Below are 124855 nucleotides of genomic sequence, written 5' to 3' on the forward strand. Positions count from 1 at the left end.
GTACTAAATGAAGCTGCGAGGATTAAGCTGTGGAGTTGGGAAGGAAACAGAGGAAGGGCTGTTTATGGGGAAATGAAAGTTTGAGCAAAGATTTGCACTGTTGAGCATCACGTCTGTTCAGTAGTATTAGTTTTCAGAACTAATATATAAATTAAGAATAAGGAGCTTTTCAGCTGGAGTTATGGCAGTTGGGGTCCAGCAATGTCTAGAAGGCCACAGGTTCCCACTCCTGGTCTAAAACTGTATATATGCTATGCATATGTGGTATGTTTGATAAGGCTCTGGATCCTCAGTAACTGTATGGCTCAGTCAAAAAATCCTGTGTACAAAATAGCTCTGCGCATTCACATCTGCCTCAGGATGGAGCTATGCATTTGCCCTGACTATTATTTGGAGAGCTGGTCTTGGAGGACAGACCTAGCCAATGATCTGGGATTATGGGAGTTGTAGTCAGTCCAGCAATATGTGGAAGGCCAGAGGTTTTCCTTTCCTTAGGGAACTACATACAACAAGGCTATATATAGACAGGCCCATGCAGAGGTGGGAGGCAGCTGGGTACACTTGCCATGGGCCTTGGAGGGCTAAGCTGGCTAAGAGGCCCTGCCGGACTTATACTGTCATGCCAAGAAGGCCCCGAGCCTCCCAGGATACGGATATTCTCCTTTAAGGCAATTGGCTACTTTGCAACAGCATAAAGGAAGTTCAGTTTCTTCCTCTCTCTCTCTTTTTTAATGTGCACCCTTCAGCAGCTGATTGTGTGCAATCAAATATAGCTCTACTCAGAAACTCAAGGAACAACCCAATAACCTTGAGAGGAAGAAGTACATACGTAAGCAAATCTCTGAAAGCATGCTCCACCACAGGTCAACAATGTGCAAAGAAACAGATAGTTAAAGATTGTAACAGGGAGTGCTGCTGCTGCAAACAGAACTTTACTCTGGAATGTAATGGATGGAATGATCTTTCCTAACCACCGTTTGTCCGAGTTTCCGTGAAGATCAATATCTTATAATGGGGGTGGCTGTGATTTCCTGCTGCCTCCAATTCCATTTCACCATTAGTTGCCCATCCTTTCGCCTTTTGCTGTTTTCACTTTCTCTCAGTTTTTAAGGTCTTGATTAATATTGATATACTCATTTTTTTAAAAAAAGTTGTAATTGATTAGCCTATAACTTCATCAAGCCTTGCTGCAGCAACCCTACTCATTCCCACTTTTGGGTGCTGCATGAGGGGTGGCCATTTATAAATCACCAGAAAACAAGACAAAAGAGGTGGCGATTTGCATAAAATTTTTATAGATGCAAATTTAGAAATAATTGCTATAAATTAAATATAACACAATATATCTGATCATAGTGGGGAAGGCTGTGAGAAAGACCCGTGTGCGTGATTAGTCTGCTGTCTGAGGGGCTTGATGGGCAATTTCATGTTCCCTGGTGCTCTCCCTTCCTAGGGTTCTTGGACTGGACAGCACTTCAAATAGAGGACACTATTCCACAGAGGACTGCCCTCTGTCTGTCCTTCAAATAATGGACTGTCTTTTGTAAAGGAGGACACATGGCCACCCTAGGCTATATTAGTGCTATAGTGAGTAGATACTAACAGCAATCAAGAAATCAAAGCAAACATCTATAGAGATCAAGAGGTTAAAAGTCTCTAGTCTAGAGGATTCCCAGAGGCATCTGGTTAGCTACTGTGAGAACAGGATGCTGGACTTAGATGGGCCATTGGCCTGATCCAGCAGGCTCTTTTCTATGTCCTTATGTTATTTTAGTTGGGGGCTAAATGAAGGATTGCTGCACCAGTGGTAAAAACTTCTCTTAGCAAAGGATTCCTGTACAAAAAAGAAAAGAAAAGAAAGAAAGGTGCCTGGCCTTTACTCTAATTCCTTCCTCTCTTCCGAGCCAGATTTCATGATGGGGCCAGGGATTGCCTGCAGCACAATGTTTATGTGGCATCAGCTCTGAAGTGCCCTTGACAGAAGCAAATAAAGCTTGCATTAATGGACCCCTGGAATACGTTCAGAGCTGGCACTCTTGGCACAAAAGTAAATTAGAGAATAATTTTGCCTCATTCCTGGATGGGATTCAAGTACTGCACGGAAGAGAAAACAGCATGAAGCCTGCTCAGGAAAACCTATAATGTAGAAGAAGGATTTTTATTCTGTTGTGCTGGGAATCCTATCCCGCTTCCCCAACCTCCCAAATAATCGCTGTCCTCAATTGCCAGAAGGACCAAGGAGTTTTGTTGGAATGAAACACAATACAAATCACTGCCAAGATGCAGAAGCAGAAAGGCAAATTTTGCCCTATGCTGGGTCCTGAGAGAAATGGAATTCCTGCCTAGGCCTGGCCCTCTGAAGAGGCAAGGTGAGGCATCTGCCTCGAACAGCAGAAGCCCAAGAAGCAGCACCCACATTGCCTCTGCTGCACCTTCCCGCTCCCTGCTGCATCTGCTGCCAGTGGGAAAGTGGCACTGGTTTCCGATGAAATCTTGCCTGAAGCTGGTGCTTTGTGGGCACTGCTGCATCATGCAGGTAAGAGAGCTGTGGCGCCAGCGGCGGGGGAGCAGGAGCAGCAAAATGGTATGTGCTGTTCCTGTTCCTGCCCTTAGTTATTCTCACAGAATTGGAAGGCCATGATGAAGTTGTGAATATTCCCTTTATCTAATCCTTTTCAAACCTCCCTACCACACTGTCTGGCCTGCTGCTGTATGAACACAGAAACAACCCTCTTCAGAATAGCTGGCTGGTGGTAGCAAAGGCTGTGTGAAATCAGGAAAGGGACTCATGTTTTCCCCTGCTTTTATATGCTCTCTGTTCCCTGTGTTTGTTCCACATGCCAACACGATTCCTCAGGCCCAGGAAGAGGTATGCTGTCTCTAGCAGGATTTTAGCTGCTTCGTTCCCTTGGGAGAAGGATGATGCTTTCTCACTGTCCTGTCAACACAACAGGGGCACAGGAGAAAGTGTTTGCACAAGCCTCTTGTTAAGCAATGTATAAGCCTCTTTCGTTGCAAATTGCCTCACAGACCCAACAGAAACAAAACAGTCCTTGGTTAGCTCCTCTGAGTGGATGTTGAAGGAAGGGAAGGACTGAGATACAGCAGATCTTTGGATTGGTGGTGCCCAGGCTATTGCTTTACTATAATATTAGAAGACTATACCAAATATTAACTAGCATTAACCAGTCCTCCGCAGAATGGACGTTGAAGGTGGGGGGAACGTTTTTGTGGCTGTGCATGTTATTGGCCTGGCAATATCTTTGTACACAGGTAGTAGCGCTTTGGGTTTCAATATAGGCAAGTGAACTGGCAGAACTTATCAGCTCAGGGCTACATAAATACCTAGACCTTTTTTAAAAAAAATACACAAAGATCCTCTGGGACAAAGCAGTAATGAAGAATATCAAACACAAAGGGCCCCAAGAGGAGACAGGCCCAGTCCTACCATTAGGAAGAGTGAGGTGGCTGCCTCAGGCAGCTATTTTGGTTGTCATGAAAAGGCTGCAAAATGTGAGGTGTTTAAATGATTATTATTGTATTTTTACTCCCAGGGAGAAGTGCTTGTGAGCTTTTCTACTTCAGGTGCCACAATAACTTGGCCAGCCTTGTATACTATGCCCTTTGCCTTAGGGAGAGAAGCCCCATTTGTTAATCTACCTCAGGCAGCAAAGTTTCTTGAGTCTTTTCAGAGAGGAACCAGTTCCACATTGAGGTCCCTGGGGAGGGGGGGCATTTGAAAAGTGCTGAAGATCAGTATTATTGCTAATCCAATAAAGCAGGGGTCAGCAATGTGGCACATGCAGGTGTACGTGTGTCCAACGGTACCTGCTATGGTGCCCGTGAAAGTCTTAGTAAACATTCCATGAAAAATCCACAGTGTATGAGAAACTGTTTTCTCTTCCTACTCAGATCCTGTTTGCACTGGCTCAGTTTCTCCTACATTAAACATGCCCTCTTCAACATGCCCACATTTGACTGGATGCCAGGACTGAATACCCACCCATGCATCTGTTCGAAAAGAGCTTCTCTCTGTGAGTGAACATGGCGATGGCTGGTGTAGGTGCCTTCCCCCACTGAGGGTGGCCATATTTCAAGAAGTGAAAATCTGGGCACAAAAGTTGAGCTTCTCTTTGCAAAATCTTGAGGGGGGAATTTAGTTTGTAAGCTATTTTTTTAGGAAATTCACCAAAATCTACACTTCCAACATGGGCTGCCATACATCTGGATTTGCTCACACGTTTTAAAAAGCAATTTTGCCCTGTTTCTGATGGCCAAATCCTGGCTGTTTTCTGACGTATGGCAGCCCTACATTCACTAGTTAGTGTTCCTGCCTCTTTTTCTGCTCTTTTATAAGTGGCAACCATTTTGTGTTATGTCATGGCAGCCATTTTGTGGCTGCCACCCAACCTTCCAAATGTACCCACTGGCCCCAAACAGTTGGCAAACCCTGTGGTAGAAGGAAGCATTAGGTCTTCTCTGCTAGCAAACAATGCAATTGTGCAATAGAGAGCTTGTTTTATCTGCATGTAGTGAAAAGAGGGTTAGGTTAATATTATTTTATTCATGTTGTGAGAAGCAGAACAGACAAAACTGCGAGCTCCCAATCTATAACCCACTTCTTTCCCCTGATTCTCCTTCACATTACTGAACAAAACACACAAAATATTTTATTGGCACGACAAGATTATCCCTGAACATGCGCCAAAATATAAAGGGTATAAAGGAATGAGCTGCTCTGGTTTCTTTCAAATTTTGACCTACTGCTGTTGGGATACAACAATATGAGGTTTCAAGTTACATCAAACCCTTCATTTTTCAGGTGTCACAGTAAATAATTACACTGTGCTGCAGCTATGTAACCATACACGTTTAATCATCCGTGCATCCACGCATTTAGCAAAAATTCACTGCAGCTTGATTACTAGGGAAGATATAAAATATATGCAAATATTTCCACACATAAGTACATCCTTAGAGCAAACAGTTCGGAAAAAGTTAAACATCGGGTGCTTGCCATTGTTTTAATGATTCATGAAGCTAAGAATCTCTTGTTAATCCACTGTTGTTTAAATCTGGTCCTGAATTTCAGTTCTTAGGACTTGTGTTGAATATAACTGCAAACGTTTGCATATACTGATACCTTTAGCTGAAACACCCAAAATATTGCAGTATCTTATCCTCTCTCTCACTTTCTAGTCTGTACCCCATAAGGAAATTGGCAGGTTGTTCCTAATCATGTAGAAACGGGCAGGGAGTCAACTCTTAACTGCTGAAGGGATCCATGGGTGAGGAGTGCAGTTGCCACTTTCCTCCTGTCAGCACTGGATGTCAACTAAGGGTAAAAGTGCTGTGTGTGTGTGTGTGTGTGTGTGTGTGTGTGTGTGCGCCAGCCATATTCCTCAAAAGGGGGTGGGGATTCCCAAAATTGTTGAACTTTTTTTGCAAAATCTCAGAAAAACTCAATTTCTGCCCGGATGCTATTTACGAGGGCTGAATACCAGCTATGTCTGGGAAATTCCAGACATATGGCAACCCTAGTTTGTGCAAATTCTAAATCTATAAACTGTGGGCTGACTGCTACTAACAATGGACTCCTCTTACTATAAACATGCAAATTTGCTATAATCAGGCCTAGTTTATCTATTACTATAGAACTGGGAATATAGGGACAAAATTTGTGTGTGTGTGCTCAAGTTTCCCAAACTTCTGAGTTTATTTAAAGTCGTCATTAACCCCAACCCAAATTCTTAGGAATGTAAATGAAATAAAGTCAAGAAACAGGAATATATAATCTACATTTATTAATTAACAACCACCATTCCTAGGAACCATAACATTTAAAAAGCAAGGAAGAAAACCAAGAGAAAATAATAATGATACCATATGCATCTGTACATGTCCGTGCCTTTTATTTCTAAGGTTCCTAATTGTTGGTGTGTGTTTTTGCACTATACCTTGTAAATTTATTTTCCACCCAAGGCCTGCTTTGATTCCCAAGTCTTTATTCGCTCCCTGCACAGTCCCATCAATTCCAATGGGTCAGTATTGACCACTTTGGAAACCAGCAGGTTTCTGCATGCATGGTCACCCCTGGAGGATTGCAGCATCAAGTGGTCACTTGCCTAATGCCACAGTTAGAACTTTACTTTCACCTTATATCACACTTTGCCTTTCAGCAGAGTAACTTCATACAAGCAGCTGTGTTATCTAAGCCTGGGTAATTAAGTTAAATATGTGTAAGCAGTGCTTATGGATGTGCTAGTACTCCATACCAGTGAGCTCTCTCTCTCTCGCTCTCTCTCTCTCTCTCTCTCTCTCTCTCTCTCTCTCTCACACACACACACACACACACACGTATGTGTGTATGAGCCCTGTGTAAGAGATGTCTTAAGAGGGAGTTGGTAATACAGTTTCCCCCACTTTGGTTTGTTGTGCCTGCTCTATTGCACTTGCTTTCGGTATCAGAGAAGTCACCATGTTTGATGAACAGTGAAAAGAGACAGTATATATGCCTCTGGATGTTGTAAGAAAGGCATGGTAATAGAAGTCACCTGTGGTTAGCAGGAATTTCTTCAAGGTACCTAGCCCAAAACATTTTGCTGCCAGTAGTAAAGGAGGGCTCTCCCATCAATCCATGGATGGAATTGAACTGGACTAGCATTTGGATCTTAATTCAACACTAGTAATGGAAACAGCATCTTCCACAGCATCTGATGGGCTGGCTTAGGGGGTGGCACACACCGATCTACCTCCCCACATCTCACTGCTGCTGCCTGCCTCTCAGCATCTGCTGCCTGACCTCACTCTGCCTAACAATAGGGCCAGTCTTGCAACCTCGTGGGGAAGTTCTGTAAACTGGGTCTGTGTTTTGTTCTTACCTCTTGGAATACCTGTAGGCCAAGAATTTGTGGGGGTTGGTGGGGGTTGTAAATAATCTCTTACATGGTAAGTCTTTAGCACAAGCAGTTTTGAGAGAAATGGTTAAACATCAGGAATGTAAAGATTTAATGATTCATGAAGCAAAGTATCACTGCCTGCCCGCCCCAATGCATTTGCTTTGCACTTTGATTCTTTAGTGATAGAGGTCTGGCCTGGAACCCAATGCCATATTATGTTGTTTGGTTTGTGTCTGAGGCAGTTTATTATTAATAATATAAACAAACCAATTCTGCCTGCAACCTTAGTTGCTAAGCGGAGGAGTGTTTTGTCTGGAGATGAATAAAAGGCCAGGAAAAAAACAAGAGGGTGAGGGCCAAGAGGAGAGTGGGCCTTAAGGAGTGCTTAGCTAGTGTACTTGGCTGGAGGCCAAGGCCTCAGAAAAAGGAACCATTCTCAAACTAGTGTTCCGGACCAGGCAAATGGTGCTCTCTTTGGGTCATGAAGAAATGGTACTCAGTAGCACTAGACTGGAGGCAGCAACTCCTCACTGCTCCCCCCTTCCCCAAGAGATAGGCCAGGAGTGGGGAAATTGCCCCCCCCGATGTTGCCAGATTATAAAACCCATCACCTCCGACCATTGGCCATGCTGACAGGGGCTGATGGAAGTTGGAATCCAACGGCACCAAGAAGGCCACTGGTTCCCCACTCCTGCAGTGAGAAGCTCCATAGGCACTCCTATCAGGGACAATTCCTTGTTAGAAGAAAGCACTGGAGTATTATGCTGCTTTTGTATTAAATCTGTAAGTTTAGAATGAAGGCAAGCCCTTGTCCAACTAGACATGACTAGTCTTTCATTTTGTTTCTATTTTGCTGGTAAAACTAGTTATTTTTAATAGTTACAGATTGTGAAATACAGTGACAATGCAAAAAATACAAAAATGTACGGCATTTATAAACACATATACCATTGCAAAGGATTTATATGGTTTGAAGTCTGTGTCATATTGCATCTTCTTAAAATGGATGTAAAGAGAAAAAGCTCCCAAATAAAACGGCACCTTTTTTCTATCTTGCTTTAAGGCAGGAATGAACGGGATCCTGTTCGCAGGGTGAATTCAAAAATCCCTCACCCACATGGGCCAGCTTTGACAGATGGTCAGGACCACCCACTTGTTAATCACTAGAGATCAGGTTAGTGACACCTGTCAAAGTTCAAAGGAGGTAACTGTAACTGCTGAGCAGCTAACTGGAGGTTACAACAACCTCCTTTGAAGATGCACTTTCAGCATTAGTCAGCTGACTGGAGGCATTTGTCTTTAAGAGGCTTGCTATAACTGATCTGTGGCTACAGAGAACCCCTTGGAAGCATCTGCAGAAGAGGAAATGCTTCATTTTTCATAGGATGCTGCACTTTGAATCAAAACCACTTCATCTGGAGAGGAAAAATGCTCTATTTAATTTTTTTTTAATTCAAATTCAGAATGAGGCACTTTTTGTTTTTACAGTAACTTTTTATTGCTTCTTCATCCCAGAATCCTAGAAGTAACCTAATACCTACAAGCACCTAGAAGACTAAATTCAGTCTACAATCTCCATCTATAGACTAGGGCTTGTGCTACGAGTGGAGAAAGTGGGAGACATGTCCTCTTGCCTTATCCTGTTTCTCTCCCTCAATGGCCATAGGGAATCCCTGTGCCTCTAGAAGGAAGGCAGGAGTCATTGAGAGAAAGGGCTTGCCCAATTTCTGTCACTCTTGAGTTCCAGGAAAGCCTTTAACAACTCCTGGGAAGCTCGCCATTGCTATCCTGCTGCTAGGGGGAATGAGGCCAGAGAGCTGCACTCCCCAAAACCCTGTCATGTTCTTGACGGAGAACTGTTGATGGAGAGACTTCATTGCCAAAGCACAAAAATAACACATCATCATCATCAAACCTTTTATTGGCATCACAAACAACATCCAAACAAATCAGTACAGAATTACCACTTCCCCAGTGGCTAAAACATTTGCTAAAAGAAAGGAGGCAGAGCAGTCTATCATCACAAAAAATAACACAACCACAAATATATTAAACCACAAGTGTAATACAACTTCTTAAATTGTATGTTATTTATGTATTTTCTTTATGTATGTATTTATTTTTAAATATTTGTACATGGAGTTTTTTTATTGATCTATAAGTCACTTTGAGATTTTTTTTGTATGGCTCAGGCTGCAATATATGTGGAGTTAGAGGCAGGGCTGAGGGGCACTGGAAGAGCTGGCAAATTTTATCCTTGTTCTGCTTCCTCTTCAGAGAACGGAGGGGTGGGTGCTGGGAACACACCCTAGAGGCCTTCCACAGTCAACCACAATCCCATTATTAAAGCACTCAGCAGCTATGGAGCCATTATCGCTAATGGTGCCACAAAGGACTGGGTTCTGGTGGTAAAGTGGGGGTGGGAAGAGCTGGAGTTAATTCTCAACTGAACAGGAGAGGTAGTTGCATATGCTGAGCAGTTCAAGCAGCCAAAAGTTCCTTCATCAGAGAGTAGTTGAGTTTCCCTTCCCGCAATGACCTTTGGCAGGGTAGATATGTATCAGCATTGCTGAGCTAGGAGTGCGTTTCTAATGTGCTGCTGCATGGAAGCTCATCTTCCTCCATTGTGATTCTTAGGCAAGAATCCCATACTACCTGGAGCCTGTGGCTCTATAACAAGGGCTGTCTGGTCGTGACTTGGAAGTGGAGGTCTCCAACCTTGGGCAAGAGAGGGTGCTGCCATCTGTCCCATTGCTCCACTAATCAATTCCCCCACCCCCTCTCTTCCCAGTAATAACTACCTTCATACCCCACTGTTTCTCCAAGGAGCTCAAGGTGGCATGCGTAGTTCTCACCCCTGTCTGTTTTATCCTTGCAAAAACCTGTGAGGTAGGTTAGGCTGAGAGACAATGGCTGTGTACACCTTACTGGCTTAAAACGCAGCTAGGTCATTCTTTATCTCAATTCAGATTGAAGCTAGTTTGGGGGGAAATGCATCAAAGTATTTACTAAATAATTTTGGGTATAGATATGGATTATGGCTAATGTGTACCATGTTTCCTGGTGGGGGGCACACTGGATGCAGAGTAAACAGTACTAAGTACTGTGGCCCAACATCACTTAGCAAACTTCATGGCTAAGTAATTGGACCACAACACCACACCAGGGTGACAGAAGACCAGTGAGAATATGGGCAAAGATTAAAAGACAGGTGGATGGGCGTAGCCAGGATTTTTGTTGGGGGGGCAGGACTTTTGGGGGGGCAGAACCAATGTGATTGGTCAGTTAGTTAAGTATTTCTATTGTTTTATGGCCATGGACAGGTGGTGAGAAAGGGCAGGAGGTCCATCAGCTGTCTGAGTATTCTTTTTCTGTCTTCAAAAAAAGGTTCTGCTTCCGAGTTGGCACACCTTTCATGTAATACTAATAATGTTTATTGTATATAAAGTCCTTCAACAAGCTAGGTCCTGCCCAGTATGAAAGAAATGGGCTCTGCCTGCTATCAAGCTTATTATCTACATGTCAACACCTTGAGGACAGGTGAAAGAACAGAAAAGGAATGGCGGGGGAGAGGAAAGGAGAGGCAGAGACTGAAGGACAAAGGCTCAAGGGAAGAGGTGCATTTTCATATGTAGTGTAAACAAGGACAAGAAAGGAAAATGGCAGATGTGAGGGAGGCAGTGAGTGTCAGAGAAAAGGGGCAGCCAGAGAGAAAGAACAAGAAGAGTGTGACATAGAGGAAGCAAACTGGGGCAGAGGTGATGGAGAGAGTAAATAGACAGAAAGAGAAGAAGATGTAGATAAAGGGAAGGACAAAGAGATTTGTAAACAAAAACTATAGTAGCTTAAACAAGGCCCCACAAGGAAACAAAAGCCAAAGCAAGAAGTGCAGCAAAGAAGAAATGTAGGCAAAGGAAGATCTAGCACAAACAAATACAGTGATATAAATTCACGTGTTGTTTTAATCCTTACAGCAACCCTGTAGGATAAGTCATGAGACGGAGAGAGATTTTCCAAAGGCCATGCAGTGACTTAATGGCAGAGGTGAGATTTGAATCAGGGTGTCACTCTACTTAGATTTATTATTACAAGTTTTTATTTCATTTATGGCTGCAAGGTCCCCAACCCTGCACAAAGCTAGAATTGACAAAACTCAATTCTTTATTTAAAACTGTGATCAGCAGCATAGCTATCTCTACCCACGCCCAAGCAGGAAGGCTATCCTGCATTAGTTACACCCTCCACCAGGAGTGTGGCTTGGAGCTAGCTGGAGCATTGTGTTCTATCTATAATGTGGTTTGAACATACGTATTTCATGACTTGTTTTGTTTGTGCTGAATGCTCCTAAGTAGAGGAAGCTAGCAAGAAGCCTTCTTGTCCTGACCACCCTGACAATGTGTTCCCATTGCCTTTCTCCTCTGGATTCCAACTGAATCTCCTGCCCATCCTTCAAACCTTGTCACCAGCTTTGCTTTGAGCTTGGAAGGGAGGTCCACAAGGTGGATTTTGTTCTAAGAGCATGACTGTAAGAACATAAAAATAGCCCTGCTGGATCAGGCCAAAGGCCCCTCTAGTCCAACATCCCCTTTCCCACAGCAGCCAGCCAGATGCCTCTGGGAAGCCCCTAATTTGGATGTGAGTGCCCATCACCCTCTCCTGCTGTTGCTTCCCAGAAGCTGGAATCCGGAGACATACAACCTCTGATACTGGAGGAGGGAGTACAGAGCCATCACAACTAGTAGCCATTAATAAATTTACTCTTCATGAATTTGTCTAGTAGCTACGCTGTGCAGATGGGAGGAAATGTTTTCTCTTCCGTTCCCTGTCGTATCTCTTCACCCTCCCCAACAGTCCTGCTGCTTTTCTGGGATATGAAATTCTGGGATATGTAAACACTTGAAGCTGCACTTCAAAGAAAGGTCATGGCGTTTCAGCCAGTAGATGAGAGAGCCATATGCCAACACCAGCGCCGTCTTGGAGAATGCCAGGTTAGCGGTCGCCAAGTTCCTCCGGTGAGCACTGAGCATTGCCAGAGCAGGAAACTTGTTCTAGGCCCTTCCTGTCCTGCTCATGCTCATGTTTTTATTTACCCTAACCTTGCCTCCTTATCAGATCTCTCTCCCTGCTCTCGCAATCCTCTTAACTACTCAATAGGAACAAGACAAAACAGAAAACACTGGGGTATCGTGGCTGCTAGAGACTTCCTCTCCTGCTCCACATGCAACTCATAGTTGGGCAGCTAGCCAGGCGATGTCACATGGAAAAAGAAGGTCCCCATCACCACCTGCCTTTCTTCCTTACGAGGGTGTGGTATCTGCCTATTGTCTTGCTGTACCACTTCCCACTGGTGGGCAAAGAGCTGGGTAGAGTCTATTCCTGGCTGTGACATTCAGTTAATTCCTTCACTGTCAGCATCTCAATTCCTACGAGGAATTCAGGATGTTAAATCTGTTCTTTTTGCTGGGTGGCGCAGATTAACTGTGCCCCTGCCGCACACAATATGCTGGATGGAACGAAGAGATTCCCTCTGCCCATTCTAATGCACTTACATGATCTCAAGCTGACAGGCTCTTCTGTGGTTCTTGCTTTCTTGGGGGTCCTAGTAGAAATGCCCCCCCCTCAGAAAGCAAAGGCTAAACTTGTTGGTGTGTGCTTTTTAAACCCACTCACCCTTTTTCAACCTTCTTCCCATACAGCATGTTAGAGGCTGGCTGAGCCATTGGGTAACCTTCTCATAAGTGCTGCGCAGAACACAATGTCCCCTTTCAACATTCTGAGGGTTTCATAATTTCTTGGTGAAGAAAAGTGGCAATGAAGCCTCAGCAGGGGCCCTCTCAGGTGGCAGGCTCCATGGGGGCAGCAGATCCTGATATATTCTTTATTCCTTTGTTCCTGGTGTAGATCTTCACTCACCTCTTCTTCCCTGGTGGGGAGGAGCACCCTTTGGTGGCTTGCCTCAGGTGCCAAATTGTCTTGGGCCAGCTGTGGGCCCTCTTATGGCCTCTGTGCATGAACTAGATTTCCTACATGGAAGTCAGACCTTGCAGAAATCCAGCATCTAGTTCGCTCAGGGACAAACACATATATGTCTGTGAATGTTTGCTGCATGTAACATGTATATCGCAGGAGACGTCCATAACTTCTCTGTAGAAAACATCATTTTGTGTACTGCAGCCCCTAGGCTCCAAACAATGTGACACTTTGCTAGGTCAAGGCAAGATAGTCCTTCAGCCACCAGGTGCCAAGACAGGGTTCCCAGACAGGCAGCTTTGTTCTGTCATTGCCCACACAACCACCTTCCATCTGAATATAAGGAAGTGCTCAGACTGCCTGGTTTGAAGCTGGCCATCGTAGAGTCACAATGTGTGTTGCTGTGATTTGGCTGATAGCAGGCCTACAAGGCTAATTGACTGGAAGAGTAGATGGTCAGCTATGGAAGAGTTGGAGAGGAGGGGAAGGGGTGCTGAGTTTCGTACAATGGTCCCGTCTTGGGGCCCTTCCATACTGGTGGTGCTTTTTGTGAGAGTATTCAGCAGCATGTCACCACTACAGTAATAGTGGTGGATTTATACTGGACTGCCCTCACATCAATTCTGCTTTATTAGTTCTGAGATGCTTCCCCAATGTCACTACATTATTGCCATCTGGGAGGACAAGCTGCACAAACCCCATCTCACTCACCTCAAAAAGTTGCAGAAAGTTACGGTACAGGCACCCATTAGAAATGAAGCCGTATGTCTGCCTTGAAACTTTCGTAGGTGCAAGTGGTATTGAAATTGCAACCACATCTAACCGGCCCAATAACATCATGACCACAAATCAGGATGGCTGTCCCAGGTGAGTGTGGTCAGCACCAGGGTAGACATGGCAGAAAGTTTTTGGTATCCCACCCCGCAGGTGCTGGAAGGGTGATGTGTGCATGTAGGAATACTTAAGAGGAATCATGACTTCCTGTGCCAGTAAGTTCTGTTCACAACGATGTTGATTAAAGAGTATTTAAACCGGATTCCCTCCTCTCCTCCAAACTTTTCCATGCACTTTGAGAGTCTCATACTGCATCAGCAATAGAGGATTTGCGAGTTTCTTATGATCGTGAACTTGTGTCTAGAGCTACAAAACATAACTTTTTTTTTCATGCAGGAGAGTTTTGCTGCGGCGGCTCGTGCGGAACAAATCCTTCTTTGGAAGGCGACCGAGGAGGAGGAGCAGCAGCAGAAGTAGTTCATAGCGTCCCCTAGTGGCTGAAGAGGGCGGTGCCCGTCCTATAAACTCGCACATGAGCGGGGAAGGGCGAGGCAAAAGCGAGCCGAATGAAGTGTACTTCGGACTGAAGTCAGGGCAGCATCGGCGCCGGGCTCTTCCGTGTCGCCGGACGCAACCGAAGGTGAGTCTCGGACGCGTCGGAAGCGCGCAGCCCTGAAGAAGGTGAGTCTTCTGCGCAGCTCCAAGCTCTTACTTAATCCCGCCAACTTCGACGGGACGAGAAGAGGGCGCAGAGCTGGAGAGAGAAGGGAGCAGCACGAGTCGGGGCAAGGGGAAGGTGTGCAGGCTGAAGACCATCAGGGGCTGCTGGGGAGAAATCTGGGACTGCACGTGTCCCCTCCCGACTTGAGATAAGCGAATCTCGGGAGGACTCCGATGTGTTGAGAAGGGGCTCTCTTAAGGGGTAGCACTCCCAACACCTCTAAACACAGATTTGCTGCGCTATGCAACCACTCTGGTGCACTGACAGCCAGAACGGCTGCAGACAGCACCAGGGTGTGTTGGGGTATCATCGACTTCTTCTGTGTGTACATTTAGACGTAAGGAGTAGGGAGTAACAAGAATATGGGAGTAACAAGCAGTAGCTGGCAAATTATTAGAGGTAAGGAAAATAGCGTGATCGTGAATAAGGATCTTGCACCAGAGGCAAATACAGCTTGCCTCGCCTACACAAAATAACTGAGCGCCTGTTACTTCCCGGTAAACACAGCTTAAACTGCTCTGTTATAGTCACACTTAGGATGGGATTTTCACCCCTGTTTGGCATGCTTGCTGATGGGAGCTTGGAGTGGGGATCCTAACCCTTGCAGACTGTTGTGAATGCTGGTAGTTAGTATTCAATAATTAATTGATTCTGGAGCAAAAGGGTGTGGTGGTGGTCTTACTCTCCTGCGTCTGACAATAGCGCCTTGGGAGGCAGCTGGCTCTGAAGAGGGCCTGTCTAAATGTGGAAGAGGTCTTCATTCTCTACCATGGAAGGGATGAAAATGAATGGACTATTGGATTCTCTTCTGTGTTCCAAAGCGGAGTGTTTGCATTAGATAAAGGGTACCAGGATCCTGGTACCACATATTGACTACTGTACACGATCATAGATGATTATTTATATGAGTCTTAGTTGATTGATTAAATTTGGATAAGTTGCATACAGCTAAAAGCAATATTTCTGAAGCAAGATGCATCCTCAGTTTTCAGATAATGTGCACACTTTGGATGACAGTCATCAATTCTGAAGGGGCATTCCTTTCTCTACCAGCCTTCTGAAAGAAAAGGTTGAATGCTTCTTTTACAGAGACACTTATCAACTTATATTAGATATCGTGGGATGGAGTCAGTCAAGTTCAGAATCGACCTATTGAAAACAGTGGAACTTTTTAGTCGTGGCTAATATGAGTTCCCTTGATTCCAAGGGGTCTACTCTAAGCATGACTAAATATGGACCCATCAACATCCACTGTCTGATTAATCCAGGACAGCTTTTTAGTCAATGAAATAGTCTTCTAACGGATTAACCAATTAATCAAACTTTACAGCCCTTTTATACCCCACATTAATTAACTACTTCTAATGTAGTAAACAAATAGAACTAATTTCCCCCCTGATTGTGATTGTGCCCCTCAAATGTTTATTGAAAGAATTAATATATTACCTCCCTTTTACTAACATTACCCTCCTGTTAATACTACTGGGCAGTTAAAGGATGTTAAGGGAGGGGTAAGCAAAACAATTGCTCATTAAGTGTACCTCTCTGGATGCTGTTTCTCATTCACAGAGACAAATGGGAGCTATAGTATATTAGAAGTTATGACTCACTCAATCATCCGGTTCTGAATATAGCCCTAGGTTAGTTGAGCCAGACAATAGGAATAAAACAAAAATAAAGCAGAGTGATTCAGTTATGCTACATATGATTACTACAGAGAGCTCTTGATTTAAACACACACACACCCCTCTGCTGTAAGTGGCAATGATGGCTATAGCTTAATAATAAAACTTGCTTCTGGTACTAGTATTTTATACCACTACACCCCATCCATCATAAGAAAGCATGTTTCTCTTTCAGACTGTATGCAAATGTTAGGTACATGTGCTGAACTATTAGGAAAAATCTAAAATCCACAGCTGCACAATACTTTTATTAGGACCAACTAAAGTATCGCAAAAAGTGAGCAAGCTTTCTAGTTCCCAGCAATTTTTTCTCAGGCTAGATGTAAATGGTGAGAGGGGAGTCAAAGAGAAAGCTCTTCTGTTGAAGACTTGAAGTCTGCAGTTGGTGTGCAGTCCTACACATACTTCTTATGAGTAAGTTCAACTCAATGCTGTGCTAGGTGATAAACTCATTTTCAGTTACATACACACAGAGAGACACACCCCATTTTAAGACTGTTATATAACATCAGAAGAACCCTGCTGTATCAGGCCAATCTGGTCCACCTTATCCATCTTCCTCTTCTCACAATGACCAATCAGATGCCTGTGAGAAATCAGCAAACAGCATCTGAGCACAAAACACTCTCCCCTCCTGTGGTTTTCAGCAACCAGTATTCAGAAGCATAATGCCTCTGACCGTACATGGTACATGAAGGTAAGAGCATAGCCTCCATTGTGGCTAGTAGCCATTTATAGACTTATCCCCCATTAAATAGTTTAATGCTCCAGGTTGGTGACCATCACTGCCTCCTGCAGGAATCAGCACTTTCTTTTACCTGTCCTGAATCTTCCAATGTTCAGCTTTATTGAATGTCCACGAGTTCTTCTGTTATGAGACAAGGATAAATTATGCATCTGTGCCATGCATACTGTAATGTTATAAAATCATGTCACCTCTTACTTGCTTTCCCCTTAAACTAAGAAAACCCAAATACCACAACCTTTCCTCATAGGGGAGTTTGATTACTTTGGTTGCCTTTCTGTGAACCTTTTCCAACTCTACAATATCCTTTTTGAGGTGAAGTGATCAGAACTGTACACAGCATTCCAAATGCTGTCGCACCATAGATTTGTGTAATGACGTTATGATGCCAGCAGTTTTATTTTCCTTTCCTATTGATTCCTAACATGGAATTTGCCATTTTCACTGCTGCTACACTCTGGGTTGACATCTTAATTGAGCTATATGCAGTGGTACCTCGGGTTACATACGCTTCAGGTTACATACGCTTCAGGTTACAGACTCCACTAACCCAGAAATAGTGTTTCAGGTTAAGAACTTTGCTTCAGGATGAGAACAGAAATCGTGCTCTGGCAGCACGGCAGAAGCAGGAGGCCCCATTAGCTAAAGTGGTGCTTCAGGTTAAGAATAAGTACCACTGTACTTATGAGACCAAGGTGTCATTCCTGGACAGTCACTAATGCTGCAAACCCCATGAACGTATACAAAAAATGAAGGTTTTTTTGTCCCAACATTCATCACTTTACGCTTGTTTCCACTGAATTACATCTGCTGTTTTACCAACCATTCACTGCATTTGTATAGGTCTTTTGAGAGGTCTTCACAATCTCCTTTTGTTTTTAATTACTCTGGACAATTTAATATAATCAGCCACTTCACTGTTCACCCCTACCTCTAGATCATTCATGACCAGGTTAAAAAACACAGGTCCTTGGGGGACTCCACTTTCTACATCCCTCCAGTGGAAGAACTGTCTGTTTATTCCTACTCTCTGCTTTATGCTACTTAACTAATTCCTGTTAAATAAGTGGAACTCTCTTCTTTTGCCATGACTGCTAAACTTACTCAGGAGTCTTTGGTGATAGCTTTTTGAAAGTCCAAACACACTATGTCATCCAGATCACCTTTATTTATATGCTTGCTTAGACTCTCAAAGAATTCTAATAGGTTTATGAGACAGGACTTGTGTTTGCAGAAGCCATGCTGGCTCTGCTTCAACAAGGCTTGTTCTTCTATGTGCTTAGCTACTTTAATAATACTTTCTACCAGTTTTCCCAGGGCGGACATTAAATTAACTGGCCTGCAGTCCCCAGGTTTCCACCCCGGATTCCTTATTACAAATTACAGGCTTTTCTGTTTTGTTTTCAGAAAGTTTGAGACCTGATGACCGTTGAGAGATTAGATGCCAGTTCCCAGGAACAGACACAAATTGTCCTCATCATGTTTTGCTTTTTTGTTTAATTTTGTGATGACGTACAATCCAAAAACTTGATAAAGAATGTGTCGCAGGCTTTGTGTTTGTTATATTACGCTAAACATGTTTACATGTAAAATGATAATGTAACAAACTAACCAGCATTCCATTTATATTTCTTAGCTGGCAAAAATGTGGTGGGAGAAACAGTAACTTTAAATGACATTTTGAAAAATGTTACTGTTAAAATGAGATGCAGTATTATAATTCTCCCAATTAGTATTCCCCAATTTTTCTCTCATGTGTGAGTCTCCATTCTGATCCATCCCTGATCCAAAACTGCTGGGGGAAGGACCAACCAAGTGTATTCCTCCACAAAAAGGCCAAGAGTGCTCTAGTTCCTCAGCACTGTAGGAGCAGCACCTTGACTTTCAGTTGCTAAAGTCTTTCAAGGTCTCTCCCTCCCTCCCCCAGGCTCCTTCCTTATCACTACCATCACCATTTAATTAAAGTATCTAAAATGCACATAGTTCTGTCCAGCATTTCCTTGCAAATTTGAGGACATGAAACACAAGGAATGGGAAGGTGGAAAATCAGGGGAAATCCATCAGATTATATGGCAAGACGAAAGAGGATTTAAGGAGAATCAGTTTGATAGTCAGAAAAGTAATTACTGAGGGGACAGGATAAAAACCGGCTTCTTCTTGCTTTGGATTCCGCAGGAGCTGGGAAGGAACAGCAATTCTCATCTGCTGGATTTGTAGCTCCCAACGGAAGATTCTGGTGGGCAGGAAGTGCACTTTCAACCTCCTCAGGCATGCTTCTTCCCTCTGCTCCAGAGCAGAATCCAGGGCAAAGGAGAATTTTTTTAGGGAAATGTGCTGGGTTCCCTAAACAAATGTTTTTAGAGAGACTTCTTACCTTTTAAGGACCTCCTCAGGTTAGTTTCTGACACCTCTTTTCCCCTTGCAGATGCCTGCACCTGGAGGTAGCCATTGACATGATGTCCGGCATCCACTCTCCCAATGCTTCACAGGCTTCACCTGTGAACCACTCCTCATGCTGCACAGAGCCCACAAAGATCCAGAGCTCTGCAAGGGCATCTTCACCTGCCGCCCCCATTTTCTCTATGACCTTGGGTGCTGTCTCCAATGTGGTGGCTTTGGCTATCCTGGTGCAGTCTTACACCCGCTTCCGGCGCCGCTCCAAGGCCACCTTTCTGCTGTACGCTAGCAGCCTGGTTATCACCGACCTCGCAGGCCACGTCATTCCAGGCTCCTTCGTGCTGCGTCTTTATGCCACACAGAGCAACTGGGAAAAGATGGACCCTTCCAAATCCCTCTGCCAGTTCTTTGGAGCCTCAATGGTATTCTTCGGACTGTGCCCGCTCTTCCTGGGCTGCATCATGGCAGTGGAGCGCTGTGTGGGCATCACTCGTCCTTTGTTGCATGCTTCCTTGGTGACGCCTGGCCGGACTAAACTTTCCTTGCTGGGACTGTGGGGCACTGCCCTCGCCATTGCCCTGCTGCCTCTCTGCAGCTTCGGGAGCTATGTCGTCCAGGCCCCAGGCACCTGGTGTTTCATCAAGGTGCGAGAGGCAGAAGCTTGGCCTGACGTGGGCTTTGCCCTGCTCTTCTCCACACTGGGCTTGGCCTCGCTGGTGGCCTCCCTCTTCTGCAACACCTTCAGTGGACTCAACCTGGTGCGGGCCCGGCTCCGCAGTCAGCGCAAGTGTGGGCACCGGCGGGCCAAAGCCCATGACATTGAGATGGTTGTGCAGCTGGTGGGGATCATGGTAGTTTCCTGCATCTGCTGGAGCCCCTTACTGGTGAGTGGGGTGGGGTGGGAGGGGAGATTAGTGGAAATCATAGTCCTGCTTTTGCATCCAACTTGTCGTTGTGAGAACAGGATGCTGGTCTAGGTGGACCATTGGGTTCTTAAATGCTGGAATGTTTAAGAGGCAGCGGGCAGGGAGGAGTAGCAGCAATAGAATGAAAGCAGGGCATTCATGTGCTGTGAGCATCAGTGAAGTCTCCAGCATGGGTGGATAGAATCTTGCGGGGGGTGTGCAGCGCCTTGATGAGGAATGGGATTCAGTTCGCCCAAACTGCACGGCAGTGGCGTGTTGGACAGGGGACTTTTCCATCCCTATTTGAAGATAGCAGAGATTGAGCTTGGAACCTTTCACATCTAAAGCTATGGCCCTTCACCAAAGTTCTAATGGCACTGATGTAATGTGACTCTGATCCACAGAGGTGCCTTCCTGGGGAAAATTATAACTGGAAGATTTCTGGAGGTCAATACCACCAGGAGGCCAAAGCATCAGCTAATCAAACTATTGTGGTGCATGGGCCTCCATGAAGCAGATTTGGTAGGTCCTTTCTTCTCTTAAAGTCCAGGCAGCAAACTAAGCAGCCGTCCCCTTAATGAGTCCATGGAGACTGGGAAGCTCTTATCAGGGAACAAATGTAGGCATGTTGAGTGAGGATGGCGCAATGACTATACTGTCAGTTTGGTGTGTGCATAGTTCCTATTCCTCCGTTTCCAATTTTCGTTAGGATCACTGAGAGAGTAAGATACAAGGCTGCAGCAGAATTACTGTCCTCTTAACTGCTATTCTTGCCTCTTTCTGTTCCAGGTCTTTGTCATCTTGTCAGTGACCAACTCCCATGGAGACCTTAATTATAAGGAGCTGCTATTCCTGGGTGTGCGACTAGCCTCCTGGAACCAGATCCTAGACCCCTGGGTATATATCCTGCTTCGGCGTGCTGTGCTACGCAAGCTGCTTGCTCTAGTTATTCGGCGCCCTTATTTCAAGGGAGTCCGCTTTGACCGCTGGGAAGCCAGCTCCTTCCAAAGCTCTGAGCGCAGCATAGGGCTGGCGGGAGCAAGCAGGAGAACCTCTACTCTCAAGACCCCCTAAGGAGCACGTTTTGCACATTCTCTGTTGTTTGCAGAATTATCTCCCCTGGGATTCAGCCAGCATCCAGGGCCCTTGGATGGTAATGCTGTATGCAAGGAGCCGATATGGCATTCTCAGTTTACCCTCTCGGCCAAAAGAGCGATGGGATTAAAGATTGTGGAGAAGAGCATGCTGCTGGGCCCAGTTCCCTACCTAGTTGGGACTTTACGGTGGACAAGGGGCACTGGATCTTTTTCTGGAGATTTGTGAAGGAATTGTGATCATCTTTTCTTGGCGGGGTGTGTGTTTGTGTGTGTGTGCCCCACAGCAGTGTTTACAAAAGTGTCTTGGGTTCAATTCCTGACACCACCCGTTCTGCAGGGCTGAAGAACTGTGGCTCAGATCCAGGAGTTTCCAGTACTCAAGGCTAGATGAACCAATGGTCTGACTCAGTATAAAACAGCTTCATATGTTCTGGTAATTTTGTTGATGACAGGGAGGAAAGCCATGATTAATGCGTTCTGAGTGTACCCAACACTTTCTTGGTACAGGCTATGTGGTATGAATGGAAACCTTGACTTGTTATTCGTGTTCTAGTCCAAAGTGGTGAGTTGTCAGTGCTTCAGAGCACAATGGCATCCGTGAATGCCCCCCCCCATTCCATATTTCAATGATAACCTCTCAGGGGCATAAAGCTTGCTTGTGGATTCATTACTAGGCAAGGAGACAACTTCTGCAATGATAAAAATAGAGGGGGAGACCTTTGGCATCCTTTCTTGGATAATTTGGTTTACGCATTTTATTATCCAGCTGCAGTTGATATACAGCATTATGTTTAATCCGCGGTGACCTGGACACTCTGGGCCCACAATGTTCTTTCCACATCCCACTCTAGAGGCTGCAGCAGTTCAGTCCCATGCAAAGGAACACATACATAAATCGGCACCCTTCCTCAGAGGCAGCAGCATATCTGTCCAAGAAAAAACATAATCCCTGCATAATGTCCTTTCCTAAAACAGGAGAGCAGAACTAGGGCACAGGGTAATGATGACTCAGGACAGCATTTAATTTAGAGATAAACTTGGTCATTCCAGGGAACCCCTGCATGCAAATGGGGATGCTCAATGGGGTGAGAGGGCTGGAAATGTGATAACCCAAAGCTCTTCCACACAGCTTCCCACCCTCCATGGGAAACGAGGAAGCTCCTCCTGGAACTGAGCACTTATAAGTGAGCTACTTCCATAGACAGGAAAGAGTTGGCGGAGCACCAGGCAGATGGAAGCCTATCTGGCTTACCATGAATTCCAATTAGGTGGGCCCTGCAGTGTAGTCTACTGTACTGGAGAGGTAGGTGGAACTAGCCAACAGACGATAAGTAGGGTGCCTCCAGCTGCTGTTATGCTCTGGACTTAGGATGATGGTCCTCCGGGGACTTTCAGGGGACAGTGGAAAAATCCTGAGAAGCTTGTTCTGCAGGGATCATGCAGGCAGGGGATCTAGGCTACTGCTTGCTGGTGCTCTGGCCTGAGAAAGCTGTTGATTGGCGCTGACCATTCTACAATAAAGTATTTTTGTGGAGCATTCTGTCCTATTGCACTTTATTGTCTTCATGCCACTGACTAAATCCCAGCATTCCTGCTGTCAGCTGCCTCTGTCAGCCCGACTAATCTGGTAGGCAGAGTTCTCCATTTATCTCAGTGTGTGTTTACTCTTTTCCCACTCTGTGATTTCTCTGCTCTGCCTGTCATTGCCTCTTCCTAGAACTAGTTGATGACTATGGGGCATGTGTGATTGGGCCTCTGGAAACCTGGATGAAATATGGCAAATGTGCACAACAGGAGAAGGGAAAGTTTAACATTTTCCCAGCATAGATGGGAATTAGTAGCAGAATCAAAGGTCTCTCTCTCTCTCTCTCCAACATGCCCTGCCTGTTCAAATCTGGAGCTTGCTGCCCCAAGCCATCCCAGACCCTGCAGATGTGAAGTCTGCACACACAAGACATTACACTTCAGGCTTTTATAAAATTCCTCCCAGTATAAGGGGCATGCACTTTCAGTTTATTAAGACATCCAGAAATCTCTGTCAACTGGTATCACAAACTGGAGTTCATTGGCTTCATGCATAACTGCAGGCTTCAAAAGCTGTCTCTGCTGTGGAATAAGAAAGGACTAACGGGAGCAGGCTGGGCCGGCTTGCAAAAGGATCCTCCTGTTCCCTGGTTTCTAAAAAAGTGGGAGCCATCAATACATATGCTACAAGGAGCAGGCACCAGCTTGGGACAGTTTGAGATGAGATCAAGGGATAAGTGGGCAGCTTTACACCCTGTGAGGCATCTGGCTGGTTGGTGGAAACAGAATGCCAGACTAGATGGACCTTTGCCTCTGATCCAGCAGCTGCTTAGGCTTTTGCTGCCCTCTGGTGACTTCCATGGGTATTGCCTTGGACACCCAACAAACGCAAGGGCTGTCAGTGCCATGAGGTTCCTGGTAGTGGCTGAGACAGGCACAAACACTGAAAGAGGCATCTTTCCCCCAAATCAGGGACGAGGAGTTTGCCTCTGGTAGCTCAGATACCACATACAAGGATGAGGGTAGGAGTTGGGGCTCAAGCACCAGCCCTGACATTAAAGAGCACAATAACTATGAGAATACAGGGCAAATTATGCCAGCAAAAAGGAGGCATTTCCTGGACAATCAGTTGTAAAGATCATCATCGCCCTCCTCTTGGAAGAGGCTTCCTTGGCCACTGCTGCTTCCACTGTTTCCCTCTCCACTGGTGCTCTGCTTTCCAGATGGAAACCTGTGGAGATAAAGAATGGCCTTGGTTTCATGCAAGAGAATGTTGGGTTATTCTGTTTCATGAATGTGGGCACTGATGTGGTTGTACTCTGCATAAACAAGGTGTTAAAATAATGTGGATGTGATAAACATCCCAATGCAGATAAACACCCGTCCCATTTAAAGTAATGCAGTATGGAGGGACTGTATCCTCACTCAGGATGAGTGAGGATACAGGATACAGTCATGAGCTCATGAGCTGTTTGACAGTGGAATTTGCTGCCAAGGAGTGTGGTGGAGTCTCCTTTGGAGGTCTTTGAGCAGAGGCTTGACAACCATATGTCAGGAGTGCTCTGATGGTGTTTCCTGCTTGGCAGGGGGTTGGACTCGATGGCCCTTGTGGTCTCTTCCAACTCTATGATTCTATGATTCTAGGTGCTAATTCTAATGTGCATCTGAATGCACATCTAATTTATACCTGCAATTCAGAGTCTGCAGGTACCACCTGCACACAAGCCAGTGGATCTCCATAGCTGGGTCAGGGCAATGCTGTTTTTGAATGTCTTTTGTTTATTTTAGCTAGTGTGTGTGTGTGTGTGTGTGTGTGTGTGTGTGTGTTTAATTCTACTGCACTTATTTTGAATGGTACCCTTCATTTTGTATATGGAATTTAACATCTTAAACTAACTTGAGAGCCCTCACTGGGTCATATATTTAATAATAAGAATAAAAACTGTTATTTTCAGTTGCTTGGGATGACGGAATGCAACCCTCGGAAATCTTAATAGTACTGTTATTATTTAATTTATTTAATTTGTTGGTCACTTTATCTTGCCCAAGGCAACCCAAAGCAACTTACAAAAGTTAGCAGAGAGTCAAGCTAGACAGTAGAGAGTCAAGCTACATAGTAGAGTCAAGCTGAGGTTCCTGTATCTTGTTTCAAAAAAAGAACAAATTTCCCCCTATCCTAGGAAAGGGGAACCTAGGAATGTTGTTGGACTTCAGTCTCCATTAATCCCAGCTAAAATGGCCAATGACAAGGGATGATGGGAGTTCTGGTCAAACAACATCTGTGGGGCCAAGTTCCTCACCCAGGCCCTGTCTGAAGTGAAACTCTAGCTTTGGGGCAGAGGAAGCAAAAGGTTCTCCAACATTACCTGAAGTTGCCAAAGCCACGGCTTTGCTGTAACGTTTGGGCAAACATCTCATACTTGCGTATGTCATTATCACTGACAGAGCGGCGTGCAAAGCGCATTGCTTCCTCAAAGTGATCACGTCGGATCTCTGGCACAGGGTCATAATCGTCATCCTATCACAAAAGGGGGGGAAATGTTGTCGAGTTACATCCTTACAAGCTCCAAAGCCCTGTGAGATCAATGCAATCAAGGACACTGTGGCCCCACGATGGGGGGTGGCCATAAAGTTCCCAGAATACTATGCAGAATATGTTACTGAGGGGAAGAGCAGGGCAAGAGGCAATGGATGGAATCCTGCCTGCCCCTGTTGGGATGTGAGGAAGTCTCACTACCATACCATGGCGGCACATTTATGACGCTGACGCTCCCGTTCTGCCTTGATCTCCATCTCGATGGCCTCACGGATGGCCAGTTTGCAGGCACGCTGGCATATTTCAGTGAGGTCAGCACCTGAGAAGCCATGTGTGATCTTGGCCAAGTAATTCAAATCCACATCCTGTTGGAGAAAGATAACACGGGCTTACTGGAAAGGTCCTGCCAACACAGAAAAAACATTCCTTGTTTGAAGAAATATACCTTTCGTGCAATACATCCTCCTCTGTTGGAAGACTGTGGCGGTGGAGGCCAGGATGTGGTCTCAGAATCCTATCCCCATTTCTACAATCTACTTCCCATGCTGTTTCACCTCCCCTCCCCTGTGTTCAGTCCTGGCTTTCACTGACCTTGGCGATAGGTGACTTTCGCAAGTTGGCTTGGAGAATAGCTATGCGAGACTTGTCATCGGGCAAGGGGATGTAGATGAGCTGATCCAGGCGTCCTGGACGAAGGATGGCTGGGTCAATGATGTCTGGTCTGGAGGCCAAAGAGACAGAGAATATATTCAAGGTATATTGGCTGCTTCACCCTAGATAAGGCACGCCACATCTCAGCTCAGCTCAGCAACAGCACAGACGGGGGTATCCATTCACAGGTGTCAAGGCAGGGAAAGGGAATATTTTTCACCCAGAGATACACATTCCTTTGGAGCAAAGCAGGGTCTGCATACCAACAATCACTCTTGTTAAAGGTTTCCTCACTTAGCTTCCCTGCTGTGGGCTGAAAAAGGAATATGGATTCACTATGGTCAACGGGAATAGAGAGCCATCCCCTTAGAGAACTGTGTTTCTTGATTCTCCCAAGGCAGCGACACATGGCTCTCCTCACTCAAGCTCTTAGTTTCATCGGTAACCAAGCTTAAAGCAAAGAGCAGATTCTATAGTAGTGACGGATAAGAATTAGCAAGGAAGGAGGTGTAACTTTGCATGAAGGGAAGCTGTGAGACAGAACATTCTCCTTCCAAAGGCTGCTTCTATGGAGGCATGGAGCTCTAACTTTCAGTGCCTGGCAAATGTACACACTGGTGAGCACATGGCCACATAAAGAATGTAGCATTGCTAGCATTAGTGAAAAGGGCTGCTGATGGCCTACTGGAATGTGCCATGATCTGTAAATGAGTGGGGAAATGTTGAGATTCATAAGCTAGGACTATGTAGGCTTTGATCTACTGGGCACTGGTGGGACCCATTCTCCTCACCTAGTGAAGTTGGATGGAACAAGGCAAAAGACTGTTGGGGTTTCAACAAGTCTCCATCCTCTGAATTTAAGTTTTCCATGCCTTTCTAGCATCCAGTTTATGCCAGGTACACTCTCTGGGGTGTTGAGGGTGAGGTTAAAAGGAGTGTAGGGTTAATTCATGCAGCCTGTGTGGAAAGGTGAATTGATATAAAGGGCAGGCAAAATACTAAAAATAAACCTGAGCACAAAGGCAGAAAAGTGGAAGAGATAAGGAAAATGATAAGAGGAAGCGATAAAGAAAATATGTCTGACTTGGGTGAAAACTAAAATGAAGTGTGAGTGAGTAGAGGCTATACAAAACTTCAAGCCACATGCCCTTGCCACAGCGAATCAAGAAACAACAGTTTAAGTGAATATCTCCCATGCCAACCTGAGAAGAGGGTTCCCTTTCTCAGCATGAAGCAGGGAAATGAAGCCTCCCTCTCATTCCTTAGTGAGAGACAGAGACGCTACTTGGAGTGTCATCAGGTGGTGACATGGCCTGAGGAAGGCTGTGTGCCTGGAGATATAACTGCAGTCTGCATTTGGAAGCCTTGAGATCGAGATCCAGTCAAGAGGTCCCTCCCCACTGCCCTAAGGACTCACCTCTAATGACCTGGTTCTGATTTAACTCTTTTCCAAAAAAAAGGCCTCCTTGCATTCCACCCCAATGAGGGTAAAACGGAATAGAATCTGGGGGTCAAGTGGCTGAGTTTGCACTGGGATAAACAGTCTGGTGTTGATCATATGTCAACAGAGCAGCTTTCTTTGAGAGGAGACCCCAGCACAATTCTTATGCATGACTTGGCCACCCAACTGTACCCTCCCTTCCCCACCCTCTTTACCTGTTGGTGGCACCTATGATGAAAACTGTCTTCTTGTTGGTCATGCCATCCATCTCTGTAAGGATCTGGTTGATGACACGGTCAGCTGCACCTCCACCGTCTCCTGCACCACCACCACGGGACTTGGCAATGGAGTCCAGCTCATCGAAGAAGAGGATGCAGGGAGCAGCCTGCCTGGCCTGGGGGATGCAAGGTACCAGTGTGAGATGGATGATATGGGACTGGCCAGGGTTGCATCTAGAGCTCAAAGGCTCCGCGTCTACCCTGTGTAGTGCATCTCCAGCAGTGGGTACACCAGCTGCCTGTCCCTATTTATAGAGTGAAGGTGGCGAACTGAGGGCTGCATGGTAGCCACCCACACCTAATGGCAATGAAGAGCTGGAGGCTCTTAGCTCAGTGGTTCCCAAGTAATATGTTAGGAAGGACCTAGTTGACGCTGGGTGCTTAGTGGGCAGATCTTCAGGCTGCCAATAAGAATGCAGCAGAGAAACAGTATTCCACAAAGACTATATAGATATCTGCTCCCTGTGGAAGACTGACAGGCAAATCTTTCTTGAACATACCACCAGGGGCCTCCCTTAACAACAACAACAAAGACTCTGGAATCAGTGCCCTAATTTCCTCTGCCATTTTTAAAAATGATAATAAAGTCTGGAGGTTTGCTACAATCTCCTTTGCTTTTGGTTCTTCATATAGGCTACTGGAAAGTAGTTGGAACCTCCAGTTCCTGCCCTCTCATTACTTATTTGCTTATTCACTCAGCCATAAAATATACCGTATATCCTGCGCTTTGTTACAGTATGGCCTCAGGCCCAGTTGCAACTAAGATACATAAAACAATCCAAAAACTACTTACAGAGCTATAGAATACTGCATTTAGAATTCAATATACATCCCCATTCATTTGACAACACTAAAAAATGGCTTGCTGCTGTTTCTCAAGGGTCTGGTAAGAGAGAAATGCCTTTATCTGAAGCTGAAAGCTATCCAGTGTCAGAGCCCGCCTGCTTTCAAATGAGTGTTCATCTGTCCCACCCCGCATCCACTTTGTACCTTGTCAAAAACGTCACGGACGTTGGCCTCACTTTCTCCAAACCACATGGTGAGCAGCTCAGGCCCCTTGATGGAGATAAAATTGGCCTGGCACTCGTTCGCAATGGCCTTGGCCAGGAGGGTCTTGCCACAGCCAGGAGGTCCATAGAAAAGCACACCTCGTGATGGCGTCATTCCAAATTTCAGGAACTTGTCGGGATACTCCACTGGGAACTGTTGAGGGTGAGAGGGCGTGGGGTGTGTGTTAGAGAACTGGGACTGTTCCCCCTTACTGACCATGTAGTCAGGACACTCTTCTGCTGTACCAGTTTTGAAGCAGCACATTAATGCTTCTCTTCCCTATCTGGGGGCCAAACCACACCATGCTGCTACTGACCTGCACCAGCTCTTGTAGCTCACGCTTGACTTCCTGCAGGCCTCCAATATCTTCCCAGCAGACCTGTGGAACCTCCACTACAGTCTCGCGAAGTGCTGACGGGTTGCTCTGTCCAAGGGCCCACTACAAAGCAGAAGAGAGCATGAAGCATTGAAGTTCTGCGCCTCCCTGGACAGAGGCAGCAGGTTCCTTCCTTGCTTCCCATTGAATCCCCCAAGAGCAACCCAGGAACACCAGGGCACTTTGGCCAGCAGGCAGGCAGACAAGTGAGCAAGTATGTGGGCGACCAAAGTTAGTGAGGAGGAGGGAACCAGAGGTGCACGAAGGCAGGAAGGCACAGTGGAAAAGGGAAGGTCTAAGTCACTCTGCATTGTGGAAGACCGGAGAAAAAAGCCTGCATTTTGAAGTGCCGTCTTCCTTTTCTGGCTTCCCAGCACACCAGCAGTGATGGAGGGAAGAGGGGGAGAAGACAAAGTGGAGAAAGAAGCTTTGCTCTGACACTCACTCACTTTCTCACACACAAACATACACAAAACCTGCTGCAGCTGAAGAAAGCACAAGAAAGAAGCCCACATTTTCAACGCTGGCTTTTTCCTCCTGTCTCAAGCAGCAGCAGCAACAGTGGGATCAACAGGGAGACTGGGGGTGTAAAGGGAGGGGGGTTAGCAAGGGGGAAGTGGGTTTGGTAGGGCCACTGGGGTTGGCAAACAAACTGAACAGGGGTAACAGCTATATTATATATTTAGCTTAAGAGCTCTTGCTATTGGATTGCCAAGAGCTGGCCCACCTGGAAGTCATCCATAGTGACAGCCATGGAATTGAGGATGTCAGCATCAATCGTGTCGTCCTCCAGGTCAATGACGCTCATCTTCTTGCGGATGGCCTGGAGCGCTGCCTCAGAACACAGAGCTGCCAGGTCAGCACCCACGTGCCCATGCGTTTCATTGGCCACCTGAAATCACAAACTGTGTGTTGGAGGGGGCTTTCCATGGGGTGTCATTCCCTAGGGCAGTTCCTTAAGGGTTCCTGAAGCAGCTTCTAAGCAAAGTGAGCCTCTCCTAATGATGCAAAGAGCCTTTCCTTGTAGCTAGAGGTGTAATCAGCTGTCCCAGACAATAAACTGCTGGCAAACCTGCTCTTTTAGCACTGAACAAACACCAATCTGCAGAAAACACGTTTGCCGTCTGCTCCATTTCAGCGCTAAACTGCAGGCTTCCTCAAGGGGAACGCAGTGGGGCAAAAGGAAATGTGGATTAGTCCTCAGTTGATCTCAGGCAAATGTAGAGCACCCTGCATTCTATAGAGAGTACTTTCTGGAACTGCCATTCTACTCTTCATAGCCAGGCTCTGAGCAAGGATAAGCACGCCCTGACAAGCACACACAGGCAATCCCCAAAGCATGCTGCTGTCTCCTTAGGTTTCCTGCATACCCTGTTATCCACTAGTACCTATGTACCTCAGAACCTGAGAGCTACTATCATTCATGTGCATCACATCTTTGCACCTAGGGCCATGGCTCTTAACCCCCATCCTCCCACCCAATCTGGGTCACATATGAGGTGCGTCACTTGATGTTGAACCTCTTGGTCAGTGTGGGAAGTGGCATCCTTGAAAGGCATGGCTTGAGGAGTGTGAGATGGAGTGTTCCACCTATTGGTGTGTGACCTGTGACAGCTCATTAAGACATGTAGCAGAAATCAAGAGATCCTGTTCCTGCCTAATGCAGCCCTTACCAAGCTCTAAAGAGCCCATGCATCTCTGAGTGTTCCTTGGATCTACCCTGCCTCCCTATAGGCCTCCATTGCCTGCTCCTCACCCTCTCCAGGTCCACATCGTCGGCCAGTTTCATGTTCTTGGTGTGTATCTGCAGGATTTCCAGCCTTCCCACAGAATCTGGGATCCCAATGTCAATTTCTCGGTCAAAGCGCCCTGCAGAGGGTAAAGGAGCACTGAGCCCAGAACTACCAAAAACGACACTCCTTCATCCTCATAACTATCATATCTTGCAGATGAGGGAACAATGAATGGGAAGTGGGTCTAAGTAGTTAGGATGTGTCCCTGGAGATGGGTTGGCGCCTGGGAAGGTTAAGGCCCCCATGGATTAAACAAGAGAGCTAGAAACTTGTCTCTTGTTACAGCCAGCATCTTTAGGAGCAACTTGTGACAATGGGACTCTGGTATTTTCCTCAATGGATTTAAGGCTCACAACCAAGGGAGGAGAAGGAGGAGAGTCCCTAGGGCAGATGGATGAGAATGCAGGACAGTCTCCTACCAAAACGGCGCAGTGCAGGATCGATGCTGTTGGGCCGATTCGTAGCTGCCATGACTATCACATGTGAGCGCTGCTTCAGGCCATCCATGAGTGTGAGCAGCTGGGACACAATGCGGCGTTCCACTTCTCCATGTGTCTGAAACGGGAGCCCAAAGTTGAAAGAAACGCTGGAACAACAACTGGCTCTCGTACCTTAGCTTAGGAGTCAAACTAATCCATCCTAGGCATAAAATTATGGACATGGCTACCCCTAGTGGTGGTAGATGTGCACAAGAGCAAACTTGGGAGATACAGTGGAACCTTGACTTACATACGCCTCATCTCGTGGAAGTTCCAAGTTGTATCTGAGGCAAACCCGGAAGTAAACACCAGGTTTGCCGTGATTCGCGCATGCGCGGAAGCGGCTTCTGCCATCTGTGCATGTGCAGAAGTGCGCTACCACTGAATGCGCATGCGCACAAGAAGCCTCTTCTAGCATACTGTTTTGACCAGCGGATGGACCTACGGAACGGCTTATGTCCGTAAGTAGAGGTTCCACTGTACAGCAATGTATGGCTGCCTTCAAATGATCGGGATTTTGTGGAAAGGTTCAAGACCTCACAGGAATTTCAAGTTTGCACAGTTAGAGTGGATTAGAGCAATTTAATGCCCTAGCCCAGCAAAATCCACTTTATTTTTAAAAAGGGCCTTCTGCAGTTTGGAAAGTAACATGCATTGAAAAGTATGGGATGAATGATTAAAGGGAAGACATGTAAACACCCCATAAGCAAACATCTGGAGGAGGAGCCCAAGGTGAGCACCATAACAGGGCAAAAGATTGAGGTGCATCCCTTGCAGCATCGCCTCTCTTGTACTTGGATCCATAGGACAGGATTTTGCAGCATTCTGAGAAGCAAGAGGAAGGGGGAAGGTATTTGGCAGCACCTTTTCCTCCACCAGCAGTATAATGCCAAGAAAGGATTACTGTATTCTACATTACACAAACTTACCGCCAAGCTGAAGATAACTGTGATGGGAATGGAACCGAGCTCTCTCAGCATGGCTCCTGCTAGTGTCAGGCTGGGAGAGAGTCACTGTTCCTGGTACTGTACAAAACGTAATGATTTCTGTTCCATCACAGCATTAAGCACATCCAGGACTGGGTTTATTCCATTCTGCCATCTCCTCTCTCATTTCATGCTGAACAGCTTTACAGAATGTGCCAGTGCTATCAACAGCCCCAAAGAATATCACACACCAGCATTTCCCAAGTAATACAACTGGGGAAAGAGCAGCATACCTCTGGCTAAATTCAGCCTCTCTCTCTCTCTCTCTCTCTCTCTCTCTCTCTCTCTCTCTCTCTCCTTCTGCGCATGTGTGTGTGTGTTGAGGGAAAACACACAGGCTTCGTTTAAACTAATATTTCACCTAATGGTGAGATATAGTTGCTTTTGACATTTCTGGAGGCAGTTTATTGCATTGAGGATACCTTCCCAACACATCTGAGATGGGAGCAGCCAATCATAGAAGGATCTCAGTTTGAACAGGCAGCTGTCTTTGGGCAAAGAAGGATAACTTCACTATGTGCTCCCAGTAATGCAATCTCTCACCTTCTCCCTCTTAGGGGCAATGGCATCCAGCTCATCAATAAAGATAATGGCTGGAGCATTCTTCTCTGCCTCTTCAAAGGCTTTGCGCAAGTTGCTCTCTGATTCCCCAGCCAGTTTGCTCATGATCTCTGGGCCTGTAAAAGAACAGAAGACAATACTTAGTCTTAGATTATAAAACAGCCTCTTCTATACTTCAGAGTAGCTATAGTTGGAGAATGAAATGGCATGGCATCAAAAATACCATTGCCAGTTCTGCTGTGCCTGCTTTGGTCACAGCCCAGAGTTTATACGTCTCCTGTACACTGGCTTCACTTTAATCATAACCATCATCTATTTCTGGGTGGCAAGAAGGATTAGAGTGGTTGTCCTCAATGGATGAAGAATGGATGGATAGGTTTTGCTAAGATTCCCCCACACAACTTCCCTCCCTCCATTTCACACAGTATTTCTCACCATTGATAAGGAAGAAGAAGGCTCCGGTTTCATTTGCAACAGCACGGGCAACAAGTGTTTTCCCAGTGCCAGGGGGACCATAAAGAAGAATCCCTCGTGGAGGCTAGGGAAAGAAAGGAGGGAAGGCAGAGGAGTCCTATAAGGAGAGTCTGTGCAAAATAATTAGGTCCTCCAACAGTGACAGAGGCAGAACTGGCCCACCCATGAGGCGGGGTGAAGCAGTCGCCTCAGGCAACGGAAGAGGTGAGGGTGGTACCTTGCCACACTGCTCCCACAACAAACCATGTAAAGGAGGCTTCTGCAGCAGGAGAGCGGCAGTGTGTTGCTTGCCGGTCTCCCCTGCCCCTAGGGGCGGAAACAGACCAGCAGCAAAGCCTTGTGGAATGTCCCTACCTGCCAAGAGTCTCGTCGAGAGGGTGGCGTTCCAGTGCACAGTGTTGCACCCCAGCTAAGCCCTTGCAGAGTTTGCACGTGTGTGTCCCCCGCCCCTGGTGGTGAGGCTTCACAAGGGCTTTTCCTTGAAGGGGAGCCCTTGCAGAGCCTCATGAGCCACCCCAATGGTGCCAAAATGTCTCGGGCCATCCCTGGTAAGAGGTCAATGGGCCAGAAAAGATGCTTTGGTCAATGAAGCCAAGAGAGCCTACGATGTGGGAAACAGGAAAAGGGTTCTTGCTTATTTTAGGAGTGGAAGTATGAATGACACAGAAAATTCTGCTTAGAGAGAAAGGTGGTGGGAACAAAGCAGAAGGAATACTCATCCACGTTTTTGAATGTCTGATGTAGATTTTTTCAATTTTGTTCTGTATGGGACAACGGCAATAAAGATTATTGTATCGATTATCGTATTGCAACCTATGGAAGAATGTTGCAACACAGGGATAGCTAGTATGGTGTTGTGAACTACAACTCCCACCAGTCCCAGCCAGCATGGGCAATGCTCAGGGAGTTGAAGTCTCCAGTTCCTAGAGGGCACAACATTGGCTTCCCCTGTTGTAATACGTTTCATGCACAACAGTGAAGAATGGTCCTCTGGAAGCTATTATGCCCTGGCCTTCCCACTTCTCCTGCCGTACCTTCACACCAATAGCTTTGAAGAGCGCTGGGTGTCTCAGGGGCAGCTCCACCATCTCCTTGATCTGAGCCAGCTGTTTACGGCAGCCCCCAATGTCATCGTAGCCGACATCATTGAGGCTTTCCTCTTCATCCTGACAGAGCGGAGGGGTGAGCAGGAAAGTATCTCAACAACAGAGCAACCTGTCCCACAAAGCTTATATGACATAGTTACCATGCTGAGTAAACTGAGGAGGCAGGATTCGTGCCTTAACTCTTCTGTGGGCCCTGCCAGATGTTGCTGGACTACAAACTCTCGTCACCCTCAACCACTGGCCATGCAGGAGGTAGCAGTCCAGCAACATTGAGAGGTCAGAAGGCTTCCCTTACGCCTCTCTTCAATTTTGTTGAGGTGCATCTTCCACAGAATTATTTTCTAAAAAATAAAATTTTACTGAGGACCACAGTTATTTGCATGTACCAAACAAACTGGACAGTGCTAATTTTGTACAGCAGATCCCATCCTCAAAATCCTGTGCCTCTACACTATCCAGATGGCTTGAACAGCTCCTACTAATAATCGCCCAACCATAATCCAGCTGCCTGCTCTCCCATCCCTGAAGTGCATCTCTTACACACCTCTCGCTTGATGGGCTCCCCCTCGCAGTGGATGATGGTGTCAGGAGCAACGATGCAGTGGGGGCTGGGGTCAACCTCAACCACCTTGAACTCCACAGCCCTCATCCCGCCTCGCACAAGGAAAATGTCACCTGGGAAGACAAGAGGAAGCACCCTGCTAGCTCCAAAGGTTTCGAATTTGGTATGCTAACCTGAGGACCCACAATAAAGGCTGGGACGTGACAGTTCTGGGGCAAAATAGGAAAAGGCAACACCTGCAAGTAAATAAGAGAACTGGGAATATGAATCCCAGTGGGGTTGCCAAACCCAGCCCCAAACTGTGCTCAGACTGAGAAAACAATCTCCCCCTTGCTTAGAAGCAGAACCAGTGCCAAGTTAGAGAGAGCCCTTGGCGTGGTGCCCTCCAGAAGCTCCTCTCCCCAGCACCTCCCTGTCAGCCCTCCCCAAAGTTTTCCAGGGGCAGAAGGGATGGGCAGTGGCACTAGTCCAGCTGGCCAGGTCTCCCTCAGCTCAGTGCTGTAAAGATAAGCTTTGGGTGAGGCAGCTGCAGCAGCCACCATCTTTATTATCTCTAATGCCTCTAGGTTCCACTCCTGAAGTGGCACATGCCAAGGGTGGGGCCCAGAAGTGTAGAGGAGGTGAGTTTGGTGCAGCAGCTAAACTCCTAGACTAGGACCTGGGAGACTGGGGTTCAAATCCCCACTCAGCCACAAAGCCAACTGGGAGATGTTGGGCCACTCACTCTCTCTCAGCCTAGCCTACCCTATAGGGTTGTTTTGAGGATAAAATGAGGAGGGAGAAAACCATGGGTGCCACCTAGAGCTGCATGGAGGAAAAGTGGGATATAAGGGTAGTAATAAATAAAACACAAATAAATCACCAAGGTAGCATTGGCTTTGGCTACTTAGCCCAGCGCTTTATCTTACAGCAATACAGTGGTACCTCGGGTTAAGAACTTAATTCGTTCCTGAGGTCTGTTCTTAACCTGAAACTGTTCTTAATCTGAAGCACCACTTTAGCTAATGGGGCCTCCTGCTGCCGCTGTGCAGCCACTGAACGATTTCTGTTCTCATCCTGAAGCAAAGTTCTTAACCTGAGGTAATATTTCTGAGTTAGTAGAGTCTGTAACCTGAAGCGTATGTAACCCGAGGTACCACTGTAATGAAATTGTGGAAGAGAGCAAGAACACAAAGACAGGCTGTGGTGGGGTCTCTGGGGCCCATGGAACCTGGCATTTACCCCACCACACTGGGTGCTAATGCTGTCTTCACTGCAGCCCCCTTCACCTCCAGGCCCTCTCTCCAGCACTGCCTCCCTCCCATTTAGCCTTGTTCCTTATGGCAGGCCTAGTGTTGCCCCTCCTCACCTTTGTGCACAGGTCGATATGCCTCGAGGAAATAGGGTTTGAGGTAAACTTCAAAGAGGTTCCCAGTCAAGCCTGCAATGGTGTCGTCAATGGGCAGGACGTGGATCCGCTTTCCGTACTTCACATCCGGACAAGCCTGCACACTAGACAAGGGAAGGCTCAGCTAGCTTCCGTAATGTAGCACACACTCTTCAGGAACAAACTGAATCTACCGGGTATGCAACATACAGGGTGTGCAACACAGCAGCCGTTCCCAAGCTCTAGCATTGTCCCCAATTTTAATAGATTCCAATTTAACAGATTCCTTGCTGGACAACTTCAAATAAGTACAGTGGTACCTCGAGTTAAGTACTTAATTCATTCCAGAGGTCCATTCTTAACCTGAAACTGTTCTTAACCTGAAGCACCACTTTGGCTAACAGGGCCTCCTGCTGCTGCAGCGCCACCAGAGCACGATTTCTGTTCTTATCCTGAAGCAAAGTTCTTAACCTGAAGCACTATTTCTGGGTTAGCGGAGTCTGTAACCTGAAGCGTATGTAACCTGAAGCATATGTAACCCGAGGTACCACTGTATACATATAGATGAATGTGCACATGCAAATTACCAATAACAAGGGCTATTTCCCTCCAAAAGCTTAAAATAGCCCCACTATGAGCCTTTGCTGACTGTGTGGCACAGTTTGCCCTCTGGTGCTCCCTGTAGCAGCACACATCTGCGCCTCTCCAGAGATACCCTAGCACACTCACAGCACAACTCCCTTTCCTATGCTTTCTTCCTACCACTAGTTCCATTCGGACAGGTCTTACCTGACTACGTCTCCAAGGCGCACACGGAGGTTGTTGCGGGTGACGCGGTTCATGCGGATCTTCTCGTTCTGGCAGGAGTCATCCGTGAGGACGATGCAGACTGTCTCCCGGCGCTTCTTCCCCTTCAGCAGCACTGTGTCTCCCCGGAACAAGTGCAGCTCTTCCATCTTGGCCTGCGATGAACCAAGAACAGGACTGAGGCAAGGTCATTTTCCACTAGATGACATGCAGCTGTGTGTGCTTTCATGATGTGGTTCTTGCGGGGTCAAATGTGGCACATCTGTTTGTGCAGGTGGGATGCCAGTGGTGTATTTGCAATGTGTGTTTTGTAAGGCAGTGTGAGAACGGAAATTGTATACTTTTGCATATCCCTTGTGTGTGTTATTGCCTGTCTTTCTGGAGAAAATCAAATCTATGGGGTGCTTTTTTAGTAGTTATTTATTTATTTATTTATTTATTTGTACATACATACATACATACATACATACATACATACATACATACCCTGCCCATCTGGCTGGGTTTCCCCAGCCACTCTGGGCAGCTCCAAACAGATTAAAAAATAGAATAAAACATCAAACAGAATAAAACATCATTTAAGTACCTCTGTTGCATATTGGCAAATCTAAGATATGTTTGAATTCAAATCATGTGCCCACATCAACCTTGGCAAAATTCTGCACACATGGGTTGCTTATGTATATTTCTCAACCGTCTCTGTGTGCTCTTTATGTTTTTTTTGTTTTGTTTTTTTCCCAAATTCACTTGGGCAAGTCCAGGGCAACGTTCCCGGAGACTTAACCCATTAGACATTAAATGATTTTTTATTAATTTACATCAAAAGAAAAAACAAAAAAGAAAACATACTCATTTCATATCAAAATTTCACAACTTATTCCTTTTCAGGACTTCCTCCAGCTTATCCGTAAATCATCCATAGTTATAATTTAAGTTACGCATTTCTTAATTTTACATTGACATTATTCATATCTTTCTTTCTATTCCCTTTAGACAATATTTCTTAGTCTTTCACAGTGCTTCTTTAAATCCCTTTAGCGTTATCTGTCCCTCACTTATATGTTCCAGATATTCCACAAATTTCCCCCAGTCCTCGATGAACTTTTGGTCTCTTAAATATCTGATCTTCCCTGTCAATTTATCCAGCTCCGCATAGTCCAACAGCTTCATTCTCCATTCCTCCACAGTCAGTATTTCTTGTTGTTTCCATTTCTGGGCCAGTAACACTCTTGCTGCTATTACTGCATATTGAAAGAATTTACAATCTTTTCTTTTTATCTCGTTTCCTAATATCCCTAACAGAAAGACTTCTGGTTTCTTTATAAATGTATATTTTAGAATCTTCTTCAATTCATTATATATTTTTTCCCAGAAGTCTTTCACTTTCTTACATTCCCACCACATATGGTAAAAAAAACCTTCTTTATCTTTGCACTTCCAACACTTGTTACACGTCTTATACATTTTTGCTAATTTTACGGGTGTCATATACCACCTATAAAACATTTTCATAACATTTTCTTTTAACGTCATACATGCAGTAAATTTTAAGCCTTCCTTCCATAGTTTTTCCCAGTCCTCAAATTGTATATTATGACCCACATCTCTGGCCCAGTGAGTCATTACCGACTTAACTTCTTCATCCTTTAGATTCCATTCTAACAACAACTTATACATTTTTGATAGCGTTTTCCCATCATTATCTATGATTTCCATCTGAAATTTAGAATCCTTGTCCACATAACCATGTTCCTTACTGTCTTTTCTAAACATTTCATTAATTTGGAAATAATGCAACCAGTCATATACATAATCTTTAACCTGCTCATATGGTTTCATTTTCCATTTTCCTCCTTCTTTAAATAACAGTTTATTTATTTATTTATCTCATATTAATTTTCTTTACACTCAAAACTTCTAGAGGAGATAACCAGTGTGGCACTCTAGGTTCTAATAGGTTTTTATACCTATCCCATATTTCAATTAGAGGGCCTCGGAAGATGTGGTTCTCAAAACCTTTATGGACTTTCTTTTTCTCGTACCATAAATACGCATGCCATCCAAATCTATTGTCAAACCCCTCTAAGTCAAGCAATTCGTTATTTTCTAGTTTAACCCAGTCTTTCAACCAGCAAAGGCATGATGCCTCATAATACAATTTCAGATCCGGCAGGGCAAAGCCTCCCCTTTCTCTTATATCTGTTAACAACTTAAATTGAATTCCTGGCTTTTTGCCCTGCCAAATATATCTTGAAATCGCTCTTTGCCACTCTTTGAAAATTCTATTCCCCTTAATTATGGGGATAGTCTGAAATAAAAATAGCATTTTTGGTAGCACATTCATCTTGATTGTAGAAATCCTTCCCCAAAATGACAATTTCATTCTTCCCCACACCTCCAGGTCCTTTCTTATTTCATTCCACACTGGCTCGTAGTTGTTCTTATATAAATCTATATTTTTGGGAGTCACCCATATTCCTAGATATTTAACCTTTATAACCACCTCTATCTGTGATTGTTGTTGCATTATTTCTATTACACTTTGATCCATATTCTTCACGATCTTCACGATTCGTTTTCTTCTTATTTAATTTGAAACCTGCCACTCCTCCAAACTGTTCCATTTCCTCCAATACTTCTTTTACTGTAATTATTGGCTCTTCAATCATTATTACCAAGTCATCTGCAAACACTTTAATCTTGTATTCATTTTGGCCGATTGTCACTCCTTTTATTTTCTTATTTTGTCTAATCGAATTCAAAAGGACTTCTAACACCGTTATAAATAATAGCGGTGAAAGTGGGCATCCCTGTCTTGTCCCTTTCTGTATCTTTATTTCTTCTGTAACTACATTATTTATAATCAGTTTGGCTTTTTGTTCTGTGTAGATTGCCCTTATTCCATTAAAAAACTCTTTGCCGACTTCCATATATTCCAGATTTCTCAACATAAAGTCCCATGCTACGTTGTCGAAAGCCTTCTCTGCATCCACAAACATCATTATGGCTTGTTTATCATTCCTGGCAGACAGATATTCCATCATATTGATTATATTTCTTATATTGTCTTTCATCTGCCTGCCTGGAAGAAAACCTGCCTGGTCCTTATGAATAATTTCTAATAATATATTCTTCATCCTCTTTGCAAGAATTCCTGCAAATATTTTATAATCTGTATTTAACAGTGAAATCGGCCTATAATTTTTGACATGGGTTAAATCTGAATCCTGTTTTGGAATAAATGTAATATATGCCTCTTTCCATGTTTCCGGAATTTCTCCTTCTCTTAAAATGTTGTTCATCACTTCCTTCAATGGCGTCATCAAAATAGATTTCATTTCTTTATAGTAGCACGCGGTGAATCCGTCTGGCCCTGGAGCCTTCCCCCTTTTTAAATCTTTTATTGCTTCTTTTATCTCTTCTATTTCAATTGGGGTATTCAGTTGATCTTTTTTATGTGTCGGGATCTTCTGCACCTTTTTATCTTTCAAAAATCTCTCTATTTTCCTCAAATTGTGTGCTCTTTATGTTAATATTCAAATCACATCATGTTTGTGACACAGAATGTATGCGTGCAGTTCTCAGCTATAGATTAGGAAAGGCAGACGAGCAATCATTTTTGAGTCTAATGGACATAAGCAATATTTCTTTAAGTTATAGGTTAAAATCAGTTAACCGAACCAAATAATTAACAGTTATAACAACAAAGAAATACATACACATGACCCAACCCCAAGCTACCGCTGGTTATTTGGCATTTTATATCTTACCCTTCTTCCCAAAGAGTTAGACAAACACAGAGTGGCTTGACATATTTAGATGTTACCCCATAAATTTAGTTTGTGAGCTAGAAAGAAAGGGGAGGGATGGCCCAACATAGACTGAGTGCACTCACTGCCTTCCAAGAGCCATGGGACACGGGGGAATTGAGGTGAATGTGGCAGGGGCTGGGGGATTGACCTGCTTGAGCCCCTAACAGCTAAGATTATATTCAAGAAAGGATTATGATCAAGGGATGTGCACCATGAGGCATACACCCCTTGATCCCAACCTCCTCCCCTTCATTCCACTTCCCTTCCCCACCACTATATGGTAGAACTATCTTCCTTCCCATGCTGTACTGCACTATGTTCTTGGCGTTCAGTGAGATGCAGCCATTATATTCACTGGGTCCAGGATTTGAGAAAATAAGACTGCCCAGACTAGCTAAGGAGCAGAGGGCAATGGTCACGAATGAAGCAGCAGTGACGACGGCTAAATTGACTGTGGAACGTGGGGCAAAGGACACTATGGGCAGGAAAGGTGAGCAGTAGTTTTGTAGTTACCTGAGACAGGCTGACAATGCTGTTGTCTTCATTGGCCGCTTCATCTACAATGAGGCGGTTGGGACGATGTTTCTGGCGCAGGATGGCTGTGGAGTAATCCTCTCCCTTGGGGCTACAGGACAGAAGATCAAAGAGGTCTCTCAGGTGTGTGGATGCCCACATAGAGATAAGTTTCAGAGAAGAGAGGAGGACTACAATGCGTAGGGGTTTCATCATAGATATTGCAGGAAGATCCAGTAATGTCACTTTACACCAGCCTTTGGTGCAATCCATGTTTTGGGATGCAGCTCCCATCAGTCCCTGTTGGGTTGATAGCTGTAGTCCAAAACATGTGCAGGGCACCAGGTTCAGGAATGCAGCTCCACATCCACTGAGAATCATGGCCATTTGCAGGTTTCCATTTCTACCGGAAACCCAGGCTGTGTGCTACTAGTTTTTCTAGCAACAGGGTTGCAGTTCTCCCTCTCTCCTGATAAGTCATCAATCAGGGTGACCAAGGTTGTTTTCACCCTGAAAACCAGGTTTTTAGTCAGACTCAAATGGATCTAGAAGTTGTTGGGACTTTGACTGCCATCAACCCCCAGCAGTATGGCCAATAATCAGGGATGGTGGGAGATGCAGTTGCACAACAGCTGGAGACGTTCCCCATCCCTTGTTTAAAATGAAATGAGAACTGGTGGAAGAAGGTGTGCTCTTTCAAGTCACGAGTCACAGCAAACTTTAAAGGCCTGGTCTTGGATTCCAGATGGGATTATTAAAATAAATACAAAAAACAACAAAACAATATTATTTTAAGAGCATTTATTGTGGATATTTTTTCTATCTCACAATAATAAATATATAGTTGTTCCTGAAGAATAATGATTGGCAATTATTTTACATCAATAAATAAAGGTACCCTGAAATTGTTGAGGAAGAAAACTGAGCTTCCCTCCCTAAATGACATCCTTGTTGCTGATATTGTAGGCATGACACAAGACGAAACACTTATTTATTGCACTGGAAGCTGTATTTGGATAGGTGGCCTGAAGGCTGGAGAAATTAGCTATCTAGAGGAAAGGCATCTGAATCCTTTTCAACAAATGAGTACTGTAATAATTTTTTTGCACATTTTTGTTGGATGTTTCTTTTGTTTTTAGGAGGGGTAACTTTCTTCATTCACACTGCAATTCCTGCAAGTTGCCTAATCAGAAATATGCCCCATCAACTTCAGTGGCACTTACTCCCAGGTAAGCATGTACAGGACAACAGCCTTCATCAACTTGTACCATTGTCCTCTAGTAGACACAACACGTCCGTGGCAAATTTGGGGTAGTGGGGGTGGTACAGTAGTTACCGAGCCTGATGCAACAAAACCAACCCGAATCTTGTGTCCTCTGTTTATTGCACCATGAGAATCCAGACAAAATCTTCTCAGTGATAGATCTGACAAAGTGAGCTCTCTCGCTCCCAAAAAAAGCTCATGCCACAATAAACATTGTGGCCTCTATAGGCTTGCCATACGACAAGAAAATTCCTGACTTGTCCTGGTTTTCGGGTGTAAAAATGGTGTGTGTGAGGGGGAATTTTGGCAAAATGTCTGGGAAAACTCGGTTGTATGGCAACACAACGGAAACAGCAGCGGAAACTGCTCCAAAAGCTTTAAAACACTATTTTGGGGGGAGGTTCCCCAAAAAAAGCTCAACAATTTTGGGGCCTTCCTAACGAAAGCTCAACAACAAATCTGCTGGTGTCAGGAATTGTACTTTTTGAACTATGGCAACCCTAGGCCTTTAAAGGTGCCACCAGACTCTTTGTTGCATTCTGTTGGCACAGCTGATGCTGAGCGACAGAGCAGAAACGCAAATACCTAGGCAGGGCCAGGAAGGGAGAGGGGAGGGGAGGGGGGTCATGTTTTTCCCTCCAGCCTCGCGTCGCGGTCGGATTCCACAACCTATAAATAACCTAGCAACCCTCCCCTCCCCATGCCCATGTGGTGCGATCATTGTCGGATATAAACACCAGCTGCCCCCTAGTCCGGCTTCCCAAAACAACCAACTTGGGAAATACGAGAAGAGCGAAGGACCCGCTTCTGCCAGGCTTCGGGGACGGGGGACCCCCCTATTCACACGACACGAGAGTAGCGAGAGACAGGCATTAGCAACACCAAAACAAACACGCCCAAGGCCTTCAGCACCTGCTCAAGCGAGGGAGCGAGCTCCGAACTTGGGGGGAAGTTTCCTCCAAGTGCGAGGCCCAAGGAGAGGCTTCTCCCGCCTGCCTCCCCCCGAGCCCTGCCCCGCTCGGGCCAGAGGTGGGAGACTCCCCCCCCCCCGGCTGCGGCGAGTTGGGAGGAGTGCCGAGCCCGAGCCGCCCCTTCGCCGCGCGCTGTCCTCTCGGCGGAGGAGAAGTTGGGTCCTGCCGCGCGAGGCGAACTTACTCCCCTCCGGAGGCGGGCATGCTGGCTGCTCTGCAGGCCCTTGCTGGGGCTTCCCCCGGCCTGGCGTGCCGCTTGCGTCCTCCGCTGCAAGGCCTCGGCTGCTTCGCGTCCCCCGGCTCCCCCGCGGCCACTGCCCGAGTGCCCTGCTTCCCTCCTCGCCTGCCTCGCTCGCGACACTTGGAAAGCCGCCCAGCTCTGCCCCCCGCCCCGCTTGCCGCCTGCCTGCCCGCCCGCCTGCCTGGCCCGCCCTCTCTTTCCTCGCACGGCCCTGCCAGGAGTTTCCCAAGCGAAGGAGGCTGCTGCCCGCCTCCCCGCCGGGGCCTCCGCGGAGATAAACAGACAGGCGTTGTTGTTGTTTTGGCGAACGAGGGCAGCTGACACGCTCGTGTGGCTCCACACAACCGGAGTCGTTAGTGGAGGGGTCCCCTCCCTCGTTCACACACTCGTGTCTGCGGCTCGCTCGTTCTTGCTTAATGGATAACAGAAGCAGGGGTGCCAATTGGAATAATTATTTTGGGGGGGCAGGTAAGCCCCGCCCTGCCTAATCGACCACACGCACTCTATTTGAATGGCAATGCCTATTAACTTTGGGGGGGGCCTCAAATATTATAGGGGGGGCGAAGGGACCTCAGCCCCTAGGAGTTGGCTGCTATGAACAGAAGAAAGGGTGAGAGTTGATTCCGGACACGCATCTCTCAACCGGTTGTCTGCACAGAGAGAGAGAGAGAGACCAATGAATTTTAGGGACGGTGATAAACTTGCAAGTAATGACGGATAAACCCCCAATCCTCCTGCATTTGCCGTTTTCTCTGTTCCCTCACCAGGGCTGCTTTTGACTTGACCGCTATGAATTTTTTGACAGGCGAGATGTTCGTGCATGATGCAGCACAGGAAACCAGGAAGAGAGGCCACCCTCCTTCCCATTCCCAGCAGCAGTTTAGCGTAATTCGATCATGTTGTCGTTAGAACGGAGCCTTGTTTTGCGCCCACTCTTTACGAACCCTGCAGGTGGCGCTATGCTCTGTATAAACACGGCTGCTTGTCTTGCTCCGCCCCAAAGGCTTGCGCTTTGGTGGCCTTATTCGCTTCCCTTATATTTGCGAGGTGTGTGTTGCTTCGCTTTAATCTTGGACCTCTCTTTCTCTAGAATTTAGTAAGCGTGTCGGATGAAAGCCTATATCCCGTAATAACAAACTGTGAGGGATACCTATTTTGCTCTGGCTCTTAGTACGGGCGATGGCCAAGCGGGGGCAGAGGGGCAGCTGCCTTCTCCAGATCAAGTAAAACATAGAAATACTTAACTGACAGTCGGTCCTGCCTCCCTAACAAAAATCCTGGCTACGCCCATAGCTCTTAGCAGCATATACTGTGAAAACCTAAGATACCTCCGTGTATTTTAACAGTTTGCTGTGCAAATTCGACCCATAATATATAGGTAAAAAGAAAGAAAGCTTCATCTCTATTGGCTCAGTCTTGGTCAACAGAACTTCCAGCCTATGTAAAGTTTTTTAATGCTTCCGGTTTGGACTTTGAGCATCCAGGTGGAAGGAGTTCCAGACCTACCAGTCAGCCACGCGAGCTAATGTTATGGTTATGAATTATTCAGAAATAAGACCCCTTTTATGTCTTGTTTGGGAATAGGTTTCAGAAAGCAGAAATCACACAGAACCCTCCTGTCCTGTGCCATAGAATCCTCATGCTTCGTGGGATCAACTCTGATTCTGTTGGGTTACTATCTCTACCAAAAACAACAAATTCTTGTGGCACCTTGAAAACTAACAGATTTATTGTGGCATAAATTTTCGTAGATTACAGTTCACATAATCAGGTGCACTCAGTGTTGCTCTTAGTTGCAGAGATGGTTGGTGTGGGTTGTAAACAGTGAGGTCAGAAGGAAATGAAATGTGAAAAGTAGAGATGGTGATAATTACCTTATTAACAGTTGTGTTGTTAACAGAAGCTCTGGCACTGGTAAATCAATTAGCATATATTGTGTGATAGAAATCCATTGTGTCCATTCTATCCACAAGTGATAGCACCGAACTTCTTGATGAAGCATAATTTATCTGTTTCATGTAGCATTCTCCCTTTGAAGTTCCAATACAGTGGTACCTCGGGTTACATACGCTTCAGGTTACATACGCTTCAGGTTACAGACTCTGCTAACCCAGAAATAGTACCTCAGGTTAAGAACTTTGCTTCAGGATGAGAACAGAAATCATGCTCCAGCAGTGCGGCGGCAGCAGGAGGGCCCATTAGCTAAAGTGGTGCTTCAGGTTAAGAACAGTTTCAGGTTAAAAACAGACCTCCGGAACGAATTAAGTACTTAACCCGAGGTACCACTGTATAGCCACCTTAAGGTCAGTTATGGAGTGTCCCGGGAGACTGAAATGTGCTCTTGCTGATTTTCCCAATATTGCCAGTTCTGATGCCAGGATTTCTGTTTATTCATTCCGCTTAGTTTCCAGTGATGTTTTTAATAGTAGCCTTTTTTGTGGTTCAGTAATGATCTTTTCTCTCCCACCTACCCTTCCTTCCTTTTCTCCTGTGGGGCCAGCCAAAGGTTTGCTGACATTATGTTATCATCTTGTGGTTTGATAACTGATTCCTTCTGCTTACGCTCTGCCATATGCCCAGGATGCCTGCATTGGGGAGGAGGCAGGGGAATGCATCTGGGCACTTGGCACTGAGCACAGCCAGATGGAATCCCACAAAAGAAGCTGCGCTGAGGAGGCAGCCAAGTCAGCAAGGGCTGCTGAAGATCCTTGTAGCTCCCAGAAACAAGCTGCAGAAGCCCAGGATGAAAATCGGCACAGGTGAACTGGGAACTCACTGCCTTGGAACGGTGTGACTTCAGGAAGTAATATGCCATCTGAAATGTTTATAAGATGTGCCAGTTCTGGGGAAATAACTTTGCTTCATGTTATGGTCTATTCACTGGCAAACTGGGGATAATACCATCTATCTTGCCAGCATCAGCACAGATTTCAGGATTGCAAGTGCTCATACAAAGTGACACTTGCTATTGAAATCTTCTGTGAGTACTGTTCTAACACGGGGCTGCTGCTTGTACTAAGTGTTTTGTCTGTGCACGTTACAAACATGAGTTGTTTTATAATTATACAGTGTTGTAAAATACATGTACCATGGCTGCAAGAGAGCTATGATTGGCCAGGACATTGGTCTCTTATAATGTGTGAAGCAGAGCACATGGTAGCTGCTGAAACTAGGAAGTGCTGTGGTACCAGGCAGTGTTGCAGAAAGCACATTATACAGCATGCCTTTTTTGACAGTGCAGCTACATAAGATGCTATATACTTGTTTGACAGCTGACATCAACAGCCTAGATTGGTTTTCTTTCCACCCAGTACTCAAGGCCAGATTAAGGTGGTTGAGGACCCCTAGTGCAGTTCCCAAAATTGGAACCACCTTCCCCTCAAAAAGATCAAATAAGATACCACTAAATAAAGCAATCTGTTATGGAATGAGAAAGGTTTTGAGCATGTGTGGTTTTATAACTCTTCTGTTTGCAAAAAAAAAATTTAAAAAATTGCCAGCTTTGATAAATAATAAAATAATAAATATATACGCTCTGAGCATGTGCAGTTTCACATTTTAAACTTGCTTAATTCATTCTTGCCTTTGCTCACTTTCTACCTTGTGCCAGTCACCAACTCTCAGCCTAAACTAGCTCACATGGCTGTTCAGAGGCTATAGGAGGCAGTATACAATAGCTGCCAAAGGGGATTAAGTGCTTGCATCATAGGCATAAAAGCGTGGTTCCTTTAACCAGAATAAAGCATCTTTGTACTATAAAGGACCATGTTATTCTGCATTTCCCCAGCAAATCAGCACAGCTCCAAGGCTTCCACCAATCTCTATTTGACCTGATTATTGCGTGTTTTAGATGCATAAATTCCACTTAAGTTCCACTGAGTCTACTCTCAGGTTAGTGTGCATAAGTGATTGATTCCTAAGAGGAGTTATCTTAGGCCTGTAGCCTAAGATAACAAAGTAATATTTCATTTTACAAGTGATTTCAAAAAAAACCCATTTAATAGGTAAAATAGTAAGGGAAAGCAAACCATCATAATTTTTCCTAACTGAGCAGTGAAAAAAATAAAAACTGCTCTCCCTTTCCAATGTTCTGCACCAGTGACAAAACTACTAAGATAACCAACAGCCTTTTAAAATGTTATAGAATAATCCTATATTCACTTAGCTGGAAGTAAGCCACGTTTATTGTATAGTAGTATTTGCAGAAATTAACTTCTAGGAAGAACTTGATAGCGGATCAACTCATCTTAGGAAAGATGCATCCTAGTTGCTAGGAAATATTATTATTATTATTATTATTATTATTATTATTATTATTATTATTAATTTCTGTGCTGCGCTTCTGAGGATCACAGGGCATTTTACGAAAATATACCACAGAAACAAACAATAGCCCTCCCCAATTTAAAGGGCCATAGGTTTGTTTAATTAGCCATCGGCTTGGGAGAAGAGGAATGTTTTTGACTGGTACCTAAGGATATGTAATGAAGGTGCCAGGCGAGCCTCCCTTGGGGAGAACATTCCACAAACAGGAAGCCACCACAAAAAAGGCCTGTTTTCGTGTTACTGCCCTCTGGATTTCTTGCAGAAGAGGCACACAAAGAACAGCCTCTGTTGAGGATTCAGGTCAGTTCATATGGGGAGAAGCAGTTCTTGAGGTTTAGCAGTCCTGAGCCTATAACCTTAGGCTATAGTTACTTTGGCGCTAGAACTGGCAAGCTGTAGTTTGAGCTTAGCCCCCCCCCCCCCAATAGGATTTCAGCACCATACCATGGTAGTTTGCAGTATTAGCTTGGAAGGCAAGTGCAAGCCAGTTTTCTGCTTCAGCTGTAATGACAAACTGAGGTTTGAACTGAAAAAGTAGTAACTAATTGAAATGGAGCAGTCAAAGAGAGGAGGCAGTACATGAGCACAAGACTTGCTCACAATCTGAAATCAGTGTTTCTGAGGGATAAATTCCAATTTCTGGTAACTGAAGTTGTGAAGAAGTTGAGGACTACTTGAATCTAATCCATTCTAACTATTATTATTTTTAAAAAATTCATATTGTAACAGAAGAAATTAACTTGGGAAATGCTCACACCACTTTTCAAGACCATAGCAGTAGGATGTGGCCATTAGGGGGCGCTACCACACAAAGAGAAGCTGGAACAATCTCCTTGGCTGTTTTCCAAGGGTTATTAGCCTCTGCCCCAATGAGCCTCCTTAAGGACTCCTTCCCATATTGGTACATTTGGATCTCAATATAAGCCATTGTTACTAACCTACTATGAATGTGTTGATGGCACCTACTTTGCTGCTCTCTGCTAGCATATGGAAGAAAGAAGCCATGCTCCCTGACTTTATATTAGCATTCAAACTGGGAAACATGGTTTGTTTGAACCATAACTAGTAAACCAATAACAAGCCTTTGCTACAGATTATTTGGACCAGGGTTTGTAATCCCTGTGCCTCTTGCTAGTAGGAAAGGAGACCCCGATGAGTACAATATCATATTAACATGTTCCATGTTTTCAAAAGGACCCAAATTGGCTAAAAGGAATCATAAGGGGTAATCCTGTGGATCAGAAATTGCTTAAGTAGCAGCAAGCAGAGAGCAGGAATAAATAGATAGTTCTCCGAAGGGAGAGATGTCAATGGTGAAGTCCCCCAAGGATTAGTTTGGGACCTGTGCTTTTTAACTTGTTCCTAAAAGATGTAGAGCTAGAGGTGAGCATTGCGCTGAAGAGATGCAGGGTTATGATTGAACTACCAGAAGGGAAGGTGCTGTGATTCTTCCCTGTACCGTCAAGAGGTCTGAATAGATGGGGTGATTTTATTATAGAATAGAAAAGATAGTTGGCATGCTCAGAAACTGAAACGAAGAGCTTTCTTCTACCAACCCCTATTTGTTATTTTTAAGTCAACCATCATCTTTGTGCTCCCCACGCCATGCTACCTCACAAAATTAATCTCCTTTAACTCTTAGGATAAGTAGGCAACGATGGAAATGAGCCTGAGGGAAATGTATTTCTTTGTTAACCATAGATTTGGAAAAAAGGAAAACTTCTTGCATACCTACAACAAAAACAGAAAGAACCTCACGCAGTGGAAACTCTTTTAGCAGCTCAAGAGTGCAGGTGAAGGAAGGTGACGCTAACCCTTGACTTCCTAACCAACAATACTTCCGCCACCTCTGCGCTCCTGAAGTTCTAAATTTACTGTTATACCACCAGCTTGTTTTCACTGGATAGTAACTATGAACATTAGGAGGAATGTAATGTAGTGCTTAGGAGATTTCTGCTTGCTTGATGGAACAATCTCCCCTCTCCACATGATGTTATGGGGGCCCCCTGAACTCCACCAGCCAATTTGGGAGGGGTGGGGTAGAGAAGCCCCATTGTGCTGGCTGAAGTCCTTGGATAGGTTTCTGCAAAGGAGACTGGTTAGTTGAATCTGGCCTACTGTCTTTATGTGATCAAATAATATCAGTGGTGTCCTTTTATGTAATGGTTACAGCATATGCAGCTTCAGGGGTAATTGCAGAAGTGGCTTTGGAATAGAATATAATGTTGTTGGCTGGGTGGGTATCCTGCAATTCTCCCCGTGCCTGATTTTATTTGGTTGGAAGAGGGCTTGATTATGACCACTTCTGGTGTTTAACATGTTTTAAGTTACTTATAAGGCATTGTGTGAAGGCATAGATTTGTATGCCTCTAGTACACTGATGAAATCCAGAGCTAAGCATTTGGTCTGGGGCTTATTGGGTTGACTTACAAAGATGCCAGCCTGCATGACATTAGCTTCTGCCCAGATGATTCCTGATTAGAACAAGCAATGGGCCACTGATTGCTGCACACAGATATCGTGTACATATACGAGTATGCAGAAGCTTTTAAAGTGCATTTTAAAAAGGAAGACTACTCAAACATCTGCAGTGGTAGTTCCAAATAAGAAACTGTCCTTGGCAGACTGTTGCCTTTTATCAGGGCTGCTCTTCAAGGGTAAAATGAGACAAATTGCTTTCAGAAATGGATATTTGCCTAGGGACACTTTGAACAAAGCTATTTTTATTCTGAAGGTAGGCTAATATTCTAGTTGTTCTTTGCTCCCCTGTGTGGGGCTTTTAACCTCAATAGTTTTGAAATGGTAGCAGTAGCCATATGTTGAAAAAATAAATAAATAAAATAAAATCAGATCTGCAGTCTCTGATAAACTAGATATTTTTAGAAGCTGGATATATGGTATCCCCTTTAATCTTTCCATACCTCTGACTAGGAAAGATGGATAGCTACCCCTCTGCTTTTCTTTCTTTACAGATAGAAAGGTGGGGAAGCTTTCCTTTCAGAAATATGTGAAGTACTGTCCTTCATCTCAAGGGGCTGAAGATCTTTAACCTTGCAGTTGTTTCGTACCACAAGCCCCGTCTTACCTCTTGTATGCACCCCAAATACTGAACGTGTGGTGAAACATGGAGCAAGGCATTGTCTGTTGAATGCAATGTCTGAGCAGTTTCACATGGGAGGAGGTGGTCATTCAGATGACAAGGTTACAAGCTATTAAGGACTTTATAGAAAATAACCTGCACTATTGAATTGTACTAGGAAATTAAATGGGAGCCAGCACAGATGAAAAAGAACTGGTGCAATGTGTTCTGAAAAGCGAGGACCGCCAGAAACCACTTTGTCAGCTGCATTTTATACCTGGTAAAGTTTCTGAATGCTTTTCAAGGGTGACTCCCCATAGAACATGTTCCAGGAATGAAATCTGGATGTAACCAGGGCAAGATTGGATCTACAAAGTCTAGGAAAGGGCATAACTGGTCCACAAGCCAAGGCTATGCAAATACACTCCTGGCCACAGCTGCCATCTGGACTTCTAGGAACAAGGCTGGGTCGAGGAGCACTCTCAAACAGCCCACCTGATCCTAAGGGGAGTACAGCCCCAGCTGACACAGGTCAAATTTCCAAGCCAGGACCAACTCTTCTGTTGGCCATTGTCTGAAGTAAGCCTCTGATTGTTAGTCCACAATCAAACCATCACTTTAATCAGAACTGTGGAGGTGAAAGAGACCTTGAGGGCCATCCATTCTAACCCCCAGCATACTGTTTTATGCTGTATTACTGTTTGTTGCTTTGTTGTGAGCAGCTTAAAGCACCTCCAGCCCATGGGCCTAATTGGACCTACCAAGCCACACCCACCTTCCCTGCACCTGATGTCATTGATGGCATGAGTCCCAGGAAGGTTCAAGCTGCAGCAAAGGAAGAACAGGATTCTTCCTTTGCTGCCATGGACTGAAGTCAAAATCACCTGACATATCAGGTGCCTGACAGGTGGATGGCCTTGTCCACCCATCAAAATTGCCCACAGAGGGCTGGGCGCTTCTGGGTCCGTTCCTCTAGCTGGATCCAATTCCCTACCCCTGGCTTGGAGCATATGGAAATACAGTAAGGTGGGATATAAGTTATTGTAATAAATTAAATCAAATCTCAGATTACTTTGTGTTTGAAGGCCAGTCCAGTATTGAGGAGTGCACATGTCTGGATCCCGTTTCTCCTGACTGCATATTTCATTCTGCATTGTGTTTTTGTTTTTAAATTAGTTTGGGGAAATCATACTATGTGTTTCAAACCATTTACTGTAGAATAGCTGTACTGGATACTGCTCTGGAGCAAAATGGAACAAGGCCAGTGTGTGACTCATCCAAAGACTGAAGTCGCATGACTATTGTGTGCACCAGAGGATCACATTTCTGGTGAACTGGTTGCCAGATTGGTCTGTTGGTGGCAAATAGTGCAGGTCAGCAGAGTTAAGTTCGCTGCCTGACACTTCGTGTTTTGTGCTTGCGACAAAAAGGTTTCAGTTCTGCACTGTTCCATCTTCCTCATAAGTGCTCACCCATTCCCAGACCGAGCCTTATATGTGTATTATATCAACAGGTGTATTGTAACAACAGGGACGTGGGTGGTGCTGTGGTCTAAACCACTGAGCCTCTTGGGCTTGCCGATCAGAAGGTCGTGGTTCGAATCCCTGTGACAGGGTGAGCTCCTGTTGCTTGGTCCTAGCTTCTGCCAACCTAGCAGTTCGAAAGCACGCCAAAAAGTGCAAGTAGATAAATAGGTACTGCTTTGGTGGGAAGGTAAACAGTGTTTCCGTGCGCTGCTCTGGTTTCGGTGTTCCATTGCGCCAGAAGTGGCTTCGTCATGCTGGCCACATGACCCGGAAAAACTGCAGACAAATGCCAGCTCCCTCGGCCTGTAAAGCGAGATGAGCGCTGCAACCCCAGAGTCGTCTGTGACTGGACTTAACTGTCAGGGCCCTTTACCTTTAACAACAGGCTGGTCCTGTGCAGGGTTAGGTATGCCCAAACACATCACATTGTTTTGCAATCTAACTCAGTCTTGGAACAGTATGCAGGAATCAAACAGCCAAGGTACATAGGAAACTACCTTACATTGAGTCAAGCCATTGGCCCATCTAACTTAGGGGACATTCCCAATCCTACCTGGAGATGCCGGGGAATGAACCTAGGACCTTCTGCTTGCAGAGCAAATGCTCTACCACTGAGCAGATGGATTTCCCTCAGTACTTAGCAGATCAGTGCTGTACTCTGATATTGAATTAATAACACACACACTCCCCCTTGGTAATAAAGACTGTTTGGAATCTCAGTCTGTTTTACTGATAGCTCCCTGCAGAGAAATGACCCTGCAGGTGGCAAAGCCAGGCTATGTGAAGGATGTACATTTTGTAGTTTTCCCCATTGGGCTTGTGGAGAAAGTTAGAATCATCACTGGGGAAGAAAATGTGTGCTTTGTACAAGACATTGGGTTCAGGGCTCAAAACCAATCTGCTGTAGCAGGTTGTGTGAGGGAGGAGCGGAATTCTAAACTTGAGTCTTGCGCAATTTGTAAGGTGTTAAATGTTACATTTCTTACTAGTAATCTTACCAATAAAACGTTAACTGTAGACTAAGCTTGCATTTGAGATTGAAATTACATGTTACCTTTTAAAATATAGCAATTCTGGTCTTCTTTTTCCTTGCAGGTCGTCCCTTTCAAATCAAATTTTATTAAACGGTCACAGACCAGACCAGATTAACTCGTACAGCTAGTCAGCAAAGCATAACATCGGAAAAAACAAAGGACAATTTCAATACAGATTAGGCCATAACAGTCGTCCCTTTCTAAATGAATGTTTATTACTGTAATAGGGATGTTGTTGCACTGAGTTTAATTACCTCCGCCTTTGTTGTCTTCCAAGAGGGAACTTGTAGTTCCACGTGTCTGATCACTGCTGCAGGAGAAACTTGTGCCGGGTCCTGTGATGGCTAACAGCTGCATTGCTACTCTGCAAGTGCTTACATGGGAATAAAAAATAGACAAAACAAACTTCCCCATTAACGTAGCTTCTCTTTCCTTCACTATACCGGTAATTTCCCTTGTTTTGGAGTGCAGAGAGACTGCTTGAGGGGACAGTGGGATCTTGCCACACAGGGCTGGAACTAAGCCACAAAATAATGGTCAAGCAGGTGTGATTAGTCATAAGACTGTTCTTGTTATCACAGGCCAATGCTGAAAACAAGATGTATTAACCATATTGAATTACAGAAAGGGCAGAGAGGTCTGCCCCTTAACCTCTTCTGATGGACTCAAAACAGCTACCCCTGTTTTTTGTTTTTACTGTGTTTTTGTTTTTACTGTTCTGTTTTTGTTTTTAGAAATCTTCTCCCAGCATGACTCAGCTAAAACTGGGAGGAGTCAGGTGGGTGTAGGGCTTATACATTTCAGGAAGTCTGCCCCTTCTCCGTTATTCAAGCCCTGCCTGAACTGCCTTCAGACTCATTTTCCAGTAACTTCAAATGTACATTTGGATTGTTCAGGTATGCATTGCCAAAAGAGGAAATGTATCACTGGAAACAGATGACACAGAACTGCATAAAATTTGCATACCGTATTTTATATGCATAGATGCAAATTTAGAAAATTGCTATAACCGGAACAGAAATGCACGCGCGGTAGTGGGGAGCTTGTGTGACCAAGTGTGCCTGCGAGTCTTAGATCATGTCATATTTGAATGGGACAGCCCTCTAAGTAGACTCTGGACTTCTATTGCCACCCCCAGTAAAGTAGGACACACAATCACCTCTCGTCCACTCCAGACGACATTTCTCCCCCCCCCCTTTTAAGCCCACGAGTAGACACGATAACCAGATCATCAGGATCTGCACCAAGACCTGGGCGACCCTCTCGTGGCCGTGTATGGCAACAATACGAATTCTACAAGCACCCCACAGCAGTTGTGAAGTGTAATGGGGGTGGGAGTGGGGAGAAGGCGACGAGGCGAGAACAGGCAGCGCTTGCTGGGCAAGAAGAGCAGCCGCTTGAACGAGGGGACGGACGGAGGGAGGGGCTTCTGAATGAAAGCCAGGCCGGCCTCTCAAATAATGGCAGCGTCCAAACGAGCCTTCTCCGTGTCCTTCCTCCCGGCTGCAACAAACCCAGCGCTGTTCTGGCTTCTGGAAGCCAGGCGGGGCGGCGGAGGGGGGTTGGCCCTCCCACCCCAGCCCGATCCCCCAGCCCGGCCTTTGTTGCTAATCTTTTAATCTGCTCCGGAAAGGGGGAAACCTAGGGAGGGTTGGAAGCAGCAGCTGCAAGCTACCCCCGCAAATCTCCGGCTTCGGCCAACGGCCTCCCCCCCCCCTCCCCTGGAGCTTGCTGCGGCGGCGGCTGCAGCGATGTCTCCGTCTCCTCCTCTCTCTCACACACACACCCCAACTCAACCCCCCCCAGCTCACGTGACCAACAACCCGGCCAGTTGAGCACCGGGAGGGAGAGAGCGAGCGAGCCCGCGGAGCCGACGCTGCAACAACAATAAAGAGCGGCAAAAAAAAGAAAAGGGAGGCCGGCGCGCGAACAGAACGTTCGGCGGGCAAAAAGTGGCGCGCGCGGCGGTATCGGCCGCTGCAAGGCAAAGCAGCGCGTCGAGCTGCCTGCAGGGGAGAGAGAGGAAAAAAACCCTCAACTCCTCCTTCCTTTTCGTCCGCTCGTCTGTTCCTGGGCGGGTGGGCCGCCCCCTTTCGGGGCTCGACGGCTCCCTCCACACACGCCCCACCAACCAGAGGATGGCGGATCGACGACGGCTCTTGCTGCTGCTGCTGCTGCTGTTGTAAGGGCAGCCCTGGGGAGCAGGAGCGGCTGCCCCAGGAGCAGCAGCAGCAGCGAGAAGGCGGGGAGGAAGCCAGCCGGGGCTTGGCGGGAAGATGGCCAACGAGTCGCTTCAGGTAAAAAGGAAAACAAACCCCCACCCGAGTCCTCGCTTTTCCTGCGCGGGGTGGCGCGCAGCCTGAGGAGGATTCGGTGGTTGGGATGCTGGGGGGAAAGAGAGAGAGAGAGCCGCCGGTCTCTGCGCGCCTCGGGAGTGCAGCTGAGGAGGGGCTGCGCGAGCTCCCCCACCTCCTGCTCGCTTCTCTCCCCCCCCCCATCGCGGTCCAGATGGTGGCGAGAGTCGCAGCTGCCGCCTGTGCTCCCGAGGCCGGATCCCGGCGCTGGTTTGGCTAACCAAAAGCGGGGCGGCGGAGTGGGGACGGACTCAGATGAGCCATGCTTCCTAGATATGGGTCGGATGGGTTTGAACCTCGACAGAGCCGGTTTCTGATTCCTGGTTAGCCACCAGCTTGTAGGGTGGCAAGTCACCGTGTATCTCTCATCAGTTCTATTTTTTAAAAAAGAAAGTAATAACTTGGGATACTTCATGATCACGTGGTGTTGGCCGCCGATAGCGAAGCTCTTGCGCATGAAGTACTACTAAACATTTAAATAATAATGAATCCTTTCATCTTTTCGGTGTGGATGGGCAAACCAATCCAGGACTTTAATGTGCTCTTCTTCTGCATCCTGTCACTCATCAATTTAAGTCTCAAGATGCCCGATGTGTAAACCACTGCGTTAGATAGGCTTTATTTCTTGGGTGCAGTGGGTGTGTGTGTCTCTCTCCATTTATTTAACCTAGCCCCTTTTATGAGCCTGCCTTCAAAATTGGGAACCCTGGCCCCTTCTTGCTGGTGATCCCAATGTGCTGAAAGAGATTGCCTCCTAGTTGTGAACCTTCAAAAAGACCTTTCTTCCAGGTCATTCTAGAAATCTTGGACACTTCCAGGTCTTTCAGAAGTTGTTTAAACTTGGCAGTGAGGTGGCCAAGTTTGCTGGTGGTAGTAAATCATTCAGCGTTGTCATAACAAAAAGAGATTGTGAAGAGCTCCGAAATGACCTTTCCAAAACAAAAAGAATAGGCAGTAAAGCAATACATGTCAGAACAAAATAAACAAACAAACAAATCCTTAATTTCACATATATGCTCATGTGGTATGTACTGATGGTGACTATTGGGGTTGTATTGTAGTTCTATGTACATGTACATGTCCACCCGACGTGTGGCAGCTATGAAAAAGGCAAATTTCATGTTAGGGATCATTAGTGAAAGGAATGGAAAATAAACCTGCAGGTGTCCCAATGTCATTATAGAAATCTGTGCTTTGGCCACATTTGGAATGCTGTGTACAATTCTGGTTGTCTTGCCTCAAAAAAGGTATTTTAGAGTTGGGAAAATGGTTCAAAAAAGGGGAACCAAAATGATAAAGGGGGTGGAATGACTGTCCTATTAGGAAAGCTTGTAGTGTTTGGAACTTATTAGTTTGGAGAAAAGGTCACATGATAGAAGTTTATGCAATTATGCCTATCGTGCAGAAAGTGGTTAGGGGAAAGTTTTTCTCCCTCTCTCCTAACACTAGAACTTATGGCCATCCAGTGGAGCTGAATGTTGGAAGATTCAGGACAGATAACAGAAAATACTTTTTTGTGCAGCACATTATTAAACTATGGAATTCTCTCCCATAAGATTTAGCGAAGGCCACCAACTTGGATGGCTTTTAAAAAGGACACAACACCTGCGTTGAAGAGAAGACTATCAGTGGCTGTTACCTATCATGGTTTGGTTCTGCCTTCACAGTCGGAGGCAATAATGCAGCCTTTCTCAACCTGTGGGTCCCCAGATGTTGTTGAACTACAACTCCCATCACTCCTAGCTAGCAAGGCCAGAGCTCAGGGGTGATGGGAGTTGTAGTCCAACAACATCTGGGGACCCGTAAGTTGAGAACCGCTGCAATAATGCTTCTGAATACCAAGTGCTGGAAACTCCAGTGGGGGGGCACAGTCACAGGGCTCTTATGCTCAGGTCTTGCTTGTGGGTTTCTGACAGGCATATGGTTGGCCACTGTGAGAACAGAATTCTAGACTAGATGGGCCATTGATTATTAGCCTGTGCTAGCTAGGTTGTGTCCAAGAACCTTTACACGTCTCTCTCTCTCACATTTTGTGGTTGTTGGCCTTGGTGCCAGCTTCTTTCCCTGTTACCTCACTTGTCTGTTTGGATTTATTGTTTCTGTCTGTGTGCCCATGGGAGCCCTCTTCAGATGAGAGTTTTACAATCATAAAGAAATGCCGAAGTGAGACTTTTAATCAGGGAGGCATGCAGCAGAGCTCTGTGGGAGGAAGCACTTTGCTTAAAGGGAATTCTGCTTGCCAGGCAAGCGTCCTTCGGGGCTTTGTGATCCTGTGTTGAATCCATGGAATTGAGCCTGCCAAGGAGTTCCAGGGGACTCTGCCTGTGAGGCTACCTGTTGACTGGTATGTTGAAGGGCTTTCTGGAACTGCAGGCTGGAGACCCTGTTCCCTGGCAGAGATTGTCTGGCAATAGGTTGTTTTGGAAATAAAGGCATTTGCAACCTTTCTCTTTAAAGTAAATTGCAAGATAAGGAGGACTCTGGCCAATATATGATTTTGCTGCTTGTTTGTTTAAATGATCATTGCCAGCTTAAAAGATCAATGCACTAAAACCATTCCTCCTTGCCTGTACAGCTAACAACTTTTCAATTATTAAAGATACAGTGCTGATAATAAAATCCATTACTGTCAGCCCCCTTACCTTGCACTGTCAACAAAGTCCATTGAGCTAAAAGGGATAGAAAGATCAGATTAAGCTTTCGCCCTGACATTGCATTTTGTATTTTGTTCAGCTTGGATGCTTGAAATGAAGAACAAACAATATATTTTTTTCTCAGGTAGCGCATTTCAATAGGTCACAGGGCAGAGTGAGTTCTTGCAGGTGACAAACGGTAGGGAAACAGCAATAAAAGTGTTGAGTTATAAGATGATTTTTAGTCCCTTAAAATGTTGCACCCGTGCAGAAGGACATGTGAGAATATACTCAGTTAATGGCAAAACTGGATGCATGTAACAGTTGCCATTTCTTAAAATGAAAAGAAGCTTCAAAGTTCTGTAACTGGGGGTTGGGGAATGGGAGGAGACTAGAAAGGGGAGGGGGCGGCTTAAACCTTTTTAGTCTGGGCAAAATAGTCAGCTGTGAAAGTTAAATACCCTCTTTCCCTTTCTGCCCCTTCTATCCACTCCCAGTTGTGGTACCCTTGGATTGCTTTTCACTTTACCATGTCAGGAAAATTGTTCATATGTACATCTAGTTTTGCCTGTAGCCTTTAAATAGAAGGCACCCCAGATTTCCACTTTACAACATGATGGAAGTATCTTCCATATTTGTAATTTTTCAAAAATTTTTCAAAAAGTTTTAACTCATGCTGCAGTTTGGATGTACAGATTTGGATGTAATACATTTTCACTTATGAATCTAACTTTCGCAACTAAAAATAATGTATAACATCTTTCAGCTAGAAAACTTGACTAGCTTCTATATCGTCTGTGAGCATATTTATGCACACTGTGAAGCATTGTGGATGAGACATTGCTTAAATTCCGGGTCAAATGTCAGCTCTTCTGCAGATTCAAATCTTAGCTCTTTGGTCTTCCATAATGTACTGTTCACTAACAAATCCCAGGCTTAGAGTGAAACATGAAAGTTTAGGGGATTTAAAGGGTTTTGGGGTTTTTTGGCAACAGTTTGAAATTGTTTAATTTTATTTACAGAATTCAGTGTTTCAGATGCTTGAAGGCTGGTTGGTGAGATGGCAGGCTATAGTTTAATAACCAGACTACATTGCTATGCATACATGGGATTAAGGCTGCAGTGCATGTGTACTTTACCTACCTACCTACCTACATAATTTAATTTGTATAACACCTTTCCACAGTTCTATCCATGATCAAGGTGGCTTACAACATGAAAAAATACATAACTCCGACATAACAAAAATAATAATAAACAACAAATAAAACATTAAAAAAACAACACACCCCACAACTAAACTGAACAATTGCCACATAAATCATGAGCGGATCTATAATAAAGATACAAAAAAACAGTCGCAACAACCCCCAAACAACACCCTTACCCAACAGTCTGTTCAGCAGCCTCAGCTTTTGTATTTAGGAGTATGGCCCCACTGAACACAGACGGCCTTGTTTCTAAGAAACATGGATAGGATATCACAAACCGGAAAGCAAAACTGAGAAACAAAATGATAACTGATCTTACTGAAACTGACTGATTTTTCAAGAAGAGAGGTAAAAATCAAAAAGCAGAAAGTAGCTGGGAGCCTTTAAAAGCTATTTCAGGATTTTGAGCCTGCAAGTGCTTATGCACTCTCTTATTTTGCCCATTTGAGGAAGTTCTGCTGACTGAGGCCATCATGTGAGTTGAAGTGAGGGACATGGCTAAATACACATGGGACTTTTAAGATAGCGGGCTCGAACTAGTGCTATATATGTTAGAGGCAGGGTCAGGGTGGTGGAGGAGATAAAAAGTACAAGTTGATTTAATAAGACGAGAATCTGAACTGTGCTGACTATCCTTGAAACTCCCCCAAATCCTATCAGAACAGGTTGAGGAGATTAGTTACAGAAACAAACTGGGAATCTTTGGTGCAAGCTTGTTTCCATGTTGCCTTTTTAAAAAAGTTAGTGTGACACTAATTGTTTGGATTGCAATGTAAATTTTAAGCTTGATGTAGAGTCCTTGGGAGCCTGGGAAAGGGTGAATTATCTGTTCATTTTTCACTCTGTTGTGAGAGCAGGGGGTGGGGGAGGGACTGCATTCCTAATCTAATAGGGTCTGGGGAGTGTCATAATGCTTAGCATTTATACAGTACTTTAAAAGTGTTCAAAGTGCTTCACATGCTTTATCAATAATCCTTAGCTTGCAGCAGGGGATGGGGGAACTTATGACTCAGTGCAGAACAGCCTATCTGCTGAATTCATGGCTAAGGAAAGGTTGGAACAGGAGCAGTTTGCACTGCTAGCCACTATGCTATGCCAGCTGTCAGATAGAATGAAACACTGCATGGATTTGTATGTCCTTCTTCTGCACGGGTATGCCAATCTTCTCTGCGGTGTTCTAGCTTCAGCATATGTGCTAAAACAGGAAAGCATGCGTCAGTGGGCAGAATTGTGTGTGGAGGACTTATGTACCAGTGTGCCTCCATTAGGAAGTGCCCAGTTTATTTCAGAGGCAAACCTGACTCAAAGTACACGGACACCTGTGCAAGCACACATTCTTCATCCCTAAAACTGCAGTCTGAATAGATATGTATTTACATCATTTGACAAATGAGCTACCAGAATGAGTGGGGAGTGGAAGGAGGATAATTTCCCTCAGATGTACCTTCTGCTGGTGTCTTTAGGCCAATTTACAATAGCTAAGCCAACTATGATTTTGTTTCTTTGGGTGTGGGTATATCAGTGTTCTCTTTGTCATATACATGTGCAGACATACGGTAAATTATCTCTCCTTTAAAACTGACTTAAATCAGAGTAACTTAGCTAGAGATTACACCCTAAATTAGAGTACCTTCTGTATGAATCTTCTCATTCTTGTTTGAGGAGGATACTTGGGACTCTTGATTATAAAAGGCACTGTCGATACCCACAATTTCTTGGAAAACATACCTTTATCTTCCATTCATGATGAGAAAACCTTTTTAGATAACCCCATCTCCTAGAAGAAATTGACAATGTTCTTTAAAAATTGAAACCACATAAAGCCCCTGGAACTGATGACTTTGCTGTCTGAGTTTTATAAACAATTCAAAGAAACATTATTACCATACGGTATATGGTCCGCCTATTTAATGACCTAATGAGAGTAGCACCCCTCCCCTAGTTACAATCTTGGTACCACTCCAAGTAACTATCCCAAAACTATTTAAAGACCACCAAAAGGTAGAATATTTTTGGCCAATCTCTCTTATTAAGCAGTATTATAAAAATTTTATGTCGGTGCTAGTCAACAGGATTCAGATATTTTTACACAAACTAATAGCCCCAGTCCAAGCGGGTTTTGTCCTCCATCGAAGCACCACTGAACCAATCAGAAAACTTTAAAACATAATCACACATAGTAAATAGACAACCTTCTCAACCTCTCAGTAGTCATGGCCTTTGGCATTCTGAAGGCCTTGGACTGCCTAGAGTGGGACTACTTGCTGGCAGTCCTATCTGATCTGGATGATCTAAATTTAAACTTAAACATAAATTATTATCTTCACTTTGAACCCCACTCCCAAATTCCACTCCAAATTATTCAATATACCAACACTTTATATTGTTTCAGTGGTAACATAAAATAGGAAAATGACTATTACTCATACTAAATCTAAGTGGGTTCTTCTAAAAACAAAAGGCACTGTTTGCTGGTTGATATTGGAGCGTTGCTTGTGATATCGGAGAGAGGAAAGCACTGCGAGTGACCACAGAAGCATTGCTTTAGAAAAACCATACAGTGTTGCAGAATGCAATGCTGTACAGAATGTTCCTAGAGGTAGAGCTACTAAGCTTGAGTGCATTTGCTTAATGGAAGTGCAGTCAGGTGCATACGTATGGCCTTTCTTTGGTGTACTCCGTGTTTGGTTTGTTGTATCAATAAACTTACACAAAGCTGTGCGTATGTATTTTTCTTCCACCCTCAGCCAAATTGCATTAATGGCACTGCTCTTATTTTGAGTCCCTCCTGGTGTGGATGGAAATGGAAAAGCTACTCTGTCCAGCAGGTGCATGTTGCTACATAATGTTCAAGCATGTCCCTAAGCTTCATGTTCCAACAGAAGAAGGAAATGTGACCTCTAAGCTGCTGTACCTTATCCAGCGCAGCTGCTGGGCAGCTAGGTGGATTTACAGTATGCTTCAGAGGAATGGTTTTGTGTTCTTCCCGAGCTTATGCTTTTGCCAGTGTTGTTGCTAATTAATTCACTAATACAGCCAGAGTGCAGTGTCTTTATGAGAGCCACATGGGTCTCACCTATTGCATCCTTTGAAGCCTTCTCTTCTGAGGTGACTGACATGTGAACTAAACCTAAGAATGTGTTTGGTCTGGTTTATTGGAGCCAAACCTCCTCTTGATTTGGAGGGAAAGTTAAATTACTGCTTTCCTTCCATGGCTGGTTGTGCATTCGGAAGTGGTGGCTGCTAGGTGCTTATTAGTGTCACAGTTGCGTGGTGACTGCTGCCATGGATAGAGGCTGAACTCTGTCTGGAGCTCTCACTGGGGAGGCTGAGCAGAACCAGTGTGTGTAATTGCTGGGAATGGCACTGAATCTATCTTATTAATTCACCAAGGGGAGAAAAATAGGTTTGTATGTGAATAATTCAGATTGAAATAATGGAGAGAATTGAAACGTTCTTCTGTGGGGCTACATAATCCTTTGTTTTCCCAGATTTCTTCTTCAAAATATGCAGTGTTGTGGCTTAGGAGGAAAGAGGTGTGTGAAAACACTTGGGACAATGGTTCTCAGGGTGTGTGTCTGTGTGTGTGAGAGAGAAACTGAAAAGCAGGTCCAAATGGAGCTGCCCTAGTGGTGCAAACATTGGCAGAAGTCCAGCAAATGGTGTTCAATCTGCTCCTGTTCTGATGAAAGCTCCTGGATAAACCTTGCACAAATCAGTTCACATATTTCTATACATTTACATTTAAACCAGTTTGAAAATGCTTTCATTGTTGTCTCCCATGGAACCCTGGAAATTGTAATTTTGTGGAAGTACTAGGATTTATTTGTTACAGCACAGAATAGCCTGTACATTTTCAGGGTCCTTTGGGTGGAAGCCATTATGATTAAATTTCGCTTGAAATTGGCTTACATGTAACCCTTGCAATGCAATTCTTCACATATCTACTTGGAAGTAATTCCCAGGGAGATAATTGGGACTTACTGTCAGGTAAGTGGGAAAGGGATTGCATCCTTTATCTTTTTAGGCCACAGGGAACATGATAGACGTGCTCCTTTTTTCTAATACCATGCAATAAGGAGATAGCTACCTCAGCAGTTGCCCACATTTAACTGAATTTCTTTGCAATTTTTTTAACTGAAAAAACACATTCAGCTTTATTAGTGTTGGTGCTGTTTTTCTCCCTTTGTTTTCTAAGGTTACTACTTAGAAGCCTGGGACTTGAAAGGCCTCTGGATATTTCCCTAACAAGTGCCTCCCATTGGGCTTAACCATGTACTTTTCTCAAGTTTGCTACTCTTAAGTAGTTTTAAAAGGTGGCTGAATGAAAAGCATGCATGTAGTTATGTTAAATTCTTGAGAATAATCTTTTGGAGAATATTCTCAAGAATATTCTTGATTAATGAGGTGTTGTACATTTAAAGCAGCTGTGTAGACGACACAGAATTTACGGTTTGTGGAGAATATTCTCTAGAGAATTTTCTAGCAGAGAATATTCTCACCTCACATCACTACATGTATGTACTGTTGAGGCTGACCAGTGAAAAACTGAATTGTCAGCAGCAATAGATCATCTACTACCTGCCTGAAGAGGAAAGGCAAAATATCCAGGTCCCTTCTGAGTCTCAGTTAAAATACTGCATGGCTGTGCAGTATACAATGTCCCTTTTATCTCAGGCCCAAACTTTATTTGGCAGTGACATGCATCTGCCTCCTCCCAACATTTGTTTGTCTTTCACAAAGAGTGCCCCCCTCCCTGCATAGATGTGAAAGCAGCTGAGAAGGGGATATTAAAAAGAAACTCAGATGCACCATTCCTGAGATTTAAAACAAATAAGAAATGGTGGAGTGGGGGGGGGGAGAGGCATATAACTCCACCTGTCCTTTAGGCCTTGGTCAGAAGCATAACTTAACTCCCGGATCTTTAAAACTAACCTGGATTATTTTCTTTTTCAAAGCAAGGGCAGAAGAGTCTGAACGTAATGCATGCAAATAACAAATGCTTGGAAGTGCTCCTCTAAAGTGTACAGCGTAAAAGAAACCATGCATTTAAGGGACTCATTGAAGGTTATACATCTCTATGGCAGCGTACGCAGGGTGTGGGTAGAGTTCCTGGTAAGGACCAACTGAGTTGCACTTATGCTAAGAAGCTGTGAGTCCCAACAGTTCCTACTGTGTACTTGCACGCAACTTTTTGCAAGTCCTACATGAGAATATTTTCAGTCTTTTCGTTCAGGCGGTTCTTGATCTGAAGCAAGCCGTTCAGGATAAACTTGGCTTTGCTATTCCTTTACCAGATCCCTTCAGGAATTTTTTTCTGGAATGTGGGACTAAAGAGTATGTCCCTGTACTGTAGTTTCATTCCATGTGATGCAAATTGTAAAATAATAAAATGACAATATGTAATTAAAGATGCAATTAAAAAATCATATAGCACCTAGCACAGCACATTACAGTTTCTACAATGGGCAGAAAAATAATTAATTAGCTTTCTAAACCACCTGCAATTTTCAGGCAGGCCATGGGGAAAAGATTGGGGAGTAAGCACCATTGGAGACAATGTCATTGAAGATGGTAGGATTTGAGTAGAAAATAACGGGTTAATTAAGTGCGAAGTTGGGAGATCAGGATTTGCTGGATAAATAATTTGATCTAGAAAACAAGAAGGGGAGGTTCGAGGAAGTCAAAGGACGATGGTTTGGAAACTAGGTTTTGAAAATTATGTGTTTTTAATATTGTCTTTTTTGTGCTTTTTTTTCTCTTCTTTTTGTTTGCATAAAATGGAAAATTTTCATAAATATTTATAAAAAAAAAGAAGATGGTAGGATTTGTTTCCAAGTAAATATGCATAGGATTGTGCGGCACAACATCTGAAAGCTGCCCAGGACAGAGAAGAATGTGGTTGTTTTTAACCAGTAAGCAGGCCAGGTGACATGTCTCAAGACAACTTTAATCAGTCAGGAAATGACCTTATTAGTCACCTTCCTTGTTAGCAGTGGGCTCTGATTTCCATCAAGAAATTTCACGTCTTAAAGAACCAGCTTTTGGTTCTTGTTTAGCTGCGTTTAGACCTTTTATCTTGTGGAACTATTTCTTAGTTTCTTTTCATTTTTATAGAGAAATTGATTAGACCTGAATTTCAGGTCCTCTGTACATTGTCAGGCTTAGCATTGCTTATGTACAGAGGGATCTTGGAATCTGCATGAGATAATGGCCTATAATGCAGAAGGCCAATGTTCATGGAAACAAAATAGTTATTTGCCATTCTACTTCTGAAGAAATGTCAAGTGATGGTCTGTCTTCACTTAGACTTTGGTTAGGAGTCTAGTGGCTTGAATTTGGGGGGGGGAGTGGGATTTCAACACCGCTACTGATACATCTGTGTAGCACCCTGTTCATCTTTCCTTTTGTTTATCTGTTGCTCCTCAAGTCCAAGGATCCCCAAGCTACTACTTCCTCAGTGTCTAACAAAGGAGAAAATAGAAAATAGAACAAGTATAAAATTTATGTCGGTGTGGGCAAATCTACATAGTGTTAATAACTTTTTTCAGTCACCAATAATAAATTCCCATGTCACATATTTTGCATACTCCCACCTGTGTCAGTGTATGAGGTTGTCAGTATTTTTCCTAAAATGGAAAAACAGGTCACTTAAGTGTGACCGTGTCATGCCTCCATCCGCATTCCCAGAACCTGCTTGTTAACAAAGGTTCACCCACGTATTTGTTTTCACATTAGAAAACATACCAAATCCTTGTACACAAAAAGAGAAGGAAGATAATGCGAACTAGCAGAACCTTTCCTGTATGACCCTTAAAACCTCTGCCACCAGATCTCCCAGTTATTTTTTTGTAAGCTTGAGGGAGTCTGAAGAGCTGTGGGGAGCAATTGTTAAAAGGAAGGTTTAGGTGGGGTGGGGGAGGATAGGCAGTGAATGAATGCAGGATTGAGCCTGCTATGTTGGCTTGAAATTCAAGGGGCTGGGACTACCAGCAGGGTAACTAAGCCCTTTGCACCTGATTCAGTCTCTTCCATTAATTGGAACTGAAACCAGAAACCTGGTATCTTGTAATGCTACACCAGGGCTGTGAAAAAACTGCTGCTGGGAGCTTAAGCAATTCAGAGAGAGGGAGAATAGGGAGCATATGTGCCCACAAAGGGCCTTGCCTGTAGGCATGTTTTGAATGTACATGCTTAGTGCAGAACCTTGCCTGCGTATGCAGAGAGCTGTGTACATGGCGTACAGTATACTCAAAGCTTTGCAATGCTTCCCGCAATAAGGCAGAGAGAGAAGTAGCTGGGGTCTTGGTGTGTGTGTGTCTGTGTGTCTGTGTGTAGGTAGGGATGAGACTCTTCCTTGAATACAAAGTACTTCTTGTTGCTAGGGTTCCCTCTGTTCTTAGGGAGCCATTTTGGTGGCCCAGTAGCAAAACCAGGCTAAAACTTTCCAAGGCGATTGCTGTTTTGTGGACAGGCTGAGTGTTGTCTTTATGCCTGTGCATAAAGTGCTTTGCACTTTGAGAACCCAGTGAGCATGAGCAGTTTTTCCTGCCCAACATTTCATGGACGAGGTTCTGATCAAAGTACAGTACTTTTCCATGTATAAGACTAGAGGTTTTTTTACTTTAAAATAAGGTTAAAAATCTGGGATAGTGCATATGCCCATTGTCGGATAGTGCATATGCCCATTGTCTAAATTTGGGGTCCCCAAAAGCAGGGGACATCTTATATATGGGGGCATCTTATACACGGAAAAATACAGTAATTACATTCTTCAATCCCTGGACTTGGATTCATTCAGTTGTGTGCTGGATAAGAGGAATAGGAGGCAGTTTTTTTATAAGATATTTATAAAGATTTTTTATAATATTACAATAAAATTAAAAAAAAAACCAAAATAACAAAAATACAGAATAAAGAAACTTTTTAAAAAAAGAACACACATAAATTTTCAGTTACTTATCTTCTTTTAACTTGTTTCCCGGACCTCCTCATACCTCCCTTTTTTGTATTCCACCCCAAATTGTTAGTTCAGCAAATCCTTACCATTATATTATTACCTATTTATAATCCTTTTTTTCATATTCTCTTAAAGCATTACAGCTGGAAACCACTTAATTTCAATCCAACATCATTCTAACACTCATTAATTTTACAATATTTCTGTAAATAATCTTTAAATTTCTTCCAATCTTCTTCCACCGACTCTTCTCCCTGGTCTCGGATTCTGCCAGTCATTTCTGCCAATCCCATATAGTCCATCACCTTCATCTGCCATTCTTCCAAAGTGGGTAGATCTTGTGTCTTCCAATACTTTGCAATAAGTATTCTTGCTGCTGTTGAAGCATACATAAAAAACGTTCTGTCCTTCTTTGGCACCAATTGGCCGACAATGCCCAGAAGGAAGGCCTCTGGTTTCTTCAGAAAGGTATATTTAAATACCTTTTTCATTTCATTATAGATCATTTCCCAGAAAGCCTTAATTCTTGGGCACGTCCACCAAAGGTGAAAGAATGTACCTTCAGTTTCTTTGCATTTCCAACATTTATTATCGGGCAGATGATATATTTTTGCAAGCTTGACTGGGGTCATGTACCACCTGTATATCATTTTCATAATATTCTCTCTTAAGGCATTGCATGCCGTGAATTTCATACCTGTGGTCCACAACTGTTCCCAGTCAGCAAACATAATGTTATGTCCAACATCTTGTGCCCATTTAATCATAGCAGATTTCACCGTTTCATCCTGAGTATTCCATTTCAACAGCAAGTTATACATCTTTGACAAAATCTTAGTTTTAGGTTCTAACAGTTCTGTTTCTAATTTTGATTTTTCCACCTGGAAGCCAATTTTCTTGTCCAAATTATATGCCTCCATTATCTGATAATAGTGTAGCCAATCTCGCACTTTGTTTTTTAGTTTCTCAAAGCTCTGCAGTTTTAGTCTATCTCCCTCCTGTTCCAAAATTTCCCAATATTTCGGCCATTTGGCCTCCATATTGAGCTTTTTCTGAGCCTTCGCTTCCATTGGTGACAACCACCTTGGGGTTTTATTTTCCAATAAATCTTTGTATCTTATCCAAACATTGAACAATGCTTTCCTGACAATATGGTTTTTGAATGCTTTATGTGCTTTAACCTTGTCATACCACAAATATGCATGCCAACCAAAAACATTGTTAAAACCTTCTAAGTCCAAAATGTGTTCTCAAGAAGCAGCCAGTCTTTCAGCCAGCAGAATGCTGCTGATTCATAGTAAAGTTTAAAGTCTGGCAGGGCAAATCCGCCTCTTTCCTTTGCATCAGTTAATATCTTAAATTTTATTCTGGGCTTCTTGCCCTGCCAGACAAATCTAGAAATATCTTTCTGCCACTTCTTGAAACAATCCATTTTGTCCACAATCTGCAATGTTTGAAACAAAAACAACATTCTAGGCAAAACATTCATCTTTATAGCTGCAATTCGACCCAACAAGGAAAGCTTCAAATTTGACCAAATTTCTAAATCTTTTTTCACTTCCGTCCAACATTTTTCATAATTATCTTTAAATAAGTTCCCATTTTTTGCTGTCATATTAATCCCCAAATATTTCACTTTCTTGACCACGATTAAACCTGTCTCATTCTGAAACCTCTCTCTTTCGATCGGTGTTAAATTTTTCTCTAAAACCTTAGTTTTTGACTTGTTCAGTTTAAATCCTGCCACTTGACCAAATTCTTGAATTAGTTCTAAAACCCTTTTGGTACTAGATTATGGCTCCTGTAACGTCAGTACTAAATCATCTGCAAATGCTCTCAATTTGTACTGTTTGGCTCCGACCTGTATACCTTTAACCAACCGGTCCCTTCTAATCATGTTCAGCAAAACCTCCAGGACCGATATAAAAAGCAATGGAGAGATTGGGCACCCCTGTCGTGTCCCTTTTTCTATCTTAAATTCTTCCGTCACCACATTGTTTACAATTAATTTTGCCTTTTGTTCAGAATATATTGCACCTATACCATTTTCAAAACCTTGGCCTACCCCCATCCCCTGTAGGTTCTTCTTCATTAAGCTCCAAGAGATGTTGTCAAAAGCTTTCTCCGCATCCACAAATATCAAAACTGCTTTAGTATTTATATTCACTTCTAACTTTTCCAATATATCAATTATATTCCTCAAATTATCAGACAAATGTCTTCCCGGGAGAAAACCCGCTTGGTCTTTATGAATCTCTTCCATCAATACTTTTTTCAATCTCTTGGTCAAAATGTCAGCAAAAATTTTGTAATCCACATTAAGTAACGATATAGGGCGGTAGTTCTTAAGCTGAGTCTTTTCAGTCTCTGTTTTCGGTATAAGTGTAATATACGCCTCTTTCCACGACTCTGGTGCCCTTTTCCCTTCCAAAATTTCATTGCAGACTTCTTTCAAAGGTTGTAATAGCCACTCTTTCAAAGATCTATAATATCTAGAAGTCAGCCCATCCGGTCCTGGAGATTTGCCCAGGAATAGGAGGCAGTTTTGGGCTCCCTAACTGAAGAGATTCAATATTGCCAGCCCGTCTATAATGTTGAAGAAATGCAGGCCAAAGGAGAAACCTTTGATACATTCTGTGTTGCTATAATATAGGGGTCCCAAAGAGTCGGACACGACTAAACAACAAATAATGTGGTATGATCTGTGGTTAAGCAAGAGCCCTAAATTGTGCCAGAACACATGAGTTTCCAACTCTGGGTATCAGGAGGATTATTAGGAATTATTTCGAAAGCTAGTCCATGCATGCTGCATTTCACCATCTAATTTAAGAGATCATTATATTCTATACAGTGGTACCTCGGGTTAAGTACTTAATTCGTTCCAGAGGCCCGTTCTTAACCTGAAACTGTTCTTAACCTGAAGCACCACTTTAGCTAATGGGGCCTCCCACTGCCGCCGCACCGCCGGAGCACGATTTCAGTTCACATCCTGAAGCAAAGTTCTTAACCCGAGGTACTATTTCTGGGTTAGCGGAGTCTGTAACCTGAAGTGTTTGTAACCTGAAGCATCTGTAACCTGAGGTACCACTGTACTTTGAAGAAGCACTCACAAATTCATTCACTTTTCCCCTAGCAGTAATTCCTTCCCTAATCTCTGACTTCCATATTGTACTTCAGGAGTTCTCAGAATACTTTGGAAGCGCAGCATGAAGTTGGACTTTATGACCTTGTGTGCATAGCAAGGAACTCAGGGAAGGGGCAAGTGAGAAAAGGGCAGCTGGTGTGATGACCATTAATGGTGGCTTGCTTGCAAGACCTGCTAACATTTGCAGTCTAGGAAATGCATAAACCTCCCAGTTTGAGAAGGGGGACTGTCCTATTGAACCAAATACAACAATTTGCATGAGGCAGCTGAGGAAATAATAAATACTAAGCTTGATTTTGCTAATACCCCCCTGGCTGATGTTGGATGATCTGAATACAAGCATATGTAAAGTGGCTGTGAATTTAACCAGGGTTAAAGTTGAGGTTAGTTCTCTCATCTTTTAACTTGTCCCCAGAGGCATGATTCCTTTATGTCTGCTTTAATTTGTTCTTCATCAAGAAGAGGCTACTGCTAGGGTACTGTGATTTTACTGAGACCTGGGTTTTGGTTAGGGAGTAACTCCACTTTGGCTGACTCCAGAGTAGAGGGGAGAGTTCTTTTCCATTGGCTGGTAGTCACAGTTTCTTTTGGTCAGAGGGGAATTCACTTTGCTGCTATGACAAGTTGGATTCCAAACTGCTTTCCCTCCACATGTAAGGAAGATCCATATCCTTAGCAAGTAAAAAGCTAAAAGCTTTCAGCTTTCCAGGGCTAGCACTACTCCAATAGCAATTCTTCCTGTTAATTTCTGAAACTTTCCACATAAATATGACCCCAGTGACTTGCAGGCTATAATTTAAAATGATTAAACCAGGAATACTAGATTTTTGTTTATGAACAAGACCTATCCTAATTGCCACAGCTTTCCAGTGTAACATGGATAGTAAAATTGGCTCCTGTAGCACCAGGCAGATGCTCCTTACTGCTGCTGATGTTGGCCATCATGGTCCAGACTGATGGCTGCTTCATTTTCTGTTGCTTCGGTGGCTGGAATTTTTCGTTCTGTTGCTAATGCATTCCTTTTCTTCTGCAGTGTCTCTGTATTAGCGCATGCATGAAAATGTTAATCTTTCACCACATTGTGGAATACGGGTCAGCTGTAGGAGACAGTGACTGTTTTTCTGTTGGAAGGAGATTAACACACTGCCTTTGTTTAGGGCTTTTGCCACTTCCTGCCCTTTGAGCTCCAGAAAGGATTCCCTGTTGTCAGTTGTCCCTACACAGGGTTCAGAAGAGTATAATCTTGTTTGAAGAAGGTGAGCTTTGCCTTTACAGTGGTCAGGAGCTGCTTTCTAATTCTCTCCCTCCTTGCTGTCCGTAATTAGGGCCCAGTGAGGGCTGCCTCACCTGGATACAGAAAACTCAAATCCTTTTCTTCCCAAGAGCAGCAGCATCTTTTTGAGTTTAAGCCCCATCACTGATTTTCCTTAGCTGAGATGTTGCTGATTACAGAGTTCTTTGGTGGAAATGTCTGGGGTGCTGTGCATTTCATTGTGGGATCCTTTGCAGGCCTGTATGAGCTCCCTTGCAGAGATAGCCAAGAGCCTTGAATTCCATAACCTTGTTTGCCCATTCTTTTGAGTCATGTGGTTAGCAAACCGACAAATGCTCATGTCTCTGGGTGGGGAGAGCACTTGTCCCACAAGCAACTGGAACCACTCAGCATGTTTCACAGGGAGGGGAAATCAGGTGTAGGAGAAGGGGAGGGAAGTGTTGCTGCTTTTGATCATGGCCACTTGCAGGGGGGGACGGGACCTAGAGGAGATAAGGACTTTGGCCCTTATCAGAATGGCTGCTGGAGGCAACCAAAAAGCCTGCATTTCAGAGCTTAAGCTTTACCTTTACCAGGAGGCAAGTTCTGTCTTTATGGCATCAGGTGATCATTTCAAAGGGGCGCATCTCTGATCAGAGCTGAGAGTAAGCCCTGTTGGCTGCAGTAGTGACACCTGATTGCCAAGGTACAACTAGGAGCACATTTTGAGTTCTTGATTGCAGCCACGTCTTTGCCTTCCTCACATCACATGTGTAGGGGAGGTGGGTGTGATCTGAAGAAAGCAGCCTCACAGGCATAGTTGGATCTGTAGACTGGAGTTTCCCCCATTGCTGGCCTAAAGTCTAGGCTGTGAGCTGACAAGGTACACTGCCACTTTCTTCCCAGCCAGTGTGCCTTTGCCCTAGGACCTAGGTGAACTTTCTCTTATTCTAAAAGCACTGGTGCCCATGGCAGACGAGGGCAGATGCAATTCTAGCTCCACTAAATGCATCCTGGTGCTACCAGGAAGGGTGGGTTCGAGTGGCTCCCATAAAATAACGTGGACATAGTCCTTAACGTGCAAGTTTAGTGGCTGGTTCCTTACCCTGGGTTCTTGTTGAGAGATGAATCAGCTGCGCAGCTAACTCTCCTCCAATTTGCAGTGCAAATCTTCCTGAAGGCTGTGCTGGACAAAAGGCAACAATTTCCCTTGGTTCCCAGCATCTGAGTCACTTTCTCCGATTTGGCCCACGTCCAGGACAGAGTTGGGGAGAGGGGTGGGAGAAAGTACAGCCTGCTTCATTAATCTGTGGCTTTTAGAGATGGAGCTGCTCAGCAAATAATGCTCCTTACATTTCCTCTCCACAACTGCTGCAGGTTCTAGCCGAATTCCATTTGGCAATGCTTAGAGCCTCCTCCACCCCTCTGGAAAGTGAAGAAGCGCTTTCTCCTGTACTTTCAGCTTATGGATACTAATAGCAAGAATGATTCCCTCCCCCCTCCACCCCCTGGGAACATTTATTATAATCTCTTCTGAACTGTAGTGACCCTTGTATGGAGAGCTTGCTGGCAGGATCTTAGGTCGCTTGGCTGCCATCAACTTTTCTCCAAGTCCCCACTATGTTTGTAGTGCAGGATTCGCTCTTAGCTGCTTGTCCTCTGTTGTTCAGGGTGGTTTTGGCCTTCATCTGCAGTTCTGTATCTCTTCAATGTAACCTAGTTTGGCCTCCTTGTGACCTCTGTGTGCAGTAGTTGGATGTCCTGGATAGCACACAGAGGGTAAGCGGACAGGGAGCTTCTATGGGAAGGACAAAGCCAGCTGGGTCAAACAGAGAGATCTCTTGTGCTTCTTTGGCCCTGAGAATGGCCAACGTGGGAATTGGCCTAGATTTGCAGAGGCTGACACCAGCAGTCAGCCACACATAGCAAATGTGCCAAGCTGACGCGGATTCCTGAAATCTGGCTCCTCCTCATAGCAGCTTCGAAGTGCTCAAGTACCTGTTCTCTGCAAGATTGCAACCCTTTGCTGGGGAAAAGAGGGGCCAAATATGGATGCAAAAGCAGCCTACCCTGCAGTAGCCAAGGGAATAAAGGCTGCAAAGGCTGCCTTTATTGTACTGCCTTGCGGCACATCTTCCAGGGTCTCATAAACAGATTTTATAATGCTCTGACAGTATCTGCAATGGTAGGCTAGGTACAAAGAGAGCCAGTGTGGTGTAGTGGTTAAGAGCAGTAGTCTTGTAATCTGGGGAACCGGGTTCGAGTCTCTGCTCCTCCACATGCAGCTGCTGGGTGACCTTGGGCCAGTCACACTTCTTCGAAGTCTCTCAGCCCCACTCACCTCACAGAGTGTTTGTTGTGGGGGAGGAAGGGAAAGGAGAATGTTAGCCGCTTTGAGACTCCTGAAGGGGAGTGAAAGGTGGGATATCAAATCCAAACTCTCCTTCTTCTTCTTCTTCTTCAAAGATGGCTGAAACAGCAATCTCTGCTAGAGAGGGAAAAGAGCGCTAATGTCTTATTCGGTCGTAATATGTCAAGCAGTTGCTAGACCAGATCCCGTGTAAGCACAGATAAGCAGTGAAGCCCTCCTTGCTGGATTGCTGCATTCTTTAAAAAGAACGCAAACAAGCCCTGCCAAATACCACGGTGGCAAGGAACTGGACTGCAGGAATAATATTCCCCCGGCAGCTCCTCCTTGACCCCAAAGTGCATGAGAGCACCTTGGACTTTCCAGGCAAGAAAAAAGCAATATTTATCAGGAGTCTCTCTAGAAATAGAAGGATCCTTTCTGCCTCTGAATAGTGCCTGTTGATGTGCTGCTCTCTTCGGCAGCCTATATACTAACAGGGACTGTTGATGTTGGATGATGCACTGGGGGGGGGCGGATCTAGGGAAATGGGTACTCCTTAGTTTCACTTGAATCTTTTCTGATGGAAAATCTGGTTCAACTGAAAGTGTAACTTTCCATAAGCAAGCCAGAATTCTCCTGGGGAAAGTCAGAGCAAGATGAAGAAGGTGGGGGAGCTCCTGTCCTGCCTGTTTTCCAACATTTGGGAGGAAGGAAGGGCAGTTTTTTCCATTCTTTGTTGCAATAAAAGTACCGGTACTTGTGTAGAATGCATTTGCATTCTCTTAATAAGCATGGAATTCTGGAAACCAAGGTGGTGACTTGAGACTTGTTTGCTGTCATCCCATCCCTCCCTCAGACACACACTAGATACACAATTCCTGTCAAGTCTGAGAGATTGGATATATGTGTGTGTGTGTGTGCGCGCGCGCGCTTGACCATATTATCAAGGGGAATCATGTGAGAAGTATGAATTATAAAATTCAAGATCAATGGCTATACAGTATTTACACAGAATTCCTAAAAGCATAATTAATTTTAATATACAGGATTATCTTAGGTGTTCAGGTCTTGTAAGAAAAGGAGCACAGTATCAGTGGAACAACAACGAAAAATTAAATATCAAGAACAAAGTCCCAAAGAATAATTTTTATTAAAACAGAACAAGCAGTATGCAAATTCATCATCCAAGCAGAAGGAGGGAAGGGATTTTGTCTTTGCTTCTAATCCGTTTTGCAGTTGGGGATGAATTGAGCAAGGGTTCTCCTAGGATGCTTTTCAGATTGTACAAAAGCTAGAATGAAAGGAAGATCTGTCAGAATGACTAGTAGAAGCCTCCTTGCCAGAGAGCAAACAACTTACAAATGCCTAAATAAATGATTGGTGTAGAGGGGAAAACAGGGTCTGGAAATCTGCCTTGTTCCTTGTGGCTTTTTTTGTTGTTGTTGTTCTTCCAGGAAAGTGGGGGTCAGCTATTAAAATAAAAATTTGGGGGGGGTTGGGGCTCCATGGTCCCATTTTCTCCCTGCACACCCTTTCCTGCTAATGGTCTATAACAGAGGTGAGGGATTCCAGCCCATGGAAATAATTAGACCCTCTCAGATCTTGGAGGTTGGCCCATCAAGCCATTTCTGACCAGCTACACCCACCTTTCTCGTACCTAACTCCATATGTGACAGCAGCCACAGGAAAGTTCACACTGTAGCTGCTGCGCAGGAAGATTCAAGGAGGGCGCTCTCAGGCGAGGCCAGCACTGCAAGTCAGCAGGGCTAACACAAACTATTCATTTCCCCTTTCTCACACACATGCGTGTGTATCTCCCACTTATATTCTCCCCCCCACTTCATTCACTCAGTTGAATCAGTGTGTGTGTGTCCCCCAATCCTATCCCACTCTCCACAGTTGCAGCACGCTAGATATATCACAATATCTGCTATATCACGCTGATGAAACAGGGTGTTTCTGACATTGCTTCCTTAGCACAGTCAGCTTCCAATATAGCTGGCCGTGGGTAAAGAAATAGCTTTCTACACCACAGTAACAAGCACACTATGATTGTGGAGGAAGTGGAATGGGACTGGTTGGGGGTGGGGTGGGGCATGGATTCTTGGGAATGCTGGGAGGGGGTGGATTCAGAGGCCTGCCAGACTGGATTTGGCCCCCGGGCAGGTGGTTTGCTCATGCCTGGTGTGTATGTCTAGCGTGTAGATTGTGGCTCATGGAGAGTTTGTCTGCAGCTTGCTTACTGCATTGAAATTTGCATCCCACTTTTTCTGCCTGGCGACAGGCCTCTAAAGTGGCTGTCAGTGTGATAATCAATACATGAGAAACTTAAAAGGGTATTCTTTAAGGCAGTGGTGAATTGTGAAGGGTGGGGGTGGCAGATAATAGAAAATGCCCACTCCACAGGCTTTAGGCGCTGCTGCTGAGCCTCTTTCAAGGGATGCTTTTCAAAGGTTCCATGGTGACCATGACAATGAGAGTTGGGGGAGATGAGGTCATACGACAGCTAGAATTATGGACAAGATGGATGATAGGGGGGAAAGTGAGGCTGCTGCCCAAAATGGCAGCCGGGCACAATGAATCTCTTCCCTTCCGTAATATGTGGAAATGTAACTTTGTTCCACCTCATAACATTCTAGATTCACCTAATCAGCTGCTGCTTGGCGTGGGGGTGGGGGAAGGACACTGGAGAGAAATCCAGGACATTGTGGCACCATGGTACAAGTTAAGATCTATTCGATGTGCAGTTGCTGTTTCGTTGGCAACAGCCACAAACTTACCTTCGCATCTTGTTTGGCCCTCAGTGCCTGTTTCATTGCTGCTGTTGATTTTTAAAAAAATAAATAAATTCCAGCAATCAGTACAAATAACCCCAGCGTTTGTCTTGCATTGGGGTTTGGCATGTTGAGAGAATCGAGGATTATTTGTGTAGGAGCAGGGAGCTTGCAGCATTTAGAATTGCTGCTTGATAGCCTTGGAAATCTAAGGCTTTCCTAACTGCAGCAAGAGCATTGCCTCTTCCTGCTGCTGCTTCTCCACCCCCCCCTCCCTGCTTCCAAATGCTGAGTGCAGAAATCCTGGCAGTAAAGTTAACATCTTTGTGCCCGTTGCTCGTGGCTTTGTGTGGGCTCTTTGCCAAGCTGCATGAATTATTTATTGCACTGCTGCATCGGCAGCTGGTTAATGCCCGGTGGGGTATATTATAAAACTGCCAGTGCCTTAGTGCCTGGGGATCTCAGATATGCATAGTGGGTAGTGCAGGATAGAATCTGCTCCCCTCATTTCGAACTCTGCTCCACTCCATGAAACAACGAAGATCAAAATGCTCTGGTTTCCATGACCTCGAATTGAAGCACTGTTGTTGTGACAAGTGATGCTTGTGATTAGATTTTAAATGTCCACAAAGGTTGAAGTTCTGAAGGCCCAATCTTCCCCCCCCTAGGGAAACAAAAGCCACTTCTGGCCTGCCCAGGAGGTGGGGTTGCGGGCTTCACGCCCACCCCACGTGAGCTGGGGCTGGTTTCAGCCCCCGCAAGAGCAGGGGAATCCTGGCTGCGTTGTCCACCCAGCCAGCCAATCGGGTGGCTGGGGGGGCGTGGCCTGCCCTATTTAGGGCCGGTGCACCCGGGGCTCACTTCCTTTTCAAACTTAAACTCATTTTACTGCTTTAAGAACGTAAAGTGTATCATTTATGACCTAAGCCAGGAAGAGTTAGAGTATATTTTTTTGGCATATTTATAAAATTTAAAAGTGAATGTGTTGATTTTGTATGTGCAAAAATTGCAAATATGCCCAATTGTAGCTCATTTCCTTCTTTGGATCTTGGATAAAATTTCACTTTCCCCTCTGATGCTTTGGCACTCGTGCCAGACCTCCTGCTGTTTCAGCCCCATCTTCTGACTCTTTCTCTTACCCTCCAACATGACAGGGTAACATGCTGCTCCTTTCATAGTCTTGCATCAGGATGCCTTTTCACAGATATTTGAGGGGAGACATGGAAAGTCTGGCCACAAGGGTAGAGCCAGGTCAAAAGGACAGCAGAAACAGGATATTGTTTATCGCATCACCAAATTAGACTAAAGGTCACCAAAAGAAGGCAAGCAGCAATTCACAAGTACTGTAATGAAGATCCTGTGTGTTCCTCTCCTGAAGATGGCAGCACTCGCCAGGTGAAAAATGCATCTTGGGTTTGAGTGTTCTATATGTCATAATTATCATTCTCTAGTGCTGTAGGTTATCTTACAAAAAAATAAAAATCTTGACAGCATTTCATTCATTCTAAAAAGGGAATGTTTTTCAGTGTTTCCCAAGATTTCATTTTTTCCTCTGTTGGACAATTAAAAAATAACAATCAAGGAGGAAAGTGTACTTTCCTTCCCTTTCCATCCCCCCCACAACTCTACTTGTGATGTTAGATAATATCAATTTTGGGAAGAAAATTGTTGAGCACCAGAAATGGAATTGCTCCTAGATAATTATCTAGAAGAGGCAGAGGAACCAGAGACCAAATTGCAAACATGCGCTGGATTATGGAGAAAGCTAGAGAGTTCCAGAAAGACATCTACTTCTGCTTCATTGACTATGCAAAAGCCTTTGACTGTGTCGACCACAGCAAACTATGGCAAGTTCTTAAAGAAATGGGAGTGCCTGATCACCTCATCTGTCTCCTGAGAAATCTCTATGTGGGACAAGAAGCTACAGTTAGAACTGGATATGGAACAACTGATTGGTTCAAAATTGGGAAAGGCGTACGACAAGGCTGTATTTTATCTCCCTGCTTATTTAACTTATATGCAGAATACATCATGCGAAAGGCTGGGCTGGATGAATCCCAAACTGGAATTAAGATTGCCGGAAGAAATATCAACAACCTCAGATATGCAGATGACACAACCTTGATGGCAGAAAGTGAGGAGGAATTAAAGAACCTTTTAATGAGGGTGAAAGAGGAGAGCGCAAAATATGGTCTGAGGCTCAACATCAAAAAAACGAAGATCATGGCCACTGGTCCCATCACCTCCTGGCAAATAGAAGGGGAAGAAATGGAGGCAGTGAAAGATTTTACTTTCTTGGGCTCCATGATCACTGCAGATGGTGACAGCAGCCACGAAATTAAAAGACGCCTGCTTCTTGGGAGAAGGGCAATGACAGGCCTAGACAGCATCTTGAGAAGTAGAGACGTCACCTTACCAACAAAGGTCCGTATAGTTAAAGCCATGGTTTTCCCAGTAGTGATGTATGGAAGTGAGAGCTGGACCATAAAGAAGGCTGATCGCCGAAGAATTGATGCTTTTGAATTATGGTGCTGGAGAAGACTCTTGAGAGTCCCATGGACTGCAAGAAGATCAAACACATCCATTCTTAATGAAATCAGCCCTGAGTGCTCACTGGAAGGACAGATCGTGAAGCTGAGGCTCCAGTACTTTGGCCACCTCATGAGAAGAGAAGACTCCCTGGAGAAGACACTGATGCTGGGAAAGATGGAGGGCACAAGGAGAAGGGGGCGACAGAGGATGAGATGGTTGGATAGTGTTTTCGAGGTTACCAGCATGAGTTTGACCAAACTGCGGGAGGTAGTGGAGGACAGGGGTGCCTGGCGTTCTCTGGTCCATGGGGTCACGAAGAGTCGGACACGACTAAACGACTAAACAACAACAACAACAACAACAATTATCTGGGTCTCTGGCAAGATAAGGCCTTGCCTTCAATCAGGACAAGTTTGAGATGGTGTAGTAGCCAACTATTGTGGTCACTGAGGTTTTGCCTCAGAAGCAAAGAATAAATATGCATCCCTTTTGTACTCATTGTCTGTCATTGAGCTTTTACTGAGGGGCAGCAGCAGGCTGTGTTGGGGTGTGTTTGAACCACCCCTTCCTCTTCCCCCCTTTTGTACAGATCTCTTGGCCACAGTACTCCTTGCTCTGGTAATTTCCAGATTGGATTGCTGTAATATGCTTTATGTGGGCTGCCCTTGAAGACAACTCAGAAACTTCATCTGGTCCACAATGCAGTGGCCAGATTGCTGGCTGGGTTTGCCTTTAGAATAAATATAACCCTGTTCTAAAACAGTTGCATTGGCTTCCAGTTCATTTTCAGGCCCAATGTGCTCAGGATAGTAGTTTTTCAAACCTTAAATAACTTGGGTCCCAAATACCTACATGACTATGTTCTTCCCTACAGTTCCTCCCATGTGACTTTGATAGTTCCACCTCCCTCAGAGGCTTGTGGGGGCAGGAAAGGGCATTCACTGTGGCAGTCCCTAAGTTGTGGGGTTCCTTCTCTACAGATGTGTGTCTGGCTTCTTCACTATATGGTTTTCAGCCCTTCTTGCATGTTAGGATCTCATTTCCTTGTAGTCTTAGCAGCAGTTGTGGCCATTCCCATTTATGTTACTGAAGCGGTTGGTGGCAGGTATTTTGAGCTGGCATGACATAAGTTAGCACATTGACCTTCGCACGGGTGCAGATGCAAATCATTGCAGTCACATTGCCTATGGTGCTGGTGCAGTTTTAAATCTATAATTCTAGATCAAAGGCAACTCCCCTGCCTGCCCCCACTGTACAGATATTCTCTTGCAAATTCAAAACTGATTCTGATCTTAGATGACCTGCAAAGAGAGGAGGCGAGAAATTGAGAAAACCAAGAAGGCTTGGAGGAGGCATCTGGGCATGCATTCAGGAGATTTAGAGAGGGGCCTAGCTGAGCTTACTCCTTTACAGAGAACTCTTGCATTGTGTTTGTTGTGAGGCGTTTATGTAACAGAATACATGAGCTTAGGTCATGCTTGAGTTTCTGTAGTCCCTGCTTTCAGGAAACTGACTACAATTGTGAGCGGGGTGGAGAAAAGGAGCCAGAGCCAGTGTTTGTAGCAAGGCTTCTTGTTGACACTTTATTTTGGTGGTGAGGATGTTGCTGTCTCTGTGTGGTGCAGGCCTGCCTTCGTCTTGGAGCTCACAATGCAAGGTTGGTAGAGACTGGCTCTTTGCGTTCTGAAATCTCAACCCTCATTGTGTTTAAAAATTAAAAGCCCAGTATATCCTGTCATTGCCTTTCCGGATCAATAGCAGCAGCAAAGGTGTCTGAATTGTATCTGCTAAAGTCGTGCTAGTTCCAACCGGTACTAGTGGTAGTCTATTTCTGATCCCACAGTATGGAGGACAGAGCTGGGAGAGGCTAGCCTTGTGGCTGGAGAATAATCAGCAAAAATGTAACTTACTAGGAACAGATGCTTTTGCCTGAGGAAACTTTGGTTGCATCCTGGTTAAGAAATGGCCAGTTTCCAGAGGGAAACTGCTGACACACACCATTTTTTCTTCTTGTCCCTGCTCCAATTAAGTAATAACTTCTGTAATCCTGTGGAATGCCTCTTCTCTCTGTATACTGCATGAGACCTGAGCAGGTTCCCAGTGACTGCTTGGTTACAGGCTCCTTACGCATTCAGTCGCTGAGATTTGTCTAGGAGGGTGCTGGATGTCACTTAAAGTGTGTGCACTTCAGGCAGCTGGATACTTTTGCTGTGTCAAGGTCACATGGTCAATTCCTATGGGGCCTTTAGATTGTTCAGCAGTTCTTGGCTCCCTAAAGACCTGGTGACACATGTAGAGCCTGAACTTTGAATTACTTTGCAGAAGAGAGAGAGAGAGAGAGAGAGAGAGAGAGAGAGAGAGAGAGAGAGAGTCTGCATGTGCACACACAGACACACACACAGTTTTACTTAGGTCCTAGCAAATTTATGTGCAGAGAATTGTAAGACTCCTTAGTCCTCCAGAGTTGTTCCTGAGAAAGTAGGGCACTGGATTAGAACTCAGGAGGCCTTCCTTCCTTTCCAGCTGCTACTCTTTTGCTGTGCTGCGTAATGAAAAACCAAGTTTCTGCCTAGTTCTAAGCCATCAGACAGACACTATGGAATATCACTCCTTTTTCATGGGGAGGGACACGGTTTCAATAATGAATTAGACTCTGGAGTGCAGCATAGCTTAAGGGGGTGATTAATTGATGTAAACTAGCACATTCTGGTTGCTATGACTCGTCAAAGAACCCTAAATAATTATGGCTTAAATTGAAGGTTCCAGTTATGTCATCAGTTGATCAACTCCAGAGAGCAGGAGTTTAAATGGACTTGGATTAAATTCCAGACATGGATGTTTGGCTTGCTCACACTCGGACCAGAGCACAGAAGGTCTGCTTTCAGGACACCAAAAATAACACACGAGTTTTGCTTAGATTGTACTGCGTTTAAGAACACCCTCTAATCCTCTGTCAGGTTACTTTTGAGCACTACCATAAAACACCCAGCACTAACTGTGTTGAGTCCAAGTCGCATGTTACATTTTAAAGCCATGGGGTCATTCTTGCAAGTGGTCCCATGCCTCGATGATAACAATGGGGAAGATGCAATCCACGTGCATGGGGATCCAGACAGCGGCCCAATTCATGAGCATGATCCTCTTGACCGGAAAGCAACATAACACCTGTGCTGCTTCCATGTTCTCAGCGCAGCTTGGTGCACACATTTCGGCCTGAAGCCATCTAGGCTGTGTTACTGAGCTCCCATTGTGTTTCTTGACTTGGGATGAAGTGAATGGCTACATTGTGATGTCCAGGTTCTCAGCTGTTGTGTTGCTCAGGCCAAGGGGGATCGGTGTCTGCCAGATGGAGGAGGGGGTCAGTGCTCTTGGAGGAGTCGGGAAGTCCAGCAAAACCCTTCTGTGCTACATTAAGGAGTGCTCCACTGAGCGTTCAGCCTGGACTTTGAACTTGGCACCATGGATTTAAATCCAGGCTGTTCCTCAAGCAACAACATAGAAGCCTGTCTCTAATAATATGGGTCTCTGTGTGTGGTGTGCCTGCATTTCCTGTGGTATTATGGGAAGCCTAGCAAGAGGGCCCATGAGAACATAAGCATAGTGGTCCTAGCATAGGGGCTAGTGATATTCTGAGGGTACTCCATCATGTGAAGCTTAAGGAGGAATGGGCTCAGAATCTGTGGGTCACATGAGGCTTCTTCTCACTCTAGCCATGCTCAGAATCACTGGAGCAGGCAGGCAGGGTCACTCAGGTTCCGTTTTGATTTCTGGCCCTGGCAGCACTCAGTGTTTACAAAGAGCCAGATGCGAGATGGAGCAACTGGGGGGTGGTCTGGCCTTAGGAAAGACATGCAGAAGGAATCCCATCTTCTGCCTGGCCTGCAGAGGAAAAAAACAAGTTACATTGGGGAGAAAAGACTTGTTCTAAAACTCCAAGGTTTGCCTACCAAGGGTGCAGAATTAACCTTGGAGCGCAAGGGCTTCGTATCAGCAGCACACGCCATTCTACATTCCTGTGCCCTGTAGCAATGTCTGCTTGGGTTCCTGGCCCTGTTCCCATTGTGCAGTGGTGAGTCTGTTGCTTGGAAAGAGCCGGGGCTTGCAAGCCAGGATATCTTGGTTTTGTTTTTAGAAAAGGAATACATAGGGGAGGCAGCGCTGCCCAAGCTTTAGAGCAAGGAAGCAGGGAAAGATTAGAAATTGCTATCTGAACATTTGCCCCTCACCCTCCAGTTCTGGTATATGAAAGCTATAGGCAGCCTCTTTGATCTAGTGTCCTCAAAAAGGAAGGCTAGAGAAGGATTCTTTTGTGTGCCAGCTGGCTGGCTTGTCTCCGGCCTTTGGGCATTCTTAGAGCTATTGTGTGGAAGATAGTTGCTTTCCTTTTATAGCTGTTTGCTGGTCCCAGAGGGGAAAGTCCTAGCGTAGAGCAAATCTGGGAGCAATTGTGATTTCATAGAATTGTAGAGTTGGAAGGGACCCTGAGGGTCATCTATTCTTAAGGCTGTTTTTATATAGAGATTGTGGGTCCTGTTATTGACTCGAGAGTTGATACATGAAATATTTCCCCCCCACAAATCTATGCCAAAGATTATTCCCCCCCCCCCCACAGCTTTCCTGTAATACATTAATTTGGTTGAGAGGACTACAGTCCATACACGTTTCTACCAAGCCTCTGCAGAATTCAGTGCAAAATCCATAAAGCAGTCTTTTGGGAAATGGGTGCAAGATGTTGGGGAGATGGTTCGTTTGATTTCATGGGCACTCCTGTATTCCAGGCATGTGGTGCAGAGCTGCTTGCTCTCAATCCAAGGCATATGAAAGAGCACATAGATAGTGATGGGTGTTGTGCCCTCTCTCCTTACAGTATAATACTTGCCCCAGTCATGCTACAACTCCAGTGCTGGTTAGAGAAGCCTCCTCTCCCTGGTTTTGACCTTTGCATCGCTGGGGCTGCTGCACTGTGTTAGGGTCAGCGCTGACTTCTGTGAAGGAAGCGGGTGAGTCAGCAGCTCCATTTCCTGCATTGCGTCAGGAGGTGTCCAGAACAAGTACTGAGGCTCTCTGGGCTGTGACCTGGCCTGATTCCAACTCACAGCCGAGTGAACTGGCTCTGCACACGTGCTCCAGGCTGCAAGAAGGCAGAGCTGCAAGTGTAGGCTCACTGAGGCCCGTTGGTCAAGCCAGACTGCTGGGTTCATTCCCACATCTCCACAAGACAGTTGATTCTGTAGGAACTTTGTTATACACCTGCCTCTCAGAGAAAGAACTCTCGGCTGGTCTTGGACTCTCAAAGCGACTTTTTCTTAGAGCTCCTTGCTTGCTTCACTTATAGTCCACAATGCAGATTTCCTGGGCAAATTATTGCAGTGACTTCTCTAGCTGCTACAGCCAAGACTGCTGTCTCACAACCAGACTACATGTACAGTGGTAGCTCAGGTTAAGAACTTAATTCGTTCTGGAGGTCCATTCTTAACCTGAAACTGTCCTTAGCCTGAGGTAACACTTTAGCTAATGGGGCCTCCCACCGCCACGCCACTGCCGCACGATTTCTGTTCTCATCCTGAAGCAAAGTTCTTAACCTGAGGTACTATTTCTGAGTTAGCGGAGTCTGTAACCTGAAGCATCTGTAACCCGAGGTACCACTGTAATGTTCAATTAAAAGGTGTGTTGTAGTTATGCTACTGTTACTTAAAGCGGCCATGTGGGTCCCTGATCCTGAATGTCCTTCTGGTCTAGATCAGGGCCCTGCACCGATTTCTTGCTGCATCTCCTCCCATGCTATTTGCCTGCACACTGTACAAATAATAGCTGGCGGGGGAAAGACTTTTAGCAGGCACCTGGTGCAGCAGCCCCAGTCTGGATTGGGAACACCTTATGCATCAGGCTATCACACAGCTCCTTTTCCTTTGAAGATACAGTGCCCAGTGTGAGTAATGTAAATTTGCATTATAGCTGCTCTGATGCAAAAATAACTACTACTTCTTTTTTGGCATGTATGAGTTTACAGCAGATCTGGTCAGCTTTGTGCAGAAGGCATTAGTCTTTGCTACTGAGCGTCTTCTGTTATAAAAAATGCCAATTTCTTTCTCTATCTTCAATCCATAACTTTAGTAGTAGTTTTCAACACATTAAAACATCAAATGAAACAGTCCAGAATGAAACAAATTCAAGCTTTAAGGGAAATGTTTCAGATCCTTCTCTAAGTGACATTTTGCTTTCCCCATATTTATTTTCCTTTTTAATTTATATAGCTGCCCCATAGCAGAAGTACTCTAGGAAGCCAGTGTGGTGTAGTGGTTTGAGTGTTAGACAAGAACCTGGGAGATCAGGGTTCAAATCCCCATTCATTCACCATCATCATCATTTATTACGGTCAAAGACCAGCTCTAAAAGCACAACTGGGACAGCTTTCACAAGAATAGAATATACATGTAAAGCAGTGTATAACAACAGCTTAAAGATTAAATTCATTCATGAAACTCACTGGGTGACCTTGGGCCAGTCACAACCTCCTAGCCAACCTCACAGGGTCATTACAGGGATTAATTGAGATGGGGAGTGAACCATGTACCGTATTTTTTGCTCTATAAGACTCACTTTTTCCCTCCTAAAAAGTAAGGGGAAATGTGTGTGCGTCTTATGGAGCGAATGCAGGCTGCGCAGCTATCCCAGAAGCCAGAACAACAAAAGGGATTGCTGCTTTCACTGCACAGCGATCCCTCTTGCTGAGATTCAGAATATTTTTTCCCCTTTTTTCCTCCTCCAAAAACTAGGTGCGTCTTGTGGTCTGGTGCGTCTTATAGAGCGAAAAATACAGTACTCCTTGGGGTGAAAGGTGGGATATAAATGCAATAAATAAGCAAAACGTGCCTGGCGCCTGGGTAATTTTAAACACTGCTTTTTACTTCACCCTGTTTTTTCTGATTGAAAATTATTTTAACCAATTTTTATATTGTTGGCAGTATGCAACTACGTTCTAAGCAGCGTAGACCCATTGAAATTAAGGAACCTAAGTTAGGGCATTTTTATTTATTTAGATTAGTATCTGGTTTTTCCACTAGATGGTATTTGAAGCGCCTTACAGTAAACGTGCAATTTTGAAAAGGGATTCACCACTGATAGAAAAACTCTGGTTTTTCCTATTCCTTCATGCTGACAGTTTTTTAAAAAAAATCAGCGGGGGGGGGATGGGACTAAAATGTGCTCTTGCAAATTCTGAGCTAGATACCATCGTGTTGAAGGTTGAAATTGGGAAGCTGAAAGCTTCAAATGACAAAAAGGCACATGTGCAGTTAATGTAACTTGAGAAAGAGAGTGAAAAATGGGAATATGCTTTCTAGTCCATTGTTGCTAAAATGAGGCAGCATGAAAAGGCTACAAATAATCAGGGCACAAAATGTCCCATTTTTAAAAAATAAAAAATGACAAAGGGAGGATTGTGCTGGATCCTGGGAGAGAAGGAATACTTCAGAGAAAGTCTTCCTTTTTCTTTCATTTTTTGTAATGTCAAGGGCAAAAGCCTCTGTAGTGCATAGCTCTGACAACGGGATCTGTGCTGCTCTTGCAAAACTGTTCCGCAATTTGCCTGCTCAGTGTAAGGATCCAACTGCTGTAGATCCTGTAGCAGTGTATTTGTCTTGTGCTAATTAAGAACTGAGAGAGAGAGAGAGAGAGAGAGAGAGAGAGAGAGAGAGATGCTTTCCTGCCATTGGTCACTGTTGTGTGGATGGTTGTATGGCGTTTACTAGCTTACAGTAGCATTGCTGATAGAAAGACTACCGCATTTCTTATCACTTCTGCTTTCTGCCACACAGGGGACCTGTGTTTTCAAGTCTGTGTTGGACACAGATCCAAATAAATACTAAATTGCCAAAATAAGGAGAAATTGCCAGTGGTTGGTCATTTAGCTGTTGTCCTAATAAGCCTGTGGTGCATCCTTAAATTCTTTTGCACCCAGATGAGTCTAATAAAGTCTGCCCACCCCATTCTGCATTAAGGCTTACAAACTGTGAACTTTTGGGCTCCAAAATCATGCCTAGCTTTCTCTCCCTCCCTCCCTCCTCTGCCCTGCATTTTGCTTGAACATCCAGCCAGAAGCAGAGTTCTGGACGACTTGAAAGCTTGCTTGCTGTTTCATGGTATTTTACCTCATAAAAGCATCGCCCTACTGCAGTTCTGGGGATTTCCTGGCCCTCTAGAAAGTTCACTCAGAAGGGAAGGCAAGTGGCAAAGCAGCAGGGGAAGACGTAGGCCCCACCATTGCTCCCTTCAGCCGTGGCCTGTGTTCCGGTATTGCCAGCGAATACAGGAACTCTGTTAGGAAGTGGTTTGTTTGCTCACAGGCTGGAAGAGCCGTTTGAATCAACAGGCAGGAAATGAGGGTGTAGCCAGCACACAGTTCGAAGCAGACGGGCGGCCTGGTGCGCCTCTCCTGGGGCCGGGATGTCTCTTTCGGAGCCGGACACAAACTCTGAGCATGACCAAGAGGTACAGTCGTTTGAAAGGGGGTGGTATCGGGATACTTCCTCCCCCCCCCTTTTAATGATAACCAAACAACTGGGGAGGAAGGGCATTGCATGTGTAGAAATCAGTAGGCTAGTATCAGTACGAGGGAGCAGGAATCCTAGTCTAAGATGAGGGAATACTGCGTGTGTTGTGAAAGTGGCTTGGGAACTGCACTGCCTTATATCTACAAGTGGCTCTGCATGTTACAATATACCCTGATGTTCATCTGTGTGTGCATTTGCTGCTCTGCACATCAGGGAAACAGACATGAAAGGCAAAAAAAGCACAATGGGGTGCAAGTAGCAGGAAGTGTTAACATTTGTGGGGCATCTGTGGGCAATGTGCCTCAGTCTGGAACACATAGACACATGTGAGAGGAGCAGAATATGTGTTTGAGGAATAAATGTTATCTTTTACACGTTGGAGAAAGGAGGGACTGTAGTACTTACAGTGGTACCTCGGGTTACAGATGCTTCAGGTTACAGACTCCGCTAACCCAGAAATAGTACCTCAGGTTAAAGAACTTTGCTTCAGGATGAGAAAAGAAATCACGCGGCGGCAGCAGGAGGCCCCATTAGCTAAAGTGGTGCTTCAGGTTAAGAACAGTTTCAGGTTAAAAACGGACCTCCAGAACGAATTAAGTTCTTAACCCGAGGTACCACTGTACTCTACTGAAAAAGGTGTCTGAGAGAAAGAGCAAAAGATATATAATATTTTGTGTGTAAAAGGGGGGGCAGGGGGCATGTAAATATTAGGGGAGACCATAACATATCTCTAGGTTTGGCCGATGAGTTATCACTGCATATACTGGCTATCATGTGCCTAACACATTTAATGCCAGGCTTCATTGAGTGCTTTGAAATGAGATTACCGTATTTTTCGCCCCATAGGACGCACCTAGTTTTTTTTGGGGGGGGGATAAAGGAAAAAAATTATTACCCCCCCAGGCGCAGGGCTGGCGCAGGGGAAGCCCGAGCTTCCCCCGACCCCAGAACAGGCTGCTGCCTGCAAGCCTTGCGAGCCCGGCGGGACCTCCTGCAGGGCGCGTGAGGCTTGCCGACATCTGCCCAAAGCATGGGGCGGGCTCCGCAGCTTGCCCCGTGCTTCGGGCTGCAGGCTGCTGCCCGCAAGCCTCACGCGCCCGGCGGGACCTCCGCCGGGCGCATGAGGCTTGCAGATAACTTCCTGAAGCCTGGAGAGCGAGAGGGGTCGGTGCGCACCGACGCCTCTCACTCTCCAGGCTTCAGCGAAAGCCTGCATTCGCCCCATAGGACGCACACACATTTCCCCTTCATTTTTGGAGGGGAAAAAGTGCGTCCTATAGGGCGAAAAATACGGTGCCTACTTTGTGTCCTGCTCAGAATTCCTTATTCTCCACCTTCCCTACCCCAATATATCCATTTCAGTCCAATATTCTGGCCACATCCTTGTGCTGGATACATCCTTGTGCTGCATACTGGAGGCATATTGCCCCCCCCCCAGCAGTTCTTCTGCCTATGTGCAGACTCCACAGGCTCTGGGCATTGTTCATAGGGTAGCAAGGGAAGCTGTTAAATGAGTCTCATTCTGTGTTGTACTCCCCCAGGCCACTTATTTAATTCCTTCCAGTAAGCCTGTGAGGTCTGTTTCCTTACTAGAACTTACGTGGATAATATTTAACTACAATGTGCCAAGTTCCCACCTGGGCATGTATCCTGTAGCTGGGGCACCACAGCAGGGTCAGCCTCTGACTCAGACAGCCTAGATTGAAGGTAGTGCCAGAAAGAATTTGCCAGTGCATTCCAAGTTGGCACCACTCAAACTGTTGTTACTAAGAAAGTGCTTCTAATTTGGCTCAACCTCTTAGTCTCCATCCCCCACCTACAGAAGCCAAGCTTTAAATGCACACAGCTTCATTTTTTGTGCATATCCTTCATCTGTTGACTGTGTATCTATCCTTTCCCCTTCTATAATTATGCTCCTAATCTGTCATAGCTAAGATTGCTGTGTTCTCGGGGCATGGACCTGCCTTCTTATGCTTATGTTACTTATTCCTCCGGAGTACCATGTGTGTTGATGGCACAATAGAATAATCATAATTTGCAAAAGGCCTCACAATCCTTATCTCATTTTATTTTTTTACCCTTACGACTTATCACAAATTTATACACATTTTACAGACACACTTGCACATGGACATGACTGAGGGTTTTCAGCTCAGGACAAAAGCCCACACTAGAACTTGACACATTTAGACTTCAACTCTAAGCACACATACAGTACGTCAAAGTGATGCTGTTAGGATTGGACTGGAGCTGCCTAAGGAGCTTAATGGTGCTACACAGCAAAGAAATGGATGCTCTCTTTCCTCCAATGGACAGATGGTGGAAGATCCTTTTGCAGTTCCATCCAAGGAGAGGCACCATTCTGGACAGCTAAGTTTTCATTACTGTCCTGCTTATTGGTGCAGTCCACTGATGGCAAGCACAGTTCTGGGAATAATTTTAAGAGCTGAAGGTTTGAGAACTATATCTATTGTCCTTATTAGTAAAAGGAACCTACCGTCGTAAGAGAATTCAGCCTTCATAGTGCCGAAAGCAAAGGAACAGGGCAGTAATAGTCTGCTTGAACTTCCTAAAGAGCTCCACATAATCCAGCCTAGCGTTGGTTATGCAGTGGTTTGAGCAAGGGGTGTGTGAGAGGAGTCAGAGGGGTTTTTGTTTTGCTTTTTTCTAGTTGGGCCAGGGGGAGAAGCTGCTTGCCTGAATCTGAAATTATGGACTCATGTAGTTCTAAGGAGAGAGCGCAGTCCAGAATGGGAGAGGTTGCACCCAGGACTACTGGGTTCTTGGACCATTTATCATTCCTATTTCGGTGGCAGACTGTCTACTGCTGTAATGCTTCCCTCCATCTCTTTCGCCTGCTTCCTCACTCCAGTTACGCATGGTTTCTTTTCTCTCTTTATAGTAGCATTTCCGTGAAATGTCTAGCAACATGAGAACATTTTTAGTGCTAGCTGGATGCTGCTTTAGCTAACGTCCTGGCCTCAGTTGAGCGGAAGGGCAGTATATAAATAAAACTTTTATTAATAATATAATTATAATAAAAATAACACTTACCTAGTGCTCACAAACATTAGCAATAATTCCTTGAGTAACCTTGCAAAGTAGGTCGATGTTATTTATCTATATTTGCAGTTTGGTGACTAAGAGAAAGAATGGTGACTTGCCCAAGGCTACGAAGGGGGCAGCAGGGTGGATTGACTTTAAATCATGCCAACTTAAATAATGGATTTTAAACCACCTAGAAAGACCATTTTTAAAATATTGATTTTTTTACACTGCAAGAAGGTGAACCATTCACATGTCACTTACATACCAATAAGTTTCTACAACAATGAAACATAATGGTTTGCTTCTAATTAGAACCTTTATACAGCCTAGTAGCATAATCTGCATTTTGTTGTCATTGATCGTGTGTCCTACCTGCACAGCAAAATCATATCTGCTTAGAACCAGACCTTCTGCTTAGTTCTGTGGATAGTAGGCAAGGATAGTAGGCAACATGCATGGGATTGGGCTGTAAGTGTGGTACTTCCAATTGCACAAAATTATGTTTCCCTGTTAAAGGGAAAGTCACTGTGTACGTTGCTTTGTTTATATGAACATTTGTGACTAAGTTGAGTTCTGAACAGATTGCAGAATCTAGGTAGTTGGAAGGCATAAAGTAGGAGTATAAGATCACCCATATGGAATATGAATAACAGATAGGCTACTTACAAGGATTTTCTAAAGTTTAAAGAGCGAGTTTAAAGTTTAGAGTTTAAGGTTTAAAAAGAGGAGAGGTATCAGATTATACTATAGATTGGTTTCAGTACTTCCAGGTGAACAAGTTATTTTAAAAAAGTTAAAGAAAAGGGATTTGGGGAAATGAATTCGGAATTTGAAAAAATTGTAATAGGAAAGGATGCGAAACTGATTTCTAAGATTTATAAACTGTTATTGGAGTGGGAAACTAAAGACAAAATGGTAAAGGTGACAATGATTAAATGCGCTATAGATATTGGTGATAATATAGAAATGTCAGCGTGGGAAAAACTATGGGGGAGGACTATGAACTTCTCTGCCTGCTACCTTATTAAGGAACATTTACAAAAGATGATGTAACGGTGGTAACTTGAAACCCAGCAAAGTGGTTAAAACGTACAGAAAAAGGTCAAATCTATGCTGGAAGTGCCACAAGGTACAGGGAACCCTGATCCATATGTGATGGTTGTGTAAATATGCTAGAGAATACTGGGAGATTCCATTAAATAAAGGAAGATTTAAGACGATAATTGGTGGAATAGCAGATTATGCAGCCAACAAAAGACTACCTAGAATGCCATGGAGAGATGGACGGAGAAGTCTGAGGATAAGAGATAATGATGAGTATTGTATGGTGTATATATAAGTTGTATAAATGCATATATATATATATATATATATATGTATGTATATATATATATGTATATATATATATATATATATGTATATATATATGTATATCACCCATATAGGCTCTGTGGATGATTCTAGTGATATTCAGAATAGCACCCATTGAATCATAGTGCTAACCTCATTCCAGTGCCTGTAAACAACTCATTTCTATTTTTTCCCTTGCAGAGTGATCCAGGCAACTGGTCAGTGCTGGAGCAGCTGGGCCTGGACCAGAGCTCAGATTTCTCAGACACCAGTGTACAGCAGAAGCTGGATGAAGAAAAGGAGAAGATTAAGCGTGAGATTCGAAAAGAGCTGAAGATAAAGGAGGGAGCAGAAAACTTGCGCAAGGCAACCACAGACCGTAAGAACCTCTCCAATGTGGACAACTTGCTCAAGAGTTCCAACCGCAAGCTGGAGGCCCTGCACCACCAACTGCAGGATCTCAATGCACATATTGTCGTCAAAGACCCTGAAGAGCTGGGGGGTAAGTGTGTGCAATGGATGGGTGGGAAGTCAAGGGTCAAGTGCTATGAGGGAGCCAAAAAGCAAGCAGAGATTTAGGGCAAAGATGGGTAGGAACTGATGACAGGGTGCACAAGCTTTTCTTAGGTATTGGTGGATTTAAGTCTGTCTCTGGCTTCCTGACGATTTCAGCTGGCAAGCCTTTAAAGAACTACAGGGAGGGTTGTTAAATTGTGTTGGTGAGCTTCCCTTGATCGAGACATATAAAATCTTTTAAACACCTCTAACAGTGACCAAATCTGTGACTTTACTGGGCAATGTGTGCACTTTCCCCTAGTTTGGTGAGAGGCATTTAAAAGGAAATGGCTGGTTTAGCGAAAGCTGTCCATAGCTAAGTTAAAGAAGTCACTCATATAAAACAGGACTGGCGGCATCTGCCTGCACTTAAGAATAATTTTGTGGCATGTAGAATAGGATAACCCATCCTGAATGCAAATTAAGAACAGATCTTCCAGTAGGCTTCTGTACTGGGAATAAGGGCATTTTTTCTTAGAATTATTTCAGTATCAATACATGGGAAAGCAATTTTAAAACAGTTTTTATAAAAATGTGGGAACTGCTTTAAAGTGTGAAAAGTGTCTCTCTTATCCCAGGGTACATTCTTCCAGAGTGTGCAGCATCTTATTTGGCTATACTTTGAATGTTTTAAGACACTATCAAATTCTGCAAAAATGGGCTGTCCCTTCAAACAGTATAGATTGAGGCATGTATTGCTGAGTCAGGAGCTGTATCCCTCTCCTTTTATTATGCAAGAATCATTATAATATGACAATTTTAATTTGTTTTGATGAAGATGACTGTTAGCCTCTTTGTGTATGTTATAGAATAGCAAGCTATAACCTGCCATTTATTATTATGTAATAATAACCATTCAGATTAGGCTTACTTCAGCTACTATTTTTGAAAACTTGCACATTTCACCTGCATTTTGTTTTGGGGGAAAGTTCAGAATATAGAAGTGAGTATTAATAATTCAGTTAGCTTCATATTTGGCATTGGAGAAACACAGCTTTCCATATGTTGCTACCTACAGTTCTTGAATGTTCATAAAACCATCAACAAAGCTGTGAAACTGTATTTGTGTGTGTGTGTGTGTGTGAGAGAGAGAGAGAGAGAGAGAGAGAGAAATAAAAAGAAAGAAAGAAAGATAAAAAGAAAGAAAGATAAAAAGAAAGAACTCATTTGAGCTGCCAGGCATTGTTTGTTTAAAAACTGTTCCAAATAGATCCACACCCTAGCCTGTTGGCACCTTTGTATGGTAGAGGAAACTTTACACTTTGCCAATCCTGTTTGTATGCTCCTCCCTACCTGGCTGTTCCCAGCCCCTTTTTCCTAATAAGCAGCGGCTATGCCGGTCTCCAGATGTGGACAGTCACTAACAGAGCAGAAACTTGGCAGCTGGCCTGTGCGTGTGCAAGGAGGCATTGGGGAATGAGCAGCAGCAGGGAGAGGAACATCCCCAAACCCCTCCGTATGAAGCAATCGAAAAAAGTCACAGTGGAGCCCATGGAGCACACAGGCAGAACCTTAAAATGTCAAGGCGCCACTTCGAATCCAAGATAGCTTGTTACAACGATGGGGCTGCACTTTATGGAGAGGCAGCGGCCTGTGACTTTGCAAAAGAGGAAGCGGTTGCTGTTGTACCTGACTCCACTGTCAAGCACAGGCCACAAAAATGGGGAGGAGGGGGGGAGAGCCTGTGTATATATATAAAACTGGGCTAGAAAGCCTGCAGGGCTTGGGCGTGGCTGTTTCCTTTTTGCTTGGAGAACCTCGGCTCAGAGCCCCCTGCAAACCAGAGGTCAGAAAGGATAAGAGTTCTGGATGGGCCACTGCCTAAGCCTGTCCTCATTCAGCCTGTGGGCTGTGATGTGGTGTTGCTGACAACACTGCAAGTGTTCTTTCTAACCAAGTGCTTTGTAAATCTAGGATTTACTCAGTGGTGTACTGGCTTAGAAGATCTGAGCTGCTCTCTTTTTTTCTAAAGGATTCATTCCAGTTGGCTTGCTTTAAACTACATTGCACAGCAGTGAATACCAAGCAGTTCTGGCAGCCTTTCTCAAGAACAGGCCCCCAATCTTATAGTCCATTCTTTGTCTCTGGGAGAGAGAGAAAAGCGCTAAACCGGGAGTGTTGGGACCACACCATTGCCTAATGCTAGTTCCACATGATGTCAGCTAGGGTCCAGAATTTAAAGTGCCAAAGTCTGAATACGGCCTCTCTTAAAAGCCTTTGACCTATGTATTCAGTGAAGAGTTGTCTGCACTGACATGGATGTTGCACAAAATACATATAATATTGTTTATGCATCTAATTGTATATGACTCTTTCATAGATTAAATCACACTCAAATGCACTAGACCAGACCTGTAGAAGTTTCTCTGGATCCAGGAACATACAGTGGTACCTCGGGTTACATACGCTTCAGGTTACATATGCTTCAGGTTACACACTCCGCTAACCCAGAAATAGTACCTCAGGTTAAGAACTTTGTTTCAGGATGAGAACAGAAATCATGCTCCGGTGGCATGGCGGCAGCAGGAGGCCCCATTAGCTAAAGTGGTGCTTCAGGTTAAGAACAGTTTCAGGTTAAGAATGGACCTCCGGAACGAATTAAGTACGTAACCAGAGGTACCGCTGTACTTAAAAACGCACCAAACTGAGCACAAAGCAAGTAGCTCTGGGGGTGGGGAGTATTCCAGAGTTGAGAGACCACGTCTGAGAAAACCTTTTCCCTCCTTGAGGTAACCTGGACCTCATGATTTTAATGGTTAAGAAGCAGTGCTTTGAATTCTGCCCAAAAAGGGGCAGCAAGTAGGTACAGCAGCCTGAAAACTGGCGAGTTACTTTCTCCAAACAAGTAGACCGGCTGATACATCTTATTCTGTGCTGAGGTCCAGAAACCTCTAAAGAAGAACACAATCCCGGCTCATTGGCTTGATTCAATCTTTTCCCCAGTGCCTCCTGGGGGGGGGGGTTACGGATTCCAAGATGCCAATGAGCTGGGATGGGCTTAAAGATGTGTATGCATCCCTTTGCATGCTCTTGATGGTTCCTTCTACGTGATGCCAGTTCCCTACCTGCTAGCTCATGCATTTGGATGATTCCCCTGATAGTGGTGGTCTGGGATTTGTGCCCTCTTGGCATTAACCACTTTACTGTCTTCCCAGATGCCCCACAATCGCCAGGCAGCCTGAGCCGATCAACAGCTACCAAGAACCGCATTGCTGGCCTGGAGAAGCAGCTCAATATTGAGCTGAAGGTGAAGCAGGGAGCAGAGAACATGATACAGATGTATGCCAACGGTGCTGCCAAGGTAGGTGGATGTCGCTGGCTGGCTGCCTCCTCTCCTGCCCTGAACTTAGCTAGTCCCTGCATGCTCAGCCACTAAAATGCAAATATACCAGCAAAGCTGCCAGATGCAGAGCTAGACCATTGGTCAACCTAGCTCAATGTTGTCCTTTCTGACAGGCAGCAGGTTCTCTCCAAGTTCTTTGGCAGAAAGCCTTTGCCATACCTGAAACGCAAGGTGCTTTGAACTACGCAAGTATGCTAGCCTTTTCGCCTCTAACTGCCTCTTGCTTCCAGCAAAGCCGGAATGGCAGGCTGGTTGCATGTATAGTTGCAAAAGAGGGAAAGTTCCTAGATAATGATATCAGCAGGTAATTCCTGCTGGTCCATGTACATATTTCCTATTAGACCAGTAAACCTTTCTGAGTAAACTCTTCTGCTATGGCTGTATGTCTTACCGTTAGCTGCAAAAAACATCTAAATATAGTTGCTCTATTAAGCAGTGCCGCATACGGTTGCACCAGGAAAATTTTGGTCCAGATATCACATGCAATTACACATTTTCATATGATCTCGTCCTTGGGACCAAGATGGCAACAGTTGACTGAACTGATATGAAAATAACATTTTTGTGCATCAGAACTTTTGAGGGAGGGAGGCGCTTCTGTGGATGAGTTTGGCGTCTTTGTTATCAGGTTCTCAGGATTGAAAAGAAAAAGAAAAAGTTGGGTGGGATTCAATGTAGTGAAAGGCAAACATTCTGTCAGCACAAGGGTTTCCTCTCGCTGAACAGAATGTCCCTGTCCCCCATGCAATTCAAAACTGTTCTAAGGATTCCCCCAACCCTCTGGAGAAGATCTGGGGACAGGGTGAGGCGCACTTGGAGGAAGGAAATGAAGGACAAACCAGTTGCTCAGGTGGACATTCCGCTCGCGCAGTTATTTATTAAAATACCACTTTCAAAATTGCTGTGATTGGGTTTTCTGGTTTTAAATATTCACATTGGAAACCACTTTTGTTGAGGAAGCAGACTGGTTACTTAAAGGGATTTTGTAGCTGCTTCTGTTTTGAGGCTTACCCCATAGACTGGATGCCTAGGATGTGGTTTGGTATGCAGAAGAATAGGACAGGATACCTCCAGGTTTAGGAAGCATGGGGGTGTGTGAGGGGGTGTTTTCTTCTGTTATGGCTAGGGACTGATGCGCTGAGAGCCAGATGGGCAGGCTTTGCCCTTGGATTGGGATGCATTCTAATGACTAATTCTCTTCTGCTGTCCCTGCTAATCCCACCCCCACCTGGCCTGCCCTCTAGGATCGGAAGCTGCTGCAGACAGCCCAGCAGATGCTACAGGACAGCAAGACCAAGATCAATATAATCCGCATGCAGATCCGCAAGGCTATGCAGGCTGACGAGGTGCAGCTGAATATGGAAGATGGGCAAGGTGAAGGGGAGGATAAAAAAGAAGGTCCCTGTGGCCAGCAGGCTGCTCTGCAAAAACCAATGTCCCTTTCTCCCACCTTTTAACCTTTAAAGAGCTTTTCGAGAGCTGGAGAATGTCAGGAGCTCATCCTCCACTCGAGTAGGACCCTGGCAGAGACACATGCCTGACTGGCATGTTCACTCCCTCCTGGTCAATCGTTCGGGAGCTTCAAAAGCTTTCTTCAGCCCAAACATCACAGCGACTGATGCCAACAGACACCGGCACACTTAGGGATCCGCAGAGTCTTTGCAGCTTGCATAACAGACCTCAGCAACTCAGCATTTTGGCTAATCTACTTTATTTACATATAAACACACACGGAGCACTGCAACATAGCTCCCTCACTCTCTAGCATCAGACAGCAAAGAGAAAAAGAACAAAAGACAATAGTCCCACTTCACGGAACACAGTAACACAAACATCCTGTCTCCGTCACTTCCCACTCTGTGGAGTCAAAACATACACCGTCATGTGATAGACAAGAGTCCTATGACTGCAGTCACGGAGCAGGAATTCTAACAGAAAATGCTCCCTGGAGCAGTTTGAATAACCTCCACCTGGTGCTGGGGAAACCGCCCCCCCCCCCCCATTTCCTTGTGCCTGGGATGCATGTGTTCTGGGTTCCCTCTACAACTAATCCTGCCATCTGATGCACATAGCAGATGCCTGACGCCCATCCTGTTACTTGCAGGTAACACTGACCTGAGCACCATTGAGTTGAGGATTGAAGAGCTGCGGCACCACTTCCGGGTGGAGCACGCCGTTTCTGAGGGGGCCAAGAATGTGCTGCGCCTTCTGGGCTCCACCAAAGTACAGGACCGCCATGCCATCTCCGAGGTAATGGGCACTTTGCTCAGCTGGGGGGGGGAGGCGGGTCTCATAAGGTCCGATTATATACACTCACATGTACGTAGGCATAATTATAAATGGTATGGGAATTGTAAACGGGTTCTTTTCCCTAGGACTACTATAAGCAGCTAATAGGGTTGAAATCAGCCAAACTCCTCTCCCCATTCCCCCCACCCTGGCTTAGGTTTCCTCTTGCAGCATTCACTATTAATGAAGCTGTCTTGGGGAAACAAGCAGACCATCTGTTTGTCACAGAGGTTGTGGCAGGTATCATAATTTGCAGAGTCTCCATAAGCAGAGTCTGGCAGGAATCCGAGATAAGTTAAAAGGTCTGGGACATCTACTTGTCCTTCTTGACTGTTCTATGGTTCCCTAGCCTGTGACCTGTTGCATCCAGTTCTACTTGCTGCTGAAATTAGGAGTGGGTGGGTTATTGAGTCGCCCAGCTGCAAGCTCTGCTACTGAGATGTGACTTGGGATGTTTGTGAATTAATGAGTACTGTGCCTCCGTGTCATCATTCATATCCCAAGAAGGCTGTGGTATTAGTACAAGGTTGGGAAATGGGGTGGCGGATGGAACACCCATCAGTGGCATGTGTAGGATGTAGCCATATTTGTGCCTGGCCGTTTTAGGCACAGACCAAGCTGAACGAGTCGAGCCAGAAGCTGGACCTTTTGCGGCACTCCCTGGAGCAGCGTCTAGCTGAGCTGCCTCAAGATCACCCAAAGGGCTGCCTCATCAAGGAAGAGCTCATCCTGGCATCCTCCCCGGCCTTCAGTGCCCGTAATACCACTTCCTACCAGCACAACCAATACAACACCCTCTCAAAGCCATCTCCACTCACAGGTAACTATGGACTTAGATTTGTTTGGGGTGCCTTCAAAGCCCTCGCAGCTCACCTTTGCTATTTTTTGGTGGGGTTTTCAGCACTGTCCACTCCCTAAATGCCCCAGGGCTGTCCATAGTTAGCACCTCTCTAATTTGCTCAAGACTCCTTCCTCGCCTCACTCTCTCCTTTCCTATACCTTAGTAGTGGGAGAACCCTTGCTCTCTCAAACCCTTAAGAAGGCTCCAGGGAGTTGCTCTGCTTTGAATGCTGCTGAGCAGGGCCTGCTGGACCTTCCCCTTTGAGTTGTTGTCTCTCTTGTTGATAGGGATGCTGGAAGTGCAGTTGTTGGGCTGCAGTGAGCTGTTGGAATATGTCCCAGGACGCACCCGTGGCTCCACCGTCTCCCTGCCGTGCAACAGCCCTGGTGAAGCGCGGCCATCTTTCATGAGCCGCAGTGGGCGAGGCCTGTACAGCCGAAGCGGCAGCGTAAGCGGCAGGACCACCATCAAATCAGAAGATAATAGCAGTGAGTAATGTGGGGGCGGGGCGAGTTGGCAGGCTCTAAACTGGGCAAAGGGTCAACTGGAAGAAGGGAGACCTTCTAGCACAACTAGTTCTACATGGGGGGTCTGTGGTCCCTGTTTTTCTCTCAGCGGTTCAGTCAACATCACGTGGAATCCTTCTACTCTGTTTTTTCTCATTCATCTCTAATTTAAGAGATTTTATTTTTATTTTTTAAATTGTCCAGTAGCACCTTAGAGACCAACTAAGTTTGTTCTTCCTATAAGCTTTTGTGTGCATGCACACTTCTTCAGATACACTCATAAGAGATTTTGTTCGCTCTGCCATCATCTGCTGAAGAATGTCAACAGTAAGTTGGGTATCTGAAGACGCATTTCTTTTCTCTGCTGTCCTTTTCCTGGTACCTGACATGCTGAGTGTTGGGACACACACCCTGTTTCCTGCTTCACTTTTTAAGAGTTAACACTTCTGAACTTGTTCCCCTTTCTTACTTGCTGTCTGTCGCTTTTCCAGCTTATTGGTACTCTTCCTCTTGCAGATGAGGTGAGTGCTGTGCTGAAGCTGGATAATGTAGTTGTTGGCCAGACGGCCTGGAAACCCAGCGGCCTACAAGCCTGGAATCAGACTTTTGCAGTGGAGCTGGAGAGGGTATGTGGAAAGATGCATCCTTCCATGATGTTCCTGGTTGGGTCACAGGGGGTCACCAGTTTTATAATGGAAAGAAGACCCCTGTGTTTGCTATCCTTTTGGGAAAGGAATGGAGGGTGGCAATCATATTCATACCCACTTAATTTGCTGTTGGCCCCCTCTTCTCAAATGTCAAATTATAACTTTGTGGAGGAATGAGAGAGTTTATCAGGACTCATACACTGATATGAAAGAGGAATTTTGTTCATTTGTGCATCTCAAGGACATAGCAAGGGTCAGTAAGATTCTTTGGTCTTTGTACTCATCAAGCAGTAGACTGGTCAGCTATAGCTCTGGCACCTTTTGTGTCGTATTGCTAAATTGTGCTTCATACAGAGAAAGGTGGTGAAGGTGTGTTGTCCCCCAGTGTCAGTTTTGATTGAGCCTTGGTATGGCAGTTGTGGGTACAATGTAGAGTCAAAGCCAATAAGCTGCTGCCTTTTTTTAAAAAAAAATGGATTATTTCCCTTCCTCTCAGGCACGAGAACTCGAGATTGGTGTGTACTGGCGTGACTACCGCAGTCTCTGTGCCCTGAAATACCTGAAGCTGGAGGATTTCCTTGACAACCAGCGCCATGAAATCCACCTGGAGTTGGAGCCACAGGGCATTCTCTTGGCAGAGGTAATAAAAAAGAGCCACACTGGGCAGAACTGGGATCTGAACATCTAGAGATCCAGCAAGTCAGATTTCTTAGCAGAATACTCTTAGATAACATGGGAAATGCCAAAACACAAGAGTTATCTGATAATAGCAGAAGAAATACAACCCCATTTTCGCTATCATTTTTGTGAATATTAAGAAAGTCCTCAAAATAATTCCTATTATTATTATTCCTTCTATAGAGTCTAAGCATTTGTCCAGTGTACTGCTAACATGCAGCCCTTTGTAAAAGTGGAAGTTTCCTATAAGCAACAATACATTCTCCCTATATTGGCAGAAATAACCCGTGCTTTGTTAATCTCTGTTTTTTATATATTCTCCTGGGAATTTCCCCTGTTTGGTATTTAATCATATCTTCCAGAATATTTTTCTCAAGTGAACATGGGTGTCACTGTTTCACATTGCTGGATTGCAACCAGCACAACCTACAACAAAAGCACCACTTTGAGAAAATACATTTAGCATGTGTACGGTTACTGTGAACATGCACAAAGAAATCCACCTGGAAAGGCTTTGTTCTTTTTCTGAAGCATTGCATCTCATTTGGATGCTAAAATATGGAATATTCGTTACAGGGACAATCAACAGACTGCTATCTCTTTCAGTGCCAATTCAATTCCTGTGGGATAGTTTCCTCCCACAAAGATTTCATGTTGAGAAAAAGAAGTCAAAACACCCCCAGCTTCTGTTTTGTCTCATTTTGACAGGATGAAAGAATGATCTCCAAACCATTTATTCCAGCCTGGAAACAGTGTTGGTGAACCCTGAATTAGTATGGCGTTAGCAAGGAGATAGATGTTGCCTCTCTATAGGTTTTCGGTGCACTGCCAAAACCCTTTTTATTTCAGTGAGCTGTCAGTTTGGTTTAATGCTTTTAGCTCCTTGCTTTTAAACTTGTTTTGACCTGCTCTTAATTATATGGTGCTGTTCTTCATAATCATCAGATTGTCTCCATTGTATTTGTTTTGATATGTTATTAGTAACTTTGTGAGCCACTTTGAATTTATTTGTAAAGAAAATCAGGGTAGAAATTTATAAATACAGTGGTACCTCGGGTTAAGTACTTAATTCATTCTGGAGGTCTGTTCTTAACCTGAAACTGTTCTTAACCTGAACTTTAGCTAATGGGGCCTCCTGCTGCCGCCACACTGCTGGAGCATGATTTCTGTTCTCATTCTGAAGCAAAGTTCTTAACCCGAGGTACTATTTCTGGGTTAGCAGAGTCTGTAATCTGAAGCGTATGTAACCTGAAGCGTATGTAACCCGAGGTACCACTGTAAAACGAATGTTGTAGGGATCTAAGGCCTTACACTCTTACACTGGTACTTATGGAGCTCTGATTTTTCTGACAGTGCTTGGCTGTCCCTGTTTTCATCCTCATGACAGGGCTGGGCAGTGGGGAAAGATTTAAGTTTCCCACTGTGATGGTAAAGAAGCTGAGGCTGGTGACAAGACTCTTGGGCTGGGGTATTGTTTAGATCAGAGCTTTCCAAACTGTGTATCGCAACATGTTAATATTTCGGCTGCAATCTGTCGGTGTGTCACATCAATGCTCCCCACGCCCCTCCTGGGGCTGGAAATGGGTTTGTTTAACCTTTGGTTTGCTAGTAAAACTGAATTACTGTGTCACGAAATGATGCATGTCTAAAGAGTGCATCACTGAAATGGAAAGTTTGGAAAGCTCTGGTTTAGATGGTTTTGTGTTATTGATAATATTTTTTCATATATTTTTAGATCTTAACTATGATTTATGTGGAAATGGTTCAGTTTGGTTGTGTTCTTTCTGATGAGTTTTATTTATTGCTTAGGACTACTTTTGTTATGTTTGTAATTCTGCAAATGTTTTCATGTTGTAAGCCACTTTGAGCATGGTTTTTACTATGCAAAGGTGGCATACAAATAAAATGATGATGGTGATGATGATTTGCACGGATCACCTGATCTGAGTGTGCACGCCTCTGTCCGCCTGCATGTATGTGGTGTACATATGTGTGTTCAGGAGTGTGGGAAGGCCACACCCAGCGCTGGCCTAGCAGCCCCTGGAGTGGTTGCCCTGGGGCTGAGAAAGGCTAAGCCCCTCCCTCCTGCTCCAAGGTGGAGATGTCTTCTATCCCATTCTATGTGGGTGTGCTTTATAACCTACCCATACGGCCTCAGCCTTGAGGCTCTTTTTGCAGTAGTGTTCATAGCAGAAATTATCGCCCAGTGTGCAAACTCACCCTTGACTAGCTTATGTCATTTTCCCCTGCTGCAGGTTACCTTTTTCAACCCTGTCATTGAGCGCATACCCAAGCTCCAGCGGCAGAAGAAGATCTTCTCCAAGCAGCAAGGTAAGGGTTGGGTGGAAACGCCAAAAGGGCAGGCAGCATCTTCGCAACCCTAGCCTTGCCTGGTTTTCTTAGGTGCTTTCTTAACACACATTGTAGAATGATTGATTGAATCACGCATCCTTCTGCCAACAGCTTAGCTCACAGGTAGCCATTGTTGTGCCCTCCAGGTGAATGATGGGAGTTGTAGTCCAGCAGCAGCACATTGGGTAACCCTGGGTTAGTTTGGGAGAAGAAAACAAGCTGTGTTGCTGACTGTGTACAGTGGTATCCACCTAAGGAATCCTATCAGCGCAAGCCTTGTGTGAGGGCTTCCACAACGTGGCCTTCCCCTCCTATCCTCCCCTGGCACCCCCTGAAATTGACTTGTGGGGTTTCTCTTCTCCCCCCCCCCAAAAAAAAAACAGTGCATGGGGGAAGGAGGAAAGGGAGATCATTCTGACTGGCAAGCTGCAGTGTTTGCACTGGCAGGATGTGCACCATAGTGCAACATTGAACTCCACCCACTGTGTCATAATTTAGTGACAGGTAGGTGCAATCAGAGTTCCTTGTGGGGTATTGTCAGGAGTGGAAGTTTGATATGACATATTATTTAAGAAGGAATGTGCAAGTTGCTCTTACTGGCACTTGGAAATGGGGATGGGTCTAGTCAGAAATCCTTCAACACTTCAGGAAAAAACTCCCTTGCACAACTAGGTCAGAAAAGGGTTGGAACCCCCATCGTCTTATAAGTCTTAGGAACTATCATTTAATACTGCACTTCATGTAAATGTTTCTTTCCATAAGCTGATCACATCATCCTGGTAGCATTATGTCCACTTACGTGTATGTGGTCTCAATGAAGGGTGGTCTTCCTTCTTCATGGGTACAGGCACTACAGGGAAAGAGAATGATACTGGTAACACTTAGAGTGTGTGTGTGTGTGTGTGTGTGTGTGTGGTATAGTTCAAGGGTTAAAAGCGCTTCACTGCAATATCTTAGTAATCCTTACAACAGACCCGTAAGAGAGGACAGTGGCACTCTTGTATGGCATAGGGCTGGAGATGAGAGGATAGTGGCTTTCTTAAGGCCGCATAATAAGCTTGCAGCTAACGTGAGATTTGAACCAGATATGTCGCTGCTCACTTTCAGCCTGTAGGCTACACCAGCTCTCAAAATAGCTGTGTTATCACATACACAATATGCTTAGATTTGGAAGGTATTAACCACAGGTCTTTCGGGAGAGTGAAGCGTTTCATGACTACATCGTTAAAGCACTTGCATTAATGAAGGCAGGCGTGAGGACCCACCTTCACTATAAAATGAAGTATTTTGTACATTTCAGTCATCGTCACTAATTGCTTGTGACTGAAGATTCTTGACTTGCTGGCTTAATGCTATTTATTTATAAAAATTTCTTTTCCCACCTTTCACCATGTGATTCCAGAGCTGGTTACAACAAGATGATGCACAATTATAAAGACAAATAAAACTGTTGGGGGTCATATAAAACAAGTAAAGCCATACCAAATGGCTAGAACCTGGGGCCACCCAGAGAATCTGATTGATTCAGAAGAGAACAGATTTCTTCATTACACATTGTTAACCTGTGGATGCATTTCCATAGGATATGGTGGTCGCTTTGAAAGGGAATTAGCCTTGTCCTCAGTTTGTTTGGCAGTCATCTGCTACTAGGTAAGGGACCCCTGACCATTAGGTCCAGTCGTGGCCGACTCTGGGGTTGCGGCGCTCATATCACTTTATTGGCCGAGGGAGCCAGCATACAGCTTCCGGGTCATGTGGCCAGCATGTCTAAGCTGCTTCTGGTGAACCAGAGCAGTGCACGGAAGCGCTGTTTACCTTCCCGCCAGAGCGGTACCTATTTATCTACTTGCACTTTGATGTGCTTTCGAACTGCTAGGTTGGCAGGAGCAGGGACCGAGCAACAGGAGCTCACCCCGTCGCGAAGATTCAAACCATCGACCTTCTGATCGGCAAATCCTAGGCTCTGTGGTTTAACCCACAGCGCCACCCATGTCCCCAGCTCCTACTAGATGATGCCTTATATGCTGCCCCCAGGTTCAGAGCCAGAGCCAGAATGCCAGTTGTGAAAACAGCAGTGGAAGAAGGCGATTGTCCTCATGCACTGCATATGGGCTTTCCTGGGGTTCGCTGGTTGGGCTGTGTTAGAAACAGAAGGCTTGCTTTGATGCAGCAGCACTCTCAGGGTTTATGGTCTGACATTTCTCCCCAAGGGAAAGCTTTCCTGCGTGCCCGCCAGATGAACATTGATATTGCCACTTGGGTGCGACTCCTGCGGCGCATCATCCCCACGGCCAACACCACAGGCACTTACAGCCCTTCAACGCAGATGACCCCAACATCTGGCTCCGAAAGCAGGCACAGCCTCAACTCTGGGTAGGTGCCTACTAGACTGGGTGGGTAAGCAGCCTGTGCAACAGGGAAACACAAGTTCTTTTATATTGTGGCTCTCTTTTTTTCTTTGGTTGCTAGGGTCAAGGCAGGCATAGGCAAACTCTGGCCCTCCAGATGTTTTGGCACTACAATTCCCATCATCCCTAGCTAACAGGACCAGTGGCCCAGGGATGATGGGAATTGTAGTCTCAAAACATCTGGAGGGCTGGAGTTTGCCTATTCCTGGGTTAAGGAAAGAAGGGGATTTGAGGGGAAACAATATGTTTGAAGGGGCAATGTTGAGGTACCCTATTCTCGGTTGGGCATTAGGGTACCACTAGGTGGGTGTTGTCTAGGATTATAAGAATATCACGATTGTGCTTGCTCTCATTTGTGGCTGTGCCATAGCCATGCAGGTTTCTAGACCCCTTGACAACTTCCTTCCAGGGCCCAGTTCACAAAGCAATCAGAGCTCCCCCCCCCAATAAGCATGTGCCTTTCTCCAAGACACAGAGATGTTCTCCTGCAGGTCTAGCTCTTGCCTAGGCTACCTAGACTGCTGCCAGTGTGATGCTGAGGCCTGGAGGCAGTGATCTGGGTGCTGCTTGCCTCCATTTCTTACTCAACTGCAACCCCATGATGTTATTGCCTGGGATTCTCCAGAGTGGCATTTTCTCCTTTTCTCCAGGGACATTGCCATTGAGAAGCTGAGCTTGGATGGGGACAGAATTCAAATTGAGCAGGTGGGCCAGGATGACAGTGAGCTTCCTGGGAAGGTCTTGTTGGTAAGTGTCTGTGTTCTTCCCCTCTTTCATCTGTCTGCCTGGAAGTTGCTCCCTTGTCTGCTCCTCTGAACAGCAGTGAGTTGCCTGAATCTGCCATTTGCAGATGCCTCTAATTTGTTTGTGTGCTTGTCTCTTCAGACCTCACAAGTTGGGGAGGAGATTCCCTTCCAGGTGGAGCTGGGCCCAGGAGGGGAGGCAAGAGGATCTGATGGTGCTTTCCACAGGTAGGGGACAATCATTATTCCCCCTCCCACTCCTCATGCACCCCCTATATGCAGATCCTTGCTCACCTTCTATGTCATATACACACTTCAATTGCACCGCACCTCCTTACCATGTTCCAACCCTGCCTCCTAAAGTGGCTAACCTCAGTCTATAGTGCAATGAAAGCTTAGTTGTGGCGCATCCCTTGCACGGGTTCCAACATTTCTTGACCTCTTATTTCCAGCAGTTACTTCGGTTTGGGAGATAGCAAACATAATATATTGTTGTCTGGGGTGCTTGCCTGGAATGTGCACATGCAGATTTCACAAACCACTGAAGTTTTAAGTGTAACACCATTGATAACATATGTCTTGCTTCCCTACCACCTTTCATAGTGCCCAAAGTGTGGTGTTCCCTGTTGCAGAAACAGGGGATTCTCACATGAGCTGACATTCATAGGCCCAAGTGTGGAGAAGCTCATTGTGTATGTGTGTGTGTGGTTTTTTGGGGTGGGGGAGAGAGGTGGGGGGACAGCTTTCTCCAACTTGTTCTTTTTATCTCACAGCAGCCACCTGAGAAAAATGCCTCTAGCATTGGATGACTTCCGATTTGTCGCTGTGCTGGGGCGTGGCCACTTTGGCAAAGTGAGTATTCTAATAATTCCTCCTCAATACTTCTAGCTATCTTATATTCCTCCAAGAGGTGCATCTGCTTCCCCCCCATCCTGAGAGGCATAAGGCCATCTGCTAGTGGGTGACTAGGGTCTGGAACCCTGGCTCCTCACTTCTTCTGCTTGAACCTCTCCTGATGTCCTAGTTTGCCTCTTCAGTGTCAGAGAAATGTTAGATGCTAGTTTAGTCGCTGATCTATTCTGCCTTTCTTGTGTTCGCCTTGGGCGTAGGTGCTGCTGTCTGAATTGCACCGCACAGGGGAGCTATTTGCTATTAAAGCCTTGAAGAAGGGTGACATCGTTGCAAGGGATGAGGTGGAGAGGTGAGTCTGTTCCAGCAGCCAAGGAAAGGCATGGTGGCAGGGGGGCTGGAGGGCATCTCTGGGCATTTTTAATATGATTTTGGTGTCATAATAGTGCTAGTTTGGGATAAGACCTGAGTCTCCATCCCCATACTAGGCTCTGTTCCTGTTGCCTTGGCAGAAAGATTATGTGTGTATGCAAGAGAAATGGTATTTGTATGCAGGAGCTGAAAAAGCACGTTACTTCTCATGAGGAGCCATGGGCTCATGCAGCTCCCAAGGTCCCCCAAAGGGGAGGAGGGAGCAGTTCTAGCCAGTTAAATGCCATTACTCCAAAGGTGCTGTAACCTCCCATGCTGTGTCTGTCTCTTTGATCACTCCCATGGGAATACTTTATCCCACATGTGCCTGCCTCAAGTAGCATCAAGGCTCCCCACACCCCACTATACATAAGGGTAAAATGCATGTATGCATTGAATTGTGTGGGAGTGGGAGCTGGGAGGGAGGCAGTTCCGATGTGGTAGATCTCTGCCTTCACAGCTCTGTGTCTTCTCAGTGAGACAGCCATGCATGCATGTGGATGCACACACACACAAGCAGTGACAAATGCACAAATTGCAACTGTGAAGGCAACAGCCTGTTTTTAGAGTGCCAGGCAATGTGTGCTTGTCACCCTCCTGACATGGTTTCTCTCCCCCCCCCCCTTCCCTACTAGCCTGATGTGCGAGAAGAGGATCTTTGAGATCGTGACCCATGCACGACACCCCTTCCTAGTGAACCTCTTCGCCTGTTTCCAGACACCCCAGCATGTCTGCTTTGTCATGGAGTACACAGCAGGCGGAGACCTCATGATGCACATCCACACAGATGTATTCACAGAGCCACGTGCCACGTGAGTTATGGGTCAGGGAGAGGGAGCCACAGGGCAGGCAATGGAAAGGGGCTAGAGGCGCCTAAAAGCATCTTGCCCATTGCTGTTTTGGGGTCACTTGCTCTCTTGCCAGCACACTGAGAGCCAATTAGGCAGGGATGCAGTGGGTGGCGAGTCTGCCTTTCCAGGCCTATTTACTTTGCCTGTTTCTGCACACTTCTCTTCTTGAAGCCTTCATGCATTTAGTTAGTCCCTGCTGACTAACCAGAGAAGGGCTGGTCATGGTCTCTCCCTCTCTTGCCCTCTGTAGGTTTTATGCTGCTTGCGTTGTGCTGGGGCTGCAGTTTCTTCACGACCACAAAATTGTATACAGGTAGGTAACGCCATGAGGGCCACCATTCTGGTAAATTCCTCCCCTCCCAGAGTCTCTTCTGCACTCTTCCGTGTTGTCTTTTTGCTCTGTGCTGCTTGATATGTGTTATAGCGTAGCAGGGTGTTGTTCATCTGCCTATGCACAGTGGGATAATCGTGGTGTCTCCTGCCAAACAAAGAGCTGTGCAATACTATACAGGATTCCTGTGTTACAGTGCAACTTCAGTTAACCCTGTAGCTCCCTTCAGTGAGGTTGGCTAATAGTTTCTGCAGAATGCAGTGGTTCTCTCTGCCTAAAATTCTCTTGCCCTGCAGGGATCTGAAGCTGGATAACTTACTGCTGGACACAGAGGGTTTTGTGAAGATTGCAGACTTCGGCCTCTGCAAAGAAGGTGATTGTCTGGGGTGAGATGGATACCTCCACGGTAGGCATAGGATCCTCTAAACTGGGGGTAGTGAACCCACAGCCTGCAGGCTGTAAGATATTTTAATGGCCACAGACCTTTTTCCACCCCCACCCCCCTGCCCGACATTTGACATTTTCAGGATTTTCCAGAATTTGTTAAAGCACTTTTTTCCAGAATTTTGCAGATTTACCTTGTGGCCTTGCTTGGATGCATAGTTATTGCACTTAATTATTTTTTAAGCCTTTGCAGTCCTTAAACATCACTAAAACTCCTTAGACAGAGTGATTCTGCAGCTCTCAGTAACTTTTGTCCCAGGCACTTCCTGTAGCTTCACGCTGACACCTAATGAAGAGATATAATCTCTGCTAAGGAACTCGAGAGCAGCCAAAGCTTGAAGCTGCAGAATGCATATCTTTTCATTGGTGCCAAGCTGCAGGAAGTGCAGTAGCACTTCTTCCCTCGCCCCTGCATTGATTCCTCTTTTTATAGTATACTGGGGCGGGGGGAGAGAGGAGAGATACATTTGTATCTGCCAGCCTGTCCCCCCTTCAACTGAGTGTGTGCGTGCCTGCTTTGTTGTGTGTGTGTGTGTGCGCGCGCCCCCCCCCCAACTGTGTGTGTGTGCAGGCTGCTTTTCATCTTCTCTCCACACTCCCGGGACTGTATGCACTATGTGCTCCATGGGTGTGCACATGCGTCCGAATGTGTGTTCATGCTGGCTTGCAGCCCTTGGCCCTCAACCTGAAAAATGTTGACCGCTCCTGCTCTAAATCAAAATGCAAACGAAGTACAGCCTTGTAGAAATGATGCCAGACTAAAACAACTGCCCTGGTAGGCACTAAACTAATCTACAATGATCCCCAAAAGACCTGGTTGGTGGGGAGCATGCAGAGGGGAGGAATGGTCTGTTTTGCTTAAGCTTTCTTAGCCCAGTTCTCCACTGTAATGTGAAATCCTCCAAATGTGCTTCATCTATCCCTTATTTCAAAAGTACCCCTCAAATGTTTCCAGATGTTTGTCCCTCCCTGGCAGGCACTTTGCAGAGGGCTGTCGGTGAGGGAACGTGTTAATAACCACTTTCTTTTGCTCTGCCAGGGATGGGCTACGCTGACCGCACCAGCACCTTCTGTGGGACTCCAGAGTTCTTGGCTCCTGAGGTGTTGACAGACACATCATACACAAGAGCCGTTGACTGGTGGGGCTTGGGGGTCCTTATCTACGAGATGCTTGTAGGGGAGGTGAGTCCCACCTGTTTGACTGAGGAAAACAGTGAGTGCAAGAGACCAGGTTTCATTATTGGCAATGAAGCATAGGATTGTGTGTGTGTGTGTGTGTGTGTGTGTGTGTGTGTGTGTAGGTTTGGGGGCTGAGGGGTTGCGCACACACAGAGAGAGAGAGAGCGTGCAGAAGAACTTGGATGTTTTGGGTGACATATGATCATTGGCCCATCTTGCTCAGTAATTGCCATGGCTGCCCAGGAGTCTCTCCAAGTCCAACCTGGCTAGGTCAGGCATTTAAACCGTTGCAAAGCAAGATATTCTCCCACTGAACTGCAGCCGTTCCCAAGGAGGGATATTAAAGAGGCCTCGTTCTCCACGAGAGCCTAGGAAGAGCAAGGCTGGAAGTTCTGTGGGCTAGCACTGACTTGAGAAGAGTTTCCTATACAAGGCCATGTGAGCCACCTAGGTGCTTTATTCTCACTGGGGCATGGGGGGTGGTCCAGCACAGATGAAAGCAAGGGTGTCCTGGAGTTCATCCTAAGGGATGCCCAGAGGAACAGATCATCAATGATACCCTTCATCCACTGATCCGGCCTCGATTGACTTTGTAGTCCCCATTCCCTGGAGATGACGAAGAGGAAGTATTTGACAGCATCGTCAATGATGAAGTGCGCTACCCCCGTTTCCTTTCCTCGGAGGCCATCGGCATCATGCGCCGGGTGAGTCTAGGGGCTCCCCCCCCCCAGTCTGGGCTGGAGGCTTGCCAGAGTCAAAAAGGGTTGGGGGTAGTTCCTACTTAAGGGAGCATAGGCTGTAGAGAACAAGGGGAGGGTTTGGGGGCCTTGAGCACAGTGGAGCACCATTCTTTTGCAAATTCCTTCAACCCACCCCAGGCCTGATTATGGACCGAGCATGAGCCAAATAGAGCACACTCTTCTCCGTCGCCCCAGGCTTTGGGAGAGACTGTGGAGGGTAGGAATAGGTTAACAGCAGCTTTGCTTGCTCACAGGGAAGCCTGGTGCTGATGATCTCTCTCTCTCTCTTTCTGTCTCCGCTCAGCTGTTGCGGCGAAACCCAGAACGTCGCTTGGGCTCTAGTGAGCGAGATGCTGAGGACGTGAAGAAGCAGCCATTCTTCAGGGTCAGTTTCTGTCTGTCTTTCTGCTTCTCCCAGATTCCTCCTTCAGGGTAATGCTGAGAGAGCCTCTGCCCCGGCTTCTTGGAATCTAAAATGCACCCACTGTGGGCCCGGCCTTCATTGGGACTATGCGGCAGCCTAATATTACAGCCGGGATGGTACTTTTGTGATTACCCCACTTCTTCCAGAGGAGCAACCGTGTTAATCTGTCACAGAAAAAGAGCAAGACTTGTGGGTCCTTTTCTGAAAGGCTCAAGCAAATTTATTGTGGAGTTTTGTCTCCATGCATCTGATGAAGATCACTCAGGTCCTCAAAAGCTGTGATAAACATGTTCATCTGCAAAAGGGGCCGCATAGCCATCTCTCTTTCTCATGCGTTTGTGGTGACCTTGTCTTTGTCCCCAAGACTCAAGTCTGGCTCTTGTCATGTTAGAGCTGTAAAGGATTATGGATACATTATCCCATTATGTAAAACACTCAAAACACATGCTGTGTAAATGAAAAACTCCCAGCATTGTTAGCTAGCGGTTTTCCTGTCTCAAACCTGTACCAGGGAAGAAGCTGCTCCTTTCTCTGCATGCACAACAGCATTCCCTAGTGGTGTGCAATGGAGCAGCATGGAGCATGCACCATTTGGAAAGAGTGCCCCAGGCCTCATCCACACTACACATTTAAAGCAGTATCATACCACTTTTTTTTCCTTTAGAAAGTTGTTATTGTACTTCACCAGATCTTAACCTTTTACAGTATAAGTCTTCAATCCAATCGTAGAAGAGAGCCACTTTTTTATTTTCCCAGTTCATTAGTATCGGTCTTTTTGCCGTGGTAAGGGCACGGAGAGTCCACTCATATTGTCCTTTTGTAAGGTTCCATGTGCTGGGCATATAATTCAAAAGGATATTTTGCTCTGTAAATGTAAGGCCGTTCCGTACAGTTCTGTTGATAGTTTCAGTTACCTTCTGCCAAAAATATTTCAATATAGGACACTTGAAAACAATATGTTTTACAGAAGCATTATCCCTATTGAATCCCCAACAGTTAGATACCTTAGATAGCCCTTTTTTTAACAAACATAATGGGGTCCAGTATATTCTAAATAATATTTTTTTAAAAATAATATTTATTAAAGTTTAAAAGATTACAGAAAGAAAAAGCAAAAAACACCATTTTAAACAAAAACAATACAACACATCACAATAAAGAAAAAACAAGAATGAGAAAAAGAAATTAAAAAAAAAATCCATTAAAAAAGCAGGAAAAAAATACAGCAAATCTTCCCATAACTTATCTTTCATTAGCTTATTTCCTTGACCTCCTCACACCTCCCTTTTTTGTATTCTAGTTCAATTATCTGTTTCAGCAAATCCTTTCCATCTTTTCAAATTTTTGTCCTGTAATTTATCTTAATATAATGTAACTTTACTTTCCCTCCTTTCACCAATTAACAGTCAGTTTTTCCCAAATCCTTTATAGCTTTTCTGCTAAAGCCGCATAACATCATTCCAACATCCTTCTAACATTCATTAATTTTACAATGTTTCTGTAAATAGTCTTTAAATTTCTTCCAATCTTATTCCACCGACTCTTCTCCCTGGTCTCGGATTCTGCCAGTCATTTCCGCCAGTTCCATGTAGTCCATCACCTTCATCTGCCATTCTTCCAAAGTGGGTAGATCTTGTGTTTTCCAGTACTTTGCAATAAGTATTCTTGCTGCTGTTGTGGCATACGTAAAAAAAGTTCTATCCTTCTTTGGCACCAATTGGCCGACCATGCCCAGGAGAAAGGCCTCTGGTTTCTTCAGGAAGGTATATTTAAATACCTTTTTCATTTCATTATAGATCATCTCCCAGAAAGTCTTAATCCTTGGGCATGTCCGCCAAAGGTGAAAGAATGTACCTTCATAAATAATATTTTTTGTTGTAGGAGCCGCAATTTAAGGTCCAGAGACACCCTTGTTATAGCACTTAAAACAGTTTCCCACTTTGTGGTTGAAACTGAGATCTCTCATTCTATATTCATTCCTCCCTCAATCCCTGTATATCAAATTGGTAACAAAGATTTATATATGTTGATGACTGGTTTTTGTACGTCTTTAAACAGTCATGGCTCCTCAGGGAAGTGGAGTCTCTTAAGGGTCCTGAGAGTTGCTAGGAGACCCCCTCAAAAGATCTACAGTTTCCAGAATAGTCCAACAATCAGTCTCTCTTCCCAGTGAACTCTGGGAATGGTAGCTCTGTGAGGGGAACAGGGGTCACCTAACAGCTCTCAGAACCCTTAACAAACTATAGCTCCCACAATTATTTGGGAATAACCGAAGCAGTATGGTACTGCTTTAAATGTGTGCTGGTCTATATTGCTGCTCCTACTGCATTGTCTGCTGCATCATCCCAGTACCATGCAGCTTCTCTCACAGCCCTCCATGGGATATTTATCAAAAGTCCCTGATGGTTCTCTCTCTCTCTTATCTCCACAGAGCATAGACTGGGAAGCCCTGCTGGCCCGCAAGATCAAGCCACCATTTGTGCCAGTAGTCAAGGGCCGCGAAGACATCAGCAACTTTGACGAGGAGTTCACAGCTGAAGCGGCTATGCTGACGCCGCCCCGTGAATCACGGCCCCTCACCCAAAAGGAGCAGGATGCCTTCAAGGACTTTGACTATGTTTCCAATGCCTGCTAGCTCTAGGAGTTGGGGGGCAAGGAGATTCCCACCCCCAAAGAAGAAGAAAAACACCACCACTGCCAGCCCTGTATGGGGCAGGGCTCTGCTCCACCAGTGACTCGAGACGCTTGCTAGCCCTGCTGTTAGCTCCGCGAGTGGAGCTGGGACAGCCCAGCAGCACTGCCAACCTCATGGGTGTAGAGTTAACGTTCACCGACATATGCCAGCTCTGAGCCTAGACCGCGAAAGCCCCAGAAGTACTTCTGCACCCTTCAGGACACAGTATCATTCATGCAGACACTCGGACACTGGCTAGCTCTAGGGGAGGGGCAGAGAAAGAGATAGAAAGAAAGACGGCCAAGCCCAATAGAACAGACGCTGTTGGCCCCGAGACTTGGGCAGCGGAGTCTCTGCGATAGCATGTGCTTATCCACTGATTCCCAAACTGCCTGCAAAAATGAGCAAATAGGCTTTCCCACGAATAGAAATCCATAGGTGTTGGAGCCACAGAAGCCAAAAGGCCTTTCCCTGACCTAACAAATGCCTGAGATTTTTCCCCTTCCTTTAAAAAAAAAAAAAGATATGGCTTGTCCTTCTGGTGTTTTTGTTGAAACCCAATGTTTTGAACTCCTAACCCAGAAGGGGAAACCTTCTTTGTCCTGTTTTGCACCACTGTCTTGCATCTTTTCTCTAAAAATGTACTGTAAAGGTTTGGTTGTTCAAACTTCAGTGGTAGACAAATTCCCCTTGGCTTTATAATGGAACCGGCTCTGAATGTGTAAGCTTTTGGGAGGAAAGCTTGCCTGCTTTGGCCCCCCAGATTCTCTCCAGTTCATAACATTGGCACATGTGTGCTGACAGCACAACACATAGGTGCATTGTTATATTGCCCTTGCTGGGAATCATAGAATGGTTTCACCTGCCCCAGTGCCAGCCATGGCAGAAATTCAAGCACACAAACATGCCCTGAACAAACTCACCTGAGGCCAAGGGAGGGTTTTAAGTCAAGATATGCAGGGGGGGGGGAGAGCCTTCTAACGTGCTTGCAAGAAACAGTCAGGATCATTGATTGACCCAGGTAGAGGTCACACTTGCCAAACGAAAGGCTGCTTGGTTGGGTGGGCTTGGTCACGTAGATTACAGCAATCAACGAGAGCTTGTTTCATCATGAAGTAGCAGTTAACATTAAATAACTTCTGTGCCTACTAAACAGCAGCTGACTTCTGGCACTTCTTCTGCCGACTGCTGGCCATGCACACTCAAGAGTCCTGTTTAACATAACAAAGCTGGAGAGGAACTTCTCAGGAGGAAACAACACTTGATTCATAATACAGCCAAGTATTGCAAGCTAGACAGAATAGTTCACTGAGCCCGGATAATAATGAATTTCAGCAACATTTATTAATTCAAATCTACCACTTGGAAATCACCACCATGTCTTAACATTTTGTTGTTTCCGTCGCGTGTCCCAGCTTTTGCAGCGACATCTGCTAGCTGCCATGCTAAGGAAGCACATCTCACGTAGGAATAGGTGATGGTTTGGGAACTCCATCCCCATATTCCGCTCCTGGTTTGCTTTTTATTTTGGAGGGTAGCTTTCTAAAAAAACCAAAACCCTCCCCTTTTCAGTGCTGACAACATCCTCCTTGCCCTGCTCTGCTAGGGAGAAATTAGCTCACAGAAGTGTGAGTAAGGGGTTCTAACCTGGGCTTGAGCTTTGGCAGTTCAGAGATTTGTTGAGAAAGGGGCAATGTGCACCTATAGGGAAGAGTTTGAGAACAGCCGTTGCTGGTGTAAGTGTGGCTCTGCCTGGGCCCCAAGCAAATTCTCTTACGAGTGCAAGAAGTTTGATGGAGGCAACATCTCCCCATTAACGGTCCTTGATGGAAATATCCTGAGCATAAATGCTGCAGAGTTACGTTGCTCCTTTCTCCTTTGGAGAAATCTGTCCTGAGTACTGTTTGTTCATTTCCTACGAATGTTCCTGAGATTCATTATATATAGATAGATATTACATATTTTAAAAAATACTGGCAAACTCTTGCCTGGTGCTGTGAGCTGCATTCAAGATAAATGCTCTGTGGCTCATATCACATGACCGCTATGATACCCTTTTATATGTGATCAGTTTGGTGTAGCTACTATTACCTGGTTCTCTACTTCGGTTTTTAACGTTGATTAGCAACCCTTCCCCAACCTGGTGCTCTCCCAGTGTTTTGGATCACAACTCACATTGGCCTCCTCTAATACAGGTTGGCTTGGCCTGTTGGGAGTTGTTGTCGGAAAAAACATGGAAGCCATCAGGTTGTGGAAGACAGATTTAGAAGTTTCACTCTGCCCATAAACCTATGTGAAAAGAATGAGGAAACACACCTTTTTTACTACAGTACTCTCAGCAGTTTCATGTATCAAAGGGTTATTGAGATCACTGAACACAGATTAGTTACTCTTTGAGTATGCATTCTTAAAAAGGCAAATTTATTTCTGTCTTTTTGGCCAGGAGGTTATAGCGGACCTCTCCTCTTCTAGTGTATCAGCACAAGGGCTCAGGGCCTCCTTACGCCTTCAGAACAGGGCAGTTTCCTGAACATACTTGCAGTCTCCTACTTACTTTCAGGGGATGTTCCTCTTATTTGCAGTCTTCCCCTATTTCAACTTCAGCTTTTACCAGGCTCATGCAATTCTGTTTTGAGACCAAAACACAGGAGTTGGGGGCTATTTGAAGAAAGAACTGAAGGTCCCGTCCCACAGGGGTTGGAGGGAGAGAATTCCAGCTTTGCCTCTTAAAGGGGGGGTACCAAAGGTTTTGTAAAGGTTGCTGCCGCAGGAGAACTGGGGCCAGGGTTTTGTCTAGCATTTTGTATGGGGAAGAAATTGCTCTGCCACTTAGTCTCTCCTGAACTGAAGCATATGTGGCTTCTTGAAGCAGCTTGGAGTTTGTTTTCTTCTTCATTCTTTTTTGGCCCTTGTATGTATATTGGATTCATGCTGGTTGATCTCCTTTCCTTTTAACACAATCGACAAATTTGAGCCTCCTTGTCTTGAATTGCAGTGCAACCTGCTTTAAAGTCAGGGCTTTTTGTTCTGTCCTAGATTTGGGAGGGCTTGCTTTTAAGGCTTCTGTGTTTCAGCCTGTACTCTGGAAAGAGAGTAGTAGCTTCTGTTCCCAGATACACTGTTAACTTCCTCTGTGCCTCTTTGCTTGCATTGCCTCTTACATCTTTCACAGGGCTACGTCCAAACTTTAGTAGCTGTATGGATTTTGTGCTAGGAGACACCGTCATGCTGTGGACTTGAAACTCTGTCTTGCCTACTGAGTCTCCTACCTTACTGTAACTACCTCTGTTGCCTGTCCAGAATCGCACTTTGGCCACAAAATGCTGTCTGGATCTTTCACTTACCTGCTTATATAAAGCTTGAGTTTTAAAGTGTAGACTTAGTCCTTAACATATTGGAGGCTATCTGACCAAAAGCCTTGCAAGTGAGCAGAGCTCTCCTTCGGGCAAAAGGCAGGACTCAGTTCTGTTTCCAGCCCTTCCATGAATTGGATCCAAGGTCTCTTGGGTTCCGTTCTTAACTCTAACACTGACTTTGTGGGTAAATTTTGGCAGAAGAGGGGTAGCTAATGTGGGGGTGGTGGAGGAGGCTCTGATAGATAGTGTGCAATATTTGGATATAGAGCACCATGATTCCCAAGTCTTAAAACTATAGGCTGGAAAGGGGGAGAGTGTTGCAGTAAGCACAGATAGCGTGTTCTGCAGTAAAGCAGTGAAACATTGGGGCAGTCTGGATTTTGGGGCTGTGTTGGCAAGCTTCAAATTTGATTCTGGACACAGACTCCAGCACATTAAAACCTCAGCTTTCATTTTCCTAAAATGAAGTTTCTAATTCTTAATGTCACAGTTATGCTCTTGAAAGCATGTCCGTAATGTCTTACAGAAATCTCAGAAGCCAAAGGAGAAGCGAAAGATTTTTAGTAACCCAGGCTTCAGTTTTTTGCATAGCTCTCTTTGCCTGTTCAAAGCAAGTAAATACATGCAAATCTGTGTACTTTGTATGATCTATACAGCTCACAGAATTCAGGTTATCTTGGTGCAGAATCTTGATTTTAAGCACAGGCTCCACCCACATAACCCTGGCTTAGTTTACTGTGGAGGGAGACCGAGAGTGCAGCAGGGGCAGAAAGTTCCACATTCTGTTGCTCGTTAGTGGGGACATTTTGGGGGGTGATGGTGGGGAAGTTGAAAGAATGGATGCAGAATGCTGATTCCTCAGGGTCAACTTCCTTCTGATTTTAAACCCTCTTGCCCCCTGCTGGGCTCAACTCTGTGTCCACTTTGTTTGGCTTACTCCACTATAGAGGAGAAATTAAAAAGATTGCATCCTATGATTGCTTCCATCTTCAGTCATCCTACCATGCAAGATATGCTCTCAGCAGCCTTTGGTTCCTCACTGGACCTTTAGCACCCTATTATTCTCGCAAATAGCATAATCAGATACCAGAACAGTCACTAGCATGCTATCAGGAAGTTGGGAGTAGAGTTGAATGAAAGGGAATCTTGATGAAGTTGATTGTGTTCACCTTCCCGTCTCTGGCTACAAATGTGCTTGATCTGTGTACCTGGTTTATAATGCAAAGGGGCAGCCGGGATGACTTAGAGTCTTGTAGCAGGTGACTTTATGGTGATAGGCTAGTGTACAATTGCTTTATGCTATTGGCCTGTATTTCCTTTCATGTAAACTGTCCTTTTACTATTGGAGTTAACAGAACTAAATCAAACGAGTCTGCTTTTTCCCTACTAAACAATGCTACCTTATTCTAATGGCTGAAGCTAATTTTTCCAAAGTGTCACTAAGATAACATGGATTGCCATCTCTGTGGACATCATTCCTCTGTATAGCATTCCTCCCAAGGTGGACAGCTTCATCTGCAACCTCTTGCTGGTACAGAACATTTCTCTGTAAAGTGTAGGGAATTAGCTAAAGCAATCAAGCAAAATAGCACACGTAGCCATTTCCTGTCACAGGTGGTTAGAAAGCCCCTTCTTCCCATGTGCCTCGGCTAAAGCACCTCCTTCCCTGTCCACCGCTGTACATCTGTGTGATATTGAAGTTGCCACTTTGAAAAAATGTTTTCAGACCAATTTCATACCTGCTCACTCTGGTCTCCTTCCTAATGTGCTGTATTCTGTATACAGCTTGAGCTGTAGGATGATGGAAATTCACCGTTAGATTAAACTCATTTGAATCAATGAAGAGGTTGATGCCTAATCTTTAAAGACTTTGTCCATGTTGCAGGTCTATAAATTATTAAACCCTCCTGCTGTGATACTTCTGTTGCACGGCACACATCATGTTTTGGTAGTTATCAGCAATGGGTGTCCAGAAATTTCTTTGCGTCCTCTTTTCCTTTTTGCATATGACTTACTAAAGGAAAAACACAGAATTTATCAATGGCTTAATGCCCCAGCTAATCCATGCTGGGCCACCATTTGGAGTGAGTCATAAATAGCTTGAACTGGTTGTGTCAATAAGACAGTCGCTACTGGTATGGCGGCTTGCAAGAAAGGGCAGTACTTTTCACCTGTAAGAGCTGCATAGAGGGAATTTCAGCAGGTGTGCTACATCCCTGTTAGCATTTCTTCCTCTGTACAGCTATTAAGGATGTTGGACCACAGTCCTGTTTTTCAGCAGCCTTGCTACCTGCTTTCCCACCACTGAAGTGAAGCCAAGTTATGTGTGTGAAGCTTTCATCTTCCTGCCTACTTAAAACTCTGCAGGACACTTCCAGTAGGCTGGAAGATGAAAGCTTCAGTAACCAGTATCCATACTGTGAAAAGGTTTAGGGGACGGTAGCATGGCTAGACCACCTTGTCCTTTATATTTATGCTCTGGGGACCACATGACTGACTTTTTATGTCCATTGTTAGTGTGAGGTAGGTGGAGATCTAACCACCTTTTGACATGGAGCCCATTGCAAGAGGCTGTTCTTTTCTTTTTCTTTTATCCTCTTCAGAATCCAGCAAAGGTGAAAAAGTCAGATCTGCCTCTGCTTGCTTTAAGGGATGATGGTGCTTCTAGACAGGCGTTTAATTCTGCAAAGTGAGTCATTCATATATCACATGCAGGCCACCGTTAACAGGTTATTTTTAGCATCAGATTTTCTACGGAATTTTTAAACCTTGATTAAGTGAAGGATAAAAATGCAGGCTGGCATTTTGATGCCATTGACGACATGTGGATGTTGCAAGGAAAGAAAGAAAAACTCAACCCTTGAATGCATGAGCAGCATCAGTTCCACAGTAAACACCACCTGGCAACACTCTTACTAAAGCTGGATGGGAGGAAAAAATGCTGAAGCAGTGAAGAACTAGATTGCACTACTACTACTGTGGCTGCTTACTGAGAAAAGGCAAGCACTTGTTGGGCGTATAGATGTGAGTCCAGATTGGAGCAATTCAACAAGCGTTGCATGGCGTGAACAAAGCTTGGCAGCTTTGGTAAGAGGAATGAAAAACCATGAAACCTGTTATTTACTGGGGGTTCTTCAGATAACTCCGGGGTGCCTCCTCATGTGGAGGGGGAATGAATGGTTATGAAGGGCTTTCTGACAACTCCCCACCACCCATGGCCAGGGCCACCCTTCAAATCCTTTTCTCCTTATCCTGGAGCAGGATGATGCCTTGTCCTCCCCTCCCCCTGCCCTCAAAAAGGGCTCTTTACTGTTTAATTAACTGTAGCAGGTACTGCTGACACAGAGGCAATGGCAGTCTCATGGCTTTACAGATAATGGAACAGCACATGTAGTAGAAAGTTGCAAGTATTTTGAAGTACAAAGAAAAAGTGGTCAAGCAGCTAAAAAGTATGGAAACATACAAACACAGTCATACACAATATATTTCCACACGAGAACAGTTGCTTGGGGAGTTTTTTGTGTGCCTTTACGGGTATTCCCCATCACATTTTGCTTCTCTCTCATCATACCCCATAGGACAATTTGCTTTCAAGTGCTAACTCAGGGGTCAGCAAACTTTTTCAGCAGGGGGCTGGTCCACTGTTCCTCAGACCTTGTGGGGGGCCAGACTATATTTTGAGGGGGGAAATGAATGAATTCCTATGCCCCACAAATAACCCAGAGATGCATTTTAAATAAAAGGACAAATTCTACTCATGTAAAAACACGCTAATTCCCGGACCATCCACGGGCCGGATTTAGAAGGCGATTGGGCTGGATCTGGCCCCCAGGCCTTAGTTTGCCTACCCATGTGCTAACTTATAGGAATCCTGCGTCTGCTCTGGAGGCAACATCCCAGGAAGGTTGAGTTCCCCCATCGTCAAGCGAGTGTAAGGGAGTACTAGTTCTAGACCAACCTTCCTTCTGCATTCAGATGAGTCATCCTGAATAGTATTAGTATTGAAGCCATAGAAATTGACATTAGAGCAACGACAGCTGCTCAATTCTCTGCAATTGGGCAGCATGACGTCCACCCCACTCCTCACCCCAGCCATCCAAAAGGAGAAAGCATGGCATAAGTCTGTATCTTTCCCTGAAAGAAACTTCAGTATTCACAGGTTTACTGGAAAATGTCGGTTCACCACATCCCAAAGCGGAGTGTGAAAAGACCAAAAGCACATAAGGAAACTGATTACTTGGAGGTTAAAGACAAGGATGGAAAATGTGTCACTCCCTTGTGTCGCTGAAATCCAGCTCCCATCAGCTCCAGCTAACTCAGTCAATGGTCAGGGGTGGGAGGAGCTATATCCCAGGAGTAAGGTAAAGGTAAAGGTACCCCTGCCCGTACGGGCCAGTCTTGACAGACTCTAGGGTTGTGCGCCCATCTCACTTAAGAGGCTGGGAGCCGGCGCTGTCCAGAGACACTTCCGGGTCACGTGGCCAGCGTGACGAAGCTGCTCTGGCGAGCCTGCACCAGCGCAGCACACGGAAACGCCGTTTACCTTCCCGCTATAAAGCGGTACCTATTTATCTACTTGCACTTAGGAGTGCTTTTGAACTGCTAGGTGGGCAGGAGCTGGGACCGAAAGACGGGAGCTCACCCCGCCGCGGGGATTTGAACCGCCGACCATGCGATCGGCAAGTCCTAGGCGCTGAGGTTTTACCCACAGCGCCACCCGCGTCCCCTCATATCCCAGGAGTACATCCCACTGAATACAACAAGGCTTACTTTCAAGTTGAATATCCCTGGGATCACACTATGCTGCACTTTGCAATGTGAATGAAAAAATACACAGGATGCTTATTCAGATTATAACTGCTTCCCATCCACACACATTTTCCTTTGCATTACAAATTATCACATTGCATAGCAGGGGCTCAAATGCAAATTTAAAAGTTCACGGAAGCATTCTGGGAGATGTAAGTTAGACCCACGCTCCTAAAACCTGTAAATGCTATCCCTTTAAAGCACATCCGAAACAACTTCTTTCCTTCAAAGAATTCTGAACACTAGTTTGTTAAGGGTTGCTAGGAATTGTAACTCTTCGTTGTTGTTTTTTATACATTTTTATTAGTTTTTTTTTAACATATCATTTCCAGCAATCATATAACATAACTTCTTGTCTTATACAATATTTTAGACTTCCATCAACACCTCTGATGATTTTCCATTCTTTATCACTTATTCTGCATTTCTTATTACTCTTAATTATCATTAACTAATATGTTTTGGATGTGCTTTAAAGGGACAGTGTGTGCATGCTGTCATTGTGATAGCTCAGCTCAGCCCTTAGCAGCTAGTATATGATACAAAGAAAGGAGATAACCAGAGGCTTAGATCTCAAATTAAACCTCCACTGCCTTCCTCTTCTATGGAAGATGATGTTGGGAAATGAATGCTTGGCTCCTATTTTGCTCAGGGTGGAACCTATGCAACTTTCCCCTGCTACACTTCCCCTTGCGAATTCAGTGAGGTACTGGAACAAAATTTGTTCTTGGGATGTAAGAAGACATTGATTTCAGTTCCAACCTGTGTAGACTGCATGCAGTGCTGGTTTGGGTTTTGTTGTAGTTCGTCTTCTGACAAAAACTATGTTGTTTGGCTCCTTGCCCACTGTGGCAGAATTTTATATATTCAGTTATGTTACTCCACACCATTCACTTCAGGGCAAAGGAAATGGAATGAAAACGGGGAAGGAATCATCAATTACCGTATTTTTCCCTCTATTACACGCAGATTTTTTCTCCTAAAAAGTAAGGGGAAATGTCTGTGCGTGTTATTGAGCGAATGTGTGGTCCCTGGAGCTGACAAGCGCGTGAAGGCAAAAATCAGGCAAATATCAAATCGTCCGGAGAAGGGAAGCCTTGAAAGGAGGAAGCTCTGCCTCAGGGTCTTACTGCCCACCCGCTTCTGTTTCCTTACTGTGTTTGCTCAAACGGAACAAAGAGCAGAGAAAACCCTTCCCCTCCAGGCAAGCAGAGTGGAAAGCAGCAGAGCGTCCTTCTAATTCCTCTCCGTGCGTCTGGGACTCGAAGGCAACATGCAGGTGGGGGGGGGGGGGAGAGAGAGAGCTGGCTGGCTT

The 124855-nt window shown here is 45.0% G+C and overlaps 3 protein-coding genes across 12 annotated transcripts; 2 read left to right on the plus strand and 1 right to left on the minus strand.

Annotated features, from left to right (window-relative positions):
* The first annotated feature begins 7948 nt into the window (after positions 1 to 7948).
* Positions 7949 to 22460, plus strand: PTGER1 (prostaglandin E receptor 1). 6 transcript variants are annotated; one of them, XM_053376312.1, is made up of 6 exons: positions 10187 to 10516; positions 10874 to 10943; positions 11751 to 11887; positions 14040 to 14324; positions 19220 to 20075; positions 20886 to 22460. In XM_053376312.1, exons 5-6 carry the CDS (start codon positions 19248 to 19250, stop codon positions 21168 to 21170), a joined length of 1113 nt encoding a protein of 370 aa, XP_053232287.1. In that variant the 5' UTR covers positions 10187 to 10516; positions 10874 to 10943; positions 11751 to 11887; positions 14040 to 14324; positions 19220 to 19247; the 3' UTR covers positions 21171 to 22460. The 6 variants fall into 6 exon arrangements, with proteins under 6 accessions (XP_053232285.1, XP_053232288.1, XP_053232287.1 ...); XM_053376310.1 differs by lacking the exon at positions 10187 to 10516 and adding an exon at positions 7949 to 8073 and having other exon boundaries at positions 10874 to 11887; XM_053376308.1 differs by having other exon boundaries at positions 10187 to 10943.
* A 703-nt stretch (positions 22461 to 23163) lies between these two features.
* Positions 23164 to 44765, minus strand: LOC128407665 (transitional endoplasmic reticulum ATPase-like). 3 transcript variants are annotated; one of them, XM_053376306.1, is made up of 18 exons: positions 44749 to 44765; positions 41509 to 41620; positions 37166 to 37338; positions 36359 to 36501; positions 34993 to 35123; positions 34377 to 34508; positions 33304 to 33406; positions 32851 to 32984; positions 31262 to 31397; positions 30806 to 30918; positions 29777 to 29941; positions 28990 to 29112; positions 28614 to 28826; positions 27561 to 27739; positions 25845 to 25974; positions 25460 to 25618; positions 25084 to 25235; positions 23164 to 23948 (listed from the first exon to the last, which is right to left on the minus strand). In XM_053376306.1, the coding sequence occupies exons 3-18, from the start codon at positions 37330 to 37332 to the stop codon at positions 23843 to 23845; spliced, it is 2286 nt and encodes a 761-aa protein (XP_053232281.1). In that variant the 5' UTR covers positions 37333 to 37338; positions 41509 to 41620; positions 44749 to 44765; the 3' UTR covers positions 23164 to 23842. The 3 variants fall into 3 exon arrangements, with proteins under 3 accessions (XP_053232281.1, XP_053232280.1, XP_053232282.1); XM_053376305.1 differs by lacking the exon at positions 44749 to 44765 and adding an exon at positions 43928 to 44129; XM_053376307.1 differs by lacking the exon at positions 44749 to 44765 and adding an exon at positions 43685 to 43703.
* An 11188-nt stretch (positions 44766 to 55953) lies between these two features.
* Positions 55954 to 120570, plus strand: PKN1 (protein kinase N1). 3 transcript variants are annotated; one of them, XM_053376316.1, is made up of 22 exons: positions 55954 to 56246; positions 93312 to 93612; positions 96821 to 96966; positions 98253 to 98382; positions 99113 to 99258; positions 99904 to 100117; positions 100426 to 100626; positions 101161 to 101270; positions 101788 to 101931; positions 104225 to 104300; positions 106532 to 106694; positions 107380 to 107476; positions 107615 to 107700; positions 108246 to 108324; positions 108582 to 108673; positions 109368 to 109544; positions 109834 to 109896; positions 110211 to 110287; positions 111398 to 111540; positions 112134 to 112241; positions 112582 to 112662; positions 115133 to 120570. In XM_053376316.1, the coding sequence occupies exons 1-22, from the start codon at positions 56226 to 56228 to the stop codon at positions 115334 to 115336; spliced, it is 2859 nt and encodes a 952-aa protein (XP_053232291.1). In that variant the 5' UTR covers positions 55954 to 56225; the 3' UTR covers positions 115337 to 120570. The 3 variants fall into 3 exon arrangements, with proteins under 3 accessions (XP_053232291.1, XP_053232289.1, XP_053232290.1); XM_053376314.1 differs by lacking the exon at positions 55954 to 56246 and adding an exon at positions 88543 to 88650; XM_053376315.1 differs by lacking the exon at positions 55954 to 56246 and adding an exon at positions 88543 to 88650 and having other exon boundaries at positions 108249 to 108324.
* Positions 120571 to 124855: the final 4285 nt, after the last annotated feature.

The sequence above is a fragment of the Podarcis raffonei genome, chromosome 2 (genome assembly GCF_027172205.1).
Source record: "Podarcis raffonei isolate rPodRaf1 chromosome 2, rPodRaf1.pri, whole genome shotgun sequence".
Classification (NCBI taxonomy): domain Eukaryota; kingdom Metazoa; phylum Chordata; class Lepidosauria; order Squamata; family Lacertidae; genus Podarcis; species Podarcis raffonei.

Excerpts from the sequence above, each read along its gene's own strand:
- PKN1 (XM_053376314.1), top strand. The coding sequence starts at position 88,606 with ATGTCTCTTTCGGAGCCGGACACAAACTCTGAGCATGACCAAGAG. Across the intron at positions 101,932-104,224 it reads AGGGCATTCTCTTGGCAGAG|GTTACCTTTTTCAACCCTGT; the intron begins GTAATAAAAAAG and ends CCCCTGCTGCAG. Across the intron at positions 110,288-111,397 it reads CTTCGGCCTCTGCAAAGAAG|GGATGGGCTACGCTGACCGC; the intron begins GTGATTGTCTGG and ends TTGCTCTGCCAG.
- LOC128407665 (XM_053376305.1), bottom strand. The coding sequence starts at position 43,947 with ATGCCCGCCTCCGGAGGGGA. Across the intron at positions 34,509-34,992 it reads GGGAGCCCATCAAGCGAGAG|GATGAAGAGGAAAGCCTCAA; the intron begins GTGTGTAAGAGA and ends CCGCTCTGTCAG. Across the intron at positions 25,975-27,560 it reads ATCATAGGTGCCACCAACAG|ACCAGACATCATTGACCCAG; the intron begins GTAAAGAGGGTG and ends TTTGGCCTCCAG.
- PTGER1 (XM_053376310.1), top strand. The coding sequence starts at position 19,248 with ATGATGTCCGGCATCCACTCTCCCAATGCTTCACAGGCTTCACCTGTG. Across the intron at positions 20,076-20,885 it reads TCTGCTGGAGCCCCTTACTG|GTCTTTGTCATCTTGTCAGT; the intron begins GTGAGTGGGGTG and ends TTTCTGTTCCAG.